General features: G+C 46.9%; 7 protein-coding genes and 3 long non-coding RNA genes across 20 annotated transcripts in view; 4 read left to right on the plus strand and 6 right to left on the minus strand.

The window, feature by feature from the left end:
• The first annotated feature begins 9,374 nt into the window (after window positions 1-9,374).
• SLC25A33 (solute carrier family 25 member 33) lies at window positions 9,375-21,159 on the plus strand. The gene is made up of 7 exons (XM_081341089.1): window positions 9,375-9,489; window positions 16,653-16,832; window positions 18,296-18,373; window positions 19,039-19,139; window positions 19,349-19,415; window positions 19,639-19,919; window positions 20,496-21,159. The coding sequence occupies exons 1-7, from the start codon at window positions 9,437-9,439 to the stop codon at window positions 20,696-20,698; spliced, it is 963 nt and encodes a 320-aa protein (XP_081197215.1). The 5' UTR covers window positions 9,375-9,436; the 3' UTR covers window positions 20,699-21,159.
• Window positions 21,160-22,758: 1,599 nt separating this feature from the next.
• TMEM201 (transmembrane protein 201) lies at window positions 22,759-41,207 on the plus strand. The gene is made up of 11 exons (XM_081341083.1): window positions 22,759-23,308; window positions 26,617-26,737; window positions 27,392-27,586; window positions 28,196-28,372; window positions 28,852-29,246; window positions 29,971-30,174; window positions 35,784-36,001; window positions 37,185-37,256; window positions 37,618-37,896; window positions 38,228-38,374; window positions 39,294-41,207. Exons 1-11 carry the CDS (start codon window positions 23,190-23,192, stop codon window positions 39,389-39,391), a joined length of 2,025 nt encoding a protein of 674 aa, XP_081197209.1. The 5' UTR covers window positions 22,759-23,189; the 3' UTR covers window positions 39,392-41,207.
• On the minus strand, window positions 23,217-28,533 carry LOC308675633. The gene is made up of 3 exons (XR_014028169.1): window positions 28,367-28,533; window positions 24,188-24,276; window positions 23,217-23,457 (listed from the first exon to the last, which is right to left on the minus strand). It is a non-coding gene; the product is annotated as an uncharacterized lncRNA (long non-coding RNA).
• A 5,162-nt stretch (window positions 41,208-46,369) lies between the features above and the next one.
• PIK3CD (phosphatidylinositol-4,5-bisphosphate 3-kinase catalytic subunit delta) lies at window positions 46,370-75,906 on the plus strand. 3 transcript variants are annotated; one of them, XM_081341078.1, is made up of 23 exons: window positions 46,370-48,938; window positions 53,627-53,790; window positions 54,577-54,805; window positions 55,845-56,077; window positions 57,019-57,198; window positions 57,831-57,980; window positions 58,721-58,801; window positions 59,837-60,058; window positions 63,244-63,340; window positions 64,085-64,215; window positions 64,909-64,968; window positions 66,233-66,400; window positions 67,757-67,878; window positions 68,696-68,839; window positions 69,910-70,009; window positions 70,444-70,622; window positions 71,318-71,427; window positions 72,010-72,088; window positions 72,422-72,589; window positions 73,221-73,344; window positions 73,675-73,820; window positions 74,139-74,271; window positions 74,952-75,906. In XM_081341078.1, exons 2-23 carry the CDS (start codon window positions 53,650-53,652, stop codon window positions 75,087-75,089), a joined length of 3,135 nt encoding a protein of 1,044 aa, XP_081197204.1. In that variant the 5' UTR covers window positions 46,370-48,938; window positions 53,627-53,649; the 3' UTR covers window positions 75,090-75,906. The 3 variants fall into 3 exon arrangements, 2 of the variants coding, with proteins under 2 accessions (XP_081197204.1, XP_081197203.1); XM_081341077.1 differs by lacking the exon at window positions 46,370-48,938 and adding an exon at window positions 49,113-49,243; XR_014028165.1 differs by lacking the exons at window positions 46,370-48,938; window positions 72,010-72,088; window positions 72,422-72,589; window positions 74,952-75,906 and having other exon boundaries at window positions 52,895-53,790.
• Window positions 52,023-55,905, minus strand: LOC308675632. The gene is made up of 3 exons (XR_014028168.1): window positions 55,772-55,905; window positions 52,714-52,860; window positions 52,023-52,577 (listed from the first exon to the last, which is right to left on the minus strand). It is a non-coding gene; the product is annotated as an uncharacterized lncRNA (long non-coding RNA).
• On the minus strand, window positions 55,995-67,793 carry LOC308675631. 2 transcript variants are annotated; one of them, XR_014028166.1, is made up of 3 exons: window positions 67,669-67,793; window positions 63,320-63,457; window positions 55,995-56,102 (listed from the first exon to the last, which is right to left on the minus strand). It is a non-coding gene; the product is annotated as an uncharacterized lncRNA (long non-coding RNA). The 2 variants fall into 2 exon arrangements; XR_014028167.1 differs by lacking the exon at window positions 67,669-67,793 and adding an exon at window positions 63,573-63,849.
• Window positions 75,907-77,782: 1,876 nt separating the features above from the next.
• On the minus strand, window positions 77,783-107,597 carry CLSTN1 (calsyntenin 1). 3 transcript variants are annotated; one of them, XM_081341358.1, is made up of 19 exons: window positions 107,375-107,597; window positions 99,681-99,803; window positions 96,449-96,478; window positions 94,245-94,440; window positions 92,027-92,235; window positions 91,724-91,873; window positions 91,425-91,610; window positions 90,839-91,087; window positions 89,243-89,364; window positions 88,266-88,428; window positions 87,026-87,076; window positions 85,360-85,517; window positions 84,580-84,728; window positions 83,954-84,180; window positions 82,877-83,047; window positions 82,304-82,449; window positions 81,607-81,748; window positions 80,636-80,820; window positions 77,783-80,218 (listed from the first exon to the last, which is right to left on the minus strand). In XM_081341358.1, the coding sequence occupies exons 1-19, from the start codon at window positions 107,439-107,441 to the stop codon at window positions 80,021-80,023; spliced, it is 2,922 nt and encodes a 973-aa protein (XP_081197484.1). In that variant the 5' UTR covers window positions 107,442-107,597; the 3' UTR covers window positions 77,783-80,020. The 3 variants fall into 3 exon arrangements, with proteins under 3 accessions (XP_081197484.1, XP_081197482.1, XP_081197483.1); XM_081341356.1 differs by lacking the exon at window positions 96,449-96,478; XM_081341357.1 differs by lacking the exons at window positions 87,026-87,076; window positions 96,449-96,478.
• A 5,980-nt stretch (window positions 107,598-113,577) lies between these two features.
• Window positions 113,578-127,292, minus strand: CTNNBIP1 (catenin beta interacting protein 1). 3 transcript variants are annotated; one of them, XM_081341365.1, is made up of 5 exons: window positions 127,145-127,292; window positions 119,170-119,221; window positions 118,681-118,802; window positions 118,132-118,222; window positions 113,578-115,821 (listed from the first exon to the last, which is right to left on the minus strand). In XM_081341365.1, exons 3-5 carry the CDS (start codon window positions 118,774-118,776, stop codon window positions 115,763-115,765), a joined length of 246 nt encoding a protein of 81 aa, XP_081197491.1. In that variant the 5' UTR covers window positions 118,777-118,802; window positions 119,170-119,221; window positions 127,145-127,292; the 3' UTR covers window positions 113,578-115,762. The 3 variants fall into 3 exon arrangements, with proteins under 3 accessions (XP_081197491.1, XP_081197490.1, XP_081197492.1); XM_081341364.1 differs by lacking the exon at window positions 127,145-127,292 and adding an exon at window positions 125,949-126,210; XM_081341366.1 differs by lacking the exon at window positions 127,145-127,292 and adding an exon at window positions 119,547-119,748.
• A 2,822-nt stretch (window positions 127,293-130,114) lies between these two features.
• Window positions 130,115-137,600, minus strand: LZIC (leucine zipper and CTNNBIP1 domain containing). Of its 3 annotated transcripts, XM_081341363.1 has the most exons (8): window positions 137,495-137,568; window positions 136,361-136,484; window positions 135,258-135,393; window positions 134,344-134,442; window positions 133,612-133,707; window positions 132,730-132,811; window positions 131,726-131,763; window positions 130,115-131,587 (listed from the first exon to the last, which is right to left on the minus strand). In XM_081341363.1, the coding sequence occupies exons 2-8, from the start codon at window positions 136,459-136,461 to the stop codon at window positions 131,585-131,587; spliced, it is 555 nt and encodes a 184-aa protein (XP_081197489.1). In that variant the 5' UTR covers window positions 136,462-136,484; window positions 137,495-137,568; the 3' UTR covers window positions 130,115-131,584. The 3 variants fall into 3 exon arrangements, with proteins under 3 accessions (XP_081197489.1, XP_081197488.1, XP_081197487.1); XM_081341362.1 differs by lacking the exon at window positions 137,495-137,568 and adding an exon at window positions 137,579-137,600 and having other exon boundaries at window positions 130,115-131,763; XM_081341361.1 differs by having other exon boundaries at window positions 130,115-131,763.
• A 134-nt stretch (window positions 137,601-137,734) lies between these two features.
• LOC308675806 (nicotinamide/nicotinic acid mononucleotide adenylyltransferase 1-like) overlaps window positions 137,735-138,305 on the plus strand; it is a 17,469-nt gene continuing 16,898 nt past the window's right edge. For both annotated transcript variants that reach the window (XM_081341360.1, XM_081341359.1), the window contains exon 1: window positions 137,735-137,786. The gene's annotated coding sequence lies outside the window, so the exon portion shown is untranslated. The remainder of the gene's footprint in view (window positions 137,787-138,305) is intronic.

The raw sequence follows: 138,305 nt of genomic DNA on the forward strand, positions 1-138,305 counted from the left end.
AAAGTCAGGATAATAATAAACGTTTTAAAAGCAGGGTGTGGGCCGGTCCGCCCACTTCATTCGACCGGCTGGGCTTGGTGCAAAATGAGTTGCGGAAACTTGGCGATGGCAAAAAGCACTCTGCACGTCCTCAGGGGGGTTTTCTCTATTGATCGCGTCACACCTAGTCCTTCGTTTCGTTTTTAAAAAAAAAAAAAAAAGCTGCACCTCGGTACTTTTAAGATGACCACGTTGACTTCTGCAGGCCGGAGACGATCGAAGTGGTCATATGAGACAGCCAGCATGCTTTATGCATTTTGGCACAGAGGACATAACAGAGTGGGAAGGAACCTTGGAGGTCATCTAGTCCAACCCCCTTCGCGAGGAAGGAACCCTATACCATTTCAGACAAATGGTTGTCCAGTCTCTTCTTAAAAACTCCCAGTGTTGGAGCATTCACCACTTCTGAAGGCAAGCCCAGATTAATTGTTCTCAGTGCCAGGAAACTCCTCCTTAATTCCTGGTTGCTTCTCTCCTTGATTAGTTTCCATCCGTGGCTTCTTGTCCTGCCTTCGGGTGCTTTGGAGACTAGCCTGACTCCCTCTTCTTTGGGGCAGCCCCTGAGATATTGGAACACTGCTATCCTGTCACCCCTCATCCTTCTCTTCATTGAACTAAAGGTAAAGGTAAAGGTTCCCCCGCACATGCGTGCTAGTCGTTTCCGACTCTAGGGGCCGGTGCTCATCTCCGTTTCAAAGCCGAAGAGCCAGCGCTTGTCCGAGGACGTCTCCGTGGTCATGTGGCCGGCATGACTGGACGCCAAAGGCACACGGAACGCTGTTCCCTTCCCACCGTAGTGGTCCCTATTTTTCTACTTGCATTTTTTACGTGCTTTCGAACTGCTAGGTTGGCAGAAGCTGGGACGAGTAACAGGCACTCACTCTGTTACACGGCACTCGGGATTCGACCCGCCAAACTGCCGACCATCTGATCGACAAGCTTAGCGTCCTAACCCACTGAGCCACCGCGTCCCTTTCATTGAACTACTAGACCGACCCAATTCCAGCAACCGTTCCTTATATGTTTTAGCCTCCAGTCCCCTGATCATCTTTGTTGCTCTTCTCTGCACTCTTTCCAGAGTCTCAACATCTTTTTTACATCGTGGCGACCAAAACTGCTAAGGTGATTTCAAACAGTCATTAAACAAACAGTTGTAACTTGGGGACGACATGCCTTGTTCTTCGGCTTGAGTCCATTCTTCCATACGCCCTCAAGTAAATGCAGAATCGTTTCTTTAACCCAGCTCTTTTTTTCCCTCCACATCCTCTTTTGTGGCTCCAGGAAGGCGTGGCGCCCCTTGCTCCCTGCTTCTTCGCAGCAATGTCGGTTAGGTCAGATTGCGAGGACCACGGTAGAACTCGGCCCGGGAGGATCGACGCAAAGGCACCGATGGAAATGTCGGCCCGTATAAACCGAGCGAGAATATTTATCCTCCTTTTCATTTCGCGATCCTTGGCCTCCCCCCTCCGTCTGGCTAGGTAGATGCATAAATGTAGATAAATAGCACAGCTGACCTTTTTACGTGAACAAAGTGGGCTTTGGCCACGAACACTGGTGGTTGCTGAAACTTGGCCATGTGGCAAGACGTCCTGTGTTGCATTGAAGATGGAGCAAGCATAGCCAAGCTGGAACAGGTTTTGGCAAGCCCAGGACAAGCTTTCTGCCTGTTTATCCCTTCTGAATATTCTGAATATATATATATATATATATATACTTGTTAACTATTTAAAATTTACACAAATATGAGCTGTCACCGGTGTGACTACTGCCTGTCGATGGCCTTCAGGTTAGGCTGACACAGGAAATAAAGATTTGTCCCATGTTTGTGGCCTAGCAAGGTAATCTAAAAATAGTTAACAAGCATTTGACATATATCTCCCCTTGCTTCTCAGCTAACAAAGCGAGAGAGATCCTGTGGCTTAGAGGCGAAAACAACTGCCTAATGTGCAATCAGCCCAGGTTGCACTCTCAGAAGGGTATGGCTGACTGATGAAAACTAATAAGTTTGAAATGCATATCAGTCTCCCTTAATTCTTTGTTAGCAATTTAAAATTTACATATATATATATATATATATATATATATATATATATATATATATGAAACTTTCATTTTGTTTTTGCTAATTAGATAGGTTTATTGTTATAGAAACGGCTTGTGCGCAGCGTACTGTTGTGTAAAAGTAAAAAGTTGCGGTTGTGCAATGTTATGTTCTACTGTGAACTGAAGAGAACAGAACAGAACAGAACAGAACAGAATAAACAGAGTTGGAAGGGACCTTGGAGGTCTTCTAGTCCAACCCCTGTGCTAAAGAGTGTGGGATGTCGGTGCCTTTTTTTTTCCTTTTCCCTCTTTCCCCCCCCCCTTCTCTCCCCCCCTCTTCCTAGTCTTCTATTACCTTTTGGAATTTCTCTTTTGTGTTTTGTATGTTGATAAAACAATTAAAAAAGTTGTGTGTGTGTGTTTTTTTTTTAAAGAAAGGCCATTCTCAGCTCTGCACACTCCTTTTAAACCTCCTAGTTGGCATCTACAAAGACAAAACCAGGCCTCAATTTTACCCCACTCGTTCTAACACTCCGCTTGCATCCCTCTTTTATATTTCATAAGGACTAGAAGAGACCAGATCGTAGGTGCTGGGCCAATATTATTACCCTGGCTGGCCACCGGTTAGCTTCAATGAGGAAGTATCCATTCTTTTGGTTTATCGTGTTGATTTTTTGTTGAATTCAGTCTTCTGTTATTTCATTTCTGCTCCATTTACACACCTTTCATTTTCTTCCTTTTGATTACAGCAGGTCCTCGACTTAAAACGACTCATTGAGCGACCGTTTGAAGCTACAACGGCATTGGGAAAGAAACGAGCTTAGGGGCAATTTTTTTTTTTACGCAACCGTTGCAGGCATTCCCAGGGATCCAAATTCAAACGCTTGGCAAACTGACTCGTGTTTACGACGGTGGCTGCGCATGCCGGGGGGTGGGTGGTGGTGGTCACGTGATCCCCTTTTGCGACCATCCGACCACCAAAGCCGATGGGGAAGCCGGGATTCCCTTAACAAACCGGGTTCCTAAGTCAACAACTGCAGGGATTCACCCTAACAACGGTGGCGAGGAAGGTCGCACAACGCGGCAAAATTCATTTAAATGTCACGCTTAGCCACGGGAAAATTTGGGGCAAGGTCATAAGTCAAGCCTTACCTGTGCTCTAAGCCACCTAGCGGTGAAAGAGGTGGCGGATCAATTTAAAAAGAAAATTTAAAAAAGCACAGATTTGTCCACTTTTGATGCCGAATCGAGCCTGGGGGGAGTGGGGGGAGAGCAAGCTGCGGCTAGACTATAGTGTTCAACATCCTGGGAGAGGATGCTGGGAGCCGTAGTCACTTGAGAATGAGCCAAGCAGGGATGGAGACATGCAGGGTGTTGCTTGTGTTGGGGGGGGGAAATGCTTCCTTCCTTTTCCAATCTCTACACAGAGGAGACGGATCTGAATGACACACGCAGGAGGGCTGTGGATGGGGTGAAGACACATCCAGGGATAAATTCCACAGATTTTTTCCCCCTGCTAAGGGATACTTCCTCCGAAAAATCTCTAGACTAAATAACGTTGCTTGTGTCTGGAGCCAGTGGCTTCTTTTCCTAAGAAAAGGCCCCCCACCCACCCCAGCTGCCCAGAGACCTTTCAGCACCTTATACAGATCGTGGGCCTTCTGCTTCTCCCCTTTTTTTTGGGAGACCCGATTCGGACGTTCAGATCGGGTCAACGCAATCGCGCACCTGCGTCAAAGGTCATTTTGGGATCCAGCAGCTAGATCCTTCTTTCTTTCTTTCTTTCTTTCTTTCTTTCTTTCTTTCTTTCTTTCTTTCTTTCTTTCTTTCTTTCTTTCTTTCTTTCTTTCTTTCTTTCTTTCTTTCTTTCTTCTTTTTTTCTTTGTTTCTTTCTTTCTTTCTCTCTCTCTCTCTCTCTCTCTCTCTCTTTCTTTCTTTCTTTCTTTCTTTCTTTCTTTCTTTCTTTCTTTCTTTTTATTTCTCTCTCCCCCCCACCCCCGCCTCTTTTCTAACCAGGACACAATAAATGCAGCCTGTGCGGGGGTTCATCAATCTGGATGCAATCAAGGAATTAATTAATTAAAGGGGTGTAACTTTTCGTGCAATCGAAGACAGCACAAGAAAGGACTCCTCCAGTTAAGGCCGGTTGGACTGGCAGGACGTCCATCCCGACGTGGGGGTTTAAAAAAACCCCACAAAAACCTGAATGAAATGTTGCTTTGATGCAGCAAGGCAGGGAGACAGCTTGAACCCTAACCCCTTTCGCCAAAGGGAGGGGCACAGAGGATTTCTTTTGGCCCTGAAGCCTCAAAAGGATCCCTCTGTTCTCATTCCTACCCTTTCCGAGCAGACATTGAACACAATTCTTTTATTTTTAGCTTTCTGGTGTCAAAGGTGCAGTTTATGTACAGTGAGACACAGTCTAGACGCATTGGGGGTATTTTTAACCCCTGTGTGTGTGTGTGTGTGTGTCTGTGTGTGTGTGTGTGTGTGTGAATGTGCCATGTGGGAGTTGAATGGCAGCTTTTAGAAACCAAGCCTATTTTAGCCCCTGGCAAAGAAGTTTTGAGAGTTATAGGGAGGATCTGGATTGAGTTAGGAAACTGGGGAAGAGGTAGATGAGGGGTTAAGCCTACTGTCGCAAAACAGAGGTGTGGGTTAGCCAAACCTGTTGCGATGTATAAGCTGGACATCGCTGTCGCAATGCAGAACAAATTGTTAACCTGATTGTTGAATATATTCATTTAGGGGTTTGACCGGAGAGATTGAATCCTAAACTCATCCAGCTGGAAGAGTTTGCCCAGAATGATTTGTTTAAAAACCCATTTTTTCAAAATAATAATAATAATAATAATAATAATAATAATAATAATAATAATAATAATAATAATAATAATAATAATAATAATAATAATAATAAACCTAACCAAACCCACAGACTTGATCAAGGGCCTCTGTCCAACAAAATGAAATTTAATGTGGAGAAAAGCAAGGTTTTACGAGGTATTAGTACCGTGTTACAAAGCCTTAGTAAAAGCCTCATCTGGAACACTGCCTCCAGTTTGGGTCACCGCACTGCAAGAAAGATGTTGAGGTTTTTTTTGGGGGGGGGGAAAGTGCAAAGAAGAGCAACTAAGATGATTAAAGGCCTGGGGGCTAAAACATATGAAGAACGGTTGCAGGATTTGGGTTTGGCTAGTCTAGAGAAAAGAAGAAATAGGGGGGACATGATAGCAGTGTTAAAGCATTTGAGGGGCTGCCACAAAGAAGAGGGGGTCAACTTAATTTCCAAAGTACCAGAATGGAAGATAAGAAACAACAGACAGAAAGTAATTATTCCCCTTGTCAATATTTTCCTTGTCTTGAGGGTTACCTGTTGGAAACCCAGAGCTGATAGCTAGCAGAGAGAAAATTCATCGGTGGGACTAGGAGCAATGGTGCTTAGATCCTAAGTTGTGGATTCAAATTCCGACAGCAATATTCAGAACATTGCTATTTTTTAAAAAAAGCCAGTTACCGGTGCTGTAACAGAAGTCAACAACTGAGGAAGAGAGCCAGTCCTGATGGGGCCAAAATATTAGCTTCCGATTCCTGTCCCGCTCTAAATATCTGTATGTAAGAAAAAAGGAGAGGTTTCCATTTGTGAAACGTTTCAGCCAAATCCCTGGTGTGTTTCTGAACCTGTGTAGTGACTTTGCATTGTCAAAGAGAAATTTGCACCGGTGTCATGGATGCATTGGCAAGCAAGGGTGTAAAAAAACGGTGGTACCTATTGAGTTTCTGCTAAATTTTACATTTTCTGGATTTTTATTCTCTTAAGCCTTATCTGCCCTCTGGCGGCGACTATAGGTATTGCAACAACTGATTAGTGTTATTTATTTGATATGTTTATTTTATTGGAAAGACTCAAGGATTCCGGGATGAGATTTCAGCTTCCCACTCTGGTTTACAGCTCTGGGAAATTGTGGTGTGGTTTTTTTTGTTTTGTTTTTTTCATGGGACTCATCAAGAGGTCTCACCCTGCTTAGCTTAGCCAAGATCGGCCAAGCTTATTTATTTATCCTCTCTGTTTCAGGAATAATTCCACATTAGTCAAATCTATGTGCCTTGTTGGCATGCTTGTGGTAGCTGGAAAAGTTACATTTCTCCTTCTTAGTTCCTAAATCCTGCAATGGGACAACGGACATCCTAAAGTCTCCCACAGTTAGAACAGCGACTCTTAATTATATTTGCACAAAATTTTGCAGGTTCACCACAGAAAGTGGATCTGCATAGGCCACTAAGCTGTAAGCTAGCAAACCACATTTTAGCTACATGTGAACCCGGCAGGTAATTAGAGCCAGCCCTTTAAAATCAGAATCATGAGGACTAGCATCTTTAGTAATAAAAATAAGGCAGAGGCCTTTCGTTTGGGTCTATTTTCTTCACTGCCCTGTTGGCTTTCTCTGGGTTCCCCCATTGCCTCTTACACACAAGCTGTGTTAGTACAGATCACATTTTCTTTCTCCAATTTGTTAAAAGATCATTTTGCAGGCTTTCCAAAGTGGACGAACCAGTTGTCCATCTCCAGAGAATTATGTTGTGGATTATTAAAAAAAATGGCAGAGAAGGCTTAAGAAGCCACATTTTGGTGGGCTAAGCCTGCAGTTAAAAATTTAGTGGTGAAAACGTGGTTTTCCTTTGGCTTTTTCTATTTGGGCGGGAGCAAAACGGGCCTGGGTTTTATGCTCCACATTTGAACAACCCCTTGGGAAGTTTTGCTCCAGTGATTGATTTGGGCAATTGGCTTAAAACATTTCCCCAAGCTTCTGGGAACTGTAAAGTCTTGAAACATCATTAGAGTGGAAATTCTGTTGTTGTTTTTTTCCTCCCAAATATTTTGTCTGGTTCACTGACTTAGGGATCACCACACAACAGTTTTTAAGCAGTAAATAAAATGTGGGGGGCGTTTTTTGGTTGTTTATTTTTGGATGGGTAAATATGCCACTGGCCCAAAGGTGAAGGTTTTTAGTTATCTGTCCGGAGAGAAGAATGTTTGCCTACAGGAAAGATCCTTTCAAAACCATCACATGATCCTTGGATCAACAGGGTCTGCAAACAAGCTTATCTGATCTAAATTCAGATGAAGTCCCAGAGACCAACCACGCCATCAGTGAACTTGAATGAAGCAAGAGCTGTTATCTTGGCTTGCAAATGTCTAGATATGTATGCTGGAGAACCTAACCAGCCAAAGCTTGGGGGGTGGGGGGGAAACAATCAGGAATTTAAGGAAGAGATTCTTAGGGATTTCAGATATTTTGATAATTCAGAGCCAGCCCTTTTAAAATTCTAGACTGGATTAAAAGGCTAGATTAGAGAATGGTTCCCTTTAATTTATCTATTCAGAAGGAGGCAGAACTTCCCTTAGGGCCAAATGAATTTTTAAAAAAAGAGCCAAACTTTTCAGCCTGCCGAGCAAACAGCTTTCCTGAATGAATTTCTGCTGAAAAGCACTTGGGAATTTTCAACTAGCTGTTAGCAAATTCTTCTATTTGTTTGTGTTGCTTTGTTTTTTGGTTGTTTTTCCACGGAGACGTCCTCGGACAAGCGCTGGCTCTTCGGCTTTGAAACGGAGATGAGCACCGGCCCCTAGAGTTGGAAACGACTAGCACGCATGTGCAGGGGAACCTTTACCTTTACCTTTATGTACAGTAAGAACACAGAGGCACAGCATCATGTTGGATGGCACAATTCGGGAAGCTAATTCATCAAACCTTTTTAATACCTTCATGAAAAGAAGAGAAGGCTGACATTAAAATAAGCAAGGAAGTAACTGACAGATTATCCATCCTCAGCAATGGCTGGATAAATAACTTGCTTGTGGGTTTTTTATTATGAAGTTTTGATTTTTTTTAAAAATTGCATTTTCTCCTTTGTTTATGAAGAAGCCAGCAATTGGTGGATCTTTCTTCTCTCCTTCCAAGTTGACCTTCCTCAGAGAGGATCTCGTGACAAACAGCTGCTTCTTCTCCAATGGAACCACACACAAACACACTTCTTTTTTTTTGCTAGAGCAACGTCACTGCCAAAGAGATTGTGTTGCAATGTGACACCGAGTTCGCGTGTTCCTCTTTCCCAGGAAAATGCGCCTCTAGACAAAAGGGGCGGGTGCAAAGGCAGCTTCCCACAATGCATTGTTCTGTTTTTTTCTTTTTTTAAAAAAAATACTGTATTTACAGGAGAGATTGTAGCATAAGAACAGGGGTGTTCAAACTTGGCCCTTTTACGACTTGTGGACTTCAACTCCCAGAATTCCTCAGCCGGCATGCTGACTGGGGACTTCTGGGAGTTGAAGTCCACTCTTCTTAAAATTGCCAAGGCTGACAAATAGAATAGAATTCTTTATTGGCCAGGCATGATTGGACCCACAAGGAATTTGTCTCTGGTGCATAAGCTCTCCGCGTACATAAAAGCAGCAAGTGATAAATCACCATCACAGCCATCATAAAAATACATTCATCACAATTCGTAAGACGCAACACTGAAAGGGGTAAGACGGGCTGTTGTAAACCATGGCTTAGATCAGGGGTCTTCAAACTTGGCTCTTTGATGACTTGTGGACTTCAACTCCCAGAATTCCTCAGCCAGTGTGCCTGGCTGAGGAATTCTGGGAGTTGAAGTCCATAAGTCATAAAAGGGCCAAGTTTGAAGACCCCCTGGCTTAGATTCTTTCTTCTTTGCTTGACCTCCGCTGGAAAACGAGCTTAAATGGAGCCTGACAACCTGGTGTGGGACTAAAAGCAGAGGCTTCCCTGTGTGTGTTTGTGACAAGAGAGACTACACCTCCCCTTATCCCCAGCCACGGAGCCGCGCATGGCGTGACTTGTAGTCCGACATCCCTGGGAGAGGGGACCAAGTGGTGAGCTCTGTGAGTCCCACTTTCTTTGGGTTGTTTTTTTTTTGGCGCGAATATCCATTCAGTACGGGAACGTATCCTTCCCACGGTCTCCCATTCATAAGAAAAAAAAACCTATCGGCCCGCCCCTCGGCCAAGCCCCGCCCCCTCCTTTGTGACGCTGCCCTCCCTGGCGTCAGCCCCGCCCCGCCCAGCTCTCGTCCTGGCCTCCCCCCCGCCTCCCCCGGCCAGCCAATCGCGTCCCGCGGCGCCCCCCGCGCGTCATCGCTCTCCCCCCTCGCGCCTCCGCCGGCCTCGTGGTTGGCCCGCTCCGCACGTGGAGCCCGGCGCCGGCATCGCGTGACGGCAGCGCAGGCGCAGTGGCGAGCAAAGCGATCGCCGGGCCGGCTATTCCGGAGTTTGGCAGTTGGCAGCGCAGCGCCGCGCCGGGAAGGACGGAGGGCGGCTTGGGGGGCGGGCATGGCCGGGGTCTCGGCGGAGAAGAGCACGCTGCTTCATCTGTTCGCCGGGGGGTGAGTCGTGCGCCGCCTCCCTCCTCTGCCCCATTCATGCTTTTCTCCCCTGCCCACCCCCCATTCACAATCCCCCCCCTTCCCATCCCCCATTCATAATTTCCCCTCTTCCCACCCCCCCATTCATAATTCCCCCCTTCTCATCCCCCATTCATAATTCCCCCTTCCCACCCCCCACTCATAATTCCCCCTTCCCACCCCCATTCATAATTTCCCCCTTCTCATCCCCCATTCATAATTTCCCCCTTCCCACCCCCCATTCATAATTCCCCCTTCCCACCCCCCATTCATAATTTCCCCCCTTCTCATCCCCCATTCATAACTTCCCCCCTTCCCATCCTCATTCATAATTTCCCCCCTTCCCACCCCCCTCATAATTTTCCCCCTTCTCATCCCCCATTGATAATTTCCCCCCTTCCCATCCTCATTCATAATTTCCCCCTTCTCATCCCCCATTCATAATTCCCCCCCTTCCCACCCGCATTCATACTTTTCCCCCCTTCCCACCCCCAATTCATAATTTCTCTCTTCCCTTCTCACACCCTATTCATCATTTCTCCCCTTCCCCATTCATCCCTTCTTGCCCCCATTTTGCCCTCTTTTTGTCTCCTCCCTTTTTCGCCCCCTTTCTTTCATCCCCTCCTCCTTTCCCCCTTTCATTGAGAATTCCCACCCTCCATTCTCCTTTTCAGGTTAATCCTCCCCCCCTCCCCATTTTGCTTTGGTGCCCTTCTTTCTCATCTGTTCCCACCACACACGTACACACCCCTCCACACTTTATTTGCTGATCTCCCATGGACAGTAACAGTCTACCTTTGGCTGCCAGGGGCTATGAAGGAGCCAGGACCGACCCCTGCGCTCAGCCCCCCCTTTTGCAATAGGTCCTCAGCTCCACATGGCCTCCGACCTAGTAGATCACCATTGCATCAGATTCCTTAACTCCACATGGCGTCATTGCCGATAGATCACCCCTTGACGTCTTTCTTCCAAGAAAGATTTCCTTGCTTTGCATAACACAACAGACCAGGCAGGCCCCACCCTGAAACAACAAAAAAACCACCTTTTAAAAAAAAAAATCAAGGATGTTGTGCAAAGGGCGACGACTTGACGAAATAACCCACCATGCCTGTGTGGGGTGAAGTAACTGATTCAGCAGACAAGCTATAATTAGAGTCATGAGATTTTCTGCTAGTAGTTTATATGTAGTGTTTATTGATGGGGTTTTTTTGTGGGGGTGGGGTGGGGCGCGGCAGGGAATTCAACTTCCTCTGTCAAAAATCGGATTTTTTACTCCCGGGGCCTTAAGCTACGGTGAACGGCGCTGAGAATAACTGTGGGTCATATACCCGAGTCATAGACACCACCTTAAAGGGCAGATAATTATGTAATTACATGTAAGATTATGAAACCTGCAGATTATGGAATCCGCAGATGTCCCGGCATATAGAAAAGGCTTCTTAAAAGATTAGGATGTGTTTCTGGTGGCGTGTTGCTATCTTTGTTATCCAAATGTGTCTTTGGGCACCAGTGGCCACTCTTGGTTTAATCCCTCAATATAGCTGGTGTTTATTACATTCTCGCACTTCCTGTTGCTAAAATACTTCTGGGGGGGGGGAAGAGAGAGAGAAATGGGGAACTTTGATAAGGCTTTCTTCCCACCCAGAAGCTGGTTTCCTAGCAGTTTATCTAAACTTTTTTTTTCCCTTGGGGGAGTCCTGATGTGCCGAGAAAACCATCTCATGGAATAATAATAATAATAATAATAATAATAATAATAATAATAATAATAATAATAATAATAATAATAATAATAATAATAATAATACCTATATACTTAGATGTTACCTTAACAGCTCTTAGGTCCTTGGTTAGGACTTGAACTGATAAGTTTTTATCATTTCAGACTGAATCAAATCGAAGATTAAATCAATAACAACAATAATAATACATCTGATTTTTCAGAACCAGCTGTCCTTCCTAGTGGATGAACTTTATGAGACTAGCATTTTATATATATATAAATATATATATATATATATGCATGCATGCAAACCCCTCGCTCTGTTGGCAGAGACCCAAGTCACACACTGGCCTTTTGTAAATAGCAAACTTGGAAGTGCAAGTCCCTCTAAAATTGTGTCACGCTGTTCCTTGGCCTTCTAAGATTGTATCTATTCTTTCCTGCTCAAGCGGAGATGGTTCCACAAACGCACACACCCATACGCCAGCTCCTGATTATTGCATTTCTCCCTTCCTTTGAAACACAATGTCCCAAAAAGGGTTGCGTCCCTGCTGTTTTGTCCCACGTGGCTTCCTTGGCTGCGTAAGAGAGGCCTTAAGGTCACCTCCTGGCGTTCCCTCCAAATTGGCTTGAGAAATTGTGTTCTGAAAAGCGTTAACGGGGCCTGGGGAAGGAAAGATTGCAGGGTGTTCTGAGTGTCTGCTGAAGGAGAACCTCTGATCATCAAGTTAGATCTCTTTAAATCGAGCAAGGAGATCAACTTGGTATAAAACTTGTTCCAAAACGAGTGACTTTAGTGACAGCAAAGCCTCTTTAGCTAGAGGTGAACCCTTTAACGGCTTGATGCTTTGAAATCCAGCCAGGATAGTTTTTAAGCCTGGGGCTAAACTGTAGCGCTGAGTTGAGCTTTTAGAGTGTCACGTGCTTAAAACAAACCAGAGTTTGTGAGCTGAGCTCAAGACTCTTAGAGGGCTCCTGGTTTGGGAGAAGGAACCTTGGCCTTTTCCAGCTTTTTAGCGTGCCAACGTCTTTGCAACTTAATCCATTGTTCTCTGAAGCAACAGGAAATGCTCGTATGATTTCCTTTCCTTTGCCAAATCCTTGACGCTCAACTTGCATTTGGTGATGCCTTCGCCCCCCCCCCCCTCCCCAAACTAGGCCAAAGTTCTCAGAATGGTTCTGAAATGTAGCTCGGCTCACTGGCACGATCTCTCTCTCTTTTTCCTCTTGCTGCCATTCTCAACTTCTGCCTGCCCTTTGGGGGATAACGGTAGCTTGAGGCAAGTAGCACTGGTTAAGTAAAAGTCTTAGAAACGGTCTTGTTTCTATTTTGCAGGGGGTTTTGTCTTTTTTTGTGTGAAAGCTTTGCTGGAATTAATGGTGTGCAAACTTTGTAAAATAAGGGCTTCTTTTGTGGGGCCATTATTTTCTTCTTCCTTAGAAAGCCCATTGCACAATGGAGATTAAATCTCTTTAGCATCAGCCAGCAGCTTCTCTTTTTAAAAGGTATCTAAGCAAGGGAACACGTGGGATTTTCCAGCGTTGCAGCACAGACGATTGGTGCAAATTGGAGCAAAACATTTCTGGTTGACACAAAATGCAGAATTATCAGGAAGGATATCCTGCAGTGACTTCAGGTTTTCTATTCGGGTAGAAAGTTGTGATCCACAACTGCATTTTTGCGGGAGAACATTTATCTGGAAAACGCCTGTGGCTTTAAGCAATGGGTTCAACTTTCTTCCTTGGGACCAGACCATCACATGCAAGCAGAAATATTTTTTCTTGCTGCAATGGTTAAACCACCAGCAGGATGGGGATGATGGGATGTGTGAACCCAACATCTCTGCAGTGTTGATCAACCCCGACACGTGTTTTGTACAATCTGGCAAGTTTGTATTTGTCAACATAGAGGCGTGCATTGGACTTGCAATGTCCCAGCCTATGATTAGATTTGAAAATCATTAATCTGGGCAGGAAAGATTTTATAATGAGACGTGATGATAGGGAATATAACCTCAGATTTTTTTTTCTTTGAAAACGTTGGGCTGTTGCAAGTTGTTCTTTCCTGGTTGGCAGATGCAACTGGGGGAAAAACACAAACCGACTTGCTTGGTACGGCTTAAACATTAATTCATTTCCGGCAGGGAAGGCTTGCATCTTTTTTTTTTTTTTTTGAAACTGCTAGTTAATTCACAAAATCTTTTAAAACGGGGCCGGACAAAGTTACGGCCCCTTTACATCCTATGGACTTCAACTCCCAGAATTCCTGAGACAGCCACGGCTGCGGAATTCTGGGAGTTGAAGTCCACAGGACGTAAAGGGGGGGGGGGAAGTTTTGCCCAGCCCTGTTTTAAAAGATTCTGCACATCATTTGGATACGCAATGGAGCTTCCCCATTGATTTTGCTTGTCAGAAGGTCGCAAAAAGCAAGATCGCACACGATCCCGGGACTCTGCCACTGTCAGAAAGACGAACCGGTTGCCGAACATTTCTGAATTTTGATCGCGCGCTGCAATCGTCGTCGGTGTGAAAAACGGTCGTAGGTCACTATTTTCAGTGCCGTTGTAACTTTGAACAGTCGCTAAACCAACGGTTGTAAGTTGGGGACTGTAAGCATCCCACCTGCCAAAGGTGGGGCCTAGCAGTTATTCACAGATAGGCTGCCTCTGAACAGGGAAGCTCAACGGAGCAATCTGAGTGAACGGCTTTCTGGAAACCGTTCTTTTAAAAAAAAAACATTTTAGCAAGAATCCCCAGGGTGTCCAAAGAAAAAAAAAATCTTTTGTCCAGCGTGTTGAGATTTCAAGCTTCGTTAAAAAGTCTCAGCCGTGCAAAATCCATCCAGGTTGTTCCACTGATTAATTCTTCTCACCGTTGGGAAGTTTTTTCCTTAGTTCCAGGTTGCTTCTCTCCTTGATTAGCTTCCATCCCTTGCTTCTTGTCCTGCCTTCGGGCGCTTTGGATGAATAGGTTCACACACACACACACACACACACACTTTCTTTGCGGCAGCCCCTCAAATTTTGGAACACTACTGCTAAAGCGAGCGGCTAAGCCGGGCCCTGTGGTGGGGGATGAGGGGCGTTGTAGTCCTGGCCGAAGTGGCAGGGCTCCTGCACCCGCTTTAGGCAGAACCGGGTACCCTATAGCCCAGTTTAGAGGTTGCACCGTTCAATCCGGCGTTGTTGATATTTCCAACTCTGTTGAAAGAGGGCAGCAATCTGGATTTGCAACGGCGTGCAAGGCCCGGCTGCGCCAACGAAAATATTTGCTCTGCCAGAGCAGCTGTATTACGCCAGAGCGGCTGGTTAACCTTTAGCTTTTATTTTATTTTATTTTTTTTAGGAAGGCCACTGCGGGGCCCGCGGGCTCTTCTCCCAAACAGCGCCGAATTTCATTTCATTTTTTTTTAAAAAAATATTTTTTATGTCAGCTTGAGACGTCCCTCTGATCTCACACGAAGGGAAGGCCTCCGCTTCGCTGCCTGGTTTTTGAAAGGGGCAAATTCGCGGGAGGTCGGGCGCCAAGCTGCCACAATTCCTGCGGCGGAGCCTCCTTGGAGAGGCTGGACGCTGCTGTAGCCGAGGCTAAATGATCAGGGCTCTCTCTTTTTAGCCCATCACTGTTAGCCTTGCCCAGCCACCACCGCCCAAGCCTGTAGTTTGCAAGTTGGGCGAGAAGGTCTTGGGAATCCCTCCCTAGCTGTTTTGCAGCGGGGGAAACTGAGGGCTGGAGCGGCGGTTTGCCAAATCCAAGCAAAAGTTGGTCCTTAATGTAGTCGTTGCTCAAACCTCTTGAGTGACCTGGGGAAACCCTGCCGCTTTGCAGAGAAGGCATTTGCAGCCAGCTGAGAAGCGCAGTGCAGCAAAAGTGGTTCTTTTTGTGTGTGTGTGTTTTCCCTCCCCCCCCCTCTTCTTTTTCTGGAAAACCACGGCTCCCCCCTTTTCTTTCTTTCTTTTTTTTCTTTCCTTTCCTGCCTGATTTTCACATGGCCTCCCAGTGGCCTGTCTGGGGTTGCTAAAGACAGCAGGAATGTTATCTCCCCCCCCACTCCCCCAATTGGGGAAATGGTCATTTCTTTTGAAGCTGTTGATCCGCCCGTCCTGAAGATGCCCTAAGTTTGCTAACTCCATGGCTGAGCTTTGATTTGGGGTGCAACACCCAGCCCCATTTCCTATTTACTGGAAGGGAAATGTCTGATGGGGGGGGGTGTCTTATTTTCTGGAAATTGAAAAACTTCAATGCACTATATGCGGGGGTGGGGGTGGGGAACTCTCTTCCCAACTTAGCGGGGGGGGGGGAAAGCACCTTTGCCAACTTAGGACCTGTGATCTTGTGTGGCTCTTAAGACCCTTGTGGAATCAAGAGAGTGCAGGATGAAATTGGAAGCAAAGTGATGAAGGATAAGCTTAATTTATCAGCCTGCCTGCCTCTCTCTCTCTCCCTCTCCATCCATCCATCCTCTATCTATCTATCTATCTATCTATATCCATCCATCCATCCATCTATCTATATCCATCCTTCCATCTATCTATCATCTATCTATCTGTCCATCCATTCATCTATCTATCCCCTCTCCTATCTATCTATCTATCTATCTATCTATCTATCTATCTATCTATCTATCTATCTATCTATCTATCTATCTATCTATCTATCTATCTCCATCCTTCCATCTATCTATCATCTATCATCTATCTATCCATCCATTCATCTATCTATCCCCTCTCCTATCTATCTATCTATCTATCTATCTATCTATCTATCTATCTATCTATCTATCTATCTACCTACCTACCTACCTACCTACTACCTATCTACCCTACCTACTGGTATCTTTCTCTCTCTCTCTCTCTCTCTCTCTCTTCCTCTTTCTCCCCCTATCCATCCATCCATGAATGAAATGTATTTGCCACCCATCTCATATCCAGTGGGCGGCTTAACAACATAAAAGCATTAAAAACATGAAAATCATCCATCATAGGAACACAGCCAATAAAACCATTAATAAATAAGGTTGTTAAGACCCAGATGGCGAAGGAAGGAGGGGGGGAGGGGGGTGTTAGCAGATAGAAGAGTTCCTTAGGGGCGGGGGGGGGCGGCTATATCGATTTGATGACTTAATCCATAAAAACTGCACCCGGTTGAGGAAAGACTGGTGAAATAGCTGGGTCTGGTGGTCTAACCTAACGCTTTGTCTCTTTTCACCTCAAGCTTTCAGGACATTCTGCACCACGCAAAGTGAGCCTGGTCTTAATAGCTTAGCCTGCTTAATTAGAATTTTAAAGTAGGTTTGCTTTTTTAAGCAACAGAAGGTTATACGTTGGGGTTTCTCCTCTCTCTCTCTCTCTCTTTTTCCTCCTAATGTTGGATTTTTTTCTCTCCCCCCCCCCTCCTTTTTTGGTACTTTGAACTTTGCCAGATGCGGAGGGACGGTGGGGGCCATTTTCACCTGCCCTTTGGAAGTGATCAAGACAAGGCTGCAGTCCTCAAAGTTGGCTTTCCGGGCTGTCTACTACCCACAGATTCATCTGGGCACGCTCAGCGGTGAAGGCGTGGTCCGCCCCACATCTCTGCCCCCAGGTGTCCTCCAAGTGCTGAAGTGAGTGTCTGAAATGGTATTGGGTTTCCTGCCTGAGCAGGGGGTTGGACTAGATGACCTCCAAGGTCCCTTCCAACTTCTTCTTCTTCTTCTTCTTCTTCTTCTTATTATTATTATTATTATTATTATTATTATTATTATTATTAATAATAATAATAATATTCTTCGCATATATCTAAAGATTTCTTATCATTGTTTGTCAGTCTCGGGCATTGCTGGCTGAGGAATTCTGGGAGTTGAAGTCCGCGGCTCTTAAAAGCGGCCACGGTTGAGAAACACTGGTTCCTATCTTAACCTTTCGAAAAATTTATCGGAAAAGTTAGAAAAAAATTCCTAAGCGTTTTGCACTCGGGGACCCTTTCCATTTTTTAAAGATTGTGGAGGACCCCAGAATTATCATTTTTTTTTCTCCCCAATTTATTGCAATTTGAAAACCGGGACCCTTGGAGAATATTTTATCTTTGGAATGGGGTCAAAGTAACAATACGAACACACACACACACACACACACACACACAGGCATCAACGCAAATAAAAGATTTCCTAAGAGAAAACGAGTTTTTTTTTGGAAACAAAAGGCGTCCTTATTTTGCTTTTGACCAATTCAAAAGATCAGCAAGAAGAGCAACTTTGTTTGCACGTATCTTCAATATCCAGTAAATGATATTTGCTTTCAGCAGCAGATCGTCCTTGTCCTTGTTGCCTTCTCGGTGTAATTTTTCAGAGAGGGAACATTCTCAGGGAATGCCAGGGGAGGAGGAGGGGGAAAAAAAAAGCTTGCTTGGCGTTTTAAAAATATCCCACCCCACCCACACACCTTGGCAGCCTCTCTGCTGAGTTTGCACGCATTATGTAAGCACAGAGAGGCTGGAGACAGGGAGAGAGAGAGGTGTGTGTGTGTGTGTGGGTCTGGCTTTGGATAAATAAGTCTTAACGAAAGCAAGTGGTGTTTTTTTTTAACGCCACAGTTGCGAGTTTTACTTAAAAATGCCCAAGCTGTCCTCGCCCTTAGCAGCCTCCTGGCCTGTTTCCCTTTAAAAAAAAACAAAAAACCTCAGTTCCCACGGAAAATGGAATTAACAAGTCTCCTCCGAAGGTGGCTGTGGACTTGTAAACACAATGCAGGGTTTGTGTTTCCTGTGTCGGCTCCAAAACCACAATTCTTAATTTTCAGCAGGCAAGCGGAAGGAGACTAAAGCAAGCGCCCGAATGTTCGGGGACCGATTTGGGTGTGTGTGTGTGTGTGTGTGAGACGCATCTCGGCCTGATTTGCTTAAAACCAAGTGCAAAATTTTATCCAGTCCCTGAACGGCTGAAAAATAAACGCAAAGTGAAGAGAATCCCGATCAGGGGGAAAACTCCTTCTTAATTGCCAACTGCTTTGAACAGATCTGCTGAATTTTCTCCTTCTCTCTCTCTCTCTCCCCCCCCCCCCTTCTTTCTTTCTTTGTTTTGTTTTTCAGGTCCATTTTGGAAAAAGAGGGCCCAAAGTCACTTTTCCGTGGGCTGGGGCCCAATCTGGTCGGAGTCGCGCCCTCCAGGTACCAATTGAATGGCAGTTTTTAATTTTTTTTCCCATTTTTTCCTTCCCGCCCCCAGAGCATTCGCTTGCTCGTGGGTGCAGGGATTTGGGGGCCCCGAGGGAAATTCTGGTCTTCTGAATAATTGTGAAGGATGTGAGGATTGCTACTTAGATCCTCCTTGGTTTTAAAGGCAGAAATGGAAGTGAAATATAACCACCTCTGTTGGCGATTGGGGGGAAAAAAATTACTACGGTAGCTATTGAACTGGGGGAAAAGTGCTGCTTCGGTCCCCTGGAGTTTGCAATTGGTATTGCAGCTAGTCTTCAACTTATTCATTCGTTTCGTGACCATCCAAAGTTAACGAGCACTGAAAAAGAGCGACTTGTCACCCTTTTTCACACTTGCAGCATCTCCACGGTCAGGTGATCCGAACCGACTCCTATTTATGACGGTCGCAGTGTCCTGCGGGGGTGGGTCCACTGGATCCCCTTTTGCAACCTCCTGACAGGCAAATATACATTGTTATATAATAGTATTAGAGCGTAGCCTTGTAATAATAGTAACTGTGGCAAGGAAGGTGGTACCACGGGTCAAAACCTAATTTAACAAATGTCTCGCATAACGACAAAAAATTGGCGGCGCGAGGCAAGGACTCCCCGTAAATTTGTTTTGCCTCTTTGCAGGGCTGTTTATTTTGCCTGTTATTCCCGGGCGAAGGAGCAATTCAACCACGTCTTTGTACCCAACAGCAACATCGTCCATATCTGCTCAGCAGCTTCCGCAGGTTGGTTCACCTGTCCCAGGTGTGTGGCAAGTCTGGCTTGGCTCGTATTTGTCCAGCTGGACCGAGCAACATGCCACCTTTTGAGGGTGAAAATTATATTTCGAGGCCAGGCTGCGACATTCAGTAGGGGGAACCTGTGTTCACCGGGCTGTATAAAGGGCTGACCCCATCTTTTTTCTTTTTTGCTGGTTTTCCTTGTTGTCCTCCAGCTTTTGTGACGAATTCCCTGATGAATCCCATCTGGATGGTGAAAACCAGGATGCAGCTAGAAAAAAGGTAAGGGGGAGGAGCACCGCTGGAGGGGTATTCTGGGAGTTGAAGTCCACCCACCTGAAAGCTGCTGACGTTGAAACATGCAGCCCTGGAGCCTTAAAGTTTTAGATGCGAACGGGATGTATTCCTGCTTTGAAATATATTTACTAACTAGTTGTAAGCGCCAGGCGATTTTAAAATCTAGCAAAGCCAACTACTCGTTTGCTCTTCCATTTCTGTCGGCTAGAGTCCGCGACTCAAAGCAAATGAACACGCTGCAGTGCGCCAGGTACGTTTACCGCTCCGAGGGCATCCGGGGTTTTTACCGGGGCCTCACCGCCTCCTACGCCGGCATCTCCGAGACCATCATCTGCTTTGCTGTTTATGAGAGACTGAAGCAGCTCTTAAAAGATCCCGCCCTGTCTCCTTTCACCGGAAACCCGGAGAAGCATTCCACCAATTTCCTCGGCATCACGGTTGCCGCCGCCATTTCCAAAGGATGTGCGTCGTGTATCGCTTACCCACACGGTAAGGGGTTTTTTCCCCCCCCACCCAGATATCTCAACCTCCCCCGGCCTGGCAAAATATCACCCAAGAAAAGGCAGGCTTTGAGGAATTTGCCTCCGCTTGTTGTGAAAATCCCAAGTTTCTAGTCCTTATCGTCCCGAGCGCACCTTGCTCTGGGAATTCCTCCCAGCAGCGTTCCTTTGCGAGAGAAAACGGGACAACTGCACACTTTCCTGCAGAAAGGCAGCGGGCGGGGGGAAATTAAATCGGGCAGAATGCGGACGTGTTAAATGTGCCAGTGTGGCCAAAAATTCAGCATGCCCCGTTTTGATAAATTCAAGGGCAGCAGAAATTAAGCGAATTTGATTGAAAACTCTGCTTTAAAGTAACTTTGCGAGGTGCTTAACGAGGCTTGATAAGTTTTTAGATCTTTTCTGGGTTTGGAATCTTGTTTTCCCCCTCCCCCCCCTTTCTAAATTTGGCATTGCAACGGTGGGAGACTTCCATTAGCCTGCCGGATTTTATAGATTCTTTGATGCCCCGCCTGCCAAAAAAATTCCGGGCTGAATTTGAACACAGGCCTCACTCTGTTCCCAGAGGTCATCCGGACGAGGCTACGCGAGGAAGGAACCAAATACCAGTCGTTCATCCAGACGGCCCGGCTGATATTCCAAGAGGAAGGATATTTTGCTTTTTACCGCGGACTCTTTGCCCAGCTTATGAGGCAAATCCCAAATACGGCTATCGTCCTGTCCACCTACGAATTGATCGTGTATCTGCTAGAAGAGCAGGTTAAGTAGCCGTCCGAAGCCAGACCACATGCAGCCAGTAACAAAACAAAATAGCACTACGATTGTGGGACTGTTCGCACAACAGACTAGGGAAAGGAAAAAAAAACAACTTTGAAACGGGAGAGTCTGTTTTGCTGGATGTTATTTTATTTTTCCCCCCTTTTGAGGAAGGGGCATTTCTCCCCTCTACACCCCCACCCCACCCCTTTTTCTGTGCAATTTCCCTTCCAGCATCTTTCGTTTTTAAAGGTACGTATGTTAGTAGGGTTGTTTTTTTTAACTTAAATGAGACAAGGTTCAAAAATTAAGAGAATGACTAAATTAAATTATGCTATTTAATTTCTGTGGACAGCCTCATCTTTTATACGCTTGTGGTTTGTTTTTTTTAATCGTGGAAAGTTGCAACTCTGTGATTGGGAGATGCTTCTTGGGGGGGAAAAATATGCCACTTCCTGTGAAATGTTCAGAGGGGCGTGGAAATTGGTTGGGATGCATCAGTCTAAGGTTTTCTAATTATTTTCTACAGGGAATTTCTGAGGAAAGTCAGATTGGAACGCCATTGCACAGCCTACATATTTATATACTGGATTTATTTTTCACCTGACATGATCAGACTGGGGTACAGTAGAAGCCAACAATATAAAAATAGGACTTTGTGCCTTTCTTACTTTTTTAATATAGTATATGATTACATGCGTGTTCTATTGAAATGGAATCTCAACAGACAGCTGAGCACTTGTAAGAACTTTAGCTCAAATGGAGAAATTTAGGAACAGACATCTTCCCCCCCCCCCCCCCCCGCACACACAAAAATTATACATTTGAGTGTCACGCAGACTCAATTTTTCAGAGAGGTAGCCTCTGGGCTTACAAGCTAAGCCAGGAGTCTTCAAACCTGGCCCTTTTACAAGTCATAAAAGGGCCAAGTTTGAAGACCTCTGAGCTAAGCAAAGTTAAATTGTGTTGGGAATGGAATGGAGACCACCCAGTAATCACCCAGAAGGGAAATGGGAAACTACTTTCATATTGGTGCCAAATGGAGAAACTTGAGTTGTAGGAAAAGGAGAAGGAGGAAGGCGTGTGGGGTACGTACGTTTGCTGTTAAAAAATAATACAAGCGGAATACAAATAATAAGAACGAACGAATGCCAAACGAAAGAGAGGAGGAAGAGACACGGGGGAAGGTGGGCTTCCAAACCCCGCTGCCTTCTACCTGTGTCACTTGGAGATCGGGGCTTAATTTTAACTGGGGTTTTATTTATGCAGGGACAAATATAATTTTTTTAAATTTGTTTTTAACTTTTGTATTTTGGTTTTTTAATCACCCTGTAAACTGCCCTGAGTCCTTCGGGAAAGGGCGGTATATAAATGTAATAAAATAATAATAATAAAATAATAATAATAATAATAATAATAATAATAATAATAATAATAATAATAATAACAACAGGGGTCAAGAAAGACGAAATACACGTCCACTGAAGATGGATCTCGGGCGGGAACTTCCGTTATTCCAAATTTCGAAGGAGTTTTTCCTCCCCATCAGAAGACACCACGAAAAGCCCCCATCCCCGAGGCTGGTAAAGCGTGACGGCTCCCCGCCACCCCCACCCCCCGCCGTCCCGAAAAGCCTGGCTCCGGCACGACGCGTCCCGGCGGAAGCACGAGACATAGACACGCGGGCGCTCGCCCTGGCATCCTGGCGCGTGGGTTGTTGACTCGCTTTCCCCACGCCTGGCACGACGCTGCCCTTTCACGAGGCCACCCTTAGCCGCCCCCCCCGGCCGCCCACCTTCCCGTCCCCCTCGGTCTATAGATAGATAAGATATATAAAGAACCGCTGCGGCTGCTGCTGTTGCGGAGACCGGGCGAACGCGTGGCTGGAAAGGAGTCGTGGGGACGCGAGCAACCGGGGTGCAGGCGGGAAGAGTGCAGATCGCGGCCTGCGCGTGCACGGAGGGGGGGTGGGGAGCACGTAGATCCATCCATGCCGGGGGGCGGAGGAAGAGGATCCGGGCTTGGTGGAAGAGGCGGAGCCGCGGAAGGTCAAACCAAGGGAAGGAGGAGAAGAGAGGAGGGGAAAAAAAGGCGCTGATCCCAACCAGCCGTTGCCGCCGCCGCCGCCGGATTTCCCTTTCGAACGTTCGCCGCCAGGCGGCCGCGCGATTGGCTGCCGCGCGTTCTAAGCCCCCGGGGGGGGCCGCGGCTCAACGTTCCAAGCGGGCGCCGAACGTTCTAAAAAGGCAACATCGGCGTTCCAAGAGTCGCGCGGGTTTTTTTTATTTAATTTAATTTATTTTTCAACCCCGCGCGAGGAGGAGGAGGAGGAGGCGACCCTTTTCTTTCTTTCTTTCTTTCTTTCTCCCTTCTCTTCTTTTTTCCTCTCCTTCTTTCTCCTCCGGCGATCCCCTTTCTCTTTCCTCGTTTCTTTTTTTCCCCCCTTTTTAATCACCCCCCCCCCAGCTTCCCCTCGTTCCTCTCCAGCCCACCCGCTCCCCCGATGGAAGACGTGGGCGCTTTGGTGGCGGCTTACTCCCGCGGCCTGGCCGGGGGGCTCGGCGTGACCGTGTGCGCCGCCGCCGCCGCCGGCGGAGTCTTGCTTTATAAAATCGCGCGAAGGTAAGAAGGCCGGCTTCTCCCGATCGGGGTGATTTGGGGAAAGGAAAAGAAAAAAAAAGGGGTGCCGTGGGTGGGTGGGGGTTTGGACCCGCGACGAGACCCGGAGGCGGATTGGCGTTCTTACGACCTCGAGGGAGGGACTCGGCGCGCTGTAATAATAATAATAATAATAATAATAATAATAATAATAATAATAATAATAATAATAATAATAATAATAATAATAATAATAATAAGTTGGAAGGGACCTTGGAGGTCATCTAGTCCAACCCCCTGCTAAGGCAGGAAACCCTCTACCATTTCAGACAAATGGTTGTCCAGTCTCTTCTTAAAAACTTCCAGTGTTGGAGCATTCACCGCTTCTGGAGGCAGGTGGTTCCACTGTCTTAACCTCCCTCCCCGGTTTGACTTAATCTGCCCCCCCACCACACACACACACACACACACACCGGCATTCCTCCACTTCGCACGCTATCAAAGGCAAAGAAAGTTGGGGAGGGGGGAGGTCTTGCGGAAGGGGACAGAGCCTGGGATGTACTGGGAGGTATTGCCCCCCCACATACACACACACACACGCGTAACTCCAAAAGCGGTGTGTGTGTGTGTGTGTGTGTGGAGGGGGGACAGGGGGTGTCTTTAAGGGGAGAAAAATCGTCCCGGGAGCTTTGCAGCCTGCCAGCCCACGTGCGTTGAGCCTGGGAGTGCAGCCCTTCCGGGTTCAACTTTGCACAATGAGTGTGTGTGCTTGCTTGCGAGCGCGCATAGTGGATTCAAAGTATAGCTTGGGAGAGGAATCGGACACACAAACACACCCACACCCACCCACAGAGACACCTCAGAAAGATCCCTTTGGGATAAGTTAGCCAATGGGAGGCCTACCTTCAAAGGTGGGTTGCAGAATCTCGAAGCTTGGTCGTCCAATCTGATTTATTCCCCCCAAATTGCCACCTCTTCCTGGAGCCGGCTTCCTGTGGGGTGGGGGAAGAAGTCAATGTGAGATTTTTTTTGACACACAAAGCCAAATAAATGCTAGACAACTTTTGCTACAGATTTTGCCCAGGTTTGGTTTCGTTTAGCTGAGCTAAATAGGTCACATTAGGCGTTTGGGATGGGTGACCACCAGGAAATCCAAGGGCAGCAGACTAGAAAGAGGTGGGCGAAAAGGCGATCCTAACCTGAAGGATGTTGCTGGATTTAATTTAGGTATTTATTGTTAGAAATACACTCTTTTACCTTTACAGTACCACTATTCACCTATTTTTATCCTGGCCACAATCCTAAGACGTAGGCTGGTGGAAGGGGTGTATGTTTTGTGTAGCCCGTTTTCTGCAATCCCAGTGAATATACAGTGTGCTGGATTCACATATCACACTAAGCAAGGCACACATACGTATAGTTCAGAGGGGTGAAGCAGGTTTTCCTCCCCCCCTATAGAAGCATTTTTTATTTCTGTCCATTAGTCTGAACTTGAGCAATTAAATCTCTGGATGTAGAGATTTCTCTCCTACCCCGACCCTTTTTTTTTTTTTGCACGCCATTCTGCAAGCAGAACAAATAATACAAAATCAAAAGGTTTGTTTTGTTTTCTTGAATTAAAAACAAAGGCCTGGTCCTGCTGTGTATAGAAACTTTTATTTTTATTTTTTTTTAAAAAAAATCCTTTGGCATGAATGTTGGAAAGAAGCACATGTGCAAAATAGAAGGGCATCTCGCACGCCCAGCCAAGGTGTCTTCTGAAGCTCTTTAAAGTTCTTATTTTAATGTTTGCACGTTCTTTGTTCTGATGGGGTTGGAAAGTTGTAGCTAACAGGCACCAGCAAATTGACAGCTGTCCTGTGACAATTAGGGGAACCCCAATAAATATAAAACAATCCTAAACTGGCCATGTTTAACCGTTGGAGAAATATGCCTTGTCAATTTCGCTACTGATTTAGCTGTTGTTAAAAAAGTAAATTAAAATCGTTCAGAGTATCCTTTGGCAGAGAAAGAAAAGGTATGTCTTTTTTATTTTTATTTTAAAAAAAAATTATTTTAAAGTCCGATCAACAACATCCTCCTGAAAAATAGGGCGGACTTTGTAAATTTAATGGAGAGTTGATGAAAAGTTTAGAATGCTTTTAAAGCAAGTGGGTTTTTTTTTAAAAAAGCAACCCACGAGTTCCTCTCGGTGCTGATGTGCCTTCCTCTGCAAGTCCCTTGATTCTCAAACACTTGTCCCCAAGCAGCATGGGCTTTGTAGTCCCCTGCTTTCAGAAAGTGGCTAAGCCAGAGAACAGAGGCTTTATGAACACTATGAAAGCTCTCTGGGGATCCCCAAGGGGGCAGGGGGGGGCTCTTTGCCCCACAACAAGAGCCAACAGCTGCACCCCTGGGGCAGGGCCATGTTGGGAACAGATGTTGTGAAATCTGTCCTCCAGGACATTTGCTGCTGCCTGTCAGGCAGAAGTCCAACAGGTGCTGACACCCAATTCTTCTTTCTAGGCAGATTGGCTTCCCCATAGCTGGATGCTGTTCCTGCAACTGCCAAGGAGGGAATGGGGGCTGCCAACCCCCTCCCCTTTATTTAGTTAGCCCTAGCAGCTGGTCACATGTGTTGCACAAGTGTTCACACTGGATATATTTTTTTTCCAAACAAAGGGATATCTTTGCGTTGTTTTTTTTTTCTTCCTCCCCAGACATCACTCCTTTTTCGTCTTGGTCCTCTCTCATCTCCCTCAATCTGATCCAGAAAAAAAGGGGGGTGGGTGGGAAATGGCTTCCTTTATTTTTATTTTTATTTTTAATTTGCTTTTGGGCAGAAAGGAGGAAGGAAGGAAAACTTCCTAGCAAAGAGGCAGCAAAATAATTGGGCCTGGGTGCTGCCTCTTGGACCAGCCTAGTGAGACGGTTGCTAGGTAACCCCCCCCAAGATGCTACCCCTTCTGAAGCAGGCAGGAAGTGGCAAGGTTGCTAGGCAACCAGCAAATGGCTCCTCTCCAGCCAACTGGCCTTCCAGGATGCCATTTTTGGAAGCATAGGGCCCAAAGCAAGGTTGGCTATGGGTCCCGTAGGTTAAAAGGCAGGCCAGTTGGTTGGAGCCCTCCCACCCAGACAGAAGGCCTGCTCCGTGTGTGTTTGTGTGTGTGTGTGTGCGTGCGTGCACGCGGGCAAAAACTGATTTAAAATACGGATGCCAGGGTGCAAATCTGCGGAAACAACTAAGCAGCATCAAACTTTTAGAGCTGGGGGGGCCGATTGTCCTCCATCTCCCTCTTTTTTGGGGGGGAATGGATCTTGATTTCTCCTTCCTGCTTCCCCCCCACCTACAGGACGAAGCCCACCCACACGACGGTCAACTGCTGGTTTTGTAACCAGGACACCGTGGTGCCATACGGGAACCGCAACTGTTGGGATTGCCCGAACTGTGAGCAGTACAACGGATTTGAGGAGGTGGGCTAGCCGACAGTCTGGCTGGGAGGTCCCTATTTGGGTTCTGGATTGGGATTGGGCTACTGGGTGTCTGCCTCCATCGACATTTCTCTTTTAAGATGTTTTAATTAATCTCAGTTAGCTTAATTGGCTTCCTATGTGAGCTAATCTCGCCTCTGCTGTGAACAAGATCGGACCTTGATTGCCACAGGAGACGGAAAGGAGATAAATTAATTAATATGAGAGATTTCCCTACCCCCCCCCCCCCCGGTCCGTAAAATTGATACCATGAAAGCAAACGTGGACTTTATATTGACCCCGATTAATTGAAAAAGGTGAATGAACTGTGTGTGGGGGGGGAACGCTTCCTCACCCCAATCAGACCAACCAATATTTAGGTTATGTTTAACTATCCTGCGTTTTCGCCCCAAAGTTCCGTTTTTAATGTGTGCCGTTGTGCCCACGGGGGGAGAAAAAATGTCAATAAAGGTTATTATCGTTATTATCATCAAAGGCTCCCGAACCTAATGACAGCACGACAACAAACACTTTGCAGCCGAGATTATCGGTGCAGAAACAGCTAAAACGAACTTTCTTCGTAAAAGGTGCAGAGGTTTTGAAGGCGATTAAAACTGATTTTTGTTGTTGTTGTTGTTCCTCCTAAACTCCTCTTAGAACGGAGATTACAACAAGCCAATCCCAGCTCAATACATGGAGAATCTAAACCACGTCGTGTCCGGGGCGGGAGACGTTTACGACCCCACGAAGCCTCAGCAATGGGTCAGCAGCCAAGTTCTCCTTTGTAAGAAGTGCAACAATCACCAGACCATGAAGATCAAGCAACTGGCGTCCTTCAGCCCCAGAGAAGAGGTAGGGGGGGGGCAGGGGAGAGCAAGCCACAGCCCCTTCCCCGGCTGGCTTTGACAAGTCACTTTGCTCCTAGCCTCAGTCTTGCTCATCTGTAAATTGGGACAGCGTGGCTTTGCGCACATTTGTCTACAGCTACTTAAATAAGGGGAGGACTTCCCTGTTGCCCCCCACCACACACACACACTGTTGCATTTTTCACCCACCTGCAGTAAAGACCATGGTAGGGCGATACGGCTTACTAGCGCATGGGTGCGCATTTCCCCACCCCCTTGAGCTAGTGCCCGCGGGCCTGTTTGCGCATGTGCGCAGGCGCGAACGGGAATGCTAGCCTGGGCGGTTTGCACGGCCTATTTATGCCTACACAAACGGGCCACCAGCTGCCCCGTGGGTGTGTGTGTGTGCGCGCATGGGCACGCAGTACCAGCGTATGCTGCATGCACGGACGGCGGCATGGGTGGCCCCATACGCGTGTGCGTGCGCACGCCCATTTTGGAACTGCTCTCCTTCCTTCCGATCCTCGAGTCCAGAAAGATAGGAGACCTCTATCCTAAACAGACCCTATCAGATTTTTTTAAAAAAATTCTAATTTCTCTCTTTTTTGCGGGGCAGGGCAAATACGACGAAGAAATTGAGGTCTACAAACATCATTTGGAGCAGACCTATAAGCTTTGCCGGCCCTGCCAAGCTGCCGTCGAATATTATATCAAGCACCAGAACCGCCAGCTTCGGGCCCTTCTCCTCCGGCACCATTTTAACAATCGGAAAAGTGACAAGACTTACATGCAGGTAGGATGGGCGATTCCCCAATCTGGGCTCCTTCGCTCGGGGGGGCGGGGAAGAGGCAGGGGAGACATCCCGAGCCGGTTTGTCCGACGAAAGGCTGCGTTTGTGGAGCTTAGTTTGTGAAAGCCAACAAGCTTGAGTGGCAAGCGAAGTGTCAGGCCCATTTAGAAAGTCCCCCTCCCAGGTTGCCCTTGCACTCTTGGGCTTTAAACCCGGGGAGGTTTAATTGTTTAATTGAATTGTTTTGCCTTTTCTTACTGGAGGGCCGTGGATTTCAGCTCCGGTCAGGCAGCTCGGGACTGAAGAGGCTGAAATCTTAGCAGTTCTGCTGGTGTGATTGTATATATGACCTCAGAGGTCTTCTAGTCCAACCCCCTGCTCAGGGCAGGAGACTTTATAGCATCCTGGTCAAATGGTTGTTTATTTTTGAAAACATAACCCCAGATCTGCGGTATCTGAAGTTTCTTTTTTTCCCCCCGCAGAGCTTTTACGCCTCGGCTGCTGCGGGGAACACCACCCCACTACGCGTGATCCTTCTGCGGTTTCTGGCGTTCCTCAGTTGCGCGATTCTCGTGGTGATGGCCCTACATGGGTCAGGAGACCCATTTTTCTCAGCACCTGCTACATCGCCGGTTCCACCAAGCCCGGGTCTGTCGAGGAACAAGAGCGGGCCGCCGACACCGCCACTGGTGACCCTGCCACATAACGGCACCTTCCTGGAATCGATGGGCTGGCAGGAGGCTATCCAGTCACTCTCAGCGCGGGCAGTGGAGATCCTGGAAGCCGCCTGGATCTACGGGAAGAACCACCAAATGGCCATGGTTGTCTTGGGGCTCTTCACTTGCATCCTGGCTATGTTGCTGGCAGGACGGATCAGGTAGGATGAAGCGGCCTGCGTGAAGGGCTTTGGGAGGCAGAGGAAGCCAAGAGAACAAATTGTGATGAGGTCCCCAACCTTTTGGGCACCAGGGACCGGTTACGTGGAGAGAGGTTGTTCCGCGGACGGGAGGAGGCGTGGCTCTGTGTGCTGCCTGCATCCAGTGGATGGGGCTTTGCTTGTTTGTGGTTGCTAGTATGCTGCTTGGGGACCCCTGCCCTAGATGTTGAAGGGATGCTTAAATACCCTACGTTTTTAGCCCCAAAGGTTCCCAAGCAGAATTGCAGTACGATAATGAAACACTTACAGTCTCGATAATTGGCGCAGAGAAGCGAAAATTAACGGAGGTAAAATCGACAAAGCGTCCTGCCGATTTGCGATCAGCCGGGCAGTCCTTGCTTGCAAATTTGTAACCTGGAGACAACAGCGTGCAAGGAAAAAAGGGACGAGGAGGGCAAAAGAAAAGAAGGAAACAAACTTGGTTCATAACAGCTCTGGAGGCTTTGAAAGAGGGTTCGCTGAAGCTAAAAAGTGATTTGGTAGATAGACTCTTCCTTTTTCTGTTCCTCTTTGGAGGCCTCGGTCCTAAGTGCGAGGACTTCAAAGAGCCGTTAAGCAAGTGGCCGTAAATTGAGGACCAACTCCCCCTGTCCTCCACCCTCCCGTGCAAGGGTGCCTTCCTTCGGATTCTCCTGAAAACCGACCGCTCTTTTCTGCCTTCCAGGCTCCGACGCATCGACGCCTTTGCTGCCCTCCTCTGGCTGCTGCTGATGGGCTTCCACTTGGTAGAGACGTACCTGCAGCTGGACATCCCCAGCTGGGTGGAGACCGCCAAGTTCGGCACCACTTCCCTGTGCTGCTTGGTGGGATTCGCAGCCGCCGTGGCCACGCGGAAGCCCGGAGGCCAGCGGAGACCTCGGCCACGAAGGTCAGAGCCCCGGCAGTGACTTTGGCGGGTGGGGTGGGGGGTTCCAAGTGCCTGAAACGTCCACGCCTTCGCATTTCTCCCCGCTGCTTCGCCTTCGCTCTTCCCATCACAGCTTTTTCCTCCTCCTCCTCCTCCTCCTCCTCCCTCCTCTTCCTCACGTCCTCTTGAGCAATCTCTCTCCGTTGGCTCTGCTTCCCTTCCGTGGGGTGGGCGGGGGGGGGGAGACGGACGGTTGTGAGGATCCAATGTTTTGATTCCATTTTCGCTCTTGAGGACGGGGTGGGGAGTGATTTTGGCCAGCGTGGCTGCGGTCTGTTCCCTGCAAGCGAAGAAACACGTAGCTGAAATTAGTTGAAGGCAATTAATGGCTTAAAAGGAAGCAATGCATACATAATAAACAAAAGTGAGCAAAGAAACCGGGCAAACTTTTTTAATTTTTTTTTTAAATTGACTTCACGGTTAAAACTGGATTTGAATTTACACTCTTTGCATGTTCTGAGATGGGGTACGTTAACGTTTGCACGGGGATGTTCGCGTTTGGTTTGATTTTGGGCTGCAGTGATTTTTTTCCCCTTAATATTTTTTGGGGTTTCCCCCCCCCCACTTCTTAAACTGACATGTGGCCTCTGGGGACTTTGATAAGAGCTCTACCATGTGCAAGCCACAAATAATTGATCCCTTAACCAACTTCTCTTTTCTTCCTGGCCTCTCTAATCTTCCTTTTCTCTCTCTCTCTCTCTCTCTCTCTCTCTTTTAATATAAAATAAATTCCCAGCCAGGTTGACCGGATGCTGACCTTAGCATCTCTCTTCGAATAAAATTTTGGAATTATTCAAAGTATCCTGGTTGTCTTGGGGTGGGGTGGGGGAAAGACAACTCTGCTGAACCCAATTTTATTTTTTTATGGTTGTTTTTTTTGCATCTGTCTTTTAAAAACCTTTTTTTAAAGTTTTTTTAAAAGAGAGAGAGAGAGAGAGGTATGCTGAAGGATTGGGAAAACCTGAGCATGTCTGGTGGTTTTGCAAAAGAGAAATTCCTCCCCCCCCCACTTTTTTTTAAAACCTGACTTAACTTTTCTCCTTTTAAAAAAGTATGGCGTTCCTTTTTTTTAAAACCTTGGGCATGTTTGCGTTCGTGCATTTTAACACCGTTTCTGCTTTTCCTCTCTTCAAGGCATTTGCAATTTAGCTTGTCTTCTGCCTCTTTTCCAGTTGGAGGACTACAGCTCCCATCAATTGCCCACACAAGTGCGGTGGCTGATAGGAATTGTAATGCAACCTCTCGGGACTGGGGTGCTTCCCTCCCCCTCCCCAAATCTCTTCTTCGTTGTTTTTTTTTTCAAAAGGCAGGCAAGCCAGACCTTGGGAATCACGGCTGTAAGGATTATTTATTCTCTGATATTATAGCCGACTTATATTTAACCAGAGCAGATATCTGTATACTCAAGTTTAATAAGCTTTGATTTCTTAATGTTACAAAATCTGAACGGGTCCCACAAGCAAAAAAATGCAGCTTTAGTTGCTCCGCTTGGGCCTGGGGACATAAAAATGTACTAATAAAGGAGAATATTTGTAGCTCAGGGTTGACATGAGGGGTGTTTGGTGCTCTGTGGAGCTGGCTTGTTTCCTTGCAGATGTTTCATTATCCAAACCAGGTAACAACATCAGTGCTAGCGCAGTCCACTGTCACTCATGATGTTTTCTCGTCTGGGTAATGAAACGTCTGGAAGAAAACGAGCAAGCTCAGAGAGAGAACCACATAAAAATGTGAATTTGGGGCTTTTCTCTATTCCTGAAAAACTGACTTTAAAAAGATGTGTTTATCCACCACCACAGACCCATGTGGTAAATCTTACTTTTCTTTCTTGGGGCTGAGCTGTGGAGACCAGGAAGTAAAAGGATAATAACCGAGTCGGGAGGTTTTATTATATTATCTTTTGCCTCTTAGCCCAACTGTTCCTTTGGGCTGCGGAATAGCTAAAGCCGATCAAATTCTCCTGGGACCATTTTTCTTTTTCATGCCCAGTTTTAAGCTGGATCGTTCCGGTCTTTTGAGGCAAAATAGTTGGGATCCTCGTTTTGTTCTCGGCCAACCTATGAAACTTTTAGGAAACGTTTCAGCCTGGGCATTGCGCTGTGTTCAGATGATAATGACGATGATGATGATGACGACTATTATTTAACTTAAATATTTTATCCTTGTGCCTGATTTGTTGCGTTAACACTAATTATTGAAAATAAAAGGCTCCTTGACCAGACTGCTTTTCCAGTTGACTTTATTTTTGGGGACTCTCATCGTGATGGGGGTTAACCTTTTGCCCTGATCATTGCCGCGTTCTTTCTTCCCTCCTTGGCCACTGAGTTTTTTAGGGGGGGGGAGAGAGTTTCTAAGGGGGGGGTGTGTCCCGAGCTTCCCAATTTCTGTCGGCAAACGGAGCTGAAGGATTGTGGTTGACTACTCAACCGCCGCTGTGCAGACAAATATGGTCTGTAGAAAACCTTAGCCTTTTCCTTTCCTTTCTCTTGCTTTTTCGTGGATTTTTACAGGGGTTTTTGGTGACTCTGCTGAATTCCCACCAGGGCTGTGAGGAATCTGTGCTTTTCCTGCAGCACTTACGACTCCAGTCCCCATCATCCCTGCTCGTTGGAGTCCAGCAGCCCTCAGCGGCTTCCAGGGTAGCTCAACTGGGACTGTGTTTTTTTTTTCTTCCAAAAAGCAAAACTTGGGGTGCGTTGGTAGAAAACGGTGGGGTCCCCACGACAGAACACAGAATATCAGAGTTGGAAGGGGCCTTGGAGGTCATCTAGTCCAAGCCCCTGCTCAAGCAGGAGTCTCTAAACGATTCCTTAAAAGCCTCCAGGGGTGGAGCACCCACAACTTCTGGTGGCAAGCAGTTCCACTGGTTAATTGTCCTCCCTGTTAGGAAGTTCCTCCTTAGGTTGCTTCTCTCCTTGATGAGTTTCCATCCCTTGCTTCTTGTCCTGCCTTCGGGCGCTTTGGAGAATAGCTTGACTCCCTCTTCTTTGGGGCAGCCCCTGAGATACTGGAAGGCTGCTATCATGTCCCCCCTAGTTCTTCTTCTCTCTAGGCTACACACCCCCAATTCTTCGTATGCTCCGGCCTCCGGCCTCCCTCATCATCTTTGTCGCTCTTCTCTGCCCTCTTTCCAGAGTCTCAACTTCTTCTTTTTTTAATGTGGTGGTGACCAAAACGAGATTCCTTACTCCAAGGGCGGCCGTGCTAAGGCCTGGTCCGAATGTTCCCCGCCATCTTGCTTCGGTCGAGAGGTTTGGAGAGTTTGGGCTGAGGGAGCGTGAGCACGGGCAGGCTGGTTTTTGTGGCGTTTTTCGGCCTGCCAGGCCGGAAACTGAAGGATTAGCCTTTTTTCCAGCTCAAGTGACGCCTGCCCGTGCTGCCGGTCCTCATGGGCGTCTTGCCCGGCTTGGGAGGAAGAGGAGAGCAGGGAAAGCCGGGAAGTTGCTTTTGGGTCTGGGAGGGCTTTTTGCAAGAGGTGCCACCTGGCTGGTTCCTCCTTAGGATGGTTCAAAAAAAGGAGGGCGCCACTCTGGCCCTTCCTCTCTATCAGCCTTCCTCTTCCTCCATCCAGCAAACCTCATGGATGCCTTTGCTGCTGCTCCTCCTCCTCCCCCCCCCCCCAGCTGCTTCCCGCCCAGGACCGGCTGTCCCCGCCCCTCCAGGCGGGCTCAGCCAATGGCCAGGAGCCATGCAAATGCCGCCCAGCCTTCATAGCCCTTGGCAGTGCCCGGATGGAAAGAAGAGCCAGCTTTGAATGCAGGAGGCCGGCCTTAAAAAAAAAGGGCTTTTTTGGAGGGGTGTGTGTGTCTTGTTTTATTCCTCTTGCAAGAAGAAAGGCTGGAGCAGGTGGAAGGCCCGGGCCTGTTTGCCTTGGTTTCCCTCACTGCCCTGTTTCCCTTCCTCGTTTGTTTTGTTTTTTTGTCCAGGCGCCTTTTCCAATGCTTTCCATCCGCTGGAGAATCTCACTTTCCCTCTTTAAAAAATTAAAAAAAATCTCCGGTTTTAAAATCGAGGCGGAACAAAAAATAATAATAATACCGTAATAGCAATATATGCGCCTTTTATTTTGCAAAGCCTTTTGTGAGTTTTTCTTTTTCTCTCTCTCTCTCTCTCTCATTCTCTTTCTTCCCCCCCCCTCTTTCTTTCTCTTTCTCTCTCCCCCTCTCGCTTTCTCCTTCTCTCTTTCTCTCCGCTCTCTCTCTCTCCCCTTTTTTCTCCCCCTCTTTCTGTCTTTCTCCCCTTTCTCCCCCTCCTTCTCTTTCTCCTTTCTTTCTCTCCCCCCTCGCTTTCTCCTTTTCTCTCTCCTCTCTTTCCCCCCTCTCTCTGTCTTTCTCCCCCTTCTTTCTTTCTCCCCTCTCGCTTTCTCCTCTTTCTCTCCCCTTTCTATCTCTCTCGTCTCTCTTTCTCCCCTCCTTCTTTCTCCTTTCTTTCTCTCTCTCCTTCCCTCTCTCCCCTCTCTTTCTTTCTTGCTCACTTTCTCCCCCTCCCTTTCTCCTTTCTCTCTTCCCCTCTTTGTTCTCTCCTCTCTCTCTCTCTCTCTCTCTCTCTCCCTTTCTCTCTGTCACTCTCTCTCCCTCTCTTTCTTTTCCAAACCCCATCCTCTGTTCTCATTGCCATTTCAGCCGCACCTTTTTTCTTCTGCCTTTTGTTTTTGCACCGATGCGATAATTTACGGAAGGAAAATCTGCTGCTTTTCATTTCCCGAACAAGGCGCATGGCATTTGGGTAAGAAAGAAAAAGAAAAATGCACACTTCCTGCTTTTCTGGATAAGATGCGTTTATCTATTAGCCGAAAAAGGTCGTTTTTTGTTTTTTCCCCCAAATTCAGATTCTCCCGTGCTACCTCCGATAATTTTGCTGGTATATTTTTCTCACCACCACTTTGAAGTTCATACCTTTTGTGGGAAGGGAACTGATCCGTTTCCTCAAGTGCAGAGGCTGTAAATCAAATAAATCAGCTAATTGCGACTCAGCGCTTGTGAGATTTGTGCAGAACGCAGCTGGTCGCCAAGGCTTTAGATTCGTTTCCTCCATCTGTGCAACTTTTTAAGATGTTGTGGACATCAACGCCCAGAATTCCCCAGTTGCTCAGTTTGAGAAATAACATCTCTAGGACAAAATGCATCCTACTCCCATCTTTTCAGGATTCAGCCCAAGGAGAGAAAGAGTAAGAATAATCTGCAATTGTATTTATCCAATTTATACAGCCCCCGCCTCGGGATATCTCAGGGGGAAAAAAAAGTCTGTTGGGCAGCATACAGCACTGAATTAACACGATAAAGATATAAAAACAGTTATCATTAAAATATAAACAAAAGCCACAAGCTACAAGAGAGAATGACTGTTTGTAGAGATTATAATAAACAAATAGACAAGGAAGGCGATAAAACGTCTTGGAACCAGACCGTCGGCAAAGTCTTTATTTGCTGCTGAAAACAAACTTTATTTTAGTTCATTGGTCTGATCAAAAATTAGGCCATAAAATACAGAAAGGGGTAAAGCTTTTGCACAAGACAGGGGTGAACGGTTGCAAGCCACCATGTGATGTTGTGTCTATTTTGTCTCGTTTGCAGGTTTTCTCCAGGGGACCCGGGGCCCATGTTCCCCAGCGGTGCCGAGTTCAGCTTCGCCTATCCTTCTCCGCCCCTTCCTTTCGTCCCCACTCCTCCCAGTATCCTCCAGTTGAACCAGCGGCTTTTCTGCTCCCCCCGTCGGACGTCGTCCTCTTCTCTTCCTGGACGGTTGAATCGGGCCCTTTCACTCGGCACGATTCCTTCCCTGGCCAGGACTGGTAAACTGTGCCTTTCCTTGCTTTGGCTGCTAGTGTAATTTTGGTGGCTTTTCCAAGTTTCTAGTCCTTTGCGTGTTTGGCCTCGCTGAAGACACCACAGCTGGTTTTCCTTGCAGAAGTATGCTTTTCATCTAATATTGACTGTGCTATTGTAAATAGTAGTTTGTTATTTATAGTTTTCCGTATTTGGATTATTGTTCCATTTTTAAATATTATGTTCCTTTTTCTAATGCAAGATGTTTTACACTAGGGAAAATAAATAATAAACAAATCTGATATTCTACTTTAATATACAGGCTCGTGCATCATCAGAGCGAAAAGGAATTAAGTATCAGATTTTTTTAAAACTGTTCAGTTGCCTAAGTCATTTATGAGGGCTGCATTAAGTATCTTTATTTTAATTATCTCTGCAGTAAGAGTTAGGGATAGATTAACATCCTTCTCCAGGCCTGACAAAGGAGCTTTGAACTTTTTCACATCTACGAAATTGGCAACCAAGCGTGTTGGGAAATTTTATTTTATTTTATTTTCCCTGGCACCACGAACACGCTTCAAAAAATAAAGTCAAAAATCAGCAAAGCGGATTTGGGGGAGGTTTTAATTCCCTTGGTGGGTTTCCCTCGATGCTTGTCTAATCATTTCTGATCGTGTCAAACCAGCCCTCTGTGGCAGAAGGGTGTTGAAGTCAGCTGGGGAGGATGGTCTTCCTGTTTAATGGAGCCTTTTAAAGTCGGTTGTACAGATTCAGACGGGGAAAAGTGCTTGGAGCGGAGAACTAAAGTAGAGCTTCTTTGTTCAAAGGCAGTCTACCTTAGTGCTGGGTAACTTTGGGAAGGCGGAGTGTCACTGCTGGCGTACTTTGTTTCATCTGGGTCCGATCCAGTCAAAGATCTGCCCTTCAGCAAATATCCGGCTTCTGATCCGAGGGTCTCCAGCTTCGGATCTGATTCCGAGCATCGACGGATCAGATTTTGCCATCTTTATCGTTCCCCTCTCTAACTGTGGGTCCTTGTGTATTTTTGCCACCTTGGCGCAGGCAATAACTTCGCTGCAGTTAGCGTATGCGTACGTGGTTCCCTTTCTAATCGGGTATCCACCCGTCCTAGTCAAAGCGCTTGATGAATAATTAACTTAATTTTTTTTAATATGAATGTTAATATTAACTTTTGCTTCCTTTGTGGAGATTCGGGCTACCTGTTCAGCGGAAGCCGCCCGCCTTCACAGGCCTCCTGCCCCAAGGACTGGGCAGCATCAGGTGAGCAGAACGTGGGGGGTCCATCCCCCCCTCTTCCACGCACCCCCGTTTGGACGAGCTTCCTTTTTGCCCTTGCCACATCTGCAGTCCAGATGTTAGCCTGGGTAGCCTGTAGAAGCAGGCCTCGTAGGTCTGCCCTCCATGCTTACATCAGCCAAGATGGGGCCACTTGCACCCCCCCATTGGTTGTGGGGTGATGGCTGAGAACACAGATGGATTGGGGGGGCTCTGCCCTGCTCTCTGCCCCCCAAAAGCTCCTGAGCCCACATATTTCTCAAAATAATGAATAATGCGTGGAATCGGGATGGAGCTGATTCTAACCCCATTTTTCTTGGCTTCCTTCCGACCTCCCCCACCCCAGAATATTTCTCGATCCTCTCCGGAAGCTGCGTGCCGTCCCCGGCACCCTCGCCGGCACCATCAGTGGCCGGCTCAGTGGCATCCAGCTCTAGTTCCTTGCGGTTCCGCCGGCCTCTGATCAGCCCAGCCCGGCTGAATCTGAAAGGGCAGCAACTCCGACTCTTCGTGGGACAAAGCAAATTCCATCACGGGGAAGATTTGGCCCCCTCAGAAAACAGCCCGTTCGCTCCGGATCGGTCGGCCTTTCCAAAAACGCACTTCGGGGAGCCAAGTTCACCAGGTACGTCCTGTTTTGGAAACATTTCAAATTCCGGACAGTCTCCCAGGGCAGTCCCAGGGTTCCGGCATTGCGGTAGTCTAGCCTTCCGGATGCGTCGAGGCTACATTCCCAGAATCCCTCACTGGGCGCAATTGTGGACCATACTGGCCAGCCCTCAGGGTCGTTGCTTCTCAAACCCATCTGAACTCAAAAATTGATCTAGGGTGATTTAGAGAGCGTTGGATGGATAACTTGGTTTGTCCACAGTTGGGTGAGAATTTAAGGAAGTAGAGTTGAGCATAAGGATTTTTTTAAAAAGGAAAAAAAAACTCTTGGCCCTTGAAAATTTCAGCTTTTGGCTGTCCCACCGATGCGACCGCCGTGATGGAAGCCAGCAGCGTCTCCACCGAGGATTCAGGGAAAAAGGCGGACGATTCGTCACACTCCTCAAACTGTGTTGTCGACACCACAACGAAGGACGAACCATTGGGCTGGAAGGGTGAGTTCACCGTTTCTTAACCTCCCCCCGGGCCACCTGTGTGAAGTGTATCATAACGGCAGTTGTCAAACGGGTAACAAGTCGTCGTTAGGCAAACCCGGCTTCCCCGTTGACTTTGCTTGTCAGAAGGCCACGTGACCTTGGGATGCCGTCATAAATGCGAGTCAGTTTCCGAGAGTCTGAATTTTGATCCCGTGGCTGCAACGGCGTGAAAAATGGCCATACGCTGCTTTTTTTCCAGTGCCGTCACACTGTTGTAAGTCGAGGGCTCCATGTAAATAGAAGTCAAATAATAAAGTAAAATAAAAACAAGCAAGTAAAGATCCGTAAGTGGGGAAAAACACCATCCGAGGACTGAAAAACAGATACGGATCCCCTTTCTCCGGCCGATGGTTATAAAGTCCTCTCCCGTTTTCTGTACAACTTCCTTTTTCTTTTTTTAAAATTAATTAATAAAAAAAGTCTCTGAACTGGGGCCTTTGGAGGCTCAAACTACTCAAGATCCGGGCCCTGCTTTTAGAAGGCCGCGCTTGTCTCTTTTAAGGGTCTCCTGCTTGAGCAGGCGGTTGGATTAGAACACAGCTCTCCAACCTTTCTCAGTTGGCGGACCGGAGGGAAAAGGAGGGGGGAAGCGTTTTACGTGCGCGCACGCCCAAATGGGGCCACGAGCATGCGCGTGACGGAAACGGGGCGGCGCTAGCACCCACGGGATACTCATCCTGTGTCCGTGCCCGGCGGCAGCATCCCGTTTTTGCACCCTGCGGCACGGCGCCATCCTGTTTTCACGCCCCGTGGCAGCATCCCGTTGGGGTTTTTTTGGGACTCCACAGCGTGGCGCTAGCCCGGTGGCCATTGCTTTTGAAAATCAGAAGGGTGGCCTAATTACTTTCCTTCTCTGGGACTCTTCCTTCCTTCCTAGGTTGCTTTGGGAATCTGCTTCTTCGAGGTCTCCTGGCCCTCAGCCTGACAGCCAACGCCATCTTCACCTCAGCCTACCTCTACCAAACGTTGCGATGAGCATCTGACCACCACCACCCCCCCCCAAAAAAATACTGGGGAGACTTCACCCCCTTTTCCTCGTCCTGGAGATCCCGAGGTTGCAGAAGAGACTCGGACATACACAAGGACCTTCGCCGCCGCGTGGCCATCTCCTGCAAGGCAGCGGGATCCGGTCTGTTTCTCCGCCGTCGCTTGCCCTGAATAATGCCTTGCCTGCTTCTCCACCAATCCGAGGTAGTCCTGGTGGATCGGGAAGCGCTCTTGACTTTTTTTTGCCCTGGTTTTCCTTGATTTGTACAGCATATGTGGGATGAGCCCAGAAATGGACTTTTGGAAGGCGAAGGCCGGGCATCGCGTTCTGCCCTTCAGCCACCTTGCTTCAGTCACAAACCTTGAATGGTGGTTAAATTCTGGCTTACGGAGAAAACTTAAGAACTTGGGGGTAGGGTGGGGAGTCCTTCTCCCCGTCCTCTTTAGTCTTCCAGGCCCCAGCCCTTTTTTTTTTCTAATCTCTTGTGTGTGGCTGAGGGGGGAGGAAAACAGTCCTTTGTGTTGCTGGATAGTTTGCTGACTTCCAGCATCCGGTCAGTTTCACTGCTTTTCAAGTCAAATGCGTCTGTCTGGGACGTTTAGAGTAAGTCTCTGTTACTGTATGTGTGTTTGTTCTTAATTTATTAATTTTCAGGGCCAGGAAGACAAGACGGGGGTTTCTGAGAAGCTTCACGCAGGCCAAAATGGGTTGGTGGGCTGCATTGGGGACATCTTTTATCAGCCTCGGAGGAGACCTGGGCAAAATAAAGTGGTTTGTTTTGTTTCCCCCCCCCCCATGCTTAAGTGGCCCAAATCTGTACTAGGTTTGCAGACAACATCCTGGTTTTTTTCCAAACCAGAAACCTGCTCTTTCGATTGGGCTTTTGACTCTTTGCATTTGGATGTTTGTATTTCAGCAGCAGGAGACACCCTTGCATGTAGAAAACTAGCAGATCAGGGAGAAAGGTGGACCCAGATGGCTTTTTTCTTCTTCTTTTTTAAACCACCTATCACTCTTGTTTAATTTGCTTCATAAAGCAAATTTCTTTCAAGTGGTCTTCTCCCCACGTGGGTGTTGTAGAAAGCAGCTTTTCTTTTTAAAAAAAAAAATCAGCAAAAAATGCATGGGGGGGGGACATGACAGATCAAAACTAGAGGCCTGTAGTTTTTGGTGCTAGGAGACACTTATTAAAATCACACTTGGTGCGCAGTGATCCTTTTATCACAGTGTTAAGTACCGGGTGTCTTAATGGTGATCCCTTTTCAAACTTTTTTTTCCTCTTAAAACTTCAGGATGATGGGGGGAAAAACAACAAGAAAACCCGTTTTTTTAAAATGTGTATTTCACGTTGGTTTGGGTTTGCCCATGTCTCGTCTCCGTTTTTTTCCCCTTTTCTCGTGGGGAATAGGGTCTAATTTCTGGCAACTGACAAGGATTTTTTTGGAAGACGCGCAGATCAATACCACGCTACTCCACGAGGACTAGCTTCTTGCCGAATGTACAAGGGTGATCAAATACACTGTGTCCTGAGAGGCTTGAATTTTTTTTTTTTTACAACGGGTGGGAATGCCACTGAACGCCATTTTAAGAAAACGGGATCTTCATTTCATTTTTATACTTAAGGAGGCTGGAGAGAATCTGCCTCTCCGTGGTTTGTTTAAGAATTCATGCCCGAGGAGAGGGTGTGTTTTTTTTCCCCCACCCCTGTTTCGTTTCCTCTCTCTCGAGATGTTTTATGTTCTGCGTTTGAAAGATTATTTTTCTTTATAAAACGGTAAGAATAAAGGTGATGTTGGATCTTGAGTTTCCTGTCTGGGTTTTGCATCATATATACAGGGAAGGAGTTGTAGAAGAAGCAAAAGAGTTTCACGTTAAGATCCATTGGCTAAATTGAGTTGACTTTTTGCAACCTGGTGCCCCCCCCCCAATAAGCCCTACCATTCTGGCAGATGGAATGATGCATTTTTTCCCCCAGGGGACGCAGCAAGAGGGTAAAGGATCAACTGCCCAAATTATATTATCCCAGTGCAAATGTGACCCAAAATTGACATAGAATATCTTAGTCTGTCCTGTAAGAATTCATAGGGCCCTAGTTTCTTGTATAGAAATGGAGAAAATTTCTAACCGTTCAAAGTTGCTTCTGCTCTGATGTGCATAATCACGCTTTTTTTTTTTTAAAAAAAAGGGAATATTAAAAAAAATGGAAGAATTGAAAAAAAGAATTTGAAAAGAAGATGAGTTGGGAAAGTGTGTCCTCTCGTGGAGACAGTGTGCCATTGCACCCCACAAAAGAAAGCCAAGAATTTGTTCGCGTTCAGGTTCAATTTAATTTAAAATTACGTTTCCCAAACAACGAGGTCTGTTACCAGCAACAACTGGCCTTCCGTGGCAATATTAACTATTTTTCCTTGTGCATCTCTCTTGGCCTGACATTAAATTCAGTCTTAAAAGCTTCTCTTTGGGGGAATGAAATGACCAAAGGTATCTATCTACAAGGGGGGGGCAGGCTTTCCAACCACGTCCTTTTGAAGATGCAATTTTAAATTTGTAGTTTTTAATCCTTGCACTTCCAAGTTATTTTGGATTGTTGGCTGTTTTTACCACCACTTTTTGCCCCCCCTCCCCCTCTTAAACTTGCTAAGCTTAAGAAATTCAGGATGCCCTTGTAACCTAAGGATAATATAATATGGATTGATATATATTTTTTTTATTCATTCCCACCATAAAATCTTCTGCTCCAATTGATTGCCCATCCGGTCCGGGAACTAAGATTCCCATAATCTCTCATGAAAGTTTAATGAAGATTAGGATTGCCTGTAAGAGATATCAGATGGCTAAGCAAGTTGCAAACTATCTTGGTCAAAAATCCATCTGGTTAAGAGTGTCAACGTCCAATAAACCCCAATAATTTGGGAACCGCGAAAAGGGACTCTGGGCCAAGGCTGGCAGTGCGCAGGTTGGTGTTAGGGCGCTGGTGTAAATCCTCTTTATCCTGAATTATTGCAAATACTGTAGGAGCCGAAGAGGCTTCGCAATGTAACGCGCAAAAGAAATTATTCTAAGCTCCCCCCGCCCCGGCTCCTTTGGAAAAACGCGCCAGGCAGAGCTTGCAAAGTTGCAGACCCCGCATTTCTCCTCTCCAAAACTGGCCGTTTTGGAGATGAGTTGCAAACAGGAGTAGGTCAAGAGAGCATGGGCAGAGTTGCAAGCTCCGCCCGCTCCTTCACCTCCCTCGGGTCCTTTATTTGATTCATATCAATAGAATATCAATATAATAACGCATCAAAATATATAAAAAAGGCGCACGCAACTCTTAAAAACGACAACGAAACCCTTGCAATAACCATCCGAAGAAAAGCCAATCCGCGTGGAGAGAGGGGACGAGAATGCCCACCTCCCCCCTCTCAAATGTGGGGCTACAATTGTTACATCTCTCCGGAGAGTTACATCTCCCGGTGACCCGTCTGTGAACCGCAGGGGCGCAGAAGCGCACCGAGCCGCCGAGGAGCTGGGCGCAGCTTGCTAACCCGCGATCGCCCCCCTTCCACACCCCCACGAAGCCCAGCCAAGCGCCCCCAAACTGGAGCCCTTACAATCCTCCGGGGGCTCCCCGCGCCCTTGCCCGGCCGGGACCCCCGACACCCCCAAAGCGAAGAGAGAGGCGGAGGCGCAACGTCTCCAAACGCGCCCTTTGGAGAGCCTCTCCAAACGCTGCGCCCCGCACTTGGCGAGCTCGGCCGAGGGGAGCTCCGGGGAGGCGGCCACGGAGGGGGAGGCGGCGGCGGCTTCTTCTTCCTCGAGGGCCCCGAAGCCCCCTTACTCCTACGCGGCCCTGATCGCCATGGCCATCGAGGCCAGCCCGGAGCGGCGCCTGCCTTTGTGCGCCATCTACCACTACATCGCCGGCCGCTTTCCCTACTACCGGCTGAGCCAGCGCAGCTGGCAGAACAGCGTGCGCCACAACCTGAGCCTGCACGAGTGCTTCGTCAAGGTGCCCCGCCTGGGCGGCCAGGGCAAAGGCAGCGACTGGACGCTGGGTCCGGCTTTCCCAGGCATGTTCGAGCCGGGCAAGTACCGGCGGCGGCGGAGACGCGTCCGGAGGAGACCCCAGCCGCCTAGCCCCGCTCCTCCGCCAGCCCCGGAGCCGCCCGTCCTGCCTTCCTGCGGCCCGGCTGGATGCCTCTGGGCACCCGCGGCGATGGGGCAGCCCCTCTCGGCCCCCATTCCGCCGGGAATCGTCCCCTTGGGCGGCTACGAGCCCCGTCCCTTCCTTTGGCTGCCCGGCGGGGTGGCTCCCCCGCAACCGCTCCTCCTGCAGCCTTCCTCGGCTCCGGGCCCTTCCGTCCCGGCTCTCACCGACCGGCCTTTCTTCCCTTATTGGAGCTGGCAGGATTCGAACTACACCTTGCTGGAGCTGAAATGAGGACTCCCTGCAGAGGAAGAAGAGAGAGAGAGAGAGAGGAAGACGAGGCGAGTCCACTTAGAAGCTGGAGGTTTGCAGTCTCAAGGTTCTAGTCCTGTGTGAGCACACTTCCGATTTTCCAGTTCTCTTTTCAAGGCTGCCCACCTGCCTTCTCTTTCTGACTCCTTTAAGGACAAGGGGGGGGGTGTGTTTTCAACCCCGAAGGGCTTCTCTCCTTGAGATCCAGGCGTCCCAACTTGTGGACTTCAGCTCCAATCCAGGTGTGCTGGACTGAACTGATGGCAGTTAGGTGGCGCTGGGTTCAAATTCCCCTCCTGCTGAAGTTCCTCTGCTGGTTTTAGAAAGAGAGACCGCAAGCTGCACTCCTCCGGTTGGCTTCTTCACAGCCTTGTGCAGCCCTGATTGTGTAGTACTGGGTGGGGGGGGCAGGATGCAGATGGAGACACCCCAATAGGCCAATGCAGCCAATTGTTTGCAAGACACACACAGAGAGAGACACACACACGCACACACAAACAAGTCACTGGGTTTGTAATGAGGAATTCCACCACTGCTAAAAAAGTTCTGGCCATCTGTAGAGGTTAAAACCGGCAAAATTTTTATAACTCCTGTGAGATTGTTTTTGTGTGCGTGTGTGTGCGCATGTTGCTTTTAAGTTGGGAAAGTCCTTATTTATTTATTTATTTTAATTTAGAAGCTTTTGAATTATTTTGTAGGAAGAAGTCAATGACCCTCGCCCGATGCGGGAAAAAAAAAGAATTTCTGGTCCGATTTTGCAAGTTATCGTCTGCAAATGCCGGTTTTTTGTTGTTGTTTTTTTTAAAAAAAATCCATTTGAAAAATGTCTAGGGCTGAACTGAGCGAAACAAAATCCAGAGAAATTGGCGAGGTGTCTGAAAGAGCCAAACTAAAGAAAATTAGCCAGCTTCCGTTATTATTATTATTTTTTTTCATTTAAAATTATTTCAAAGCCTTGTACAGAAATAAGAGCAATATTTGTAGTTTCTCTTCCCCCCCTCCCAGTGTGTAGGAGCCAGGAGGGCTTAAAACCTTTAACACCCCCTCGATTTGTTCTATAAAACATATTCACTAACTGTACTTAGAAAAAGGAAGTGTAAAACAGGGTTCGTTGTAGTCCATCAAAGTTTACAAATCTTAGTTCCAAAGGGTTTTGCCAGAAGAAGCTTCTGTTGTGGATTGACATAACAGGCAAAATGTTTAGGGCTGCAATATTTTGACTTTCTTCCAGGTTTGTGATGCGTTAATGGCAGAGTTTTTGTTCTTTTTTTGCTGTTTGTGGGATAAACATAGTTCAACAGTTCGCAGCTTTCTGTTCTATAGAAGTGTTTGACAATTGCAATACCAGAAGTAAAAAACAAAGACAAATTTTTGACAGATCTGGGAAACTGGGCAGGGGAAATGGTTTTTTTTTTAAAGAGAAGCTGAATTTTCCCACTTCCGAATGAAGATCAGAGATAAGAAAAGCAAGAATAAAAATGCAGACTTTCGCGACTTTCACGCCATCTTGTAATGCTGCTAATTTTTTTTAATAATTCCTCTCTTGAAATTTCTAGTAAATTAGCATAAGCCGCAGCATGGAAAAAAATGATGCATTTAGTATTTGTTATCTCCATTGCGACCATAGTTATTTTTAATATTTTTAATACTGCAAGCAAAGCCTTTTAATTTGTAGTGAAAGGATGTAATTTTTCTACCCAGAGTTTTATACAAGTGTATGAAAAGAGGACGGTCGAGTTGAAAAAAAGGAAGATATATTACCTGTTAGTCAGTCTCTTGTGAGTTAAAATTATATTTCAAATGTTGCTGCTGTTTGTTGAAAACACGAGAGCTTGTTTTTTTAAAATAATAAAGTTTTGATTGCATTAAGTCTCTGAACCCTGTTTGATTACTTTTTAGTTACTTAGGATAAATTTGTACTATGTTAATTTGTAGACTTGTATTTTTAAAATAGAGAGTAACTTTTAACTTCTTGACTCTTGTTACCGTATTATTCTAACCCTCACCGACCAATACACCCGCGTGTTGTAAAAAGTAAAAACAATTTTTACTAAATTCTTTGGGATTTTCTCACCCTGACCGGCAAGCATGAGAGTTCGGATTTCCTTCTACCTGTTTGCATTTCTTTTCAAACAGTGCAAACAAGCAGCATTTAGCGCTAAATGCCAGTTTCACGTTTTACATATCTTCCTGAGCAATTTCTCGAGATACATTTTGGGGGAATTCAATGCATTTTTCATGTTCGCTGTGGAGCCTCCACCAGGTGGTGCTGTTGAACGGTTTAAGTCTGGGGTGTGTGTGTGTGTGTGTGTCTTAATCTAGTGGAGGCCATCCTAGTGGGGCATTATGGGAACAGTAGTACCTCTGGCAGGGACAGGTGGAAGGAACTTCTGCCATCAACCAGGGTAATTTATTATCTAAGGGCTTCCTGTGAAACTGGCCTGAGATCTCCTCTAAAAGTCTTCAGTGGTTCCACACTGCCAGTGTTGTGTTAACTCAAGAGGGCTTCGTTGCATTAGCAACCTCTTCCTGTGAGTATTTCTGGCCACAAACTGGTGCCCGGGTTTCTGTACACCCCAAAAGTGGGCGCTGCAGCTGGTGGAGGGAAAAAAAACAAACCTCGCTAACTTGTTGAAAGAGCCACGCTTCCTGTTTGTCTTGTGGCTGCTTAAAAGGTGACTTTTTAAGACATTTTATTCATTGTCGCCAATGCCCATTTGGTGGCCTGGAAAGGCTCCAAAAAAAGGAACTTGAATGGCTGAGCTGTTCCTTTTTTTAAAAAAAAAACCAAAATAAAATAAAATTCCTAACTGGCGGTAATTGTTATAAACTGTCCCAACAGCCGGACAAAAAAATTGTCCTCAAAAAAAAACAAAAAATCAGAGGTCGGTTGCAATAAATTAAATCCAAATTATGGCAATGAAGACATTTTTTTTCCATTCTCTTAAAAAAAAATCCCTTTCAAAGCTGGGGATGCTAGGCTGCTGATCTGATGGTTTGTCTATTTTTAATCGCCCAACGGGTGTGTGTGTGTGTGTTTGTGTCCGTGGCTAGATTAAATTTTTGGAGCGCCACTGAAGGCGCAAGTTGATCAAAACGGCTCCTTGAGAGAACGGTTTAAAGTGGCAATAAATAAATAAATAAATGTCCCAGTCAAACTGGATCAATTTAAATTAAGATGGATTGGTTTTGGAAATAGCGGTTGCCCAATTTTGCTTAACGCTCCCATTTTTCAAAAAATAAAATAAAAAATAAAAATGGAAAAATTGCTGGCTTTCTGAACTTCTTAGAAGACTTCTCTGCCTCTTGCCAATTTCATTTCATCCGCCCGCCCACCCCCCCAGGGCTTCTGTGCTTATCTTTGCAACCTAATCTTAAAGAGACCCGCCTTTATTTATTTTGCCATCCCTGAGGACTAGAAACTTATTTATGTTTAGCAATTCTGGGAAAATTGCACCATACCGGTAAGCCTTGTTTGGGAAGCCTGCTAGTCGAATTGCCCTGAAGTCCTTCCTTCTCTCCTTTGCTTCTTGGGTGTAAAATTGCTAAGTACATTGATTTGTGCTTAGAGTGTAAGCCGCCCTGAGTCTTCGGAGAAGGGCGGGATATAAATGGGATTAAAAATAAAATAAATAAATAAATAAAATACGGGCATACTATACAAAATCTGATTGGATAAATCATAAGCCTGCCGGCTGCTGCATAAAAAGGGAAAGGGCAGAGCTAAATCGATTAGCGAGGTCAGAGGGTTCAAAGGGAAAAACTTGGTCCATCCAGCTTCCCTCGATTTTTCTTTTTTTTTTTTTTTTAACGAGGTTCAACGTAAATATTATTTCGGAGGAGAACCCTGTTGGTAGCCAGTGGCAAAAGTCACCGATTTTATTAAAAGGCTAGATGGCTGGAGAATTTTTTTTAAAATTAGCACGAAGTGCGGGGGGGCGGGGCGGGAAACAACCCATGAGAAAACAAATTGGTTGGAGAATCCGAAAGCAGATGGCAAACAGATTCCAAGTCCCTTATCAATTACCAATGGGTTAAAAAAAAACCCAACCCATTGTGTTTGTCTGAGATGGTAAATTCGCTGTGGCTAACCTGTAAAAAGAAAAGCAGAAGCTGTTGGTTTCAGAAACATACATGGTAAGATTACCCATCCTGGGGGGGGGGGGAAACATCAGAAAAATTCTCTTTCTTTCTTTCTTTCTTTCTTTCTTTCTTTCTTTCCTTTTCTTTCTTTCTCTTTCTTTCTTTCTCTTTTTCCCCTTTCTTTTTCTCTTCTTCCTTTCCTTTTTTTCTTCCCTCTTTTCTTTTCCTTTTCTTAATTGTTTTTAACTTTTGTATTGTATTGACCTTTTCAAATACCTGTAAACCGCCCTGAGTCCTAGGAGGGGGGAAAAGGGCGGTATATAAATTCAATAAACTCAAACTTAACTTAAACTTAATTTTCCTTCTTTCTTCGTTTTCTTTCTTCCCTCTTAATTTTTCCTTTCCTTTTCTCTTTTTCCTTTCTTCCCTCTTCTCTTCTTCTCTTCTTTCTTTCTTAATTTTCCTGCTTTTTTTTTCTTTTCTCTCTCTCTCTCTCACTCACTCCTTTCTCTCTTTTTTTCTTTTATCTCCTCTCTCTTTTCCTCTTAGTGAAGTTTCCACTCTGCTCGATTGGCCAAAACCCAAATCAAGCCAGGCCTGGGGAACGTTACTGTAAACCAGAGCGAAAGAGAAAGCCACCTCCGGCTGGAAGAATTCGGTTTATGCTCAGGAAACGCAACTCTCCGCGCCCTTGCAAGCCTCCAAGCAGCGAAGCTGCCTTCCCAGCGCGGGGCTGAAAACCCGAAACCCACCCGCCCCGCGGGAAAACTGGGAGCTAAGGAGGGGATCCTTCTCTTTTAAAGCCTATGCAACTCGATCCCGGGGCGACCTGGACGTCTGATCCGGCCTTGGGCCAAAGGCAGGCTGGCTTCCAGCCTGCCGGCTGAAAAGCAGGCCTCTCCCACCTTCCAGGCGCACGTGGGGAAGCGGCTCTGCCCAAACGCGTGTTAAGGGAGCTCTCCCTTTCCGAGAGGGGTCGATCTCGATGGATCGGTGAAGCACGCGGTTAGGTAAGGCAGGGGTGGGGAGGGGATCCGTTTGCGAAGGAGGGAAACGCCTTTTTAAAAAAAGGGGGGCGGCGGGGGATCTGTTCCAAGAGGGGGGGTTAGGGGGCGGGGGATCCACCCCGGGCTGGGAGGGATCCCTGGGACGCTTCTGAGCGCCTCGGGCACTTTGGCCACGCTCCCTTGCAAGGCAGCCGCCGAAGAGGTGGGGCTGCCGGCCGGCCGGGCGATCCCCATCCTTTCCAGCCGATCCCGAGGCTCGCTGGATCGGATGCGGCAGCCGGCGCCGCCGCTGCTGCTGCTGCTCGGAGGTGGGTGGCTTCTCTTTGGAGACCCTGGGGGTGGGGTGGGGGGATCCTCTGCGATCCCTCGGCGTCTCCCCGGAGCGTTACTTAGGGGCGGATCCCCCCCCCTGGCAGGGGAATTGGGTTGGGGACGGGGGGGGGAGAAAAGGGGGAGGGAGGGTTGAGCTTTGCACGGGGAGGGGAGGGGGGGGGCAGAGATGCAGGCAGCGCGCCTCTGAGCTAGTGCAGAGGGCTTCTGCGGGCGCCGTTGCACCGGCCCCCCTCCCCTTGCGCCGTCCTTTGTTCGCCCTTCCCCATCCTATATATATATTTGAGGACCCAGATTGTTGGGGCAATAAGCTGACTTTGTAATAATTTTTTTTAAATTCCATTTATATCCCGCCCTTCCTAATAAGCAGGCATATACATAGAATGAAGGCTACTGCTAAGCTTGTAAGCTGCCCTGAGTCTTCGGAGAAGGGCGGGATATAAATGGAATTAAAATAAATAATATCTATATTTATATCTATATCTATCTATCTATCTATCTATCTATCTATCTATCTATCTATCTATCTATCTATCTATCTATCTATCTATCTATCTATCTATCTATCTATCTATCTACCCATCTATCTATCTATCATCTATCTATCTATGTATATGTATGTGTATGTGTATATGTATATGTATATATATATATATATATATATATATATATATATATGTATATATGTGTATATGTGTGTGTGTGTGTGTAAATTATTCAGATTGCTAATAAAGAATTTTAGGGAGGCTGAAAGGATCATTTCGAACATCTTATGTTCTCATCGGTCAGTCATACCCTTTTTATCCGAGATTATCTGGCTATGACTGACCGATGAGAAATTCGAAATGATCCTTTCAGCCTCCCTAAAATTCTTTATTAGCAATTTTTTTTAAAAAAAAATATCCATTTATATCCCGCCCTTCTCCGAAGACTCAGGGCGGCTTACAAGCTTAGCAGTAGCCTTCATTCTATGTATATGCCTGCTTATTAGGGCTTTCACACACACACCCCAAGCGGCATTATTACAAAGTCAGCTTAATTGCCCCCAACAATCTGGGTCCTCAAATTTGAATAATTTGCACAAATAATGAGCTGTCATAAGTTGTGACTATATCCTGTGGATAGCCTTGAGTTAGGCCAAACAGGAAAGAAAGAGTTAAAGACAAATATTTCTCTCTCTCTCTCTCTCTCTCTCACACACACACACACACACACATAGGATGCCCAAGAGAGGGGGCGCATCTGGAAAGGAACCCCCCTCCCTTTCCAGATGCGCCCCATCCCTTGGGCATCCTAAACGCGGCCCCCTCTCCAATGCAAACAGTACAGTTCCCCCCCCCCCGCCTGACTGTAATGTTTGAATTGGGGAGGGGGCCGCTTTTAGACCCAATTAGGAGCCGCGCTGTTGTTGTTGTTGTTGTTTTAGGAAAACGAAACAAAACACCACCAGAAATATTACATGCTTTAAAATGATACCAGCGTTTCCCAGGAATTTAATCATCTTAATTGATTTTCCTCCTCCAAGCTTAAGCTTGGCTGTGGCCCAGACTTAAAACGCTTGGGAAGCTGGCTGTTTCTTTCCTTTAATGGAAAAGGGACTGAACGAAAGCTTTGCAAGGGGCTAGTCCTCACCGCTGCTGCGTTTGGCGAAAAACGGGTTTGGGGTGGGGTGGGGGTTTTCAGTTAAATGGAAAAAGGGAAGAAAAAAAAAGATCTGATTTTCCTCTAGGTCGTTTTGCGAATTGTGTCTTAAATGTGCATCATTTGTTCCTGCCCTCTGAACTTTGTTATTTCCTGCTTAAAACAATCCCTCCCGCTAACTTCTGAGGATTTGCCACTTGTTGAGAAAAATCTCTGGCGTTTAAAACAACAACAACAACAACAACAACAAAACTGCAAAGGAATCTTGAGTATTTTTTTTCTTTTTAAATCAAGTGTTTTTTCTTCAACCAAAAGCAAAGCTGGCTTTTTAAAGGGCCTTGTGTGTTTGTTTGTGAGTCCTTTGTAAACAATCTTATCTTATTAAGTATTTAGCTTGAAAGGTTTCCCCCCCCCACTCCCGCCTTCATTCTCCTTTCTCAGAAGTGATAATAAATAATTTAGTCCATTCCTTACTGGGGGGGGTGTCTTCAAACTTGGGCCCTTTTGTGACTGGTGGACTTCAACTCCCAGAATTCCTCAAGTTATTAGTAGACTTCGGGGGGGGGGGGAAACCAAGTGAGCAGCGCTAAGATGCTGCTAGGTTTCTCTGGTGTAAAAAATTGTGTACATTAGGGCGGGTCCAACTCAATCTTAAAAATGCCTCTGCAGAAATAGGGTGTAAAGCAACGCCGGCAGATTTGAAATACCATTTCAGCCGAGAAATACATGAAGCCGGATAGACGACGGGGGAAACGATTGATTGCGATTTTCGCAGGAGGCTGCAAAGGGCTTGCAAAGGAATGGGGAAGACATTAATAATGCAGAAAAGTTACGAGGCTTGAAAGGATGGGGTGGGTTTTAGAAGATTTAGCAGATCTGTTTTGGCAGACTGGGGGAATCACGTCCCCTGGGCCTGAAGGAAGGAGGGCGGTGAAGTCATTTCAACTCTGGAGTAGTTTGAAAAAGAAAGAAAAAGGCCGAGATGCACATTTTATAAATAAATGAATCATCTCTCAGGAATCTCCTTTTGTACTGTCCAGGACATCTGGTTCACAAGCTTCTTCTTTTTCTCCCCCCACCCCCTTTCTGCCTTGGGCCCATCCCCCTTAAATTCTGCTTTGGGGGCAATGCGGGACAATATAATCTAACTTCCCCCGCCAAATAATCTGAGGATAGGATTTAGAAAGGAAATAGACGTGGTCGGTTGTGCTGAATAAATTTTGGGAGATCCCGTTTTTTCATCGGCCACCCTGGAGGCTCAAGAGCCTTTTATCTACCTGCAAACTGCAATGACAAGCTTAAATTTAATTTCTCCCCTCCCTACAAACCCAGAGCTAAAAAATACATTTGAGCAAAAAAAAAATACACTGGAGCAAAAAAAAAAGCCACAAGAAAAAAAAAAGGTTGCATTTCTTGGGTTCAGCTGAGGAGGCAACATCTGGGTAGATTAAAAGTTGGGAAAGGTTTGACCGTAAATAAGCGTCGTTTCTTGCCCAGCTTTCTGAAACGGGCGGCAAATATTGCTAATTTATCAGCTGCAAGTCGTTCACTTAACAAATGTGGCGAGAGAGGGGCAAAACTCACGGAACAACTTGTCTCACTTAGCAACGGAAAATGTGGGCTCGATTGTGGTCGTAAGTTGAGGACCACTTGCACTACACAGCGGTGTTGCTGCAATAAATGTAGAAAATAGCTTGGTTTTAGTAAGCCCATTTTTGATGCTGGGTTCTCTGGCTGTCATATATATGATTACAAATTGATATGTTTCATAAAGTATCAGTAATGATATTTATATCTAATGACTCACAGATACCAGCCGACGGTCCAGCGAAGAAAAGAGCGAAGATTTCTCTCTGTGACGGGAGGTTTTTTTCCTCCGCAGCTGGTCTGCTCTCCAATTATTAGATTCTTTCCGTCCCTTTCTCTACAATCCCCTCGTTCTTTTATTTCCATGCTGAAATGGCAAGTCCATAGCTTAGTGAGTAAGAATGGCCACAGTGCAGACCCAGAATTAATCTAAATCCTCAGCAAAAACAGCTTTTTTTTAAAAAAAAGGAAGAAATCCCAGATCAACGTAAACAGGAAAGAAAAAAAGCTTTATTTTTAGGAAATCACCCAAGTGTGTTTTCTTTTCTTTTTATAATGCATTTTTATTAGCTTATCAAAGTACAAAATACAAAGAGAATCTTTTTTTTAAAAAAATAGAAAACTGGGGCAGGTGAGGGAAAGAAAGGGACAATGTGGTATAAAGTAGGGGGGGGAAAGGAAAAGAAAAAAGCTTATTTTTAGGAAACCAGCGAAAGGTGTTTGAGTTTTTTTTTTAATAATACGTGTTTATTAGTTCATCAAAGTATAAAATAACAAAGAGAATTTTCTTTAAAGGGAGAATTGAAAATGGGGAGGAGGGGAACAGGAAGAAAGAAAGAGAAAGAAAGAAAGAAAGAAAGAAAGAAAGAAAGAAAGAAAGAAAGAAAGAAAGAAAGAAAGAAAGAAAGAAAGAAAGATGGTGTAACGAGGGAAAAAGAAAAGAAAAAGGCTTCTTTTTTAGGGACCCACCAGGGTGTTTTCGAAGACCAGGGGGACCCCCCCCCCTGTCTTTCTTGGTGAAAATAAGAGAACTTGCAGGGATGAATCCACCTTTGGGCCAAGCATGATCTGGATGGCTGAGAATCTCCTTAAGAGATGCAGGAATGAAAATGTCCGCTTCCCTTTCGCCGCAGGTGGGCTTTGAGTAACGAGAAGGATGCCGCCAGGAATGTATTGCCCAGCAGAATTTTGGTCTAAGGAAAGCAATTACACCATTATGGTGGACTTCCTTTTACCCACCGGGATCTACCTGCCCCTCCCTGTTTCCTGCCATGCCAGCCTGGCTGCCATCAAAAAGGTACTGGTCCTCTCCTCTTTGATCTTCGTCCAGCTGCTCAAAACCAACAACCCAGGTCCGCGGCTTCTCGGCCACGATTCAGGAGCGGGAGAGCCCTTGACTTAACCACCACTCGTTCAGCTTGAAGTTACAACGGCTCTGATAACCAGTCTTGGCACTCAACGGCCTTCACCCCATCCCCGCAGTCACGCGATCAACACTGGGGTGCTTGGGAGTGGGTTAGACTAGCATCCCGGCGGTCAGGCGATTGATTGACCAACGTCAACCTTGCCAGCCGGGTTTTAACCAGCAAAGTCAATAATAAGGGGAGCTGGTTTGCTTAACGACCTTTCCACTTAACGGCTACAGTGATCTGCGGTGGTTAGAATGCAGCATTGCAGGCTAAACTCTGCCCGCTGCCAGCAGTTCGATCCTGACCGGCTCACGGTCGACTCAGCCTTCCATCCTTCTGAGGTCGGTAAAACGAGGAACCCAGATCGTTGGGGGCAAGTTGCTGACTCTGCAAACCGCTCAGAGAGGCCGTAAAGCACTGTGAAGCAGTATATAAGTGTAAGTGCTATTGCTATATAAGAGCCCTGTGGCAGGCTGACTCTGCCACAGTCTGGAGTTCGATCCTGACCGGCTCACGGTCGACTCAGCCTTCCATCCTTCCGAGGTGGATAAAACGAAGACCCAGATTGTTGTGGGGCAATTTGCTGACTCTGCAAACCGCTCAGAGAGGGCTGCAAAGTACTGCGAAGCGGTATGCAAGTCTTAAGTGCTGTTGCTCTTGCCATTTTCTCCCAGGTGGTCTGGCACCAGGCCCAGTATGAGCCCTTCTTCCAGATGCTCAGTGCCCCCGATTCGTACGTCTTCACCTGCATCAACCAAGCCGCAGAGCAGCAGGAACTTGAGGACGAGCAGAGACGTCTCTGTGATGTCCAGCCTTTCTTACCGGTCTTGCGACTGGTGGCCCGCGAAGGGGACCGGGCGAAGAAACTGCTCAATTCCCAGATTAGCCTCCTGATTGGCAAAGGTTGGTGGTGATGGGGGTGGCTGGGAGGGGGGGGGAAGAGGCATATGCCCTGCACTGCAGGGCTGTTGGAGGGAATAAAACGTTGGTTTCCATTCTTCGGGAAGGCCCCAAAGTGCCCTTGGGAGAGGATATTTGGTGTCTGCTTAATTGCTTGTTTTTGTAATCCTTTGCAGACCCTTAATAGAGGGAAAGCTTAGAAACGTATCTTAGGAAAATAGCCCACCTGCTCTCTTTCCATACATACTTAGTCCATGTTTTAGTTTGCTAACGTATATTCAAAATAGCAATAGAAGAGAATATAGTTGTAAGCTCAGAGAGGAGGAGGAAGAGGAGGAGGAGGACTGTGGTGTGCTTAGCGCTCTCTGAGCTGGGTGGTTTCCTTGCAGACGTTTCATGACCCAACTAGGTAACATCATCAGTGCTAGAAAGGAGTGGGGTGTGGGAGGAAGAGAAGAGGGAGGAGGAGGACAATGGCTGTGGGGTCCTTGGTGCTCTCTGAGCTGGGTGGTTTCCTTGCAGACGTTTCGTTACCTAACTGGGTACCCTCATCAGCGCAAACCCACTTCCTTCTAGCCCTGATGACGTTACCTAGTTGGGTCATGAAACGTCTGCAAGAAAACCACCCATCTCGGGGTGCACCGGGGACCCCACAGTATAATCGAAGCCATTAAGAGAAGACAGGAAATATTATTGACAATTACAGCCCATAATGATTAATCCTGAAAGCGGCTGAAAAAAACCCTAAAATCATCTCAGGCCGTTTAACAAAACCAGCCCTGCCTCCTGAAATGGGCCAAGGCAGCAGAAGTGAGGCTGCCGTACAGCTTCCCACAAATGTCTGTCCTGTTTCCTAAGATTTGCAGTCAAATCCAATCTCGTGCATCTGACTCCCGGCCCAGCGGATCGTCCATGCTTTCAGGAGGACTAGAAACCTGAAGGCTGTGAAGGGAGAAACAAAAGGCCTACCTTGCCGGAGGGCGTAGACCCGATGCGGTAGGCTGCCGTTTTTAGGAAAACGGTCATCCTGTCCCCTGTCCAGGTTTGCACGAGTTTGACTCCTTGGCGGACCCCGAGGTGGACGACTTCCGGGCCGAGATGCAAGACTACTGCGAGCAGAGAGCGGCTGAGCGCCAGCAGCTCAGCTGGAAAAGCTGGATGGAGTACTGCTTCCCAGTTCAACTGGAGCCCACCCTGAGCGGGCTCGGCGGCAGGCCGACTCTGCCCGTGCCCAGCAAGACCGTTTTTGTCAACGTCAAATTTCAATCCGGAGGGGTAAATTCGCACGCTTCCCGAAGCTCTGTTGAGAAAAGATAACGGAGATGTTTTAGTGTGTGGAAAAGTGCAAAGATTTGTGTGTGTGTGTGTGTGTGTGTGTGTGTGTGTGTGTGTGTATCCTAGATCGTGGACAGCCAAACTGACAATGCTTTTGCTAACGTGTAAATCTGAAATGCTTTTTTTTCTCTCTCTTTCCCTCCTTCTTTCCTTCCCTCCCTCCCTCCCTCCCTTCCTCTTTTTGATCCTTCCTTTCTTCCTCTCCCTTTTTCCTTTCCTTCCTCCTCCCTCCCTCTCTTCCTCCCTCCCTCCCTCCCTTCCTTCCATTTCTTAACCTCCCATCTCCTTCAGATCCTGGCTTCTTTGCAAAGACCTGATCGAGGGGGGGAGGGAACGGGGGCCGAACCAGTGCAAAATACAGGGAGTCCTCGACTTACGGCCACAATGGATCCCAGATTTTCTGTAGCTTCAATGAGACATCCGTCGAGTGGCTTTTGCCCCGTCTGACCACCTTCCTTGAAGGGAACCGCTGCGGTTGTTAACTTAAGTCACGCGGCTGTTAAGTGAATCTGGATTCCCCGTTGACTTTTGCCCGTTGCAAAAGGGGGGAAATCGCGGGATCCCCGGCACACACTGCTGCCGTCCTAAACGCGACCCAGCGGCCAAGGGTCCTAATTCCGATCACTCGGCCACGGGGATGCCGCAACGGCCGTTAAGTGTGGCAGGTCACGTTTTCCTTGCGATTGCAAGTTCGGATGGGGCACGGTTGTTACGAATTGAGGGTGGCAACAGGTCCCGCCTTGAGAAAGGGGGGCTGGACTAGAGGACCTCCAGGGTCTCTCCCAGCCCTGATTCTGTGATCCAGGACTACCTGTCCTTAAATGGGGAAGCAGCGGGGATGGTTCGAAAGAGTAACGTTTGGCCTTTCCTCGATTGTCCAGGAGAGCTTCACTTTCCTGGTTTCTCTGAAGGAGTTCCCTGTCACTCTGATGAGCTACGCCATCAAGAAGCAAGCCACCATTTTCCGTCACCAAAGGGTCAGCCCCGTTGAGGAGTACACCTTGCAGGTGGATGGGAAGTGCGAGTACATCTACGGGCAGCATCCCCTGTTCCAATTCCAGGTGTGTCTTCTTCCCCCCTTGCGAGGCGAAACACCATCCTCGTAACGCCGTGTTTCTCAAACTGGGCCGCTTTGAAGGTGGGGCGGACTTCAACTCCCATGATGCCCCAGACAGCGAAATCGAAACAAAAGCTGGCCGGGGAATCCTGGGAGTTGAAGCCCGCCCCGTCTTCAAAGCGGCCCGGTTTCAGAAACACACGGCTTTAGATAATTTGGCATCTTCCTTACGCCGCCTGACCTGGGATGCAGCTTAAGACTCTCGACCCCCTTGAGCCCCAAACCTGGTCTTCTAGTCCTCATGAATCGCCGAGAATTTCAAGGTATCCCCACCCAGGGACGAGGAAGGAATTAAAACGACTTAGCTAAACCCGTTCACCTTTGGAAGGCATGCCTCGTTCCGTTTTGCTGTTGAAGGTAAACGGGGGTGGGGGGGGGCTGTGTCCCTCCTTTCCTCCACAGGTGCTAGAATCTTGAGTGTGGTTTTAAACTTGTCCAGGTTCTTAAGATTCTGCTTCAGGGACTAGCCTTGGGATTTGAGCCCTGTTTCGTTTTATTCTAAATGGACCCCCGTGATTCAGTTAGCGTTGGGAAGTTTGGCTCCAGGCACTGACGGGATCTGCTCTGTCCTCGCAGTACATCCGTGAGTGCCTCCACCGGCGTTTCGTCCCCCACCTCATTATGGTCCACAGATCCTCTCTTCTGATTTTGCGGGAAGAACACAGCAACGGACTTGGGCATCCCCCCAAAACAGCCCCAAAACTGTCTCCGGGCCCAAAGCAGAAGGTAACCCATAATGTTCCTTTTTCACCACTGTTGCAAACAAAGGGGGTGATTTTTTTCAAATTCAGAAAAGAAGGATTTTTTTTGGGGGGGGAGACAAGATAGCAGCGTTCCAGTATTTGAGAGGCTGCCGCAAAGAGGAAGGGGGTAAACTTAATTGTCCAAAGCATCAGAAGACAAGAAACAATGGGTGGAAACCAATCAAGGAGAGAAACGACCTGGAATTAAGGAGACACTTCCTAACGGCGAGGACAATTAACCCGTGGGACAGAAGTTGCCTCCAGAAGTTGTGGATGCTCCAACACTGGAGATTTTTAAGAAGAGACTGGTCTGAAAGGGTATAGGGTCTCCTGCTTGAGTAGGGGGCTGGACTAGAGGACCTCCAAGGTCCCTTCCAACTCTACTCGGATTGATTGGTTGAAATCTGTTTTATTATTATTATCGTTTGGAAATGAAGCAGTTCCCTGGGGGAATCTGGTGCAAGTTCCTTCATGCTTGGTGACGGCTTTCTTCCAATTCCCAACTTTTCTCCGATGCGCCCTACCTCGTAGGGGTGTTTGGGAGGTAGGAAGGAAGATTTTAATTCAAGGTTGACTTTTAAGACTGTGGGCCAAGCCACGTCTGTGGGCCAAGTTGAATCAATACAGCAGGGGCTGGCTACCCTTTTGGGAGCAGGCTGAACCAAATGCAGAATTAGCCACCCATTCCACACTTTTTCTCCTTTCCTTGTTCCCTTTCATTAGCTATCTCTGTGGTCCCTGGAACAGCCCTATTATATAGAACTCCTGCGTTGCAGCAAGGTGAACGCCGATGAAGGAATGAAAGTAAGTCGTCTTAAATCAAAAAAATTTTTTTTTTCTTCTCCTCCTCTTTTTCTTTCGGCTAGACGCTCTGCGGCTTTCTACCTTCCCACTCAGGATTTGTTTACGACTCGCATTTAACCAAACCTGCGATGCAATGAGAAGCTCGAAACCAGGCAACTTTGTGTGTGTGTGTGTGTGTGTGTGTGTGTGTTTTCCTTTCTAAAACTCTTTTCATTCAGTTCTAAGTTGGCGGTCGAACTTTTCTCACTACAGGAAGTGAGGGCACAGCGCAGATTAGCCAGAAATGAACTTCTTAGAAACTGTTTATGGGCAGTTTTGTGTGTGTGTGCGTGCGTGTGCGTGTGCGTTTTAAAAAAGTTTTCCTTCCTTTCCACTTACGCTAAAATGCGGCTTCTTCACCGCCCTGAGTCCTTCGGGAGAAGGGCGGTATACAAATATAATAAACTAAACTTGCAAGTAAATAATTACAAAAAAAATGTGCTGTGAAGACACAGTTCCGGAAAAAGTGTTTTTTTTTAAAAAAAAGAAAAGAAAAAAATGGAGAAATTAAGGGGTAGAAGGAAATAAGAAACCTCAAAGTTGTTTTTTTTCATTGCTTTTTTTCTTGCAGATCGCACTTGTTATTTCCTTCCTGAATTTAGTGCAGATTCCAAATAACATCCATCAAATTGGGAGTGGGTTGCTTCGGGGTTTTATGATCTTGAGCTGTCCTTTTGCAAACTGGCCAGGGTTGTTATTAATTAGAGGATGTTTATAATACAATATATTTACAATATAATAACGTATAATATTATGAGATAAGGCAAGCTGTTATCCTCATAGCAGAGAGGACATTAGAAGCAAGATTGTTGTCATTGCTGATCTCTAGAAAAGAACCGTTAAGTCAGAAGGCTTGTTTTATGGTTAGGTCTTACTTTAAATGCAACCGTCTGGCTGACGATCTTAACTGGGGTTTATTTTTGGGGTAGGGCTTATATTACGAGCGCCCTAAAAAATCATGCTAGGCCTCCATTTTCTTTCTTTTTTTTCCCCCAGTTGGTCGTGCAGGCCGGACTCTACCACGGTCACGAGATGCTGTGTAAAATGATGACCAGCACCGAAGCCAACGTTTGCTCCGAGCCCGCCTGGGATCAGATGTTGAAATTTGACATTAACCTCAGCGACTTGCCCCGTATGGCGCGGCTCTGCCTGGCCCTCTACTCGGTGGTGGAAAAAGCGAAAAAAGCCAGGTCCACCAAGAAAAAATCGAAAAAAGCCGTAAGTCCCTTCCTTGCCGAGGAGGCACAATCCTGGGAAAGTATTTTTTTTAAAAAAAAAACAACAACAACAAACACCAGCCAAGAAGGTGGGAAACGCAGCTTTGGAAAGTTTTCCCCACATTGGAAGCAACCGCAACTTGCGAGTCTAAAACAGGGGTCTCCCAACTTTGGCAACTTTTGAGACTCGTGGACTACAACTCCCAGAATTCCTCAGCCAGACATGCTGGCTGAGGACTTCTGGGAGTTGAGCTCCACAAGTCTTAAAGTTGCCTGGAATAGAATAGAATAGAATAGAATAGAAATATAGAATAGAATAGAATAGAATAGAATAGAATAGAATAGAATAGAATAGAATAGAATAGAATAGAATAGAATAGAATAGAATAGAAATATAGAATAGAATAGAATAGAATAATAGAATAGAATAGAATAGAATAGAATAGAATAGAATAGAATAGAAGAATAGAATAGAAATATAGAATAGAATAGAATAGAATAATAGAATAGAATAGAATAGAATAGAAATATAGAATAGAATAGAATAGAATAGAATAGAAATATAGAATAGAATAGAATAGAATAATAGAATAGAATAGAATAGAATAGAATAGAATAGAATAGAAGAATAGAATAGAATAGAATAGAATAGAATAGAATAGAATAGAAATATAGAATAGAATAGAATAGAATAGAATAGAATAGAATAGAATAGAATAGAATAGAAGAATAGAATAGAAATATAGAATAGAATAGAATAATAGAATAGAATAGAATAGAATAGAATAGAAGAATAGAATAGAAATATAGAATAGAATAGAATAGAATAGAATAGAATAGAATAGAAATATAGAATAGAATAGAATAGAATAGAATAGAATAGAATAATAGAATAGAATAGAATAGAATAGAATAGAAGAATAGAATAGAATAGAATAGAATAGAATAGAATAGAATAGAATAGAATAGAATAATAGAATAGAATAGAATAGAAATATAGAATAGAATAGAATAGAATAGAATAGAATAGAATAGAAATATAGAATAGAATAGAATAGAATAGAATAGAATAGAATAGAATAGAAATATAGAATAGAATAGAATAGAATAGAATAGAAATATAGAATAGAATAGAATAGAATAGAATAGAATAGAATAGAATAGAATAGAAGAATAGAATAGAAATATAGAATAGAATAGAAGAATAGAATAGAATAGAATAGAATAGAAGAATAGAATAGAAATATAGAATAAAATAGAATAGAATAGAATAGAATAGAATAGAAGAATAGAATAGAAATATAGAATAGAATAGAATAGAATAGAATAGAAGAATAGAATAGAAGAATAGAATAGAATAGAATAGAATAGAATAGAATAGAATAGAATAGAAGAATAGAATAGAATAGAATAGAATAATAATAGAATAGAATAGAATAGAATAGAATAGAATAGAATAGAATAGAATAGAATAGGACCTTGGAGGTCTTCTAGTCCAGCCCACGGCTCAAGCAGGAGAGCCTATACCATCTCAGACAGCTGTTTGGAGACTCCTGGTCTAAAACACACCCTTTGCCTCCAAGGGACGGTGATTTGTGCATCCTGCCCCGTTAGAAATTTGAAAATGAAGGTTTGTTTCCCTGCTTGGTTTCCAAACGTTTCGTTACCAGGCTAGGTAACATCTTCAGCGGAGTTTTAAGGGATGTCGGATGTTCGGCGTTCTTCTGTTCATAAGGGCTAAGTTAGAAAATTGAGCGAGGAAAGAGATCTAGTTGCACCGATTTGGGGTTTCAAAAATAATCGCAAATGGGGAGGGGAGGAACACTCATGCAAAATGAGGGGGATGCCAATGTGCAACAGGGTAGACCGCTTGCAAGGAAGCTGAACGAGCGCGTCCGCTGAGTTGAGGGGCTCAAACGTTCCTCTCACAGATCCCGAGTTGGGGAAAATGCAGGCAGCCCTCAACTCACAAAAGTTCACTCAGGGACCCGTTCGAAGTTAACAACCGCACTGGGGAAAAAAAAGTGACTTAGAATCTTTTTTTCCCTTGCAGCATCCCCGCCATCAAAATTCAGACGCTTGCCAAATGGTTCATACTGTATGACCGTTGCAGCGTCCCGGGGGGTGTCATGGGATTTCCCCCTTTTACGACCTGACACGCCAAGTCAAGGGGGAGGGGGGAGGGAGGAAGCCAGGTTCCTATAACCACCAGTGATTCATTTAACAACTTTGGCGTGTTCGTTGACATCTGCACAAAAAAAAGGGCTGCTTCCTGAGAAGTTCCCGTTGGTTCCAGATGTTAAAAAGATTCGTTTCGTTTCCCGGTAGAGAAAGCCGAGAGTGCGCCAAGAGACAGCCTTGTGGCAGCTGCCAAAGGCGGCTGGTGTGTGTGTGTGTGTGTGTGTGTGTGTGTGTGTGTGTTTGTGTGTGAAGTGAAAGGCGTTGGGACTTCCTAGAACCGAGCCGCTCTTTTTTGGTGCCTTTTGCTGAGTCACGCGGCCTCTGCTTTCTCCATTTCCTCCAAATTTGCCCAGTCATCTACTCTCTGGAGCCCATCCACCAGAGTTACTCACCGCCCTTGGTTTTTAGTAGCCTTAGTAGCCCGTTTCTCCTGCCCTGACTCACTCTGGCTGGTTCAAAGGAGGGAGGGAGGGAAGGAGGAGAAGCAGGGGGAGGAAAGGAAGCGAAGGCACTTTTGTTAGCTTGTTGGCGCAACCTGCCTTTGGAAAGGAATATTTTATTTTAATTTTAATTCCATTTATATCCCGCCCTTCTCCGAAGACTCAGGGCGGCTTACAAGCTTAGCAGTAGCCTTCATTCTATGTATATGCCTGCTTATTAGGGCTTTCCCCCCCCAATAGTGTGAAAGCACCCCATAAACTGGGTTTGCAGCTGAGCCCGTCTCTTGTGTACACTGCAAAGGGTGGGGGGGTTTTTTTGTTTGTTTTTTGATCCTTGTCGAAACCGGATTAACGGTCGCCTGTCAAGCAGGATACCACAAGCAGGAGGGGGCCGGGCCGGGCACCGGAGCGAAAAGGCAGACCAAACGGGGTTGGGTTTAGAAAAACGAACGTGTATTCCTCCCCCCAGCCCAGCCCGGGATGGGTTGTCTTGGTCTTTTGCCGGTCCCATGATCACCACGAGTCCCATCATCCCTGCCACCGTCCTTTTTCCTCCCTTCTTTAGGACTGCCCGCTGGCCTGGGTGAACGTGATGCTCTTTGATTACCAGAATCAGCTGAAAACCGGAGAATGCGTCTTACCCATGTGGTCAGCCTTCCCAGGTGGGAGAAATTCGTACTGCTTCTCTCTTTTTTTCCCCCCCCGGTGGGATGAGTGTGCTCCTTTAGTTCCGTTATTCGTATTTAAATCCATCCGGGTTCTGGCAAAATCAAACAGGCCTGAAAGACAAAAAGCAGGTTTTGAAAGATGGAATTGCAGAATCACAAGAGTTGGAAGGAAAGGGGCCTTGGAGGTCTTCTAGTCCAACCCCTCCTCAAGCAGGAAACCGCATACCGTTTCAGACAAGTGTCTTGTCTAATCTCTTCTCGAGGCTGGAGGTCTTTCCTAAACCCACCAGGGTAACGCTGCTGTGGATGGGGAGTCCTTTCATCACGTCACTTAGGGAGAATACGGGCCTGTTCGTAGATATGGAGGCTCGACTTAGCTCGGCTGTCCGCCAGTCGCAGTTTAGCGCCGCCGCGCACCGCTGACTCATCATCCCGACGGCACAAACAGCTGTTGCCTTCTGTTCTTCGGACAAATGGATAGCTTTGCAAAGCGAGACGTTCGTTGTCTCCTCTCCGCCAGTTTCGCGGTGAACCGGTTTCTCACTGGGATTTGTCCGAATCGGATAGGGAGGCCTGGTTCGCGCTGGGCACGGGGTGGGATAATGTCCTGATGGTGGTTTGTTCCAAGCAAACAGGGTTATTACGGCAGTCCACAAACCTAGCCAAGTGAGGCTCTGCACTCGAAGCGGCCCGACTGGTGGGGCCGTTTTGCAGCTCTGGCTCTTTTTTGTCTTCCAGATGAGAAGGGAGAATTGTTAAACCCGACGGGCACGATCCAGACCAATCCCAACAGCGAGAGCGCCGTCACGCTTTTCATCCGCTTCCCCGGTATTTCGTTGTATCCGATCTACTATCCTTCCATGAGACAGGTGAGACGATCTTGTGTGTGCGTGTGTGTGTGTGTGTGTGCGTGCACGTGTGTTGTGGGTGTGTTTCCCTGCTGCTTTTTTGTGTGTCCCAGGTAACTGGAGCAAATGCCTGGTTTTCTCTTGCTGTTCGTGGCCTGAGGTTGTGCCCTTTAAAGGCAGGCAAGGAGGGCGACTGAATCAGATCTGGATCTTCTGGTTCCCAAATTAATAAGATCCTGGGGGGGGGAGGGGTGGTGGTTTGCACCCTCCCCAAAAGGGGGGGGGTCCGCCATCATTGGATCTGCCCAAACGTCACTGTTTTTCCATCTGAAATTTCAATTTAGTCATGTGAACAGGTGGAAAACCTGTGGTGGATTCTTCTTCTTCTTCTTCCAAATTCTGTCTTCCCAAAGACAAAATTTGAAGATTTCTAGAAGATATCAAACCTAAAGCAGGGGTCTTCAAACTTGGCCCTTTGAGGTCTTGTGGACTTCCAGCTCCCACCCGTGCCTGGCTGAGGAATTCTGGGAGTTGAAGTCCACAAGTCATCAAAGGGGCCAAGCTTGAAGGCCCCTGACTTAAAGGAAGTTGGGTCTCTTGGTAAATTAAAGCCCGGGAGCGGTGGAAGCCATTTTTTCTCTTGAGGCCCATCTTTCTTGAAGGACAAACCGTGTTCAAGCACCAACTTTGTGTTTTTTTTTAAAATTGTTTCAGATCTTAGAAAAGGGGCAGAACGGCCATTGCGCCTGCGGTCCAGCAGAGGATCCAGAAGAGGTCAGCACAAAACACACAACAACTATTTTCAAGTCTCGTAGACGTTTTGAGCCGCATCTGGGATGCCGTGCAGAAATTCTGCTTGAAATGGGAATCGGGTATCTAAATGGGATAGGGTTGCAGATGGTCCTCTATCTCCAACGGTTTGTTTATTGACCGTTGGAAGTAACAACGGCCCTGAAAAAGGGGGACTTGGGACCGTTTTTTCACACGACCGTTGCAGCATCCCCGGGGTCACGTGATGAAAATTCAGAGGCTTGGCATCCGATTTATGAAGGTCGCAGTGATCCCCTTTTGTGACCTTCTGACAAGCAAAGTCAATGGAGGGGAGGGAAGCGAGATTCGCTTAACGACCGGGTTACTAACTTAACAACTGCAGCGGTTCACTTAAGGACTGTGGCAAGAAAAGTCGTAAAATGAGGCAAGGCTCAGTTAAGCCAGGTCAAGACAGAAATCTTGGGCTCCCTCGTGGCCATAAGTCAAGGACCACAGAGAGTCCTCGACTTACAGCTCATTCAGTGACTGCTCAGAGTTAACAACAACGTTGGAAAACATAAGATTTAAAACCGGTCCTCGCACTTAATGACCACTGCAACATCCCCAGGGTCACGTGATCAAAATTGGGTCCTTGGTTGTATTTATCTTTGCACATCCCAGCAGCATCCCAGCGTGGTCTGTGATCCTGGAATTTGTTTTATGACGGCAATGGTTTCCTTAACAGCAGTGATTTGCCTAACAGCTGTGGCAAACATTATAAAATCCAGGGCAACTCACTTAAAACAATTGCCTTGCTTAGCCACGAAAACTCTTGTCCCGATTTACGATTTGCGACGGTTAAGGTTAAGTCGAGGTCTGGCTGTAGGAGTAGGCTTGCTGGCAGGGAATTCTGGGAGTTGAAGTCCACCCACCTTCAAGGTTGAAAAAAAAACACTTCTTTACCCTAGAAAAGATCTTTCCTACTCACCACGCTGGGCTTCATTTGACACCCTTTTCGCGAGACATCCTGTATGTCCTTTTCCTCTCCTGAACTAAACTCACTGCTTTGTCCTGCAGGGGATGATGGGATTCCCCTTTGGGGTGCCTTTTTCCAACCCTGAAAATCCCCCCCTATTTCCCCCCCCCCACCCCCACAAAGACAGCTCTTTTAAGCCCCTCTTCAAAAAAAGACTTCCTATAAATACACTTAACTTCCTCCTTTTTTTTTAGTGGGGCAGATTGTTAGTTTTCTTTCTGGCCCTTGACTGCCACCTTGTGATCTGTTTAGAAACAGCAGCTGAAGGAGATTCTGGAGCGCAGATCTTGCACCGAACTCTACGAACACGAGAAAGACCTGGTGTGGAAAATGAGATATCAGATCCGGGATCAGTATCCGGGGGCTTTGGCCAAACTGCTCATGGTAACCAAGTGGAATAAACACGAGGACGTTGCCCAGGTAAGAATTTGAGTTTTAAGATCTGCCGTGGACAAAACATTTCGCTGGCGATGAAACTTGCCTTTTCCTGGATTGTTAATGGCTGTTATTCAAAAATGGGCACCATGAAAATTTGAATGCTATCATTCCGCCAAATAGTCTGCTTTTCCTTCCCTCTCAAAGTCTTGATGGTTTGATTTGCCTGGAAACTGTGTACGATTTCTTAAAGGAGAAACATTGGAGGTTTCCCAGATTCTTTGGCTAAAAAGAGCATTTATCAAGTCTTGACTTTCAAGTCTAGGGCTGAACTCTTGCCATCCACAACTTGTGGTCCTTTCCCGGGTTGTTGCGCAACATGTCCCATCATTCCAAACCAGGCTGATGGCTTTCAGAAGACTACAGAACCCTCAACTTCAAAACAAAACAAAACACCATTCATTCAATGACCGATTGAAGTTACGACGGCACCGAGGAAAGTAACTTACGACTATTTTTCACACTTGTGACCGTTGCAACCTCCCCGTGATGAAAACCTGGATGCTTGGCAACTGGTTCGTTATTTATGACGGTCGCAGCGTCCTGGGGGGAGGGGGGAGTCACATGATCCCTTTTTGCGAACCTCTTGACAAGCAAAAGTCCATAGGGAAGGCAGATTCACTGTTAACCGTGATATTGACTTAACGTCAGTGACCAGGTAGGTTGTAAAACAGGGGCAAAAACCCATTTAGCAAATGTTCCACTTAGCAGCATAAATTTTGGGCTCCATTGGTGGCCGTTAAGTGGGGGACTACCTGTAGAGGCCAGGCCGTTAAATCAAGCTTTTTTTATTTAGGGCAACATTTACTAAAAAAAGTTCTGCTTGAAAGCTTGTGCTGATCAATTGGCCCCCATCTTCACCCATATATTTAATAAATCACTAGAGATGTGCTATGTTCCTTCTTGCTTCAAATGCTCTACTATTATCCCAGTGCCAAAGAAACCCTCCATCAAAGAACTGAATGACTACAGACTGGTTGCTCTGACATCCACAGTTATTAAAACTTTTGAAAGGTTATTGCTGGCCCACCTGAAAACCATCACAGATCCGCTGTTAGACCCCCTGCAATTTGCCTATCAAGCGAAGATTGGCAGATGATGCTGTTAATATAGCTCTGCACTACATACTACAACATCTTGAATCTCCAAAGACCTATGCAAAGGTCCTTTTTTGTACTTTAGCTCAGCATTCAATACAATCATTCCAGATATTCTTCCTACTAAACTAAATCAGTATGCCAGGGCAATGTTACCTTAAGTGCTCTTCCGACGGAAGGGACGCCAACGAGACGATGAGAGGCTTGGCCCAATCCAGAGCTGATCCTCTTGCTTGCCTTGCAGATGATATTTTTGCTGCAATCCTGGCCCGAACTGCCCGTTCTGAGCGCCTTGGAGCTTTTAGATTTCAACTTCCCTGACCCTTACGTGATCCGCTTCACCGTCAACTCCCTGAAAAAGCTGACGTGAGTACAGTTCATCTCCCAAAATATTGTGTTTAAAAGAAATATAAAACTGAGGAAAAAGAAAATGGGGTGGGGGAAGAGACAGAGAGAAAGCTGTTTTGAGAAGCACAGCAAATAGGGCAGCTGTGCTGTATGCACAATTTCAGATTTTATTTTAAAAAGAGGGTGGTGGGGGCGGGGGATTTCAACCCAGGGACAACCCCGGGAACTTTATAAGACGGGTGGATTTCATCTCCCAAATTCCTGGCTAGCTGGGGAATTCTGGGAATTGGGGTAGACTTCCACTCCCAGGTACAAAGTTGCCAAGATTGAAAAATATTGACCCAAAATACGTTTGGGCCTTGATTATCTTTTTGGTGTTGAGAAAAACATGAAGTACATAACAAAACACAAGGGGAGATGAAATTGATCATGTGAATGGGGAGGGGGGGGAAAGGTGGGGGTTGCTGAACTCCCCCCCCACTCTCCTGAATGTGGCACTCCCCCAGGTGGATTGGACTACAAGTCTCATCATCCCTGTCCCCAGGATGGGAGTTCAAAACAATCTTGTAAAGAGAGAGAGATCGAGATCTATTTGGTTCAACTGCTTAACCAGGTTGTTTTAACAATCTGACGACTGCCTCCCCTTAACAGGCTAAGATGGGTTAGTTTAAAGCTGGATTGTGGTTAGTTTAAAGCTGGATTGTGTGTCGGGGAGGGTTGCCACTTCATTTTAAACCTAGAAAACAGGATTGTTCCCTTGGAGTTCAATGTGTTGTCTGAATGCCTACGCAACCGAGGTTGCTATCAGTTTAAACCCTTTGCTCTCCCGCTGCAGAGATGCCGAGTTGTTCCAGTACCTCCTACAGCTGGTTCAAGTTCTGAAATACCAGTCCTACTTAAACTGTGAATTAACCAAGTTCCTTCTGGGCAGGGCCTTATCCAATCGGAAGATCGGCCATTTCCTATTTTGGCATCTCAGGTGAGAAACGGGTTCGGGAGAAGCATGGCGGTTTAAGACTCGTTCTCTGGGATTCGGAATTTCGAGGAAATGATGACGGACACACACTCACACACACCCCTCCCAGATCCATCCCCCCCAATTCCCAGCCCTTTGCTTTTTTTTTTTTTACTCGCTCCTCAGCAGCTGAGATTTGGGGGCAGGCTGCCCTGGAACATGGAGGCTTGGCTAACTGAGAATCGGCAAAGCGCCAGGGGAAATTAGGAGATTCAGGCAATTCAGGATTTATTGCAAGCTTACGCACTCTACAAGAATCTGACCAGCTAACAGACAAGGGAAACGAGTGGGAAATAAGAAAGGCACTCAAAGTGGGCTGGACTCGGATCTCAGGTTTGACCCTCAGCCTGGTCACCTCCTATAGCAGCAGCCCCCCACATTTTGGGCACCGGGGACCGGTTCCTTGGAGACAGGTTTTTCCGTGGACCGGAGGAGGCAGGGATTTGCGCGCTGCCTGCATCCCACAGATGGGGCTTTGCTTGTTTGCGTGGACGGGTTTCTGGCACGCCGCGGCCCGGTGCCAGTCCACGGAGGAGGGGTTGGAGACCCCTGTCCTACAAGATGTAGGACAGCGTATAATCAGTGAATAAAATTAAGCGTTGAAAACAACAATTCAAGATTATTATTTTTTTAAAAAAAGAAATATAAAACAAACACAGTAGCATTTATTTTATTTATAAAATTTATGGGCCACCCGTAGTGTAACTCTGGGCGGCTTACAGTCATAAAAATATGTCTATAAATGCATAAATTAAAAGCGTAAGTAATTAAAAATCCACAACAGCAGAGAAGGCCATCTTTCTGGACCCTGCCAGCCGGAATAGTCAGATTTAATTACAAATTCATTTTTTTCTGGAATTTTCATCCACCTTCCCCGCTGGTGCAAAATACTCTCGCCGGGCCCGGCTTGATTGTATATAAGCCACGGATGTCCAGCAGTTGTAGTAGTATATTGATAACTCCCCCATGATTAAAATTCTGTTGTTTTTTTGTTGTTTTGCTTGGGTTTCATGTCTCGTTCGATGTTTGGCTAGATCGGAAATGCACTTCCCTTCGCTGGCCTTAAGGTTTGGCCTGATTCTCGAGGCCTATTGCCGCGGAAGCGCTCACCATATCAAAGCTCTGATGAAACAGGTAAGGAGGCTGTTTTGGGAATAAGTCCAAACAATATGAGTCCACATGCCAACTCAGGTGGCATCTGAGAAATTCTGCACCAGAGACAAATTCTGTGTGTGTCCAGTCGCACTCACCCAATAGTTTTCTGTAGGATTGCTATTTCCTAGTACCTGGTTGTATTTTAATAAGATTACTATGAATGTGATGATGATTATATTCTAATGTTTCTATACCTAGACAACACACTGTTCCAATACAGAAATGGAATTTTTGATTTAATAATAATAATGAGAAGGAGAAGGGAGAAGAAAGAAGGAGGAGGAGAAGAAGAAAGTTTTCTATTATTATTTCCAACCTCAAGTAGATTGCCAACCAGTGTCCTGGCGAGTGCCTTGTGGGATCCGTTTGATCTAATGTCTCTCTCTCTCTCTTTCTCTCCCTCCGGATTCAAGAGCGAAGCCCTCAACAAGCTGAAGGCCCTAAACGACCTCATCAAGGTCAGCGCTCAGAAGAACACCAAACCTCAAACCAAGGAGTTCATGCATACTTGTATGCGCCAGGAGACTTACCAAGAGGCCCTCTCGAACCTCCAGTCCCCTCTGGATCCCCGAATCTTCCTGGCAAAAGTCAGGTAAAGTTAGGATGGGCCTGAAATTAACGGGGTGGTTGGTGCCCCCAGTCTGGCTTGGCCCAGTTTTGCTCAGTTAAATGATAGAAATTAATGTTGGTTGAGAGTTGTGATTCAGGGAAGCCGATAAAAGCCGACGGGCATTGTAATGCTCAGATTAACCTGTCCATCCATCCATCCATCCATCCCATTCCAATTCATTCATTCATTCATCCATCCATCCATTCCAATTCATCCATCCACCCACCCATTCCAATTCATCCATCCATTCCAATTCATTCATTCATCCATGCAATTCCAATTCATTCATCCATCCATTCCAATTCATTCATTCATCCGTCCAATTCCAGTTCATCCATCCATCCATCCGTCCCATCCCATCCCATTTCATTCCAGTCCATTCCAATCCAATCCATCCATTCGAATTTCGAGAGCAACCATCTCACAGCAGTGCCACCGATTTAACTTGGTATTTCTCAACTTCTGCAACTTTATAAGAGGGGAATTCTGGGAGCTGGAAGTCCACGTTGAGAAATGCCGATCTTACTGAAACTGAGCAGCAGGGTTAGGGTTAGGCCAGCTCTTCGGTTTAAGGAGCAGCGAGGATTTTTCTTCCCCCTTTCAACGAGGGATTTGAGTTGTGTGTGTGTGTCTCTCTCTCTCTCCCCGCCCCTCTTTTTGTGTGTGCCGCTTTCCAGCATAGAGCTGTGCACCGTCATGGATTCGAAGATGAAACCGCTGTGGATTATGTTTAACAGCGGCGAGGCAGGAGGAAACAGCACCGGCTTGATATTCAAAAACGGGGACGGTAAGGAAGAGCAAAGAACCCAGTTTTCGGTTAGCAAGATCCCCCGGGTGTAAGAGGTCAGGCTAGATGGCCTCACGCACCGTTTCCTTGCCCTGGGATGACTTCAGTTACTACTTCCCCTGCAGTGCAGGTTTAAAAAGGAAGCTTCTCCCTAAAGACGGGCGTTTGGTGCTTTTGCTAAGCTAAAGGGACCTGCCTTCCTTCTTCCATGAAGACTTCAGCTCCAAGGAAAAGCAATATATTAAAAAGCTGGAGCTGCAAGAGGACTTGAAGCAATGCCAAAAAAATTCTGCATACCGGGGGTGGGGGAGGGAGGGGAATCCTTACTGCCCTCTGAGCTTCTGTTTTCTTGCAGACATTTTATCACCAAACTAGCTACCGTTATCAGATGCACCTCTGCAATTAGTTGCAGTTTGGCCAAGGCGCCCCCTTGTGGGCCAGTTGAAAAATCCAGGGCAAGGGATGGACATCAGTCCCATCCTCTTGTAATTTCTGATTGGAGAAAGTTGAGGGTGGCAGGAAAGAGAGAGAGAGAGAGAGATGAAGGGTCAAACCAACCTTTCCCCCCACCCCGTTTGGCAGATCTTCGCCAGGATATGTTGACGCTCCAAATGATCCAACTTATGGATATCTTATGGAAGCAAGAAGGTCTGGACTTGAGGTGAGTTGACGTCATGACTGAAGAGAGGTGGAACACCGCCCCGAAGAGCTAACACTTTGCTTCCTGCAGGGGCAGTGCAAGCCTAGATGGGTGTGTGGATGACCCCTCTCCATCCTGCTTCTTCTACAGCCTCATCTTTCCATCTGTAATGCCCACCAGTTCTCTTCAGACCACTCTTTGGTCTTCATCTCATCCTTCTTCCAAGCTTGCTTGCTTGGTTGCGTTGGATCTCAACTTGAGCTTGGCGGTGTTGGGACCCACCCAACATCTCAAGTTTCACCCCACTGGAGCAGGACCTGATTCTTCCCTCTTGTGTCTCTCTCTCCTCTGAAGGATGACCCCGTACGGCTGCCTTTCCACAGGAGACAAGATGGGGCTGATCGAAGTGGTAATGAACTCAGACACCATCGCCAACATCCAACTCAACAAGAGCAACATGGCTGCCACCGCCGCTTTCAACAAGGATGCCCTCTTGAATTGGCTGAAATCCAAAAATCCTGGGTACGTTCTAAGGAAGCCGTCTTTAGTACATTCCCCCTTCCAGATTGGCTAGGACTACAACGCCCAAAAAACCTCAGCTAGCATGGCCAATGGCGGGATGGAGACTCGGATCTTGAGGCTTAGAATAAAATGGTGGTCCTAAAAGCCTAAACAAACCGTGGCTTGAGAAGAGTAAGAAGATGAGACTGGGTGGTTGAAGGTTACTCAACAAAAGGTTCCTGTCCCTTGGCAGTTGCCTACTCAACTCACCTAGCTGGAAGGAGTAGAAGGAAGGGTAGATCTTATGGTTTGAGAAGACACGTGGAAAACTGACATGCTTCTGACTGGCTGGTCTCAAGCACCCAGATCCTCAATGACTCCTAATTAGATCTTCTCATGATGTTTCTGAGGTCTTCAGATACTTAAACTAAATGGAATTGTCTTTCTTAAAAATTTTAAGAATCGAGGACAGCACAGCTTAAAATGGATTTAAGCGAGGAAGAGAACAACATCCTGTGGGGTTAGGAATTTGATCTTGGTTTTTTGGGGGGCTGTTGCTGCTTTGAAAGGGCACCACTGGGTGAGTTTTTATGCTGCCTTGCAAGGGGCAAGTCAATGTTCCTCCAACAGTTTGTTCTCCTCTCTTGTGTAGTGATGCTCTGGAGCAAGCCATTGAGGAATTCACCCTTTCATGTGCTGGATATTGTGTTGCTACCTACGTGTTGGGGATTGGTGACCGTCACAGCGACAACATCATGGTGCGAGAGAATGGCCAGGTATTTGGGGATCATGACAGCTGATCCACCTCATTAATTCCCCTTTTTATTCCATAAGAGAAGCTCAGATTAATGGATATCATAGATATTATTTTGTAATCCAAAAATCCAACGGGCTGGTTAATACAGTCTTGAGTTGTGCAGTTGATTCATATTGCGATGTCCAGCATTGTGAATTGTCTTGCTTTACTTCTAAGTATTACATACAGATTTGATTCGGAGTTCTTTTATACACCTGCTTTTTTAAAAATAAAAATAAAACCATGGCTGGATTTGCAATTGAGAATTTGAACTCCCCCCCCCTTCCTTCCCTTCACCATCCCTCTGCAGTTGTTCCATATTGATTTCGGCCATTTCCTGGGAAACTTCAAGACCAAATTTGGGATCAATCGCGAGCGGGTCCCCTTCATCCTGACCTACGACTTCGTCCACGTGATCCAGCAGGGGAAAACCAACAACAGCGAGAAGTTCGAACGGTAAGCGTGGGATGGAGCCTGGTGACTTGGTGGAAGCCATTCAGTGCCATTTCGTGTGGATGTAATATTATTTACCCTTCTTACTACCTTCTTTACTCACCCCTTTTATTGGTACGATAAGGATGATTCTGTTGCTTTGCCTGTACAGAGTGCTCCTGTGCCGGAGACAAATTCCTTGTGTCTCGAATCAGACTTTGGCCAAATAAAGTTCAGTTCCATTCAACTTACAGCTGGCAGTTTATCTCCCAAATCTTTCTCGGTCCAGGACGCAACGTTACCCCACCCCCCCACCCATTTTGTCTTTTTTGGGCCTCTCAGATTCAGAGACTACTGTGAAACGGCTTACATGATCCTCCGAGGCCACGGCCTTCTCTTCTTACATCTTTTCTCCTTGATGAAAGCTGCTGGCTTGCCGGAGCTGACTTGCTCTAAAGACATCCAGTATCTCAAGGTGAGGAGGAGACGTTTTGAGGTGGGTTCACCGACCACGGCTTCCAGATTTGGGTTGGACCGTGAAGCCCATGGCAAGAATCGGCGGACACCACGAAGACGGAGGGACCATCTCATGATTCCGGAAGCCTTCTAAGTCTCAGGGGGGGGTCTTCGAACTTGGCCCTTTGATGACTTGTGGACTTCAACTCCCAGAGTTCCTCAGCCAGGCCCACGTGCGTGCCTGGCTGAGGAACTCTGGGAGTTGAAGTCCACAAGTCATCAAAGGGCCAAGTTCGAAGACCCCTGTCCTAGGTGGATGCAAAGAACCAAAATAGGTTCCAGATAGAAATACGCAGCCGTCTCTCCCTCTTTGAATTGCATGTACTGGTGGTCCTCAACTTACTAACACAACTTGAGCCCCAAAGTTGTTGTTAAACAACACTGCCCTTCAGTGAGTTTTATGACCTTTTTCTTGTCACGGTTGCTAAGTTAGTAACAAGGATAAGCCCGTTTCTTTTTTTTCTTTTCAACCTTTTTCTGGCTGAGACATATCCAACCTGAAATGCAGATTATTATTATATTACTATTATTACTACTATATTATTATTATTATTATTATTAATTATTATTATTATTATTATATTATTAAAACCTAGATGAAGAGCTTTTTTCCCCTAAAGTCACGTTTACACCTTTCAGGACTCGTTGGCATTGGGGAAGACGGACGAGGAGGCCCGGAAGCAATTCCAGCTTAAGTTCAACGAGGCCCTCCGGGAGAGCTGGAAGACCAAAGTGAACTGGCTGGCCCATAATGTCTCCAAGGATAACCGTCAGTAGGAGACCCTCTTCTCCCCCCCCCCCACCCCCCCCAAGAGTGTCTTCCTGGCTCTCAGGATGGAGCAACTGGGCCTTCCACACCTTGCGCGAAACAGGCTGGACCGTTTTCAAGCTGCTAAGATGTGGGAGTCTGTATTGCAAGATGTCCTGCTTGCAAAGTCCCTGGACATAAATCCCCTGCCAAGCTGGGTGATGGCCTGGGGCAAGGATGAGGAAGAGTGGCGCAATTGGGGCAACTGCGCAGTTTGAGGATGTGCGTGCGTGTGTGTGTGTGTGTGTGAGAGAGAGAGAGAGAGAGAGATTTGTATTTTATACTGCTCAGAGGTACTTGACTCACTCACTGGTTGAGCTGAGAGAGGTCGTCAAGCTTTCGTGGGCTCCGACGATGCCTCCAAAGAGCTGGCCTCTTTAGGAAGAGATGGGACATTCTCACAAAGCGTGTTGGTTTCTGCACAAAACATCGAATCCCAAAATCCCGGGTCTCGCGAGGCCAGGAAACTTGTCTTTTTGAAAGAAGAGCCCTTGGTGAGAAGGGACGTTTGGGCAAGAGGTGGATGGTTGAGGATAACACTCATCCTGGTTTGTCGGATGCAAAAATGTTCTTACGAACTTTCAGTGACTTCCCTCACCCAGAGCTACAGATTACGTTCTTTCTTTAAAAAAAACCCAAACAAACAAACCTGGCTCCTTACCAATAACCCTTTTGTTGTTGTGTTTTTTTTAAAAGCCAGCTTTTCAATAAATTCAAACTTGTTTTACCGGTAATGTTTGTTTCTGCTGGGAACCTGGGGCTTATTTCCCCAACAACTCCAAAGCCTGAGATTAGTCGCTAGTCCCTATTATTAGCCTCGAGATGTCAAATGGGAAGGAAATGCAGAAAGGATACACTTTTCCAGATGCTGAGGTTGGATCTACGTGGATGCAGGGAAAACCACCTGCCCTCTTCGCATCGGTTCACACAACACGCCAAGCCATGATTTTGGGCGAGGTGTGTGAATGCAGTTGTTGGGTGGCTCTCAAACTTACCAAATTGTTTCTGGGGAAGATTTCCTTTATTAGTGCAACAAAAGTTAACAAAACTGCTAGTCGAAAAAGCAATTGGGAATTTAAAAAAATGGGGAAACCAGGAAAAAAAAACAAGGCCCTAATAAAGCTTTGGGGTTTTTTTTTCCCCTGTACCATTTTTTTTTTTATGATGGTGGGGTGAAAGGATATTAATTGGAACAAACCTTGGAACAAAGAGGAAAACTTTGAAGTTTAAATAAATAAGGCTGGGAATTAAAAGGAGAAAAAAAAATCCTCTATCCTTTGAGCACGATCTCCCAAACTTATCCAATGCTGAATTGATTTGGGGGGGACCTTTATATCATCACCTCCTTTTGGCCAAGAGATTGGTTCATTTCTTTAAAAAAACAAATATACAGGAAGGCCCGCTGCTTACAGGAGAAAAAACAGACCCATAAGGCTAAAAGTTACCTCTACAATCCTGGGCTTAAATCCCATTTAAAAGGCAAAGGACTGGATGGGTCCAGTTGATTGCTAGACTACCTCCTTATCTGAAGAAAACTGGAAACTTTGGCATAAAGACTGCGGTATTCCTCCTAATCTGTAGCTGGGTTAACCTTTAATAAAGGGAAAAAAAACCAGTAAAATACTAGCGGCTGCAGCTTTTGAGTTTAAATTCTAAGTTAACCAGTTAAACATAGGCTTTTGTCTTTTTGGATAAAGGATTTTCGGAAGAAAGGAAGGAAAGGAAAATGGAAGGAAGGGGAAGGATGGATAGATAGATAGATAGATAGATAGATAGATAGATAGATAGATAGATAGATGGACAGACAGACACAGTACTAAGGCAACTCAAATATGACAGCAAATCTTGTCTTTTTTAGAACCAGAAATTTATTGTAGCTCAGACTTTTCCAAACGTGACCTATTTACCAATATACACATCTGAAATGTTAGACCCATGATGGCTACAAAATGCATCAGAGGGAAAAAAAAATTACAGCCTTTCCATATTAGCATGGGTGGGGTGGGGGCGGCGGAGTGGACATGATTAGGTTTACAGTCTCTAAAATACAGTTGCTTAACAGAGACAGGATCATGGAGAAAAAGGCTAAGGTTTTCTACACGGTGACAATAAAACACAGGACAATTCAGACACAAAAGTTAGAGTGTTCCCCAGTGAAAATCTTTCCAACCAGCTTCCCTTGCCTGTTAAATCACTCAATCAGGGGGAGGGGGGGTTGTTGGGGGTTTTTTTGTTGTTCCTTTTTTTGCTTTTGTGAAAGGGGTGGTGGTGGTGACTTAAGTGGGGGGGGGGGGGAACGAGTGAAACTGCATTTGGCTTTCCAGACTGTCCCCGCTGCCAAAGGCACTGCAGAGATCACATTGGCCCAAAGGAAAGCCTGCATGCTTGGTTTGGCAGTTGAAAAAAGGTTCTCAAAGGATGCCTCTGTGTGTGTGTGTGTGTGTGTAATTCAAGCAACAACCCCCCCCAACCCAAAATGATACAGGCACACCGTTTTTCAAGGTGGGATGGCCAGGACCGAATGGAAAATTCTACCTCTTCAAATAGTTCTGCCACAACGTTCCTTTTCTCTTTCTTCACTCCCCACTCCCACTCCACAAATTAAAAAGGGGGGAGGGGGAAACTTTCTACACTTTTGCAGCTGAAATCCCTCTCCTCCTAATTTTGTGTGTGTGTGTGTGTGCTTTTGCCAGTTTGGGCAGATCTACCCCGTGTACCTGGAGAGAAGCTGAGGATGGGCAGGTGCTCTGTGCAAGATTAGAAACGGATTTTGCTTTGGCCACAGAGCAGGGAAGAGCCAGAAAAGCACATTTTTTTAAAAAAAATAATAACAAAATCTTAAATGGGGGAGAAGACCCTTTCCTCATTCCCCCACTCCCCGCCAGCCCTCTTTCTCCCCCCCCCCCCCAGGAGAAGGTAACATATTCCTGACACTACCGGTGTGTAAACTGCTTTTGGGGGGGAACCGTTCTGCTTCTGGCACAGATCATCCAGGCAAGCTTTTGTGAAACGCTGGGTGGGTTTCGATCTCTTGGATCACTCTTTCAACGTTATCTGGAATGTTGATGCGATAAGCTTTAGAGGAAGCGAGAGCCACATCCATTCGGGCTATACAAAAGAAACCCCCCCTCCCCAATAATAATAATAATAATAATAATAATAAAAAGCTGAAGAAAAGAGACAGCCACATTTCAAGTTAGTGTTGTAGCTACAGGAATGAACAGGAGTGTGTGTGTGGTGTTGTGTTTTTTTTTTTAAAAAAGGAATGACGCAAAAACAGCAGCGGAGGTGAATTTGGACCGCAATGCTTTCTGGATCTGGCCTGCTTTGGCTCAACTCCTGAGACGTGTAGTGTGATAGTGTAAACCCAGAGGGGACCAGGTTTAAAGGGTGGCTGGGCTCCTGGGTGCAATCTGCTTTCGTTAAAAAAAATAAAAATAAAACAACAGGAGAAGCTAAAGCCACGTAGCCTCCAAGGAGGCGAACGGAGTTGGGTCCGAAGGCGGCTGCAGAAGGTGCCTTTCGTGTTAAAAGCCAACCTTTTTTTTTCCCCTTCGGAAAGTGTGTATGTGTGTGTGTGTATATACACATACACACACACACATTATTATTTTTTTAAAAGGGAAGAACCCGTCCCACAGACCTCGTAATGAAATTTGCAGTCAAAGTCCATCGCCTCCGGTCGCCGTTCATTTCTCTGCACTAACTTTAAAACTTGTCCCAGGCTTCTGCCTTAGGAATTCTGGGGGGGGAAAAAAAACACACCTTAAATTGCTGCTTATGTCATGCTTCACGATTTGATTCTTCCATCGTCAATGTGGTGGGGTTCATTTCCCCCCCCCCTTTTCTAAAACCTCAGCACGGTCGTCTCCCTCCCTCCCTCCCTCCCCCAGCCATGTTTTGTTTTTGTTTTTGTTTTTCACTACCACAAGTGACATAATTACATAGTTCCGACGTATTTACAAAATATTAAAAAGTCTGTTAAGTCTCCTAAGCGTCGACCCCGTTCTGCCCGTTTTACACATGCACTAGAGGTTGGGGGAGGAGAGGGAGGAAAAGCGGATAGGAGTTCGAAAACCGCCACAGGGAAGAAAATCAGCTAAAATCAAACCAAGGGGATTTTTTTTTAAGAAAAAAGACTAAATTAAAAAAAGAAAAAGATAGCTCTTGGTCAACGAACGAGTGGGGAAGGCAGCATACATACATATATATATATATATATATATATATATATATGCATGTATGTATGTATGTATAAAATTAAAGTTTTTTTTTTTTAAAAAAAGCCTAAAGTGGAGGAAAAACCGGAAGGGGAAGAAACATTAGCGCTGGGCCCGTTTTAGAAGTGTTGAGAAGACACGCCTTCCCGGCGGGTCATTAAAGCAGCCTTTTCAGCAAGCCGGGAATTATTTTTTTTAAAAAAGGGGGGGGGGCAGCTGCTTTAAGAGCCACCCGTACTTGGACATGGGGAAGGGGATTTTATTTTATTTTTTTGCAAAGGGAGGGGGGGCACAGCCGGGATTGACTTGAGGCCCCGGGAGCAGAAAGCACAAGGCAAGGCCTTGCAAGTTAAAAAAAAAAAAAAGGAGGAAAACCAGTACAATCCAATCACTGGAGGGGAGGGGAGGGGGGGAGCAACCGAAAGAGGAGAGGTGCTAGCTACATTTCTACAGGCGGGGAATCGGGAACAGATACGCCCGACACACGGAGGGGGGAGGAAGGTGGGAAGGAAGGGAGACTGGCCAACTCTTTGGGGGCCCGGGTGGCTGTCAGGCCCCCCCCCTACCCCGGGGACCCCTGAAAAGGAAGGGAAGTGGTTTGTCCTGGCGCTCTCTGGAGCGAGAGAACGAAACGAAAAGGAAATCGGCGAGGCGAGCAGGGAGCGTGGGAGGGGGGGAGCTCAATAGGGCAGGGTGGAGTCGTCCCACTCCAACTGCTGCTGCCGGTTGGCGTGCTGGGGGTCCTCCTGCTCGCCCCCCTCCTCCTCCTCGCTGCTCTCCGATTCGGCGCTGGTGATGTCCTCCTCGCCCCCGTCTTCGCTTTCCTCTTCTTCCTCCTCCTCCTCTTCCTCCTCGCTGCTGTGCTGGTCCTCGTAGGTCTGGGAAACAGAGAAACCGTTAAAGTCTCTCAAAGGGGGGGGGAAGAGAGAGACCTTGAGAGAGAACCCCAGGGGGACAGTCCCTCCCCCGTCCCAGCCTGAGATTCAAGTCTCGTCGGAGAGCGATTCTCAGAGCTATGGGGAGAACAGACAGGCCGCGGGAGAAAAAGAGCGGAAAGGAGGAAAGGGCACCACCGAGAGATATTTCGGGTGGCACGGGTGCGAAAGGGGCCGCGTGTGTCATGGACACTGTCAAGTAGGCTTAAACATGCTGCTTGTAAACCCAAAGGGCCCCCGAGGTCACCTCCAAAAGGCGGGATTGAAATCCTGGCCCCACCCACGACGGCCCCCAATAAAGGCAACTCCAAGTTATGTTATTGAGCAGAGACGAGACGAGGTCTCAACCAGAGGCCTTACCTCCATGGGGTTAACCGTGATGGTCAACGCAGAGTCGTCCCAGTCCATCTCGTTCTCCTTCCCGGAGTCCTGGTCCCGCATGGTCCGCTGGTGGGCCGCTCGGATCCGGAAGACCCCCAGGATGATCATGAAAACCAGGAAGCTGATGCACACCACGATCACCACTGTGGCGGTACTGGGAACCACTGGGGAAAAACAGCGTTCGGAAGAGGTTAAGTTAGGCTTTAACTAGAGGACCAGGAAGCACAGCAATGCATTTATTTATTGATTGATTGATTGATTGATTGATTGACCTGTTCTGGGGAAGGAGAGCAAATGATCTGGGGAGAGCAGATTTCACAGGGACGGGCTGACTCACGTAACGGGGATCTAGTTCCCAGCTGGCGTTATTTACGCAGCAGATGTCTTGTGAAGTGTTTGCGCAGATGTCCAAACGCTTCACAAAAATGACCCCTCTCGTCTCGAGTACGTTTCTAATTGCCACCCCTTCTCGAGAGCCGGAGGATGCCAAGATGGGCAGGGACCAAACGATGTAGTTTTGCCGCCAGTCCACTCTCCGCGTGTTTAGGCTTGCTGTCGTTTTCGTGACACGGTGGCGACAAACAGGAGACTGACCTCACCAGTTTTGATGATGAGGCGTTCCCGAATATCATCCCTTTTTTCCTGTTTGATTTTTTTTTTTACAACGAGCTGTTCCTGATCCCCAGCAGGAGGGGCTAAGTTCAAGCGCTCATCAGACGCAATTGGTTTAATGCAGTGTTTCCCATAACCTGGCAACTTTTAAGATGGGTGGACTTCAACTCCCAGAATTCCCTAGCCAGCATGGCTGGTTGGCTGGGGAATTTTAGGAGTTGGAAGTCCACCCGTCTTAAAGCCTGGTTTAGTCGAACCTCAGCAATTGCCTCTCCCAAAACTGGAGGGCTGTTGGAAATGGCAACGGGGGAGATTCAAGGAAGGGATGTGATCCTTACCGGAAAACCCCGGGTGAGGGTTTACGAGATTGTGGCCTGAGAGGTCAACAAAGGAGTGATGGACAGGCTGCACAAATTGGGGCTGCTGGGCAGCCATGTGGCTGGCATGTTCCATGACGTTAGCGGTGTGGATGACGTTCACCTGGCGCACAAAAGATTGGAGAAAGGGGAACACAAGAGTTTTAGGAAATCAGCAGAACGGACCTGCTTTCATTGTCTTTTCTCTCTCGGTGTGTTTTTGTGTGTGTTTTTGTATGTGTGTCTGTGTGTGTCTGTGTGTGCGCCTTGCTGACTGGTCTATCTTTCCCAACCTGACGGTCCTCTTCCCCAAATTCCCCCATTGCTAAGGCTTCTGGGAGTTGAAGTCCACCATCTGGAAGATGCTGAGTTAGAGAAACAGAAAGAAACCACTCAAGGATTCCAGAGGTGCTACTTTTTCTTGTTGTTGTTGTGGGGCAAAAGAAAAGAAACTTTGCCCCCTCTTATACCCAGCACACTCGGGGGAGGCTATTTTGAACAGGATTAACAGGATGAACTGGTGGCTTCTCCTCCTGCGTTCAACTCCCATTAAACACAGGTCTTCTGCGGTTCCAACCACAGAAGGCCACAACCCATTGAGTTCCTCTCCAGGGAAAGTCCAGTTTCACAACCCCCAACAATCCTGGAGCCTAACAGGAGAGGAGGCTCCCTCACTTACTTCCACCTTAAATTCATTGCTGATGTAGCGTCCGTTGAGCTCCGAGCACACCAGCTTGAATTTTCGGTCAAAGAGCGAGACGGCGTGCCAGTTGCGGTACCGGATCAAGTGCAAAACCTCCTCGTAGCTAGCCATGGTGTCCACCCCTGCGGAGAGCAGACACGGGTCAGCTAAAATCGGTGCTGGTTGGGAGGCTGTGTTTGGCAAACGCGCGCGCACACGCACACACACACACACCGTTATCGCAGCTTGCAAGCCATGATTTAGGACCTAGAGCAGGGGGTCTTCAAACGTGGCCTTTTGATGACTTGTGGACTTCAACTCCCAGAATTCCTCAGCCAGGCACGCCTGGGTGGTTGTCTTTTTTCTCCTACTTAAAGCGGAGAGATTGCAGAGGAAGGGATGACAAGAGAGTAAACTAATGCTTGCTGGAGAATTCTGGGAGTTGAAGTCCACAAGTCCTCAAAGGGCCAGGTTTGAAGACCCGTGACCTAGAGGGTCCTGGAAACACAGCTGCGGCTTAGCGCAAGGTGTCAACCTTCTCCGTGGGTGGGAGGGATGGGGGGGGCATACCTGTCAAGATGAGGCCGAGGCCGGAGCTGCTCATTTCCATTCCTTTCTGCTGCAGCCGCACCAGGTCGACCTCCAAGCTCTCTTGGTCCCGGTTCAGCTCCTCCCCCAACACCGAGACTTCGCAGGTGTCCAAATTATGCATGATTTCTTCGGACACCAAGGATTCTTGGACTGGAAGGGAGAAGAAAGGGGAAAACCCATCAGGAGGCAGGAAACGAGAGAAAGTCCCATTCATCAAGTTGTTTCCCAGACTGGGATCTGTCCACGGAATCTGCGCTGCCTACGACGGGCGCCGGATGCTTCTCTGTTCATCTAGCCTAGGGTGTCCTGACTTCCAGATACGCAATCTTTAATAAATATATATATTTCTTTGTATCCCTTTACTACTTGTACAAATTAGGCAGCAAGCATATCCAACACGTGTTTCTCCTCCTAGTTTCTTCACGACAACATCCCTGTGAGGTGGGTTGGGCTGAGAGGGAGGGACTAGCCCAGGGGTAGGCAACCTCGGCTCTTTTATGACTCGTGGACTTCAACTCCCAGAGTTCCTGAGCCAGCATGGCTCAGCTTGGGAACCTTTCCCTCTGGCCTCAGCGTGGCTGGCTCAGGAATTCTGGGAGTTGAAGTCCACGAGTCATAAAAGAGCCGAGGTTGCCTATCCCTGGACTAGCCCAAAGTCACCCAGCTCGCTTTCACGGCTAAGGCAGGACTTGAACTCACAGTCTCCCGCTTTCTAGTCTGGGGCCTTAACTACTAGAAACGCCCCACCTCCTTCTCTCCTTTCTTCCTTCCTTTCCCTCCCTCCCTCCCTCTCCTTCCCTCCTTTCTTCCCCTCCCTCCCTCCCACTGCCCATCTCCCTCAAACACTGCTGAATTTGATCCCGCATCCACCGCTGACTTTCAGGGCAGAATAAAAAGACAGATCAAAAAGACAAAGCTCGGCCGAAGGGAAAATATCCCCCGAATTAACTTTGGCTTCGGTTTGATGGACAAGGTGCTGCTCTGTCCCATTTCTGGAGAAAAGGGATCGCCTGAGAAACCAAGAGCGCTCCCGTGTGTGGCCTCTGCGGGTCTCACCTGTCGGATCCTCTTCTCCCTCTCCCTCGGGCTCCACCTCCCGGCTGATGGTGCTGACGATGCGGAGCTCCGGGAAGAGCGCCACGCCTTCGGGGCTCTCGAACTCCGAAGCCGAGCGGGCAAAGTGGTCGATGCCGCTCAGGCTGATCTTGGGCTCTTCGGGCTGCAAGACCACCACGTAGCCCTCCACGAGTGGGATGGCCAGGCAGGCTTCCTTGTCGGCACACCTGGGGAGAGAAGGCGTGGGGGAGGGGCCCCATCAGTGGGGCTGGTGGGTTCCCACGGGGCAGTCTAACCCTGGGCCAGTGTTTCTCAACCGTTGGCAACTTACAAGACGAGTGGACGTCGACTCCCAGAATTCTTGGGAGCTGAAGTCCACCCGTCTTAAAAGTTGCCACGCTTGACAAAACTGCACAAGGCGTTCGATGCCTTCGACATTATCCAATCCTGACCTTGTTACTCTTCGTTCGGCTAGATTCCCCGAGAATCCAGACCTAGCAGCCCCATCCTAATAGAAGGCGAGAACGGGGCCGCCAGGCGAGCGTCCCGCCCCGTTGAACCAAGCACTCGCTGAGTCAAAAGCCCTGGTTGCATCTCCTCTTCTCCGAACTGCCGCAAAGACTCACTTCACCGTGCTTGTAATTTTGATCCGCCGGATGCCAGGTGTGGGGAACTGACGCGAGTTCACGTACGAGATGCGCTGCATGGTTTTGTCGAACCGCGCGATGTCGTCCCCTTCTAAACTCAGGGCTGACTGGCTGGGATTCATGTGGATCTGAAATGAAGGGAATAGAATAGAATAGAATAGAATAGAATAGAGTAAAGTAGAGTAGAGTAGAATAGAATAGAAAAGAATAGAATGAATAGAAGAATAGAATTGAATGTAGAATATAATAGAAGAGAATAGAATACAGAATAGAATAGAATAATAGAATATAGAATAGAATGAACAGAACAGAATATTTTTACCGTCATTGTGTAATTCACAACGAAATTAAGTACTGTTCACCGTGCCCACTACACACAAGTAAAAACCGCAAATCAGAACACACATTATACACACACACATCCTTCACATTCTATTCACCGCTGCGCTGCCCCTAATACTGCACTTCAGCGTTGCACTACACAGAGGCATTTAATACGCTTACAACTCTGGGAAGCGGAGAGGCCACGGGCTGCCAGGAAGGCAAGAAAACCTTTCTGCTAAATCAAGCAGCTGGCACTTTTATGTTAAAGCAGCAAGAAAACGTCGGTAAACGCGGAACCAACTGCGGGCCTCCGCTTTGCCCAGCCCCATCCCGGGAGTCGCGGCCCAAGCAGTCTGGAGGCTTGGTAGTGGTTCTCTGGGCCTTCACGAGAAGGCGGCCCTTGGCCCTATCCGCAGCGGTCAGCCGTGTGCGTACCTTGAGGCCCTTCGCAGCGCCGTCCGCGGTGGGCAGGTCCAGCCCTTCCTTGCAGGTGTACAGGCAGTCGATGACTTTCTTGCTCTCCAGCTTGCCAGAGCGGATGGTCAAGCCGGCCAGGTTGCCGCGGAAGAACTGAGCCATCCGCTGGTCCCCACCTGGAGGAGGAAAGGGAACAGCGGCCATGTTTAGTTCAGGTGCTCGGCTGCCCCTGGCCTGGCGCCACTCATGAAACCGTGCACGGCTTCGCTTTCCAACGGCATGCAGTTAGTGAGTTGCCCGTTCCGGAGGTCGACTTGCAGTTACGCTCAAGCACGATGGGGAAGGAAATGGAAATCAAGGCGCTCGTTCATGCAGCGAGGGGAAGGGATGGGATGAGCGAGCCTTGCTGTGGAATCAAGGGGACTCTTGAAAGGGCGTCGGTCTGGCCGCCTTTATTTGAAGACAGCTCGTCTAAAACAGGCAAGACGATTACAACCCAGCGGAAAGGCAGACAAATGTCCAGGAGGAAAACTATACAGGGAAAGCCGGGATTATTGGGGGGGGGGGAGGGGGGGGGAAGAAAGGTGATGGGGGCTGCTACATTTCCACCGTGATCGATTCATGAAATCCAGCCCTCGCGTGGGTTTTCCCTGAAATAATTCTTGGGAGATTGTATAAATTGCTCTAGGTCCACGTTTCTCAACTCGGGCTACTTTCAAGATGCGTGGAGTCCGACTCCCAGGATTCTGACGGTCGGAGTCCGTGCGTCTTAAAAGTTGCCCAGGTTGAAGAAACACCGATGAAGGCTAGGAGAGCCTATCCAATCTGGAACGCTGCCTGTTCTAGCGGTCCTCTCTTATTTCCCCCATTGATAAAAATCCGTAGCTGAAGGAAGTATTTTGAAAGAACTACTTTTCTACGCAAAAGGTTGGGAAACTCCTGCTTTTTTTCTCTCCAAGGAAGCTTTTGGGCGGGGGGGGGGGGGCGTCCGCCTTAGGATCGGCTTTCCCCGGGCCTCCCCAAGTATGAGCCTGTGACCAAGAGATTGGGATGGGCTAGCGAGCTTTCCGTGGCGGAGGATCCCTTGTGGATCAGGAAGTGGAATTAGAGACACTTGCTTTCGGTTGGCTGTTTTAATTCTGAGGAACTATGGGCCAATGAGAAGAGTCCATGACAGGTCCCGCCCTGCAGTACCTCCCCACCACTAGGCCAGGGGTCTTCAAACTTGGCCCTTTGATGACCTGTGGACTTCAACTCCCAGAATTCCTCAGCCTGGCTGAGGAATTCTGGGAGTTGAAGTCCACAAGTCATCAAAGGGCCAAGTTTGAAGACACCCCCCCCCCCCGGGCTAGGCCAAGGAGACTTCTCAACCTAGTTCATTTCATGGCTTATCGACCTGCGTATGAAAATGCGCGATGAGGGGTTATTGCTAAAAGAGGAGAGGGGAGGAGAAACAAAAGAGGAAATGAATGAATGAATGAATGTATATATATACATACACACACGCACAAAAAGTGCAATGCAAAGAAGGAAAAAAAAAAGCTCGACAAGGTGATTATGTGTCCTTCCCATGGTCATTAAGTAATGCAATGCTGGCCGGTCATGCTAACGTGTGATGACGCCACAGCGTGCGTTGGGAGACGAAAGCATTAAAAAAAATAATAATTAAAAGACTGCCAGCAACCTGCAGGATTCTCTGTTGCATTGTTGGTCTCATTCTCATTTCCCGTATACTCTGCGGAGAAGCAAGAATCAGGGAGAAGAAAAAAAGAAGAAGAAGAAAAAAAAAACAGGAGCGGACGGATTAGGTAGGGCCTGGATAATTCACCTGTCGCAGTTCGGCCCAAGGTGGAGGGACCCAGAAGAAGAGCCTTCTCTGTGGTGGCTCCCTTCCTTTGGAACATCATCCGTGCAGACATTAGACTGGCCCCCACTTTGACAGTCTTTCGGAAGGGCCCGAAGACTTGGTTTTTGCCAGCGGGGCTGAGGAACCCAGAGTGCAAACTGCATCCAATGGCTTATTTAATCGCGTGCCGTCGCCAGTGGGCGGGAGGTCGTTATTTTATTTTTTTATTTTTTTAGTTTTATACATTGTCTATCTTGTGTTTTTATTGCTTGTTGAGCTGCCTAAGAGTGGCCGTGGGCGAGGAGGCGGCTGTACAAATTTTCTAAATAAAACAAAATAAAAAACAGCTAAGCAAAAGTTTGCAATGACCTTGCGGAGGGACTCTCCAGCGCCTGATCGAATAATTCTGAAGGGAAAGCCAAAAAGGGGTTGAAACCCCACAGATGAATTTGGATCCGATTTTGCAGTGCAAAAATGTTGCCTTCTTAAAAGACTAATCTGAGCACCCGTTTTCGAAGGATGCCGATGAGGGGAAAAAAAGCCTTCAGCCATCAAGTTCGACGCTACGGCTGAAGTCCTTACACGGTCCCTGGCGAAAGGCTGTTTGAACCTGCTTTAAATGCTAGCTAAGCTATTGGCTGCTGCAGTTTTAGAGCCCCTCCCTAACAAACCGCCATCACATGCCGCACTTCAGTTCAATTACCCTGGCGAACATCCCAATCAACCCCACGCACACAACCTATGGCGGGTAAAGGCAGAGCCGGCGACAGCTTTCTCAAAAACCTTTTGGTTTTGGATCTATTTGAGCTCCTAACCCAGTCCTTCGCCCTACGTTGTTCCTTCGCCAACAGCTCTCAAGATGACAACCGACGAAGGGCTTCTGGCGAAAGGCAACTAGGAGAGTGGGTGGCTGTGTGATCTGATTGTTTTTATTAAATCCCAGCTACTCTTTCGAACTTTGGTTTGCTTCGGTCGGCCCATCGCTTCCGATTGGGTGAGTTGAAGGCCATTTAACCCCCTAAACGGGAGTCTGGCCCACCCACAAGCCATCCGGATAAAACTCTCGAAGGTGGCTTACCTTGCCAGCAAGCTCCAACCACTAGCTGGGACTCTATCCTGGAGGGGTGAAGGGGATAATCCTCGGTCACCGGGAAGGGATCAAAGGAAACGCCGTCGACGTAGAGCGTGGCCACCGGAATCTCTACATTGAGGATGTAGTGGTGCCATTCCTGATCGCAAACCTGGAAGGGGAGCCAAGGGTTTAGAAAGACTGGAGGGAAGGCAAACCTGTCTTTTGCTATTCCCGAAGGACAGGAGTCGATCCTAGCTCTGCCTGCGAAAGATTCGTAGCTTGAACTAGAGGTTAAAAGGAAACAGGGTCAGTGGAGACACCAAACAAGGATCCTTTGCTGGAGGTGATCCAAGGGAAAGCAGATCAGTTATCTGTCAGGGAGGTTTTAATGAGGTTGTCATCTGGGTTTGATGGGGCCAGTGAAGGTCATAATCTAATGCAGATGGATAGTAATTCAAGATCGGGCACCCCCGGGTAGGATCGGCTTGAAGCCTTGGTTGTGGGCCACCAACTAGAGCAGGGGTAGGCAACCTTGGCTCTTTTATGACTCGTGGACTTCCACTCCCAGAATTCCTGAGCCAGCTTGGCTCAGCTCTCCCTCTTCCCTCAGCGTGGCTGGCTCAGGAATTCTGGGAGTGGAAGTCCACGAGTCATAAAAGAGCCAAGGTTGCCTACCACTCAACTAGATGAACCAAGAGGCCTAACTTACAGCCCCTTTAGGCCAGGGGTCCCCAACCTCCGGTCCGTGGACCAGCACCAGGCCGCGACATGCCAGAAAGCGGTCCGTGCACACATCCCCCATCCGTGGGATGCCGGCAGCACACAAAACCACGCACCCCTCCAGTTCGCGGGGAAAAAAACCTCTCTCCACGGAACGGGTACCTGGTGCCCAGAAAGTTGGGGGCCTCTGCTTTAGGCCACCCATTTTGCAAATCAACGGAGGGGAACTGAGGTAGGGTGGCTGAAGTATTTTGGGGGCCCACCTGATTCAGCCTCCAGTGGAATTCGGCCGGCTTGTAACTCTGCCCCTCGGAGGGATCCTGGCGGAAGAGGAAGACCAACCGGCAATTGTGCACGTAGAGGGAATAACGGTGACGGCTCATGTCTGCACAAGAAGGTCAGAATTAGCCTCCCATCTCTGGCGCATCCGATGCTCTTGAAAAGACATGGGTCCCTTCCAGTGCTGGTCACTGCAACTGCCATCATCTGCCCTCCTTGGCTGCAGCTGGGGGAAGCCCACAACATCTGGAAGAGTCCCAGCTTTGAGCTAATAACAGGAGGAGAACTTTCCCCCCGGTTCGGTGGGAACCAGGCCAACTCAAGCCGAGCCAATAAACCACAGCTAAGTAGCGTAGTATGTGCAAGCCCAGTGCCCTCATTTTTCCTGACACCCGGAATCGAGGACTTAAAAACGTTAACTCCAGGCCCATAATTGGCCTATTAATGTCCAATAAACGCTAACCATGGGCGCAGAAGGCTTGGAGGCCTCCAGGAAGGAAGAGTTTTTAAGAGCCAGAAGTCAAAACGCATGGTGGGGATTGGCAGCACCACGGAAGGGAGACCTTCACAGGATTGTAAATAAGCCAGCATATGTTTCTAATAATAATCGGTTTCCAAGCTTCCCTTTCTCAAGTAATTCTTTCCAGCCTCCCCAGATATCCCCCTCTTGTTAAGTGACAGGGAACACTTGATATGGCCTGAGACGAAGCTTACAGTTCCCTTTCTAGAGCCGCTTCCCTGGATTCGCTCAGAATAAATACATTTTGTCACTCTTTCTGGACCCTTCCCTAATTAAATTCATTTGGAGCCAATGAGAGAGAGAGAGAGAGAGAGAGAGAGAGAGAGAGAGAGAGAGCGCGAGCGCGCGAGCCTTTTGCAAAGTCAGGCTCATCTCCAAGTGACAAAGCACCCTCTTTTCTTTCCTCCACTGTGAAACCCAAGCAATTACACTCCTCCTGGAATCGCGCCCACTTTAGAAATGACTGCTTGCGGTGCCCAGACATTGAACCTGCTCAGAGAATACTAGACAAGGGTGGAGAGACGGGGGGGGGGGGATATGGGACGGGAGAGCGAAGGGTTCTCTCTTGGGAGGGGGGGGGAGAAATCAAATTTGCTCTGTTGTGTTTCCAAATAGACCGAATAATCATCTTGTTGATGACTGCTAGGGCAGGGGTCCCCAACCCCTGGTCTGTGGACCGGTACCGGGCTGCGGCACGCCAGCAACCGGTCCGCACAAACAAGCAAAGCCCCTATCCATGGGATACAGGCAGCACACAAAACCACGCGGAAAAACCTCTCTCCACGGAACCGGTGCCTGGTGCCCAAGGGGTTGGAGGGGGGCGGGCGGCTCTGGGCTAGGGAGAAGGAAACTGTCTCTCACGAACCAGCACAAAACCCAGACAGGCTGAAACGCCACGCCCGCGTTGCTATGGAGAGGCAATGATATCTTAGTCTACTGCTCTCCAGCAGATGTTGGTGGTGCAGTCTTTTTGTGACCTCACCGCCGTCCTATGGCAGAGGCCGAAGGTGGCCAGGCGCGGGGATCACGAGCCAGGCAGGCGCCCTTCCGCTCCTTTCACCTGTCTTGTCCGAATTGCAGAGGATGGTCTCCTTCTCCTTGGCCCCGGGGCCGTGCCTCATCCAGACGGAAATGACAAACGGCTCTTTCATGCTGATGCTGACCACGCTGTCCGGCACTTTGACGGCTTGAGTGCCGTTGAACTCAAAGACCTGGTCGCTCTCGTGGCCGTTGTCGGTCGGGAGGCTGATGGTCCAGTTGGCTGTGCTGCTGGGGGAAGGGAGCAGCTCTGCCGTGTCCGAGGAAGCCCCTGCAAGGCCGACATTAAGACAGAATTTAAAAAAAAAGCGGGCTGGTTTTCGCCTCCAAGGAAAGATGCGGATCTGCTCGTTAGCGGGGGAATGCTGATTCTCGCGATTCCCACGTGCAGTTCTCTGCTCCTTGCTGAGAAAATCTGGCATCTTATCTTACCTGGCATCTTAGTTTATCTGGTCTGGGCGAGGGGGGGAACATTAGGCCCCCACGGAGGGAAAGGCCTCTGTGCCTCTTTTCAACATCCCTGCCGCAGCCGAGAGATGCTCACCTAGCCTCACACACACACACACACAAACACACACACACAAGAAGCCTGGGATCTTTCTGCTTACCGCAGAGTCTGTGGAGGGACTTCTCCGAGTAGGTGTCTCGATCGCAGCCTTTCCCGATGTGATTGGTCTCCAGCTCGACGGTGGCCTGGACGGAGGTGACGGCCTCGTCGCAGGTCTCCAGGTGGATGTTGGGGAAGAGGGAAAGCGCCCCTGTCCCGGGTTCGTATTCCATCCTTTTGCTCCAGCCTGAAACCAACAACAGAGAGGTTGCAGCCAGCAGCCTTTTTGGTGCTTGAAGCTTCAAGCAAGGAGTGTGTGTGTGTGTGTGTGTGTGTGTGTGTGTGTGTAACAAGACTCACCCTGCCAGCCTGGTTTGCAGGTGGGTTTAATGCTGATCTTCACCAGCACGTCCTCGGCAGCCCTCTTCTTCCCGCAGTCGTAGGCCGTGACGGTGAGCTTGTACTGGTGCTCCTTGCTGAAACTCAGCTTCTCCGTGTTCTTAATGTAACCTGGCAAAGGCAGGAGACCCGGGTTCAAAAAAAAAAAACAGAGCGGGCCGGTCGCAAATAAAAAGGACGAGCATCCCTGCATGACAGGGAGCTGGGATTGGGGCCGCTATCCAAAATGGCCCCTGTTGCAAGCCAGCCAGCCCTCTGCCTTACCGTCCTTGTCGATGGCAAAGGGAACCTCTGGAGTGACAATCTCGTAACTGCAGATCTGGCTGAACTGCGGGGAACAGTCGGCATCCACCGCCTCCACCTTCAGGATGTTGTCGTACCGCTTCCCCTCGATTGCCGTGGCCTTGTAGGACTTCTCTTTGAAGACTGGGGCGTACTCGTTGACATCGTTCACCTGGATGTGCACGGTGGCTCTGGGAAGAGAGAGCCAGACTACAATTGGCACCTTGAGGACACAGAGAAGCCTCCAAGTGGCCTCAACGGCTCTCTAAAAAAAAAAAATGCAAGTGACCAGCTGGCTGCAAGGAATATCAATCCTTTCACGCCCCACCATCCAGTCAGAGCTGAAGAAGCTTCTTGGATAAGAAGAGAAACGTCTTGGATGAGAAGCGAAACCAAAAGCACAGGTATAGTAGAGGCCAAGGGTAGGCAACCTCGGCTCTTTTATGACTCGTGGACTTCAACTCCCAGAATTCCTGAGTCAGCACAGCTGACTCAGGAATTCTGGGAGTTGAAGTCCACGAGTCATAAAAGAGCCGAGGTTGCTTTACCCCTGGTACCTGGCTCTAGTGGACAATCCCTTAGACATGAGCCAGCCGTGTGCTGCAGTTTCCCGTTGGGTCTTTCATCCGCTGACCCTCCAGAGTTAACTCTACTTTAGATTTGGGTCTACTTTGGGCTTGCACTCTACATTTGACCAAAGGGTGCTGGCTACCACCGGACGTTACGACGATGAAAAAGAGACGATCCCTTGGAGTCTAGCCTACCTTAAGGCGGAGCTGGGGGAGCGGGAGACCCAGCAGCCACGGCTGACGGACAGCCGTGTCTCTCAGCCCTGTCCATTTTGAGATGTATGGATTTCGACTCCCAGGATTCCCTGGACACGGCTAGCCAGTGGGGAAGGAGGCTGGCTAGCTTTGCTGGGTACAGATGAACGGCCTTGGGAGTTCCTTCCTCGCCAGATACAAAAGCTACTTTCGCTGCTCAGCTTCTCATCGTGTTGTAGTCACAGCTCCGAATTTTTTGATTTTTCAGCTATGAGCAGCAGGCCTTATTATAAGCCATCAATTACGGCAGTTAAAGAAAGAAAGGGCGAGGGCTCCATTAGCTGGAGCAGACAGCTTTTATTACAGCGCCATCTCCCCCCTACATTTCTCCTGGGCAATAATTTTAAAAGGTGAAAGCAGGGGAACGGCAGGGAGCTATAACAACTTGCTACCTTAAGAGTCACCTCCAATTAGGGAAAAATCAGACCAGAGATATTCAAGATTCTTTCTCCCTTTTGCCTCTGAAGTTCCATTAGCAAAACCTAAGACCTGTTTAGAAAGCATCAAGGGATGCCCATGTATGAGAAATTAAACCTAATTGGGGACGGGGGAAAGAGATGCATCCTTGTATATCCTGACTCTAGCTGCAGATACGTCTTGCTTTCTGCCCTTTCAGCAGACTAAGCAACCTTCTAAAAAAAAGTCTAAAAAAATCCATCATATCTTTCGGATTTCTTGAACCCTTCTGAAAAAGACGCTTGGATCAGCTTTCTCTGTCCTACCGAAAAGACTTGGGATTTGTTAAGATCACTGTGGATCAGCAAAAGCCAAAGGAACGCATGTCATCAGAGGAACTGTACTATAAAGCATAATGCAGACAAGGTTTTTCCCCCCCCCCACTCCAGGACAAGAGAGGGGGGGAGGGAAAGAGGGAGGGGGAGAGAGAGATGCAGATGGAAAACACTCTAAAGGTTAATGTGCAAATCCTTAAAACAAGATGGCTTCTGTCCCATAAATCCTGCAAGGGAAGCAACCTGCACATCGGTCAGAGCTGGTGACCTCCATCAGTTACTTGGGGGGGTGGTGTTTCAAGTGTTCTGTTCCCTTTTACAAACCAGGATCTCAAAGCAGCTGATTTACTTCCTCCAAAGTGGATATTCTGAGCACCAAGCAAATGCTGCAAGGAGGAAACCTGACCCACGCTTACAGTAAATGACCCTTTCCGACTTGGAACCCCGCGTGCCAAGACGCAACCGGGGAGCACGCTCTCTTCCGTCGCTGTTGTTGGCTTTCGGGCACGAACCATAGACCCATCTCCCATGGGGATTTTTTTTTAAAAAAAGAAGCAGAAACCAGATCAGTTTGGGGAACGCAAAGCTCATTTTCAATGAGGACTTCCTCTCACCCACCCACTCACCCGCCCGTCCATCGCTTACTTGTGTGACTTCTTCATATTGGCCCGATCCGGTCCTGTTCCACAATCGTAGGCCTGAATGGTGAACGTATATTCCTTCTGCAGTTCGCAGTCCAGTTTTTCTTTGGATCGGATCAGCCCTTCTCCGGTGGATTTATCCACCACCACCGCTTCAAAGGGGACATTTTGGCCGTGAACTTTAAATCCGCAAATCTCACCTAGGAGAGGCCAAGGCAGCTCGGATTAGTCCCTTTTGGGCAGCTGGGACAAGGAAGACGGATCTCGAACGGGGATGCGTGCACGAGGAGACACACACACGGAGGTGTGAATTTGGAACAGGTGTCACTCAACCAGTTTAGCAGCCAGGGATTTTGTGAGGGGGGTGGGTTTGGGGGGGACAAAGCAAAAAGGAACTCGTGTTTGGGCCGTCCTGGGAACTTTTTAGTCTGTATTTGGGGGGGGGGAGAAAAAAGAAGACGCAGGCAGACATCTGGATTGCCAAGCAATTAATTCCCTTTGCATTCATCCATGCAGGAGGAGGTCGAAAAAAAGAGAAGGCAGGCATTTCCACAGGAGCGCTTGAGAAACTCTAGACTACGGCAAAGACGCCGGGTTCCCCCCAAAACAGAAGCAGAGAGGCCGGAAGCATAAATGGTCAAAGCCACCGGGAATAACAACGCTGGCCGGGCTTCCTCAGAGCAGTTAAAAAAACACTCCGTTATCAAATCAAGGAAGGGGAGGGGGGGGAGTGAGGTGGGGGTGGTGGAGGGGAGAGTTTCAACTGGATGCAGAAGATTCAGCACTGTCACTCATCAAAATGCTGCCAAGTGATTTTTTGGGGGGTGGGTGGGGGTGTTTTTCGTCTTCCTGTGCAATGTATCTGATATATATATATATATATATATATATATATATATATATATATATATATATATATATATATATATATATATATATATATATATATATATATATATATATATATATATATATATATATATATATATTGCTCAAAAAAAAATAAAGGGAACAGAACACATCCTACTATTAAATACAGTACATTGTGTTGTTTAAGTGTTCCCTTTATTTTTTTGAGCAGTATATATATATATATATATTTTTTTAAAAAAGAAAGAAAGAACAGCAGAAGTAATCGGGGACCCAAAAGGAACTACCAGAGGAGGAAATGCAGAAATACCAATTTTTCAGGCATCCATTTCAATAGCACCGATGCAGTAATAACTCTCTCCCTGCTTTTTTTTTTCCTTTTATCGTTTCTCTCTGGATCTTAGCTGGGCAGACTGGAAAATCCGCCAGGACGGACGGAGGCTTTTGGGGAGAGACGCACACAGTCGCGGTGGCGTCCACCTATCCCGCTAAAACAAGCGTGTTGTGTGCGCCAGGAAACTGCAGCTGGCAGACGGATGCATTCGCACAACCCATCCCAGTTTTACGTCTTCCGGCTAGAGGCGTTGCTATCGACTCCCCAGGGGGAAAAGATGAGCCAGGGACTCATCCTGACTCAAACTTCCGTCTCCGTGCCTGAAGGTCAAGGGGACAAGAGTTGGCAATATTCTCTGCAAAGCCACGCTCGGTTGGAACTATCAATTTAATCCACTGACCAATTCGGCAGCAGAGGACCCGGAGGGTGGAATTCGGGAACGGAGGAGAAGGCGGAGGCGGAATTTACAAAGCTAGGAATTTTCAAAATGCCCGGCGGACGGAGTTTTCTCTTTCCTAACTGCAGTCAAGATGACTGCATTGCCAGTTCGGTTGCAGGTCTTGTACGGGGCACGCCACCTCGTCAACTTCAGCGGAAATAACACGTGTCCCTTGGAAAAACGCCGCCGCCGCTGAGAAGAGGCTGGGGGGGGGAGAGAAAAAAGGCTGTGTTTTCAAACCACCGCCGCCGCCTAAACTCTCCAAATGGATGATCTGATTTACTGATATTTCCAGCCAAGGATTATAAAAACGACATTTTTCTATTGATTTATTTTTTTTAAAAAAAAGAGGGGATTGGGGGAAGCCAAGGAAAAAGGGCAGGTAGGAGAAGCGGAGGCCGGACGGGAGAAGAGAAAGTGGGTGGATAAACTCAGGGCTGAAAAGCATGACAGGATCTTCTGTTTTAAGTGCCCATTTCCCCGCCTCCCCAATTTCGTAGCAAAAGTTAGTGGGTTAATATTGATAATAATAAAAAAAACGGGGTACAAAAGAGCTCTTCATCACCTTCCTTGCTGAGGGTCAGCTCAAAACTCTCTAAAGGGAGAAAAGATAAACCCAAATCTCCAGGGAAGACTGAAAAGAGGAAATGAGGAAAAAGGTCAAACACGCAGACATTAGATTGAAAACCTTCGAAACAAAATAATAATTAAAAAAAAAAACACCCCCAAATTTAAACGCTGTGCTCAAGCATAAACGCATCAGAATTGCCCAGGCCCCCATATATTCAATTTCCACTTTTTTTTTTCTTCAAGCCCAGAAACCAGGCCCCAGGCACGCTTTGGAAAGAGGTCACCTTGCAGCGATTTAAGACGCTGCAGCGAGTTCCAATCTCATTTCCAAACAGCACATAAAAGCCAATTTGGGGGGGTGTCTCGGATGCCACTCGGCCCTCTCCCGCCCGTTTGGCTGTGCTGTTCCCACGCTTCGCAGAATGTCTAAGCAGCCTCGCCTGCTGCCAGCCCGGGGGTTTTATCTCAAGTTCAAATTTATTTATTTATTTATTTAATTTTTGTAATCCTTGACCCTCTTGGGACAGTCCCTGCCAATCCAGACGCTCCTCAATGGAACAGCCTTCAAATCTAAGCTGGGCCACGAGCCCCCCCACCCACCCGAGCGGGAATTGCTTCGACAGCAGCTGATCCCGCCCCTGACTGATTTCAGATCGGCTGTATGGAGGTTCTCCGTCGTCTGGCTCCCGGTTGTCCCGAAGGAGCTTTTCCCAAGAGGCAACTGGACTTCCTTGTTTCACTGCCATGAAGATGCTCGAGTCGCCTCGAGGGGAGCGATGCTAAGCTACGGTGCCTTGCTTGAAGGTCTCTCGTGGAAAATGGATAAAGACTCTTACGTTTTACCCCCGGCGGTCGGGATTAGGAAAACCAGAGCGTGGCAATGTCCCACCGGCTTAAAAAGGGTTACCCAAGAGAGGCAGGTTGGAGCCTCCTCAGCTTTTCATATCTCTGCTTCTCAACGAAGCCTCCCCTTCGTCCCCCTCTTTGCAGAACGCTTTTGACCTGCTTTGCAAGTGCTTAATCTGTCAGGGAGAGAAGGAACAGGCCTTCAAAGCGGAGTTTGCAAGCCACGATGGCAACTCTTCTGCCCTTGAGCCAGTCCCGACACAAACGGCTGAGGACGGAACACTCTTTCTCTAATGTATATTCCAGTAAAGGTAAAGGTAAAGGTTCCCCCGCACATGCGTGCTTGTCGTTTCTGACTCTAGGGGCCAGTGCTCATCTCCGTTTCAAAGCCGAAGAGCCAGCGCTTGTCCGAGGACGTCTCCGTGGTCATGTGGCCGGCATGACTGGACGCCAAAGGCGCACGGAACGCTGTTACCTTCCCACTGTAGCGGTCCCTGTTTTTCTACTTGCATTTTTTACGTGCTTTCGAACTGCTAGGTTGGCAGAAGCTGGGACGAGTAACAGGCGCTCACTCTGTTACGCGGCGCTCGGGATTCGACCCGCCAAACTGCCGACCTTCTGATCGACAAGCTCAGCGTCCTAACCCACTGAGCCACTGCGTCCCTTTATATTCTAGGGGAACCTCAAAAAAAAAAAACAAAAAAAACCAACCCCCAAACGTCTGAAATTAAGGAGAGGTTTCAAAAGCAATTTACCATACGTCAAGAGGCCTGCTGCTAATGCCTTATCTAAATCTTCCCGGCGCCACGAAAGGAGAACAGCTCTTTGCATTTAGCCCTTGGCTCCGTTTCGGGCAGATTGAAAAACAGGTCTGAAAATCAGTCTCTGGCAAAGGGTGTTTAAGTAACAGCCTTCCTCACAGGGTGCGCTACATTTATTCTGCATTTCTCGGTTATAATATCCTAATCTGTGTTCTGTAATTTTCTTCCAGAGAGCTCCAGGTGCCCTGGAAAAGATTCTTAAGTCATATCCTACCCTGGCAACCATCAAGCACGAATCTGTTTAGCTTTGGAAGGCCGTCTCAAGATGTGCCTTCAAACAAGGCCGCCAGCAGCGTTCAGTCTCTTTTGAAAATTAGCAGCATTAAAAACTTTGATTTGCAAAGCTTCCCTGCCTTGCTGGCTTGACGTTTCTTATCGCCGCAGGTTGCCAAAGCAGCTTCATTCCCAAATTTGGGTTGAGCTCAGCCTTAGATCTGTTGGAAAGCGTGAGTAAGGCCTTCTCCCAAGGCCTTGGGAAACACCATTTTCCCAAAGGCCAGCCAGCCTTTGCCCTGATGGGAAATCCACATTCAAGAGGAAACCAACACTAACAATAACTAAACTAACACGCCTGGCTGAGGAATTCTGGGAGTTGAAGTCCACAAGTCATCAAAGGGCCAAATTTGAAGACCTCTGCTCTATTCAAACATCTCATCCCTCTTCACGGGGAATGGTCTGCAGGCATTCTTCTGCTGAGAATAGCCCCTTCCTTTTTCAGATGCGTGAATTCGGCCATTTAACACCGCCACAAGATCCAAAGCGGCTTTGTTCATGAGAACCTGCAGTCCCTAACCAGCCCAATAACTTGGGAGGGAGAAAGAGGCCAGGCTAGGAAAGCATGCTGCGTTCAAAAAAAAGGCGAGAGGGTACAGGATAGAGAACTTGATCTGCGGTTTGCAGCCAAGCCAGGAATTGGCTTGGCTGATCAAAATGGAAATCCAGTAATGGGCAGGTGGTTCTCTGGCTTTTGGGCACGTCAGGCTGGAAAACCAGGCTGAAGGTGGCCAAAGATTTTCCTTAACAAAAGGCTGATGCTGACAAATCTCCAATTGATAGCTTGCGTTCACAGTTATGAATGCCACATGCTCTCCTGCATGTAATCGCCTTATCTCAAATGAAGCCAAGAGGCTTTATCGTTCCTTTATTGATTCGAGTTCGTTTTACAGCGGATTGCCACCAGCCCCTCACACAATGGAGCTGTGGAAGATAAAAGTCGGGGCTAGTTGCAACTGGACACACACAACCACACACACCAGCCTTTCTTGATTCCACGACCCCAGTGGATACATCCCCGGTTTGTGTTTCACACTATTCGAAAACACGCAGGCCAAATATTCACACGTGAACTGTATTCAAAGTTAACTATTCTGGCAATCGTTTCTCAAATGTATTTCTGGCATCATTCCACCATCTCATGACCATTTTGCCTTTCTCCCATACATACAGTGGGTCTATGACGGAATAACTATGCATACTTTTCTACGTCACAGGAACCTTGGCTTTGAAGGAAGGCCTCTACCAAACGCGGTTAGCCTAATTCAACGAATGCAACCCCCTTACCTGCAAAGCGAAGCGGCGAATCTTTATCCAACGCTATCAAGGGCGGGTCCAGGAGCACCGTGTTGTCGTTTTCGGTAACAATGCCATGGTAAGTGCTCTCAATCCACGGCTTGTGCTTGTTAACTGTAAAAATCAAGGAACAGAAGGAGATTAATCAGAGACGGAGTACAACGGGCCCCCATCCCAAACGCTTCCTGCCGTGGCTGCATCTCACCTAGCCAAGCTTCATGAGTCGACAGCCTGACATTAGTGTGGGCGGTGGAGGGGAGACGGAAACAGTGGAATGTAAAGAGGAAGAAACAGGGGGGATGGAAGCTCAGCTGAGCCCAGTGAGAAGCTACAGCCAGCCCAGGTGAAGGTAAGGAGATGCAGGGCTGGGAACTGAGCACCTGTTTTCCTAAACAATATGCAAGCACCTGACTGGACACTGGCAGGTCACCAGGGATGGTGACTTTCCTGTTGTTTGTGTGGGAAAAACCTCAGCTTCTGCAACCATTTAAACTTTTCACTCTTGGCAAAAATCAAACCGCGTTTGACGACCGCGTGGGACGGTTGACATTTTCATTTATTTAATCCTGCGTCTGTGATTCAAGATATTACTCCGGGAAGCAAAATCCAGACTAGGGGGCCCATCTCATTGTCCCCCGCCCCCTTCATCGACTCTCCTCTGGATGACCGTCCCCTATGTGGGACTGCCCTTGGAGACTCCACAGAAGCTGCGGCTAGTCCAGTTGCAAATGGGCTTCTGGGCGCTATTCAAGGCGTTGGCTGTCACCTAAAGAGCTCTTTGGGGGTTAGGTTATTTGTGGGAATGCCTACCCCGCAAGACTGGATAGGCTTGGTGTGCTCCAGGTCCCTTCTATTAAACAGGTGCCCGCGAGTCTTTAAAAAAAGATGAATCACCTCGCTCCGTAGGCACAAAGAAGGTTATATTAAATGAGACCCGTTCTCTTCACGAAGGACAAATAATATAATGTCCCAGCTGAAAGTCTGCAGATTCTGTTTGCCGGAATAAATTGAAAGATTAGGGTGTTTTTTTTAAATAAATGTCTTTTATCCCACCAACAGGTTTTGTAATTTAAGATTTAATGCAGCCTTTGGAGGGGTGGCAACCTTCAAGCTGGCTCCTGGAGCGCTGAAAATAGCATAAGGCTTTATCTAAAAAAAGGCTAGGTGAAAAGGGAAATTGCACCCAGAGGTCAAGTGCATCGGACAAAGGAATGTTATTTCACTCCCAGGGACTGGTTTATCAATGCAGGTAACCCTCAACTCCTAACCGTTCATTTAGCGACGGTTCAAAGTTACCACGGCACTGGAAAAAGCGACTTAGGACCATTTCCCAGAGTTACAACTTTTCGCTGCTGCTTTAGGTTCAGGAGCCCGGGAACTTTATAAGTCGCTCAGAATCCACTTGGCAGTTATTGCTGCCGTTTATAACCTCTTAAAACTTTTAACAAGCCGGAAAAAAAGAAAAGAAAAAGAAAAACCTATTCAACCTGGAATGAAGAACAGCTAAAATGCCGAACTTCATCTGTTATATTTTGCCGAACTTCATCTGTTATATTTAACTGGCGAGCAACAAACACTTAAGTCTTAATTACTATTTAATCGTCCAGTTCCGCATTCTCTTGACTGTTGAAATTTGGTGGGGGGAAAAAAAACCCAACCCCCTCTTTAAACTATTTAATTTCAGGTGTATTTCTCAGACATCAGAGAAGAAGGTATATGACAAAAACGTGTTTCCTGAAGCACAAAAGCTTTTAAGGAAGAAAAAAAAAGATGAATACGTAAGTTATAAATTAAGAGCCAGGTGAATGAATGTCATCACAAAAATAGGGATATTCTCTTGAGACTAGGGCTTGTTCCCTTAGTCTCTTATGGCAAATAAAAACAACAACAAATGAACAATGATAGTTCAGAAATCTTTGCTTCTCATCCCCCTGCATTGCAAATCACCCTCCTAGACAGATATAAGTATTCATTTTCTTTCTTTCTCTTTCTTTCTTTCTTTTTGCAAAGCTATAGAAAAGGCAGTAGTTTTCTGCAAGCCTCAGGACAGCAGTGTTAAGCGTTAACTTTGCTATAAACCACTCAAGGTTTCTCCTCTGAACGTGCCTTTTAAAGGCACGTTTCTCATGCCCCATCAAGTCTTCTCCAGCAGCATTTCTGCTGAGTTGAGAACCACAGACTGCAAAAAAACCCAACAACACAGCAGCGAAGTGGGGAAGCCTCATTACTACAAAGCAGGCCATCATCAGATGGGACCCCTATTCAAAAGGGAACAAACCCTGTTGGAAATTTAAGATCCATCCTGGGCCAAATTTGACAACTGCCATCAACAATACCTGCAAGTCCGAGAAGGGGCCGAATCCCAACATAAGATGCTTTGGAACAAGGCTGAAATAAATTCAGAACACCAGCAAACAATCAGAATAGCGCTGGAAGGGACCGTGGAGGTCTTCTAGTCCAACCCCCTACAAAAGCAGGAGACACTACAAATTCTGGAAAAATGGCTGTCCAGTCTCTTCTTAAAACTCCTCCAGGGATGGAGCACCCACAACTTCTGGAGGCAAAGTTGTTTCTGCTGGTTGATTGTTCCTTGCTGTCAGGAAGTTTCTCCTTAATTCCAGGTTGCTTCTCTCCTTGGTGAGTTTCCGTCCGTTGCTTCTCGTCCTTCCCTTCTGGCGCTTTGGAGAATAGCTTGACTCCCTCTTCTTTGGGGCAGCCCCTCAAATACTGGAATGCTGCTATCACGTCACCCTTAGTCCTTGCTTTTCAGACAAGGAAACCCAACTTTGTTAAAGCTAGAGGCTACGCAACTGTCCCCTCTCGTTAATCCCAAAAGATTAAAACATATAATCTTCTCTCCCGGCTTCCAGTTTTAAGCCAGCAATTCTAGTAGAGACAGCCTGAGCGGTGTGTGTGTGTGTGTGTGTGTGTGTGTGTGTGTGTGTGTGTGTGTGAAATAATAATTTGTAAAAAGAGCTGACTATCTTGGGGAATCATCCTGCATGCAAGTTCCTAAATAAATAAATAAAAATCCCAAAGGTAATGTTTCTGAGGATAAGTGCTGCTCCCAAAATCAATGCGTTGATCCAGAAGACTAATCTATAGGGGGACGTTAATGATTCGAGTGCCACTGAATGGTGAATTGGCAGAAGATGGAGAAGGATGTGATTAAATCCCTGTTCATATCTTGCATCTAATTTTTTTTCCCCGCAACAGAGACTTGTGTCTAGAGACTGCAAATCATTATTGTAGTTGTGGGCCGAAGGCCAGTGTATATTCTGAGATTTATCTGCAAAAACCGCTAAGCGTTTAAAAAAAGAATTCTTATTAACCTGCCTTTTGCACTCATGCTTACCTGAGGCCATAATTCAGAGATGATAAAGTGCTGAGAGGCATCATCTAACAGCCCTTTTTGCCTTCAGGATTCCTTCCACAGTTGCAGGTAGAAAATTATAGCTCGTTCTGGGAGGAAGCAAGAGGTTTTTCTGGCCCCGTTATTTCTTCTTAATAAATCAAAGTTATTCCTATAGCGCTAGAAAAAGCTGTTCTGGTATAAAGGCTGCTCAGTCATTCAAAGTTTGCCTCAGCAATTTTTGCCCTCTCAATATCTCACACTAAGGCAAGTATTGTTCCAGAATTTAGCCTCTGCCTTTATTGCACCCATAACCTTTAAAAGGACAAGCTTCAAAAAAAAGGAGAGGGGGAAAGGAAGACTTGAAATATGTTTTGGCAAAGGGGAAACAAAACGGCACACAATTTTAAGATGGCAAGTCTTGTGTTGCACAGGAATTGTCAGGGAGGATAACTCAACAGGGAAAACTAGGGCTATTATCTATTGCTTACTTTTAAGAGTGCCAAAAGGGTTTGTTTTGTCTCTCCTTATCAAGTGCTAGTAGCTCTCTGGAACTCTGCAAGGAAACTGAACAAAATTAAGCAGGAAATTGACACCTTCCCAGATGAGGCCAAGGCCCTTCCCAACTGTGAAGCAAAAAATCCAGTCGGCTATGCTATCCTTGTGCCAGCTGGAAAAAATCAATGGAGAGTGGCCCTGTCCTTTTGAAACAAGACAACTAATACAGCATTTAAGCCATCTCACGTGGCCCTTGTTTTCGGTTTTCACATCTAATGAAATAAAACCCAGAGGTTTTCTGCAATGCGTATCCTTCCCTACCTCAATACCTCTCCACAAAGGGTTTTCAGGGGGGAAAAAAATGCAGTTCCCAGGATTTGATGTCCCTGGTTGGCAATCAGAAATTCCACCAAGAAATGTACAAACCATACCTCTTTGTGCGTGCGCGTGTACGTATTTGCAAAGGGGAATGAACAATGCCTAAATCTCAGGAAAATATCCTGCACTTCACAGAAGACAAGTAGCGTGTTACCTTCCGCGTGTCCTGTCTGTTATGAATCATACATACAGTACAAAGTGGGGAGGAGGGATGCAAACTACACAAAAGAGGGCAGGATGGTCTTTTTGTTGGGGTTATGGACTGGAAAAGATAGAAGGGGAAATAATGAAGAAATTAAATGCCCCCACGAGTGATTAGCAGGTAATGAGGTAGAAGGGAAAATTATCTTGCAACAGAATATTGTGCACACAATTGCCCCTGAATTCAATGGGGCTTGGTCCCAAGTAAGGATAACCAAACACAAAATATCACCATAAAGATGAAGGCAAAAGTTGAGCTGTACATTTTTCACTTTCCTTTTGCTGTCTGTCTTCATGAAATGCCTTCAGAGGTTATTAAATCATGCGTTACTGTATTGCTGCATCCAGAGTGCACTATGATTATATGAGAATGCATATTAAAATATTCTATGGCACGTATAAAGTATTGTTACATTACTAACCATGATTAAACAAATATCATGTCTGATTTTGCCGCTGGGGACAATTCTTTAACCAGCCCTATTTAAGACTGTGTCAGTTACATCTTCTGTTGTTTTAGCTGGATTCTTATAATCTCTGTAAACTATCCAGAGCTATTAAGAGCAGCTTTTCAATCTTCCCCTTGCAGTGTGGCTATATCGAAATGTGATGTGCAACCTCCGTGTGGGCGCTTCTAACAATCAAATTCCAATAGTGTACATGTGTATACGTAACACACACGCAACACTGCATCTGTGAAGACGAGGCTGCGCATCAACAAAATGCAAAATGGTGACTTTCCCTTGGAGGGCAATGTTGTGAATCTATTACACAGCCTCATGGCTTCTCTTTTGAACTGCAACCCCATGCATATCTAACACAACACTACTGCCCCTCCTCTGATGCCAATCGCGTGCACATATAACACAATTCTGTGAAGGCTGCCCCTTTTCTTTCTCTCTAACTAATCCCTATGACTTCTGTTTCAGATTGTGCGTAGGTAACACAAGAACTGACCTCTCTTGGGCAGTACCCATGAAATACTACACTGCACTTGCTCTCTCAGACTGTGGACAGAGAATACAACATTGCGTCTTCTCTTTCCCACAGCAACCCTCTAGGTTGCCACCCATCTTTAGGTATACAGTATATCACAGACCTGATCCTTAATCTGTCTCGGACTACAATCCCCTGCATGTAACAACTCTGTGTCTCTGTCAGATTTTGCATAGGCAACGCAACACTAGGCCTCCTCTCCCACACTGTGCATTTGTAACACAACACTGAGTATTCTCTTTCCGACGGTGGAGATAAAATGCAAGACTCATCTTCTCCTAGAAGTGCAATCCTGGGTAAAGAACACAACCTGGAGAATCCTCTCTCTCTCTCACCCCATCCATCCATCCACCCACCCATGTAAATATCACACACTTGGGTGAAATTCTTCAGAGGGCAACCGTATGGATAGAACAATCTTGCAGTTATTCCTTCAGACTGCAATCCCATGCAGCGAAAACACTATCCCTCCATCCATCCACCTCACTTTTCTCTTTATCACCCGCTATATAAATACTACACACTTGGGTGTATCTCTTTCAGATTACAATCCTGTGCAGAGAACCCTAACTACCTACCCACCTACTTACCCACCGATTCCATCCATCCATCCATCTCACTTTTTATCTCCCTCTAGGTAAATATAACCCAATTGGGTGTCTCTCTTTCGGATTTCAATCCTATGGAGACAGAACACTACCTACCTATCTGTCTACCCACCCCATCCATCCATCCCACTTTTCTTTTTATCTGTGTCTACATATATACAACCCAGTTTGGTGTATCTCTTTCAGATTGCAATCCTATGCACATAGAACACTGCCTATCTGCCTACCTATCTTCCCATCCCATCCATCCATCCCACTTTTCTCTTTATCTCCCTCTAGGTAAACCCAACCCAACTGGGTCTATCTCTTTCAGATTGCAATCCTATGCAGGCAGAACACTACATGTCTACCTGTCTACCCACCCCATCCATCCCACTTTTCTTTTTATCTGTGTCTACGTATATACAACCCAGTTTGGTGCATCTCTTTCAGATTGCAATCCTGTGCACATAGAACACTACCTACCTACCTGCCTACCTATCTACCCATTCCATCCATCCATCCCACTTTTCTCTTTATCTCCCTCTAGGTAAACCCAACCCAACTGGATGTATCTCTTTCGGATTTCAATCCTATGCAGGCAGAACACTACCTACCTACCTCTCTACCCACCCCATCCATGCATCCCACTTTTCTTTTTATCTCTGTCTACGTATATACAACCCAGTTTGGTGTATCTCTTTCGGATTGCAATCCTATGCACATAGAACACTACCTACCTGCCTGCCTACCTATCTACCCATTCCATCCATCCATCCATCCATCCCACTTTTCTCTTTATCTCCCTCTAGGCAAACCCAACCCAACTGGGTGTATCTCTTTCAGATTGCAATCCTGTGCACATAGAACACTACCTACCTACTTGCCTACCTATCTACCCATTCCATCCATCCATCCATCCCTCCATCCATCCCTCCATCCATCCATCCATCCCACTTTTCTCTTTATCTCCCTCTAGGTAAACCCAACCCAACTGGGTGTATCTCTTTCAGATTGCAATCCTATGCAGGCAGAACACTACCTACCTACCTGTCTACCCACCCCATCCTACCCATTCCATCCATCCATCCATCCATCCATCCCACTTTTCTCTTTATCTCCCTCTAGGCAAACCCAACCCAACTGGGTGTATCTCTTTCAGATTGCAATCCTGTGCAGGCAGAACACTACCTGCCTACCTGTCTACCCACCCCATCCTACCCATTCCATCCATCCATCCCTCCATCCCACTTTTCTCTTTATCTCCCTCTAGGCAAACCCAACCCAACTGGGTGTATCTCTTTCAGATTGCAATCCTGTGCAGGCAGAACACTCCCTGCCTACCTGCCTACCTGTCTACCCACCCCATCCCTCCCTCCCTCCCTCCAGGCCACTTTCCCCTCCCTTCTCCCCCTTCCCCCCAAATCCCGCGCGCTTTCGGACTGCCAGGCCGGGCAGGGAGGCAGACACGACCTGACGACCTGCAGCCTTGCAACCCCCGCCGGTCCCCCCCCCCGCCTCCTCTGCCCACCTGCCCCGGCCCCATCGCGCAGCCCCCCCCGCCCCGCCTTTGCCACCCAGCCCCCCGCCCGCCCCCCTCAGGCGAGGCCGCGTCTCGTGACAGACCCCCCCACCACCTTTCTCGTCCTCCCCCCCCCCCCGTTTCGCCTCACCTCGGGCGGCGCGGAGGCCGGCGCAGAGCAGCGCCGCCAGGAGGCAGGCCGGGGCCAGCAGCCGCATCTCGCCGGCTCGAGCGGGGCTCGGGGGCTTCTCCGCCGCGGCCGCGCGCCGAAGGAGGGGAACGGGCGGGCGAGCAGACCCCCTTGGCTCCGGCGGCCGCCGCGTCCTCCCCCGCCGGCGACGAAGTAAGATGGCGGCGCAGGCGCCCGCCGCTCCTCCCGCACCGGTTGCTAGGCGAGGGAGGGAGGGACCAACGGGGAGAGCCGCGAGGGGGTGGGGACGAGGGGCGTACCATCTGCACCAGGGAAGCGGGGGGGGGCAGGAGAGGAGGAGGAGGAGGCTGGATGGAGGGGCGGAGCCTCTTCGCTAGAGAGAGGGGTTGAGTAATAAAATAATCAAAAGTATACTACTATTGCTATTGTTATCATCAGCAGTGTTGTCATTATCGTGATTGTGATGACTATTGGCATTGTCGCTATTATCATTGTTTGTTGTTTTTAATATACCTATTTATTGTTTTAGCTTGGGCATTGTGTTTAATTCTTTTTTAACTTTTGTATCTTTGTATTTTTATATGTTTGCCCTGTTCACCGCCCTGAGTCCTTCGGGAGAAGGGCGGTATATAAATAAAATTATATTATTATTATTATTATTATTATTATTATTATTATTATTATTATTATTATTATTATTATTATTATTATTATTGTTGTTGTTGTTGTTGTTGTTTTATTTATTTATTTATTTATTTATTAGTTTTTATAAACCGCCCTTCTCCCGAGGGACTCGGGGCGGTGTACAGAGGAAGGAAGGTATACAGATCGAACAATAAAAATAATAAGAAACACTAATGAACACAAACTGGGACCCCAATTAACGCTATCATGCCAGGCCAGCCTGCTGAAACAGGAAAGTTTTTAAGTCGCGACGGACGGTACGGAGGTTGTTGTTGTTGTTGTTGTTGTGATTGGTTATCATTAGTGGTAGTATTGTCATTATCATGATTGTGATTAGTATTAGTATTGTCACTACAATCATCATTGTTGTGATTGTATTATTATATATTATATTATTATATTGCTATTATCAGGATTGTCATTATCATTAGTGATATTATTAGTATTGTCGCTATCATCATCATTAGAAGTAGTATTGCCATTATCATTATTGTGATTGTGATTATTAGTATTAGTATTGTCACTATTATCGTCATTATTGTTGTGATTGGTTGTTGTTATATTATTATTATTATTATTATTATTATTATTATTTTTATTCTCTGTGGGAGCGCCAGCCCTGTGGAACCAACTTCCCCTTGAGCTCCAGATGGCCCCGGATCTCCGGTCCTTTCGCCGCGGCCTTACTGACCTGGACTGACAGGGATTTTTAAAATGTTTTTAACTTATTATTGGGGCTGCTAGTTTAATTCTTTTTTTTAACTTTTGTATTATTGTATTTTTATTGTTGTTAGCCGCCCTGAGTCCTTCGGGAGATAGGGCGGCATATAAGTCCCAAAAATAAATAAATATTATTATTATTATAAGGCTCTTTTCCTTTCCAAGAGGTGGGGTGGGTTACGGCCCCCTCCCCGCCCACAGAACCCCTGAATGGAATTTAAAATACAGACATTCCAATCAGGTTTAAAACACAGGCCTGAAAGAACAAGGAGAAAAAGATAAAACCTGGATGTTGTTTGGTCTTGCTTCTACAGTCTACGTGTGAAAGGAGAAAGAAAGAAAAGAGGAAAGCAATGCTGTGTTTCTTTTTTTTTTCACCCACTGAGGTCAAATGCTGGAATAAATGACAAATAACAAGTAGGCGGAATCTGCATTTGGGGCAAATTCTCCAGGACTTGGTCAAGGTGGAGGCGAGACAGGAAGAACAATGCACAAAGACTAGGCGGGGGAGAAAAAAAAAAGGAACGTTAAATGTTCAGTTTCATTGTGGCCACCATTGTGGTCTGTGGTCCTTCCTTTGGTGGTGGCCCAAGAAGGGGGCAGAGCGGAATTTCTCCCTCTAAACCAGGTGGTTGTTAAGTCCGTCCTGCCTGATTTTAGGACCTGTTTTGCCCCGGTTGTTCAGCGAATCTCCACCGCGAATTGCGTTTTGATGATGCTTCTAACAAAACCCCAAGTTCCCCAAGCATCAACGTTTGCAGGATCCAACCTGGGTCAGTCATCGGAACCAGAGGTTTCATCTTCCAAGCTCATCCACAAATAAGATAAGCCACTTGTCTGAAATGGTATAGGGTTTCCTGCCTGAGCAGGGCGTTGGGCTAGATGACCTCCAAGGTCCCTTCCAACCTATCATCATCATCATTATAACCTTTATTGTCATTTTTTTTTAGTCTAAGTGCATTGGCCCACATTAAAAATGAAATTCTGTTGCCTGCTTTCAAAAGAAAGCATCTATCTACCTATACACATACATCACGCACATTTGTATGTATACAAATACATATACACACACACACCGTACATATATATGCGTTATGTTTTGCAGAGTTTTTGATGGCTTCCCGACCCCACTTCGCTGGAAGGCCGGCCCAGCCTGGCAGCCCCTCGGCTGCCTTTTTTTGCAAAATCAGAAAATACACAGAATACACTTCGAAGCCTCTGGGGTGTTACTGTTTCCAGCTTAGAGTTTTATTTTTAAATCAGTCACGTGGGCCTGCATCACACCAGAGGATGGCAATGTCCTCCAGGCAGGGCTTCTTTTTTTTTTACACACACACAAAGAGAAAAATCAATGTAACTGATCCGTTTCCTGTTGACGGCCTCTCCCAGCAACTTGCATCTCTTTGCCTCCAAGGGAAAAAATAAAATCCCTTTTGAAAGAGAGAAGAGATTCACGTCCAGGATAGGAGCAGTAGTGGAGAGTGGGTGGATCCAGGATAGGAGCAGTAGTGGAGAGTGGGTGGATCATTCTGGGCCACCCTCAGGCACACCGTCCTGGGTGAGGTGGGGGTGAATGGCAGGAAAGGTGTTCAATAAAGGCGCGGCAATCTCTTTGGGGCAGCCCTGCCTTTGGAAAAAAAAAAAACCAGGTCAATTGACGAAAGAATAAGCCACCGTGAAAAAAAAACATGGCTCAGCCTTTTAGGAAGATGGAAGGATGGACCTACTGGCTGTTCGAGTCCAGGGTGCCAACCACGGGCAGCCTTCTCTCTCTTGGCTCTGGAGTGGTAGAGTGCTCTTGGACACGGAAGCTCCATTTTACCATCGTGCCTCTGAACTGTAAACAGGAAGCTCACACAGTCAAGATGTGAAGGCTTCCTCAGCTGCTTGTCTTCTCCGTCACAGGGGATCTATAATAATAATAATAATAAAGTTGGAAGGGACCTTGGAGGTCATCTAGTCCAACCCCCTGCTCAGGCAGGAAACCCTATACCAGGGGTAGGCGACCTCGGCTCTTTTATGACTCATGGACTTCAACTGACTCAGGAATTCTGGGAGTTGAAGTCCACGAGTCATAAAAGAGTCGAGGTCGCCTACCCCTGCCCTATACCATTCCAGACAAATGGCTGTCCAGTCTCCTCTTAAAAACCTCCAGTGTCGGAGCATTCACCACTTCCGGAGGCAGGTTGTTCCACTGGTTAATCGTTCTAACCGACTGGTGGGCAACCAGGCCCACAACTCAAAAGCGGCCTTTTTCTCCGTCAATGCTCCGAAGCTCTGCCTGGAGACGAGATCCGACTCCGTGGTGGGTGTGAATTTCTTCCCTGCTGCTCATTTGAAAAAAAAAAAAGAGCATAAACAGCAGCGCGCCATCCTACAGCCCAGGACGGAGCCAGCCGCGTTAGACCCGGCTTGCCTCTGTTATTAGCGTACGCACGCGCCTTTTATTCCGATGGCATATTAATTGCATCTTTTGCTCCGCGGTTTATTAGCACAATTATAGGCCTTTGCTCTCCCCGTTCTTCCACCGACCTGCCTTGCCTCCTCCTTGTTATTTCTCCAGAAGGATGTTCGGCAGTCCCAACCCAAGCTTAGAGCGTAGCCATATTGTTAATTAATTAAGGAATAATGCAACTCCTCAGCGAGGCCCTTTCTCCTGCAGAGAGAAACTGAGCACTTGTAATACTAAAAAAAAATTTTTTTTTTTTAAAAACAGAACATGGGATTCCCTCCCTCAGGCGTGACTGATGGATCCCCTTGTCCTTTGCACCCACCCACGCGATCCACCCCAACATCCTGAAAGGCAAGAACTTGAGACACAAAGCTCAGGCAGCTTCCAATGGGGAGGCGTGACCGCCTGGGCGGGGTTAATTTAACCGCCAGGAAGTTGAAATCATAGTTAGAAGATGGTCTGTTAGGCCCACGGAATCCAGCCCAGCGCTCGGTCCTGGATCCAAATGAAATGAAAAGATCTCAAACCGAGGGTCCTTGGTTCTCTGAACTGAGCACCGATGATGTTACCTAGTTGGGTCATGAAAGGTCTGCAAGAAAACCACCACGCTCAGCCAGCACCAAGGACCCCATAATACTCTTCCTCCTCCTCCTCCTCCTCTTCCACTGTGCAAACCTCACTCCCTTCTAGCACTGATGATGTTACCTAGTTGGGTAATGAAAGGTCTGCAAGGAAACGACCAAACTCAGAGAGCACCAAGGACCACACAATCCTCCTCCGCTTCACAAACCCCACTCCCTTCTAGCACTGATGATGTTACCTAGTTGGGTCATGAAACGTCTGCAAGGAAACAACCCAGCTCAGAGAGCTCCTGTCAACCCTGAGCTACAAATATTCTCCTTTTATTGGAGTCGCCAATGTCCAGAATTTGCTTGAAGACCAGCAGGCCTTCTCTCACGTCGGTGGTCCCCGTTAAGCTTGTTCTATCAGGAAAGTATTATTTGATTTCCTATTAATTTAATACTAGGAAATTACTCGCGGCCTTCAGCCTATTTGAAACATTATTCCCTGGCGTGGACACGAGAGAACAGGAGCTAAATTTCTTATTGTACTGTTGTTGTTTTTTCCCCCCTCCCCGATTCCGTTTTGGTAATAGAAGCCCATCGTCCTTTAAGGGGACAGGAAGATGGTGCCCGAGGAAGAAGCAGAAATTGAAGCCCATCAGGTGAACAAAATAGCACGGCAAGAGGGGGAGGAAGGGATAAACGTCCAGCCCAAAATCTGGCACTGCGCCGCTGCCTAGAAAAACAAAACAAAACACGCCATCTGGGATTATACGATCTGGCTCCTTTTTAAGTAATTGGCTCCCCGCCAAGCTAATGTGGGAGAACTGCGCCGGAGCCCACCCGCCAAGATGAGACCCGTTGGGAAGTGGCAGCCTGGCGGCTAATTTGCAGCCCTAAAAACATCTGGCGAGCGAAACAAGCAATGCGTAGGGACAGGGGCGGGAAGCCAGCGACTGGCACCGGGCAAGGCTCCTGTGGTCGATCGTGGAGGGGCACAAACTGCACCGCCCAGAGTTTAATAGGGAAAAAGGTTTGGGAGAAAGCTGGCCCTTTGCGGGATATAAATCTTTCTTTGAGGGTGTGTGTGTGTGGGGGGGGGGGAGTGCCAGGGCAAGGGGAGCCTGAACGTGAGAACTAATCGCTTTGGGACTGACTAGGAATATTACTTGAGGCAGGGAGGACCAAGGGCACGGCTGGCGGGTGGGCCTCTTGGAAAGAAGCATCCCCCTTGCAGCATTTTTGGGCATCTCCACTTGCAAATGTTCAAAAAGAAGCAACCTGAGGGGTCCTTGGTGCTGCCTGAGCTGGGTGGTTTTCTGGCAGACGTTTCATGACCCAACTAGGTAACATCATCCGTGCTAGAAGGGAGTGGGGTTTGCAAAAGTAGAGGAGGGGGAGGGGGAGGAAGAGGATTATGGGGGTCCTCGGTGCTCTCTGAGCTTGGTGGCTTTCTTGCAGACGCTTCGTTACCCAAACTAGCCAACGTTATTTATTTATTATTTTAATTCCATTTATATCCCGCCCTTCTCCGAAGACTCAGGGCGGCTTACAAGCTTAGCAGTGCCCTCCTCCTCCCCTCTTCTCTTTTTTTGCCACAACCCCCACTACCTTTTAGATCTTCTGCCCTCTCCATCCCACCACCCCACACACCCTGGTAAATTCTGCTTTTGTTATCGATGAACGCAAAAAAACAAGATACACAGAAGCGCTCTTAAAACTGTATATTTTCCCACCCCTTCAAGGTACATTTTAGCCCTCCAGAAGTTTGTTTTTTTAAAAACAAAAACAAAACAAGAGACACTCACTTTGCTTTTCTTAGCAGTTTGGAAACGCCGAGCACACACCACGGCCTATCTATCGCCACATTGCCTATTCAACCCATCCAGACACACCGGATTGAGCTTTAAATGGGCTTTCTTGAGGACCTGTTTCCCCCCCGCCCCCCCCAGAGGACGTTTATACCATTGGCAATGATCCTAGGTCGGCACCAGTTGTTCGGCATCTCATCCCTATACAACACAGAAGGACAGCATTGGGAAAAAGGGCTGGGACAAGAGCGAGCCGCCTTTTTAAACGGCTTTACAAACGGATTTTTGGAACGGGAGGCCTTGCAGCCGGCAGAAGCACAATGCAGTTTTTGGGGGAGAAAACATACCGACCGAATTAAGAGCAATGTTTAAAGAGAGCATTGTTGAGGGTGGAGGTGTGTGTGTGGGGGTGTATGCTGAGTTTTTGGAAGAGCAGCACTGAAGGAGATTAAAAAAAAATTAAGTTAACGAAGCAAAACAAAACAGCACCAGGCGGGGATGGAATTTAAGTTGGTCCTGACCACAAAACCACAGTCCAAATTGTACCATTTATTGAAAAGGAGGCTTAAGACACAAACATCTGTTTGATATTCTGGAGGGGGGGGGGAAAGACAATTTCCTATAACACAAGGAAGACAATCTGGAGTCTCTACAGTGTGGAAAATAGGTATAACCTAGAAAAAGAATTTGTCCTTTTCAAGAGCGCTGGCCTTCCGCACCCATATATATATATTTTAAAATAAAAAAAGACCCAAAATCTAACTTTCAAGAAGAACTTAACATTTTACTGAAAAGGTAAACTAGATTTATTGTTGAGTTCCCGGGGGGGGGGACCACCCTTGGCAGCCAAGAAATGAAGCTTAATTTGCAGCCCCTGCAAATCAATTCTCATTTTCTCCTAGGCCAAGTGTTTCTCAACCTTGGCAACTTTTTAAGATGTCTGGACTTCAACTCCCAGAATCCCCCAGCCAGCAATGCTGCCTTTCTGCACGGAAATACATGGAGCTTTTGGGATCCTAATACTCTGGTCTATAACTAATACCGTGAATTGGTTCTACCACCTGGAGCCCAGGTGTAGATTTTCCTTCCCCCAAAAGCAAGCTCAGAAACTAGATCGATAGCGACCAGCAAAAAAATAACAACCCAGGTCCGATTTGAAGAGAAGGGCCGCAGATTTTCGCGACCCAGTGACGCCCGCAGTGTCGGCAAATCTCCTCCTGAGTACAAATGTGGTTCCTTGGTTATTATTATTTTTTTTTTAAAAAAAAATTGGAGATTCACTATCTCAACTCTGGGCTTTTTGAGCACTTCCTCCCAGCCTGAAGACGCTCCAGAAAACCAGGAATTTCTTGAGAGGTGGTAGCCACAGAGGGTGGAAAGGTTAGGGGGAAAAAGTCAGCCCTTAACAACCGGCTTCTTCTGAAAGGCAAGCAAGCTTATAATAAATAGAGCCAAAGGCCTACTTCTCCCACTGTCTCTCGAGAAACCGCAGAGCCGTAACTAAAACACACAGATTCCCCTCTTCCCCGCCATCCCAACCCCCCCCCCTCAGATTCCAGCAAAACACTGACCTCAGCCAAACATCTACAGGCTGCTTCCAGTTGCCCATGACCAAGTTCCTCTCCAAAAAAATACACAAGCCTGACCTACATAAGCCCTGGGGCCTGAAGGCTTGGCAAATGGGGATGTCAGCAACCGTTCATTAAAAAAAAAGGAAAGGCAAAAAAAAGCAAAATTAAATGAGGGAGGGAGAAGGGGCTGTCGAGTTCTCTGAATCTGCCAATCAGTTCACTTTTTATGGGTGGAGGGGTGTGTGTGTGTGTGTGTGTTTGTGTGTGTGTGTGTGTGGGGGGGGGGTGTTAAGCCAATCCTCAATACATTCCTGGAGTTTATCCCGGATCGGCCACAAACCTAGGGATCCAAAGTAAGGGAAGAGAATCGAGGGCTGTGAAATGCATTGAGGATGGGCTGGAGATGAGAGGCGAAAGAATTTAGAGCAGGGGAAGCTATTTTGGAGGTCACAACAACTTTAGGGAGAGAGCAAAGGGACTGAAGTCAGAAGGGGGCGGGGGGGGGCACGTCCTCTTATCTTCCCTCAACTGCCCAGCAACGTCGTTTGCCCTTTTCCAGTTCTCTATAGCGCAAAGAGCCGCTCCAGTTACTGTCTTCTGTCTTCGGTCTCCGATCTGGAAAATGCCATCACGCCGTCCTCGGCACCTGAGAACACAAAAAGGGGAAAAGAGGTGGGCTTCTTTTGTTGAGCGCCAACACTTGAGGGTAACGGTCTGGCTGCCTTTGGACTGGGTCTCACAAACGCTCGGCCAACACCCCCCTCCCGCAAAAAAAAAACAACCACTGGGAATTCTGGGAACTGTAGTTTTCTCCTCTGCCAGGCAGGCATTGCACAAAACTGGGGGGGGGGGGGAGAGAAACACGGCCTTCGCGCGCTGCTCAATCGATCGGAGCAATTTTTAAAAAGCATCCTTGGCCTTCGTTCCAGTATGGAGTAAACAGTTGCGGATCTCACAGGGTAAATGCACTCTCCGTGGCATCTGCTTTGATGCAACCTGTGCATATGGAGCTAACGTAGGTATGACAACCGCATAACAGGTAATCCACGTTCTCACAACTATTGTTGAGAGGCTCTCCAACCTCCAGGAAGTTTACTCCCTTTACAACGGGCTTTGTGGAATGGCTGTGTTGTTTGGTCCTAGTCTACCTGCCCAGACTATGTTTGCGTCTCAGCTCTGAGCTCCCCAAGGGATCCGGCTTCTGCTAGAACCAACTTAGCTCTATTGCTATAGCAACCAGGGCTGCCAGAGCCACCAAGGTTGGTCCTGCCACTTCAAAGGGAAGCATCCAGGATTCCAGCCGAACGAGCCGACAGCTCTGCCAGACTCCAACTTTCCCTTTCGTTTCACAAACAAACATACACTTGGGATGTGCCACAGGTACTCCTAGTGGGAAGCGTAAAGCAGCATTATTGGAACAGCCTCTTTTTACTCTCTCTTTTAACAGGCAGAGCTAATGCAGGGAAGATCAAAACAGGCTGGGAAGGAAGGAAGGAAGGAAGGAAGGAAGGAAGGAAGGAAGGAAAGGAGGGAGGGAGGAAGGAAGGGAGGAAGTTAGGCAGGCTGCAGGTCTGTGCTTCTCAAGATGAGCAGTGTTTAATATTCATTTGTTATGTATATGTAGGAGTGTGGGTCTATACATAGGTTGCATATAGAATGTTTAGGTGTGTGTCACGTACATGTTCACTTTGAGAGCGGGCAACTAAATTTCATTTTTGATGTGTGCCATTGCACCCACAGTAAAAAATGACAATAGAGGTCATCTTATCTTATCTTTTATCTACACCTCGGCTCCGCTGTTTGGAACTTCTGAGCCAGGTCAAAAGAGTGATCCTGAAGCCTTAGACCAGGGGTCTTCAAACTTGGCCCTTGGATGACTTGTGGACTTCAACTACGCGTGCCTTGCTGAGGAATTCTGGGAGTTGAAATCCACAAGTCATCCAAGGGCCAAGTTCGAAGACCCCTGCCTTAGATTCTCAACGACCCTGAGTGGGTCGGGACTGCATTAGTTAACTTTGATCACCATTCTCCTTGCAGCACTTCCAGACAAATTGGGAAGCTCGACTTAGCAAGGAACACCTGAACTGAACTGAAGCCGAAGGGGGCAGCCACTGCAAGCCACAGGGACCCTCGGCAGCAGAGTCACTTCAGGAATTTTGCCCATCCGCTACTAACCGGAGGAAAGCGGAATGCCGACTCTTTGGCAGCTGGGGAAAAGCTGTTCTGTTAACTGCACCCGAACCAGCCCTAGTGGAAGTAACATTGGGGAATAGCCATAGAAGAGCGTGTCACAGGTTTGCAATTAGGAGTAGTCGTCCTACATTCCCGGGTCACTTCTGAACAAGCCAGAAAATCAGCGGTGACAGCAACTTGGTTTTGAAAGTCACTTTTTGCACACAAGGCCCGCTGAGCTTTGGGACACACGTTGTTCAAACAGGTGTGAATTGTGTTTTCTAAGAGTGTGGTGCCATCTAGTGGGCTGCTGGATTTTAGTCTTCTGGGCCTGTTCTCTCATTGAGGAAATGCAGGATTTTATTCACCTCCCTAATGAGCGTTCGGTATTGCCCATCTACGGATAAGTGTTATTTGATGGACTAAAAACGTTGAGAAGGAAATGTACTCGCCAGCCTGCTTTAACGGGACACAGTCACACGCTTCAAACACGCCCAAGCTAACCGTAGGCGAGAAGCAGGAAGTTTGAAATCCATTACATGTATCGGTAGCTGCATTTGTGCTCCCGTTTTTATAGATCCCCAGAGTAAGTAATGAAAATACTAAACGGAGAATCCTGGTTTAACATTAAAAGTGTGTGTGTGTGTGGGGGGGGAGAAACATATTATGGGTGGTGTAGAGAAGGCGACCCCCTGTGCTTTTGCTATTTTTCGCCCTTTCAAAACGACCCAAGTGCTTCCACATTAGTCATTGGTAGCCGAAGAAGCTATATACCGTGACTCACCTTGGTCAATAGAGTGCTGAGGAAGCTGGCTAAGCTGGCTGTTCACTACGCCTGCGTATGTCCGCAAGAACTCCTCTTCGTTGCTGGTTAACTGGAAAAGGGGCACAACAACAAAAACCCGGTCAGGCAAGGCAAAGCAGCTGGCAGATCAAGTGCCTGCCCGCCTGCTTTTTAAGTTGGCGGCACATTGGGGTGGGGGAGGAGGGAACGGACTGGCCCCGAATTGTGAGAAGTATTCTGGGAGTTGAAGTCCATGAGTCACAAAAGAGCCGAGGTTGCCTACCCCTGCGCAAGAGAATTGCACAAGGAGCATGGGGAACGACCCTCGAGATATCGCAAACCGTGTATCTATATTGACAGGTCATCTCTTAAGGCTGTGGAGATTATATAGAGCGATCATCTCAGAAATAACTAAAAGGAATCCTTTGGCGGCTTGCAAACCCACAAAAACTGCCTTCGGGGAAAAGTCAGCGGGTAAACCTGATTAAAACCAGAAGGATGAAAAATCCGGGCTAGCAACGCTAATGAGCTCCTGGCATGGATACGTACGTTTGATCCCATCTTTCTAAGCATTAGCAGGACCCTCACTTTCTGCTGGATGTACATCTCCTCCGGACTCTTCCCAGGCGCAGCCTCACGGTTCATTCCCTTTTTCCCAGTTTTGAAGACTTCTGAAGAGAGGACGAGACAAGAGTTATCGACTGGACTAGATTAACCCTGGGGGTGGGAGAGAGACTCTGCAGTGCCAACTGCCAACAGCCCTCAGTACGAGGAGCTCAGGTTGTCACGGGAGTTCGTGGTCCGTTCTTCTTTGTAGGGGGAGAACTTCTGGAAGCTGGATGACTTTTAGTAGATCCCGCAGTAAGCAGGGGAATGGACTAGATAACTTTTTAAGATTCCTTCCAGGGTGACTTCATGATTCCGTAACACAGAAATAAGGCTTCTACTCACTCAAAACAAGCCACACGTTTAAGGGCTTCCACGTTACTTACTGCCACTTTCCCAGCTCCACAGAGGAATGAGAATGAGAAGACTCACCCGAGTACTTGATTGTGATCTGTTAGCCTGGAAAATGCCACAAACAGCAACCCTGTGAGAACAAAGCAAAAAAATAATAATTTTTTTTTAATAAGACACCCCAAACTAGTTCCAAATATGTTAAATATCCCGCTTTCGTTCCAGTCTTGCCTGGTGAAAAATTGCAAGTCGTTCTCTACCCCAGTGTTTGAACATTAGCTGTAATTAGTTTTTGTTCTTTTAATGTTAGATTAAACGTTTCAGCTCCTGGAGGAAAACTTTTGTCTTCAAAAAAAAAACAACGGGAGGACAATTAAAAGAAAAAGAGTTCATTTGTTGGTAATAAAAGTAGTTGAGCAGGAAGAAGCGAGTGCCTGTTTTAATGGAAGCTGTTTTACCGTAAGGAAAATTTGTTTTGGTCAGAGTAGCTTCACAAAGTTGATAAGACACACGGCATGCAATGCTTCTCAACGTGTATATAAACACATCGGCAAATCCATAATAGTTTTAGCCACAACCAACAGGGCATTATTTGTGCAGTCCACATAAGGTGTGTTTCCATTCTCAGCCCAGTATCCTAGGAGATTAATGCCTTCCTTTCTCGAAGTTCCTGAAGTAACAGAAAAAGATGACAGAACTTGCTAACTGTTTATGTAAGCATGCTTAATCTCACTACCAAACTATACATTTTCAGGGTTCAGACAGCATACCGAACTACGGTATAAACAAATTTGTTTGTCGGACTGTTAGATAGAGACTTGGCCGAACGGTCACAGCTACAGATATACAATGCCAATTATGGCCAGCCTTGTTGTGATCCACCAGACAAGTGAACAGAATTGATGGGTGATATGGAACTACCCTAATCATCGGATGAGTCTGCTTTTAATGGTCCCATTTCACAGATGCAGATGGGAGCTCCCACACAGCGCTAAAGCACTTCTCTGAAAGTAAGCATTTATTATTAACATCATTACTGTGCCATCCAAATCTCATGATTCTGGATGGTGAGTAAGAATTGCCCGCACAGTTTTAATCCATCCATTTGCATAGGCAAAATGCTTTTTGATACTTATTTCTTACAAGGAGGGCTATTTTACAAGTACACCATATGCAGCCTGAAGTAGTTAAAAAGTCAGATACATCAAAGCTACGTTGAAATCCCAGACAAAATTAAAACCCTCACATTACATGCTTCAGCTTCACATGGTTTTGTGCCGTGTTGAGTACGGATTTTGGGATTTTTCCTGTGGCTAACACAGATAATCGGATTTTCTAAAAAAAAATTGTTTGTTTCAAGCAAAGTCACAAAACTTTTATCGTTGTTAACTATAAAGCAATCCCATGGCTGGGATTTAAGTGACGGGGCTTAATGCATTTTTATCGTTTGCCCCCCACCCCACCCCCATTAAGCTGGCTACAAAGTAAAACTGGCATTTTTTTCTGCAAAACTACCGCTCCGCTCCTTCAAGAATTCACACGGTTTCTCCCACAGACATTTTGCTTAATGGAAAGCAACAATCAGATTCAAGCGCACACACAGTAAAAGCGATGAACTTTAGAAGCACAGGGCTACATAAATAAGCAAGCAATTACCCAGGGAACTTGTCTTGTCATTACTGATCAAGTAATCAAGTAATTTTTTTTATTTGTGGGAGTGACGCCTGCGAAGGAGGTTTTTTTTCCCTAAATCCCCAGCATTTCACAAGGGAAACTTCGTGTTTCGGTTTAAAATTGGAAAGGAATGCTTAGCTTCAACTATCAACGAACAGCATTGCCCAAGTACCTGAAACCGGACATTTTGAGGGGAATATGTAGACTGTCAATGGTTATGTACTAGGACGGTCCTAGGAGCAACCAGCAATGTTTAAAAAGACAGCTGTACAACAGCTGATCCACCACCAAGGCCTGTGACAATGTGCACTGCCTGTCTAAAAAAAAATAATCACACATGCAGCGCTGAGTTGTTTTCTCAAGTTATTACCCCAAGATTAAAGAAGATTAAACCTTCACAGGGCCTTTAATAGTTACAATATGCTTATACTTATAAGGGCATGAGAACTGCAGCCTTCTTGTTATACAAGACAATCTTCCAATAAACAGTGGAGCATTGAAATTGGAGCTCCCTTGTCTGCTGCCCTCCTCATAGATTCTCCCCCCTCCATTCATTCAGTCCGATTCATGACCTTGAACCGGAGACTGAATTAATTCACAATTCTATAGGGGTGCCCGCAATGCAGAATGCATACAGTTGTCCATTTATAAGGGAACAGTAAGATCCGGGATGTTTTAAAATCACAAGCTTATTTCTACCCCATGTTTCCAAGGGCTGCTTTAAATTTTAGACAAAGCATGCACAGTTCTCATTAAAAAAAATAAAAGCAAATTAGCAGCTCTTAACCCATACTTTTGCCTTTTGGTACTGTCCATAGGGTTTTCATGGCAAAGATACTGGAGTGGGTTGCCATTTCCTTCTCCAGTGGATCACGTTTTGTCAGATTCATCATGAGAAAGGCAGGGCTAGATGAATCAAAAGTTGGAATTAAGATTGCCGGAAGAAACATCAACAACCTAAGATATGCAGATGATACCACTCTAATGGCAGAAAGTGAAGAAGAACTAAAGAGCCTCTTGTTGCGGGTGAAGAAGGAGAGTGCAAAAGTTGGGTTGAAACTAAACATTAAGAAAACCAAGATCATGGCATCTGGCCCTCTCAATTCCTGGCAAATAGATGGGGAAGAAATGGAGGTAGTGACAGATTTTATTTTCCTGGGCTCCAAGATCACTGCAGATGGGGACTGTAGCCAAGAAATTAAAAGACGCTTGCTCCTCGGGAGGAAAGCCATGACAAATCTAGACAGCACACTAAAAAGCAGAGACATCACCCTGTCAACAAAAGTGCGTATAGTCAAGGCTATGGTCTTCCCAGTTGCAATGTATGGCAGTGAAAGCTGGACCATAAGAAAGGCTGAGCGCCAAAGAATTGAAGCCTTTGAACTATGGTGCTGGAGAAGACTCCTGCGAGTCCCTTGGACTGCAAGGCGATCAAACCGGTCAGTCCTAGAGGAGATCAACCCTGACTGCTCTTTAGAAGGCCAGATCCTGAAGCTAAAACTCAAATACTTTGGCCACCTAATGAGAAGGAAGGACTCACTGGAGAAGAGCCTAATGCTGGGAAAGATTGAGGGCAATAGAAGAAGGGGACGACAGAGAATGAGGTGGCTGGATGGAGTCATTGAAGCAGTAGGCGTGAGCTTAGATGGACTCCAGAAGATGGTAGAGGACAGGAAGGCCTGGAGGAACATTGTCCATAGGGTCGCGATGGGTCGGACACGACTTCGCAACTAACAACAACAACAACAACCCATACTTTTAAAAAAATGCTTTCAAATGACATTTTAATTACGACAACTTGAGAAGCTGCTACAGAAATGGCAAATCAGTCCTGTTCTGCTTTCCCAATGCAACTGGCAACAACTATAGTTGCTCATAAATATACGACAAATTATTAATTGAGCCAAAGTTTTTTTTTTGGGGGGGGGGGAAGAAATCAAGCATTTGTTGAAAAGAAGTGTTAAACACAACCTCTTAAGGAAAAGCTAAAAACGACTGCCAATACTTGATGCGAACAGTCGAAAGGCAGAATTTAATAAGTTGCATTTTGCCTTAAAAGCCCATATGTAATTTTATTTGTTGACAACTCGTTCCATCTTTCCTGAAATTGTTTGGACAACAGTACAAAACATATTCCTAATTCTAAACTATTAATGCTTCACGTACAATATCTCGTTAGCTCCAAGGTTCCCTACAAAATCAGCAGCAACCGCAGTAGGTAGATGCTGTTAAACAAAACAGGAAGCACAAATCACTTCTAATTTCCCACAAGAGGTTGTTAAGCTCCGAAAAGCAAGCTCTGCACTGCCATTTAGTACAAGGCCAGGAAGGAAATGTGTTATCCACAGGACTGAGGTGTGAGATTCTGAGTTAATCTGCAGACTGCAAGCCTGTAATCTTTTTTTTATGAAAACTAGGCTGTAACTATTTAAAAAAAACATAACAGGGAAGGAAATGTCCTCAGCAGGATAAAGCTGATTTCCTTTCTAGACAAGGGTCAAATGTGAAACTTCTTTGCAATAAAAGAGTTAATAAATGTATGGTAACAAAGTGGCCTGCAACAGAAACAAGTTAACCACGTTATGACCAAGTACTATATTTACAGATGCCTTTCTGAAACAGCCTAATCAAGAGCTTATCTAAAAGCTTAACCGGTGCTCGATTACTGCAGACTCTGTTTACCAAATGATTAAGTTATAGTAAAAGGCAGAAGATTAATACCACTATTAAGCTTTGGGCCACAGTCTCCAATTAATCCACACCTATCCTCAATTTATGCAGGATTAGCGTACATGCGATCAAACACTTATCACACCGATTTAACTTACTTGTGTCTATCTGCCAGCCGAATTGTGCAAAATATTTGAGCAGAGATGGCAATGTGCACATACCATGGGTAACCCTTATAAACAGGGTTTATAAACAGTCCAGTTGCTAAAATACCATACGTCGCCAATTCCAATGTTAGGATTTTTTTAAAGGCTTAGTGTATATTATTCAAGCAGACGAACTTGTCAATCTTCAAGTGGGATGTGACTGTGTTCCTCACTCAAAAAACTCCTACCAGTCATTTGTCTACTATTTTTCTGTGCTCTGAAGTGAGGCAAGCATTACAAAGGGGACTTCCTCAAATTCTTCTCCTTATTCAACATTTAACAATAACATTAGCTAGCAAACCTGCCACTTACAAACATTTTTATGTCCATCTTTGAGTGCTGTATTCCAAATACTGTCATCATTCAGCACATACCTTCTGATCAGCGGAAAGCAAGCATGTTGGTTTATGACATCCCCAGATTAGAATATCGGAGCCCGCTCAGAGTAAAACTGGATTTCTGGTTCCAGTTGTGGCAAACTAATCAACTTGTGCCAAAATTAATCGATGTTATCCATTCTGTTAGCACCAGACAATGCAGGTTGCACAGGTACAACTTTTGCAAGTACCGTAACTTACCTTCACTTTTATTTTACTGAAAAGTAACAGTCTCAACTGAGCACGGGGTCCATCTGATGACAATATCATACAGGTAGTCCTCGACTTACGACCACAATGGAGCCCAACATTTCTGTCACTGCAGTTGATACGTTAGTAACCTGGTTGTTAAATAAGGCTGGCTTCCCCCCCTTAACTTTGCTTGTCAGGTTGCAAAAAGTGATCCCATGGGCTTGGGACACCGCAACGGTCATATCAACCACTTGACAGGCATCTGAATTTTGATCACGTGACCCTGTGGGGATGCTGCAAAGGTCGTAACTTTGAAAAACGGTCGTAAGTCACATTCTTCAGTGCTGTTGTAACTTTGAGCAGTCACTAAACGAACTGTTGTAAGACGAGGATTACCTGCACTCTGGTTACATGACCTCTGCTGTGCTCCATAACGTCCCATAAAAGACTTATTTCAATACATGGAGGGGGGAAAAATAGGGCCGCATTTTTCTTAACAACTTATTAAATCGTCAAAAGCAGGCTGAGGAATTCTGGGAGTTGAAGTCCACAAGTCATCAAAGGGCCTGCCTTCAAACAAAAACACAGTGGCACTGAGCATTTAAAGCCAAAGGGACACGACCCACGCTACGGAAAGATCCTAAAGGCTGGATCTGCCGAGATGCCAACCTTGTGGGGGAGGGGGGGCCCGGCCCGTTGGAGCCAGCCTTGCCCAATTTCAACAGCAAAAGGTGTGAGGCAATAAGAGACCGCCACTGAGAATAATTTCGCCGTTCTTTAGCCCTCTTTTGCAAACCTAGAAAAGCCCTGGACTCAGGGAGCTGGTTAGTTAGGCGGGTGGTGGGGAAAGAGCCAGGGACACACCACCACAACCGGCCGACAACTGCCAACTCGGCTGCCAAAAGTTGAGAACTCAAGAGCAGTAATAAGAACCTCCGGCACGTAACTAACATAAAGGTAAAGGTTCCCTTGCACATGCGTGCTAGTCGTTTCCGACTCTAGGGGCCGGTGCTCATCTCCGTTTGAAAGCCGAAGAGCCAGCGCTTGTCCGAGGACGTCTCCGCGGTCCTGTGGCCGGCATGACTAGACGCCAAAGGCGCACGGAACGCCGTTACCTTCCCAGCGGAGCGGTCCCTATTTTTCTACTTGCATTTTTTACGTGCTTTCGAACTGCTAGGTTGGCAGAAGCTGGGATGCGTAGCAGGCGCTCACTCTGCTACGCGGCACTCGGGATTCGACCCGCCAAACTGCCGACCTTCTGATCGACAAGCTCAGCGTCCCAACCCACTGAGCCACCGCGTCCCTAACTAACATATACAACCCCAAGAAACTGCACAAAACCCCAAGGATCATCAAGTGCTAAGCTTGTAAGCCGCCCTAAGCTTGTAAGCCGCCCTGAGTCTTCGGAGAAGGGCGGGATATAAATGGAATTAAAATAAAAAAAATAAAAAATAAAATAAGTAGTGCGGCATTTAAGGCTATTCAACAGTTTGGGGGGCAGGAGAAAGGGAGGCTGACACAGGGAGAGAGAGAGAGAGAGAGAAACACACAAACCTGAAGCAGGGAAGAAGCAAGAGTGACTCCATCTTGGAAAGAGACAAAAAACACAGGCGGGTGGGGGGGGAGGGACGGAAGAGAGAACAGCCGTCGGGGAAGAGGGAGGGGGCGTTGGAAGCCTCGCGAGCCAGCGCGCACGCGCAGACGCGCGCGCTCTCTTTCGGCGAGGCCGAAAGGCGCTTACCTGAGGCGGTGGGTCGTTCTTTTTTTTTGGGGGGGGGGAGGAAGGGTCCTCGAGCCCCAAGCGCCGGACGGGCGACCCCTCCTTCCCTTCCCTCCCTTGGCGGCTGGGGAACGAAGGAGCCCCGGGCGGGCAGCCGCCTTCCCCTGCGATCCGCGAGCCCGGGTGCGCCGGAGGAGCGAGCGAGCGAGCGACCGCCCCTGCTGCTGCTGCCGCCGCCGCTGTTGCTGCGCCTCTTCCTCCTCCCTCCGCCGTCGTGACTCAGAGCGGCGGCGACCGAGGGAGGGAACGGAGGAGGAGGAGGAGGAGGAAGAAGAAGAGGAGGAGGCGCCTGGGCGGCTCCGGAGGGGAGGGAGACGCCGCCGCCGCCGCCGCCGCTGCAGCCGCCGCCGCCTCCCGAAACGCGGCTTGGCCGCTCGGCCTTCAGGCGGCAACATCGCGACGACGCGCCTGAGGTAAAAAGGGGCGGCGCTTCTAGGCCGTAGTTGAGGTTCGGGCCAGGCGGTGGGCGGGCCGGAGGAAAGGGGCGGGGCCGGGGAGGAAAAAAAAAACAAAAAACAAACCACACAACAACGCCGTCCCTCGCGCCGCGTGCTGGGCGGGCCTCGAGCGGCGGAATGAATGGGAGGGCGTGGCTTGCTGCGATCCCGCCCCCCGATGGGCGTATCTGGATTCCGCGATGTCCGTTCTCACTCGGCAAAAGGCGTGCAGGGGAAATCCGGGTTTTCCCCACCGTGGGAACGTTGTCAGACGGGCGGGGACTCCCAGCGCCCGGAATCATGCTGACTGGGGAATTCTGGGAGTTGAAGTCCACACTTCTTAAAAAGTTTATTTATTTATTTATTTATTTATTAATGGGATTTATATCCCGCCCTATCTCCCGAAGGACTCAGGGCGGCTAACAACAAAAACATATAATAAGTACAGAAATTATGATAAAAATAAAATTAAAATCATCTGTGCAACGGTGCAAAGTTGTTGGGAAAGAGGGCGGTAGGAGGATCCCCGCCCCCCCCCAGGAGGGTCCGGTTCTGATGATGCCCCCATCGACCCCTGGTCCTCTTCTCTTTCCTTCCACCTTTCTCAGCGTTACAGCATTTCCCCAAAAAATGGTTTTTCTAGGAATGACTTTTGATGGGGTGGGGGTGGGGGAAAATACAGATGTAATGAATAGTAAATAAGTGTACGAGAGTACTCACTCTTCAATCGAAGTTCTGCATACAAGCGATCTCAATTTTAATCTCCAGTATGCCCAAATGAGGTTAGCACGATAGTCCTATCTGGAAAGTCAGTTTAGTGTAGACCAGTCTTCTCAACTTCAGAGCCTTCTAGAAACTCCATCAGTACAACCCAACATGACATGATGAGAATTAAGTTGTAGACGTTTGCAGGGCAGTTTCATTGGTAAAACTGTACAGGAATTATGTGTGCGTGTGTGTATGTATATATATAATATATATGTGTGTGTATGTATATATATAATGTATATGTGTATATATATATATATATATATATATATGTATTTCTCAAATGTTAACTATTTAGATTACCTTGCTAGGCCCCAAACATGGGGCAAATCTTTATTTCCTGTTTTCAGCCTATCTTGAAGGCTATCAAACAGGCAGTAGTCACACCGGACAATTCATATATTTGTGTAAATTACTAACAAAGAATTAAAGGGAAACTGAGATGCATTTCTGACTCCTTAGTCGTCCTCAGTCAGCTATACCCTTCTGAGATTCGAACCTGGGCACTGCCTTGTGCCCAGGTTCGAATCTCAGAAGGGTATAGCTGACTGAGGACGACTAAGGAGTCAGAAATGCATCTCAGTTTCCCTTTAATTCTTTGTTAGTAATTTACACAAATATATATGTATATGTATATGTATATAGTGTGTGTGCGTGCATGTGTAAGCAACTAATTTATAAATCACACATATATACATATACATATATGCATATATGTGTTTTATAAATTGCTTACACATGCACACACACTATATATATATGTTTGTGTGTGTGTGTGTGTGTGAGAGAGAGAGAGAGTATATAGTAATGTTATCTGTAATTTAAAAACTAGTTGCTTATAGACACACGCACACACAAAGTATATATGTGTGTGGACGTGTGTCCATAAGCAACTAGTTTATAAATTACAATAATGTTACAATAAGTTTGCAATCTACTGAAAGGGGCATACTTTCCCACCGTTGAAGGACTAATCCATTAATAATAAAAGAGTGCAGAATTTATTTCACGCTATCTATTGCCATGCAACTTGTAAACATGTAAACTTCGGGCACACAATATATTAAACCTGTCTTAGAATAAGTTTCTCTTCAAGTCAAATGAAATCTCCTTTCGCGTGCCAATTGGCTGACAGCAGGGGGAAGGAGGCTGCGGGGAGAATCTCTGGCAACTTATTTGGAGATTGGCCTCCAAATAAGCAGCCCTGTTTTGAGGTGGTTTCCGTGAAATCCGTCAAGATATCAGAGATGAAAATCGAGGGCACCTGCCAAGAGGACAAAGGGCAAAAGACCCGAAAAGCCTTCCCCTGGATTTGGTTGAACATCTCCTCAAGTTCTTTGCGCAAGGCTTGCCTAGGCACAGTGAAAGCTCTGCTCCTTTCCTCTCCCTTCCTATTGAATCTCAACCCTGCCAGTCCCAGAAATGAACATTCTGCGCTTTCCAAGTTGCGTTTTTTTTAAGCACTTAAAAAGGACATCAAAGCCCACAGACCCGGAAATTGACAGCCTGCGTCGGTTTCCAAAGACCTGAAGATGAAAGCCTTTTTTTTCAAAAAAAAGAGCAAAAGCAAGCAGCGGACAGGAACTGGAAGGGTGTAACGATGCTGCGATCTGAGACTGTGGTGAACAGGTAACGCAAGGCACAGCAGGCAGTCGTGACAATTAATTATTTAAGAAAAGCTGAAGGCATTAGTGCAAGCTGCGAGGAAAAAAAAAGGGGGGATTCGGAAACATCGCTCTGGGATCCCTCGGTTGGAGGCTCATTAATTAGAAAGAAAAGTCTGCCGCTATTTCATGTTTATTTGCAATTAAGGCATCTGCTTGCCTTTTATAGCTGACCAAGAGGCCTTTTGAAGGTGTTGCAGGCTTCAGAGACTTTTTCAAAAGATGCCATATGGTCTGCCTTGTCCCTGTTTGGCTGATTATGTAATTGCTGGAGGAGAGGGCTCTGCTTGCCGTTAGAAAACTCTCAGCAACAAAAAACGGGCATGGGATTGATGCAGAGTTGAAAGGTTCATATTTAAAACAAAGCTAGGTTCAAAACTGAGGCACAAATTCTGAAGCCGACAAGTTGCTTCCATCCCTTCAAAGCCCGTGAAAACTTAAAACTGCATCCTTTGAGGAGATATGTGTACCACTCTTAACATTAGACAATGCGTAAGATCCACCTCTCAGGTAATTAATTAGTCCTTGGCTTTGGATAAACTAAAAAAAAAATAATAATGATTATTTGGGGGAAACTTTAAAGCAAATTCTTACGAAGCTATAAAATCAACTCGGTGCATCTGATTTTTTTTTAAATCTCAATTTAAAAGGTGGCATTCTGACATTTTAAGATTAAAATAATCTCACCATGTCAAACTGCCTTATTTTATATTTTATTACATCACTAAGTACAACGCATAAATATTGGGGGGGGGGGAAAGAGAGGAAAGAGGCTCGCAGAAAAAAAAAATAAACCACATAGGAGCCAGGGATTTCACTGATTAGGACTGAATTTTGTGAGAATGAGCAGGTTAGAGCAAAGAAGCAATTCATTAAGAAAAGCAGGGGAAATTGAATAGTAGAGAAAAGGGCAACATTCACGAAGTACAATTCCTTCTAATCACTTTTTAGGCACGGTAATTGCCTGTATAATCAGAAATCCAGAAAGATGTGGGGATCCTGTTTTTCCTAGACTCTCACACTAGCGTGCAACTCCCTTCAATATTAACATCTCCAATTAGACAATTATTTTTAACATTTTCTGGACATCATCTAGATTGCTCGTAGAAAGGATTTTTAAAAATGATTAGAATGCCCAACGCCTACTTTTAAAGACTCCTTACGATGCATTTATATAGCCACTTTAAGCAAAAAAAAATTCAAATGCTGAAGCTAAAAATGAAATAAGGGAGAAATATAAATGGAGATAAAATGGATTTCTCAAGAGATATTTTATTAAAGTGAAATGAACCATATGGAAAAGTGGGGGGGGGGGGAGTAAATGCAGATCGCCAAGCATAACAACAGAAGCCAGCTCAGAAGTAGCCACCTGTTTAAAGCTGGTGTGACAGTCAGGCAGGCTCAAGGCACAACTGTACAAAGCAAAGCTTGCCTTCTGCAGGGAACAAACTCTAATCGATAACGAGGCTGCTACGAACAGTTGGTCTGTCTAGGCCAGGGGTCTTCAAAACTCAGCCCTTTTATGACTGGCTGAGGAATTCTGGGAGTTGAAGCCCACAAGTCATAAAAGGGCCAAGTCTGAAGACCCCTGGCCTAGGCCTTTATTCAGCCATCGCAACAGGAACAGTTTCTCTGGCGCTCTAGGAGCCTTGCTTTCCCTCTTTCTAACGCATCATGCTAAAGCTTGGTTCAATTACCTTGTTGACCAAGCCTCGGGTGACAGGGCTAAGCAAAACACCGCCAACCATAGCATGGCTTAGTGCAACAGGGGAACGGGGTTTCCCTTTGCGGGAGGGGATATTTGTAAGGCCAGCAAAATCCCTCTCTTCCTATTTTAATTAGAGTTTTTCTCAACCGGCGACTCCAACAGGTTTCGTTGGAAGGGCCCGAAGAGAGATGCAGCAATAGCAACACCTTTGTTTTTGAGTGGGCCGCTCGGAGCAGAGGACCCACTTAGTGGACGATAGTTTTCGAATTGACGGGTTTCCCAAGGTTCAAGGCCAACATATTCATAATGTTGAATAATTCAAGCCAAAATCTCCATAACCGAAGCAAGAGTTTGAGAGCTCTAACAAAGGTAGGGCGCAGAACTCTCTTGTTCGGGAAACGGCGCAGCCCACTTGCAGGGGGAAGGCCCCCTGCAGCCCCTTATTTCTATTTGAGACACTGTTTTGTGCTGTCCTAAGAACATTACAGGGAGAACAATAGCTTGTTGTCTGTAAGACGACAAGCTGCACAAGGCAAGCCAGAGGCCCCGCGTCTTTCGGCTGCTTCCCACTGTGCTCAGTGTCGTTCTGATGCGCAGAGTTAAACTGGCCCAGAAAATTCCCTACAGGGGTGCTATTGTTCGCCAGCCGAGGGCTTGTAGGCATGACTTCCACCAAGGATTGCTGTGTTCCACAACCCCTATTCCCCATTTAAAAACAAACAAACAACGGGTCAGTTAAATAACTAGGATCGATTTTCTGCACGTCATTCAACATATACAGCTGTTGAGACGGAAGATCCGCTAAAGCGAGGCTTTAGCGTCATCGCGTCCAACAACTTTACTAGTCAGGGTGCATCTGAAAGACACAGGAGGTGAGAGAGCCAACCTCTCAGCTCTGCACAAAAAGTGACAACAGCAACAAATTAGGACATCGCGTTTCTTTTTTCTTTCTTTTCCAGAAAGTACATCCGTGTTTCAGCTGCAAGACGTGTGTGGCGACCTGTTTGTTTTCGAATCAACTCACTGTTAGAATAACAAATGTTACAAAAGGTTTGTAAGAAACACACAAATGCAACGTGATTAAAAAAAAAGTCCAATGCATCTAGTCTCAAATAAAAAGAAAAGAAAAAAGAAGAGTCTTCATTGCTTTGACTTTTCTACCTCAAAGCTTGCCAGGGCGAAGACTTTATCCCCAGATCCTGTTGTCAAAGGAAAAGAAGCAAACAAATTAAAACTCTTTTAGTGTCCCTTCTCTTAACAGCAATCTGACTTCGGATGTAAGAGTTCCTTTCTGTTATATGTTGACCATAAAACACACCTTTTAAACACCAGTTAAGCTTTGAAAGAGGTTCCCCTGGCTGGATAATTTTCCTAAAGTCTGATCAGGTCCAACTAGCATGGCTGTGGGTCAGAGGATGATGGGAACTATAGGGAATAATAGCTGAGGAGATCATGGTTTGCATGTTGATTAAGATCAGTCAGGAGACTGACCCCGTGAGACTCTTTATTTTTGTGACAATGCAGGACCCTTGTCAAAAGCAGAGAGCGGCTGGAATCTTAAAGAGCGGCCAAGGTTGTAATAAGTGCTCAGAATAAAATCATTCTTAACACAGGTAGTACTCAACGCACAACCCCAACTGGACCCCAAATTTCTGCTGCTAAGCAACACAGCTGTTTGCCCCATTTGACGACGTTTCTGGCCCCAGTTGTTAAGTGGATCTGGCTTCCCCCTTGATTTTGCTTGTCGGAAAGTCACAAAAGGGAATCACGTGACCCCGGGACACTGCAACGAGCGTAAATAACATGGACCCGTTGCCAAACAGATGAATTTCGATGACGTGACCGTGGGGATGCTGCAATGGTCATAAGTGTGAAAAATGGTCAGGTCACTTTTTTTTTCACGCTGTAGTAACTCTGGTCACTAAACAAAGGGTTGTAAGCCGAGGACAACCTGTAGATGCTTTTGAACCCATTTTTTTTTTACTTTGTACACTTTTTGCTGGGTGTGTAAGCGGCACCTGAACTGAAGACAAACCAAACCTCGTTTGAATGCTCTTAACTGACATCTGAAGTGAGGAAGGGCCGTTTCCTTTTCCAGGGCGTGGGATCCTGAGCCCCGAAAGAGGTGGGTAGAAAGACCCCAAAAGGGAAAAAAAAAACTTTACCGAGATCAGTCGAGACCTTCTCAAACTGGCTGAGAGCAGTTCCTGCGTTCGTTGAAAGGAAAGCTTCATCACTGGGGGTCAACTGAAAATGAAGGACAAAGACAGCAGGGCTGACTGGGTAACACTGATACATGGTTTCTCTGAGGTCACCGAATCATCTGTGATTTAATGGATTCAGCAGATGGAGACAAGCATGCTTTAAGCCAAGGGATCTTGGAGGGCCGCAGCGTGCCAGCAACTGGTCCGCACAAACAAGTGAAGCCCCATCCGTGGGATGCAGGCAGCACGCAAAACCACGCACCCCTCCGGTCGGCGGAAAAAACCTCTCTCCACGTAACCGGTCCCCAAAAGATTGGGGAACCTCTGCTTTAAGCTGTTAATGATGGAATCAAATGCTTTAAATCAGGGCATCCAACCTTGGCAACTTTTAAAGACTTGTGGACCTCGCTGGCTGGGGAATTCTGGGAGTCTTTACAAGTCACCAAGGTTGGACGCCTCTGATTTGAAAGATATGGAGGGGAAAAAAGCTCCAGGAAACAAGGAAGAATAGAAAGCTGTCCTAATGGAATGGGATTTTGCAATCTGAATACAGTTAGTTAATCTTACCACCTAGGGCACAACTTCCCCTTCGAGATAAAGTACACTTATAAGGCCAAACATGGTCAACTAATCAAAGCTACGTTAAAAATCTTCTTAACGCTGCTCTCTTCAATTCAAGTATTGAGAGCAGAGGAAGCAAGAGAAATCCTGTTTTAATTGAGTCCACCCAAAACAAGTCCTACGTAGAATTCTAGGGATGGCAGTGGGGGTGTCAGGTCAAAGAAGGCTGGTCAGAGAACAAACCATAGAACAAAGTATGACGGAGGTGTCATTCCGAAATACCTGTTCGCCCAGCTTCCGGAGAGCCGTGAGGATTTCCACCTTCTGCTGAGTGTAGAGGTCTCGTCCCAATTTCCCCACTATCAGGTCTCTGTCCATCTAAGCAGGAAAGGAGCAGTCATATCAGTCTCCTATTACACACATGACGTTTGCGGATAAAGTTTGGCCTGCACCTGTGACTGGGAATCAATTAGACACCAAAGGGCTGAGAAGTTGGCCTGAGCGCTTTTCACTTTGCACACAACGTGGCTGTCGGCTTCCAGAATGATGTCACTCTCCGAGCAAAAAAACCCCCAAAACCCACAAAAAAAGGTTTGACGTTTCTTCTTCCCGAGTGCGGACAGCAACCACTTACGAATACGTTCAAGCCAAAACAAATGGAACAAATCAGGCAAGACTCTGTACACCAGTACAAGATTTAAGCGGCCTGCGTAATTCGTACCAAAAAAAATAAATAAATAAATCCCTTTCAATCATTTTGAACCATGCGGGTTTCCCAGACTCTTTTATCAATCCATTTAAAAAGTAAGATTTAAAAAAAAAGGATGGGGAAGTAAAATGGAACGTGTCATCTGGGAACCACCCCCCCCCAACTCTTAGAATGAAATCATTTTGCATCGGCATCAGTCTTGCCAAAATAAAAAAGTTTGGTTTTTCAGAGGAAAAGTGGTAACTCAATAAAGAGGAGCGTTTGTTTGTTTGCGGGGGGGGGGGGGGGAAAGGAAACATCCTCACCTCAGCCAATCTTGTCCGCAACTGCCCAGGCTGTTTTTTGGCAAACATCCTGATGACTTCTGGAGTTTTAAAAGCCTGGCTAATGGCTGCTTGTATAGCCTAAAAGACAAAATTTAATATGTAAATAACTTGTAGCAAATACCAGTAGACAAGGATACTTCTTGTTGCATGGATATAAACGTTATCCTGCGTTATTTCTGCAACTAGCAAGGGGCTCCTAATGTCTAGGGTCCTTTGTTATCAGCACATGGGATGCTTCCTGTTAATTAGTCACTTAAAAAGCGGCCAGCTTTTGCACTTTTTAATATCTGAAACATTAATTTGTAAAACCAGAGCACCCTGCAGTTCATTCCCAAAGGTGCTTCTTCAGGAGGCAACTGGATTTCCTTCTTCCCAGGTCATTATTTTATAGCTAATTATTCTTGCTCATATTAGCTCCATAGTCTTGACTGCACCAGACTTGTCGATCCTCTTAAACTAAATGACATCAGTGCTGTCGTCTGCCATTTGCACCGTCCATCCCCTGCAAGGTGGAGAAAGGTGTTGCAAATTCCTCGACTCTGCACTAAGGGACCAGGCCAGGGGTAGGCAACCTCGGCTCTTTTTATGACTCGTGGACTCCCAACTCCCAGAATTCCTGGCTCAGCTTGGAAACCTCTCCCTTTCCCCTCAGGAATTCTGGGAGTTGAAGTCCACGAGTCATAAAAAAGAGCCCAGGTTGCCCACCCCTGGGCCAGTCTCAGGCAGGTGGATTTCCTGCAGAGGACAGCGTCTCTAAGGTTGCAGGGAAGAAGGCTGAAGATACACCCCCCCCCTCCATTGCTTTGAGCAAAAGATGCCTAGAAAGGCGCCACCCCATTGCAGGAGATATTTTGGCATCCAGCCCACCCCCTCAAATCAAGCCCAGTACTCACCAGCTGCATCCCACCCAGGTCATCTACCAAGGTCATATTGCCAGAGATAATTTTTTTCAAGGAATCGTTGAACTCGCTCAGCTGCTCAAGTGTCTCCTTCTTGGTTTCTTCGTATTCGCTGACATCCAGTTCGTCTCTGAAAGGGAGCCAAATCACAGGCTGATTTCACCTGCAGTGAGCAGTCCTCGACTTAACGCCCACAATTCAGCCCCAAAATTTCTGTTGCTAAGTGAGGCACTCGCGAAGCGAATTTTGCCCCCTTTTTTTTGCCAAGTGGATCACTGCAGCTGTTAAGTTAGTAACACAAGGTTGTTTAGAGAGTCCGGCTTCCCCAATGACTTTGCTTGTCAGGGGGGTCACAAAAGAGGATCACATGACACCCCCCCAAGGGACACTGCGACCGTCATAAATATGAGTCAGTTGGCAAGCCTGTGAATTTTGATCACGCTGCAGTGGTCATAAGTGTGGGGAAACGGTCCCAAGTCCCTTTTTCAGTACCGTTGTAACTTTGAACGGTCCCTAAACGAACTGTTGTAAGTTGAGGACTACCTGTATTCCCAGCCTAGAGTAACTAACCTACCTATAGCAGGAATGGGTAAACTGAGGCAGCAGGGCTACTACACAGAGCAGCAAATTGGCTTCTTTGGGGCGCCAGAACATATTTAGCTACGGCTTTTGCAAATGGCCACACAATGGGAAACACAAAACTGTGGCGCGCTCTTTAAAAAAAAATCATTAAAAAAAATCCCTCCAAGCTTACACACGCCCACAAAGCCACGGATAGACCCTTCACAACCACCCCGGCAAATAAATTGATTGCGGCAAATACAACATTCGGTGCCACCAGCCGAGGCAACTCGGCAAAACGACTTCCTCCACGTTCACGTGGGCTTTTACGCAGGAGGCATCTGGCTTACGTGACGCTTTGGGGCCCATCCACGATGCCAGAACCCACGCCCCCCCCCCACACACACACACAGACGTCGACTCCAGAGCCGATAAAACTCTTTGAGATTTGCCCCATCCCGTGTTTGGCAAGGATGCCTTGCAGACCAGAGTCGCGTTGAAAAGAGGGTGGGGGGGCCGTTCCACCCCCCCCTTACCTGCACTCCTCCAGATCCTGCAGCTGTTGCACCAGCCTGTCCAGCTGCTCCTCCAAGTTCTGCTTCAGCTTGCTGGTCTCAATCGTTCCCCTCGAAGCCATTTTAAGGCGTGCGCGGCGGACATCTGTCAAAGAGACAAAAGCGGCACAGCATCCTAGGTGGAAACTTGACTCTTTTAATTCGGGGGCGGGGGGGGGGGGTGGTGGGAAGAGGAAAAATAACAAAAAAAACAACAACCCAGAAAGGGGAAAGGCATTTTATTTAGACAAACGGAAAAGATCAGGACGGCGTTGGGGGGGGGTCTTGCCCCACCGGGACATCTCTCTCTCTCTCTCTTCTCTCTGAAAGGCATTTTGGGAGGGGGGGGCGGCAAGAAAAATACACGGTCAGGATTGAGGGGTGCGCCCCCCCAGTTGCTCTTTTTTGGGGGGAGGGTATTTTAGGAATGGGGTTTACAGCCTTAGCATTGGGCGAAGGGGCGGAGGAATTCTAGATTATTTAGATAGATAGATAGATGATAGATAGATAGATAGATAGATAGATAGATAGATAGATAGATAGATAGGCAGAGATAGATAGATAGATAGATAGATAGATAGATAGATAGATAGATAGGCAGAGATAGATAGATAGATAGATAGATAGATAGATAGATAGATAGATAGATAGATAGATAGATAGGCAGAGATAGATAGATAGATAGATAGATAGATAGATAGATAGATAGATAGGCAGAGATAGATAGATAGATAGATAGATGATAGATAGATAGATAGATAGATAGATAGATAGATAGATAGGCAGAGATAGATAGATAGATAGATAGATAGATAGATAGATAGATAGATAGATAGATAGATAGATAGATAGATAGATAGATAGATAGATTTATATACCGCCTTTTTCCCTCCCCCCCCGACGGACTCAGGGCAGTTTACAGGGCAAATTAAAACAATACAATATATATACCGGTTAAAATAAAATACAATTAAATAGCCCCCCAAATAATTAAAATTATTAAGATTATTAATTATTAAGATTCCGGTTGCTGGTTCCAGGTTGCACCCCCCCTCCCTCTTAAGCCCCCCCCCAACACTCCCGCATTGCCAGGGCCTGGCCCGGCCCCTCCCTTACCCACGCGCGCTCCTTCCTCGCCAACCTCCCGGGTGGATGAGAAGGCCAACCCCGCCCACTCCCCCCCCTTCTCCCCCACCCCACCTCAATCAGGCCTCCTGCCGGGAGGACCGGTCCCCCTCGCACTTCCGGTTGGGAAGCCCTGGGGGAACCTTCCCGGGGGACGGACGCCGCCCCCACTTCCTGTCCGCGGGAGCCAATCGGAACGCCGCGTTCGGTTGAGCCGCTTTCCCCCGCCTCCCGGCTCCTTCGACCACGTCGCTCAGTTCCAGGCTGAAGCCGTTGCCGAGCGGTAAGCCTCCCAATGTTGGCGGGTGGGCGCAGAGAGGGCTGGGGGAGTGGGCGATCCTGGCTCGCGACGGCGAGCCACGATAGTTTATTTATTTATTATGGGACTTATTCCGCCGCCTGACGGGCGATCAGAGGCTAATAAAAGAAAGGTCAACGTCTGTTTTTCCCTAGAGGGCCCCTGATCTTCCAAATGCAGTTAAGACTAGTAAGGCGAGGGATGCTTGTTGGTGCTACCATCTTCTGCAAGTGTTATTCTTTGTACCAATTCAGTTGAAAAGCCCCGGTATAGGGTTTCCTGCCTGAGCGGGGGGCTGGGCTAGATGACCTTCAAGGTCCCTTCCAGCTTTATATTTTTATAAAACTTTTATTCATAAAACATGAAACTCGGTCAACTGAACGCTCAAATTGACCGGCGCTGATGGTTGACACAGGTTGCTGCCAGCATCCTAGCTGTATCAACCAGGTATCTCCTTAAAATGTAAGATGTTCCGAGTAGCGCAGGTATTTTTTTGTAGCTTTG

Source organism: Vipera berus (genome assembly GCF_964194415.1).
Source record: "Vipera berus genome assembly, chromosome: 17".
Taxonomy (NCBI): Eukaryota; Metazoa; Chordata; class Lepidosauria; order Squamata; family Viperidae; genus Vipera; species Vipera berus.

Coding starts and splice junctions, on each gene's coding strand:
- SLC25A33 (XM_081341089.1), top strand. CDS start 9,437: ATGGCCGGGGTCTCGGCGGAGAAGAGCACGCTGCTTCATCTGTTCGCC. Junction 16,833..18,295: donor GGTGTCCTCCAAGTGCTGAA/GTGAGTGTCTGA, acceptor TTTGTTTTTCAG/GTCCATTTTGGAAAAAGAGG. Junction 19,416..19,638: donor AGGATGCAGCTAGAAAAAAG/GTAAGGGGGAGG, acceptor TCTGTCGGCTAG/AGTCCGCGACTCAAAGCAAA.
- TMEM201 (XM_081341083.1), top strand. CDS start 23,190: ATGGAAGACGTGGGCGCTTTGGTGGCGGCTTACTCCCGCGGCCTGGCC. Junction 26,738..27,391: donor AGTACAACGGATTTGAGGAG/GTGGGCTAGCCG, acceptor AACTCCTCTTAG/AACGGAGATTACAACAAGCC. Junction 29,247..29,970: donor TTGCTGGCAGGACGGATCAG/GTAGGATGAAGC, acceptor TCTGCCTTCCAG/GCTCCGACGCATCGACGCCT.
- PIK3CD (XM_081341078.1), top strand. CDS start 53,650: ATGCCGCCAGGAATGTATTGCCCAGCAGAATTTTGGTCTAAGGAAAGC. Junction 57,981..58,720: donor CTCCGGGCCCAAAGCAGAAG/GTAACCCATAAT, acceptor CCCTTTCATTAG/CTATCTCTGTGGTCCCTGGA. Junction 72,590..73,220: donor CTGAAATCCAAAAATCCTGG/GTACGTTCTAAG, acceptor TCTCTTGTGTAG/TGATGCTCTGGAGCAAGCCA.
- CLSTN1 (XM_081341358.1), bottom strand. CDS start 107,441: ATGCGGCTGCTGGCCCCGGCCTGCCTCCTGGCGGCGCTGCTCTGCGCC. Junction 91,088..91,424: donor GTCCCTCCACAGACTCTGCG/GTAAGCAGAAAG, acceptor TCGGCCTTGCAG/GGGCTTCCTCGGACACGGCA. Junction 80,821..81,606: donor CCCTCACCCGGGGTTTTCCG/GTAAGGATCACA, acceptor GTTTTTCCCCAG/TGGTTCCCAGTACCGCCACA.
- CTNNBIP1 (XM_081341365.1), bottom strand. CDS start 118,776: ATGAACCGTGAGGCTGCGCCTGGGAAGAGTCCGGAGGAGATGTACATC. Junction 118,223..118,680: donor TTAGAAAGATGGGATCAAAC/GTACGTATCCAT, acceptor CCCCTTTTCCAG/TTAACCAGCAACGAAGAGGA. Junction 115,822..118,131: donor TCAGCACTCTATTGACCAAG/GTGAGTCACGGT, acceptor TTGTGTTCTCAG/GTGCCGAGGACGGCGTGATG.
- LZIC (XM_081341362.1), bottom strand. CDS start 136,461: ATGGCTTCGAGGGGAACGATTGAGACCAGCAAGCTGAAGCAGAACTTG. Junction 135,394..136,360: donor CAGGATCTGGAGGAGTGCAG/GTAAGGGGGGGG, acceptor GCTCCCTTTCAG/AGACGAACTGGATGTCAGCG. Junction 133,708..134,343: donor TGCGGACAAGATTGGCTGAG/GTGAGGATGTTT, acceptor TTTCCTGCTTAG/ATGGACAGAGACCTGATAGT.